At 45.7% G+C, this 109,938-nt stretch overlaps 4 protein-coding genes across 5 annotated transcripts in view; 2 read left to right on the forward strand and 2 right to left on the reverse strand.

Moving 5' to 3' along the window:
- Nucleotides 1-19,808: 19,808 nt before the first annotated feature.
- Nucleotides 19,809-27,522, forward strand: LOC120836592 (keratin-associated protein 10-7-like). The gene is made up of 3 exons (XM_040205571.3): nucleotides 19,809-19,877; nucleotides 21,655-21,919; nucleotides 27,250-27,522. Exons 1-3 carry the CDS (start codon nucleotides 19,833-19,835, stop codon nucleotides 27,396-27,398), a joined length of 459 nt encoding a protein of 152 aa, XP_040061505.2. The 5' UTR covers nucleotides 19,809-19,832; the 3' UTR covers nucleotides 27,399-27,522.
- A 10,320-nt stretch (nucleotides 27,523-37,842) lies between these two features.
- LOC8032748 (fidgetin-like protein 1) lies at nucleotides 37,843-59,075 on the forward strand. The gene is made up of 15 exons (XM_029991913.3): nucleotides 37,843-38,144; nucleotides 38,238-38,314; nucleotides 42,088-42,147; nucleotides 42,255-42,337; nucleotides 44,394-44,682; nucleotides 46,719-46,762; nucleotides 49,042-49,127; nucleotides 50,574-50,724; nucleotides 51,185-51,285; nucleotides 52,066-52,145; nucleotides 52,291-52,361; nucleotides 55,393-55,554; nucleotides 55,624-55,679; nucleotides 56,503-56,767; nucleotides 58,823-59,075. Exons 1-15 carry the CDS (start codon nucleotides 37,990-37,992, stop codon nucleotides 58,958-58,960), a joined length of 1,818 nt encoding a protein of 605 aa, XP_029847773.2. The 5' UTR covers nucleotides 37,843-37,989; the 3' UTR covers nucleotides 58,961-59,075.
- Nucleotides 59,076-65,193: 6,118 nt separating this feature from the next.
- Nucleotides 65,194-96,306, reverse strand: LOC8032746 (TRPL translocation defect protein 14). Its single transcript, XM_029991915.4, has 13 exons — nucleotides 96,212-96,306; nucleotides 86,927-86,994; nucleotides 85,794-85,831; nucleotides 82,805-82,842; nucleotides 82,513-82,641; nucleotides 82,313-82,407; nucleotides 82,035-82,139; nucleotides 78,294-78,371; nucleotides 77,398-77,493; nucleotides 76,635-76,731; nucleotides 73,678-73,769; nucleotides 68,374-68,489; nucleotides 65,194-67,830 (listed from the first exon to the last, which is right to left on the reverse strand). Exons 1-13 carry the CDS (start codon nucleotides 96,270-96,272, stop codon nucleotides 67,638-67,640), a joined length of 1,206 nt encoding a protein of 401 aa, XP_029847775.2. The 5' UTR covers nucleotides 96,273-96,306; the 3' UTR covers nucleotides 65,194-67,637.
- Nucleotides 96,307-101,296: 4,990 nt separating this feature from the next.
- LOC8032745 (ADP-ribosylation factor-like protein 6-interacting protein 1) overlaps nucleotides 101,297-109,938 on the reverse strand; it is a 20,947-nt gene continuing 12,305 nt past the window's right edge. For both annotated transcript variants that reach the window (XM_029991916.4, XM_040214283.2), the window contains 4 exons: nucleotides 107,803-107,920; nucleotides 106,523-106,607; nucleotides 105,130-105,339; nucleotides 101,297-102,549 (listed from right to left, as the gene is read on the reverse strand). In XM_029991916.4, coding sequence (XP_029847776.2) covers nucleotides 105,224-105,339; nucleotides 106,523-106,607; nucleotides 107,803-107,920 — 319 coding nt within the window. In that variant the 3' untranslated portion in view covers nucleotides 101,297-102,549; nucleotides 105,130-105,223. The remainder of the gene's footprint in view (nucleotides 102,550-105,129; nucleotides 105,340-106,522; nucleotides 106,608-107,802; nucleotides 107,921-109,938) is intronic.

Consider the following 109,938-nt stretch of genomic DNA (forward strand, 5'->3'; position numbering starts at 1 on the left):
GGGTTGTTTAAACATTTGTGAGGGACGGAAAAGCGTTTTCTGTGATTTTAGATAAAGCTTCATATAACTGGCAACCATGATTTTAGGCCACGATATGGCCAAGTGTCGTTACTCTTTAGCTAATTTACTGGCACAAGCTGGATCAATGAAGAAGAGGCAGGTGTCAAAAGGTAGTGGCTTGTGGAATCCACGGGGCTTACGTCATGGCCCCTCCAGGTATTACAAGCCTCTTGAACAAGAGCATGAATAGTGTCATTAAATAAGCTACGCTTCAGAGTAGCGACACTTGGCCTTATTGTGGCTTAAAATCATGGTTGCCAGTTATTTGAAGCTTTATCTGAAATCACAAAAAACGCTTTTCCGTCCTTCTCTTTAAACAGTTTGCGACAAAGCAAAGTAACATTACATGAGCTTCCTAACACCGAATCTAATGCTGAGGATGTCGCACTTTTCAATCATGACGATCGGCACTTGCGCCTGCCCTGCACAAGCACCAAAATGGCGGCGTTCACAACACTTTCGGGGAAGAGATTGCCGATACTCTAAGCGCAGCTCATTTATTGGCTCTAGTTCCCGCGAAACTCCTTTTTCCTGACTGAAACTGAAAGTAAATATAAATAATTAATACACCATTATTATAGCTTATTTAGTTATAACAAAATACACATAACGAGAGGAGGAAGCGGGCGGGTAGGAGAAACGCGGGTTTTATGTGCGACCGTTCTAACCGCCTCAAAAGAGAGAACGCACGAGCTTGCGCTGGTTTAAAAAAAAGCATCCAAAGAAAAGAGGCGGCACGCTGTGTTCTTTGTTATTATGCGCCTAATTGCAAATTGTTGTGTGTATGTTTATACAGCCGGAAGTTAGTCTGCCTTAGTGGGCGTCCGGTGTCTCAGCTGTAGATGAGCAATTTGGCCAGTGCGGTACAACCTGGGGTCTTTAACGTGCACCACGCAGTAGTGATACACGACCGCACGCCGGTACGATGCTCTTCCAGATCGAAACGGGCAGGGGCGGGGTGGGTTCTGCAGAGCGAGCTTTCGCTCCAAGTGCTCCGAGCTGGTGTGCGCTAGACCATGCACTCGGCCACCGACCCCCCCCCCCCCCCCCCCCCCCCCCCTTTGTGCCTCTAATTTATATACAGGTATAAGCATCTGAAGATCGACGATGGACGTCGATCGTCTCGAGGTAACGTAACGTAATGACATTATATAAATAATAAACTTGTTGAAGGACTGAACGATTAAATTTTTCAATTCTTGGATTGTAATACGGCGGTAGCCTATTGCACTTACTGTTGATGAAGAGTAATAGGGGGTTGACGAGGTAATGATTAAAGTATGAGGCTCTATAAGAACGACGACATTAGTGGGTGTCGAATCACAACGTACAGTGCCAGACTCGTTTCAAGTATCGTGTACCCAAAGACTTTCTTCACCCGCAACAGTATAGGGTAGAATCAATGAGGATGCTGCTTTACAACTGTACGTGGAACAGGAAAACTGCACTGTGCAGAAGTGCGGCTTATTCGTTAATATGAGGGACGGATTTCTAGCAGCATTCCCTGACTGACTACTTGGAACAAATGGCCTCGTTTTCGTAAAGTGTACCCGTTCCAAAAGATTATTGAAGCATACTTAAACCGCAAAGGAGTATGAGGCGAAAAAGAAGAAAAAGGAGCCTGGTGTGAAAGGTCCAAATCACCACCATAGCTTCTACTATCAAATACAAGGGCAGTTACACAATACACAAAGAGAGTTTTGTGATTTGGTTATATTTACACTTAAGGGCATTGATATCCAACGTATTCAGAGAGATAACACCTCCTGGTCAACCAACATAGAGCCTCTTCTACTCAAGTTTTACATGGAAGGCCTGACTTCCGCTGAAATTTCTCACGTAGGCGAGTTGTCCGACCGAATAAACTGCCATTGCTCCCGATCTGGGAATCTCTCGATCTTTGTTCGTAGGCCATAGTATCATGAGATCGAGGGGCGTGGCTCTTCGTCCGCCGAATATTGCTTCGGCGGGTTTTTTTTCCGTGTAAAGGGGTGTCCAAACAGGACACTACAAAACGCACGACTCCGACAAATCGTGAAAATTGAAGCGGGTGCGAAGCGGGCGCGAAGCGGGCGCGAAGCGGGCGCGTCCGCTTCCATTCTCACGATTTGTCGGAGTCGCGCCTTTTGTAGTGTCCTGTTTGGACACCCCTTAAGATGAAACCGTCGCGTGCTGCCGGAACAAGAACCTGGCGATTCTTCACTGAACTGCTTCTTCCGTAAGCTTCGAAAGTGCCTTTTTCCGTTTCGCACACCATCTGTTCTCCTTGCCCGTTAGTTGCAGGATGGTATGGTGTACTAATGTGAGGCCGGATGCCTGTTTTTTTCTTTGAAAACTTGTTTATTTTACTTGAAGCAAGATTCGGCGCGTTATCAGAGAAAAGTATTTTCGGTAAGGCAAGAGTAGGTAAAAGAGACCGTAGAACGTCAATGACGTGTTTGGACGTCGTGGCAGGCATCGTGTAAACTTCCAGCCACTTAGAGTGCGCATCGACCATGACTCCGCAGATGTGGATACGTTTCGCCACCCACCGACTGAATAGTGGATCGTTTTCAGTTACTGTTCATGATGGCGTTGAACTCAAGGAAGACTTCGAGTCTTTCCACAAAGTTAGCCCAGGTACCAGGACTTTTGTCGAAAGCGGTAAGTGTTCGAAACGTCGACAACGTCGGTAGCCACGAGTTGTGCTTGACACTGAACACTTACCATTCGCTGAGAAGAAACTTACTTGTTCTTCTTCCATGGGTAGTCCGATATCAGGTCATCACCGCAACACCATCTCGCGACAAAACTGGTCTTCATTGTCCGCATGTCCATAGTTAGCAATCACGTCAACTTATAAATTCCCGAACGTTCATAACTTGCCGTCGCTAAACGCCGTTCATTCATAGCGTCTTCATTGCAAATAAACGTCTTCCTATTTCTTCTGATGGTTTTCATCATATTCCTCCTAATCTGTACTTACAACATTATGTGTGTCTGTACTTCCGAAAATATTGCAACGGCGTTTGTTTTCTGGGAACTATAATGTAACAACCTTTACATCATCTACCGGAACCCGTGAAACATAATATATCGTGACCTTTTTTTAGTCGTCATTAAAATGGTGAGGTAAGTACCATAAATCGCGAAGCAGTTTACTTGACGTCCGCTTCCACTGGTGTCTTGGTCTACTGAGCGTGCATTTCTGCAGAGGAAATTTTCATTGATAGAATATTGATAATGATAATGATAATAATAATATTTATTTGCACTCAGAAAGAGATGCCGGTGAGAGCAGAAATACCGAGGGTCCATGCCAGACTGTGTCCATGCCAAACTGTGTCCATGCCAGACTGGGTCCATGCCAGACGACGTGTCCATGCTGATTGACACGTCGATCAGCATTTGGTTCCTTCTTGGTAAGATTTATTGCGAAAGCCCGTTACAACCGCCGAACCGCATGTCCCTATATCAGAGCCTGACATTCTCGCATACATGCGTTTGCTGGGCCACGCTACTTGAGCTAGCTGAGCACAGCTGGCAGCGGCGCGAGCAAGGCCACGAGGGGAACGTGAAGGTGCTCGAGCCATCCCACTGTGAACCAATGTTTCGGCCACCCCACGGATGCGTGTCGCCATCTATTGGTTGAACTAACGCCTTGTTCAAGATGGCTGCCGTGGGACCGCAGCCTTAAAGGGACACTGACAGGGTATTTATGCTCGCCGAGGTTTTTAGTTGTACGTGACATATGAGAGCTCAACTTCCCAGAACAGAATTTGTGGCTCGAAATTCGGTTTCTTTCCGCCCGAAAACCGCCGATCAAGAACTGGCCGGTTCGAGTCTCACTCACTCTCATTTCGCGGTCACGGGCCGTTTTCTAAGGTATCGATGCGACCACCAAATTTAATCAAAGTCGTGGGTCGCTGAAAGCACACACTCAATATTAAAAATAGAAAAAAATATGAAACCCATTTTTTATGGCTTCTAAAAAGCTGTAAATACGTTGATTGAAAAAAAAAAAAAAAAGTTCCACAGACAACCGGAAGCATTCTGTGTGTTCGTTGTTTCGCTTATCGTGGGACTCGCGGGGACGGCGATGGTAGCGGACGACGGGCGTGGGACCTCTATTTCAGAACTGTCGTTCGCGGTACCGGCGAATTCTGTCTACCGTTAAAAGAGAAATTTGGGACTGATCAAAAGAATTGGTATTCATCATTTACGACACGCCCGGCCACCAAGCCGATTTGCACGAAGACGTCGCCGAGCCGTCGTTCCCTTCTCGTGGCTGAAGACATCGCTCGCGCAAACGTTAAGCACGACGTGTCTACTTCGAGTTGAATATGCACGCGTACGATTTCTTTACTAGGTGCGAATGTCCCCAAAGCGTGGTGCTTCCCGACTTCGACCCGGGAGTGCTTTTGCTAGAGAAAAATCGACAGCAAACTTTCTTACTTAGTTTACCGGCTGAATTATTACTAAGGAAAGAGATCCACCACGAAAAGAGATGCCCCAGTAGCTCAGTGGGAAAGACGTCCGGTTCTAACGCGGTAGGACCGGGTTGATCCCCCGTGGAGCTTAATTTTTTTTTTTTTTTTTTTTCATACGTTTTTCGATGTTTACATATCTTTTTCTTCTTTTTACAATCATCACTGAAGAAACAAACAAAAAAATAACAAACAATGTTGTGGACGATACTTCGCTGAATTAAATGGTATGGGATTTCCGTTTTGACACCTGCGAACTCAATGTAATCACTTTCCACAAAATGCAAGGAGCATATAAATCAGGTAGCGTCCGCTTTCCGAGGTGCCCGTATATGTTCTACAGGAATTTCAGCCAGCCATTGGTTCCGATCCCGTTGATCTTTCGGAAACTCTGTCGCACATTGCCACTTTTTTTCGGATGCAGGACATGTGAGCCAGCTCTTCACGCAACATCTTGGGTGTATTCTTTTCGGAGCCGATCATGGAAATTCACCACGGGCACTCATTACTCATCTCCAACTCCTCAATGTATAAAACAACTCATCTTGGAGTACAGAACAACGAGCGGAACAAACATAACTGCAAAAGAATCACGGCGAGCAGTTCCCGCACGCCGCATCGCACGTCGCATGTCGTGTCGTCTGCTACTGGAAAGGAAAGAGAAGAAGAAAAAAAAAAAAAAACGCACGGTCGGGTGTAGCCACGTGACTTCCGCCACTCACTCTCTTCTCTCCACTTCCCCAACCTCCGTCGGGTTTCGGTTTCGAGCAGTTGCGTCTTTTGGCTTTATTAAAAAAATACGCTACTCTGTTGCAAAATATTAATTGGGTAGTCCTCCGACACCATAATGAAGCGCCTGGCAAAAAATTAAAAAAAAATTTTGGGGGGTGTCAGTGTCCCTTTAAGGAGGAATGGACTGAATTATTGCCGCCAGTGAATGGCACCTTCCGCAACACGACGCGCTTGAGCCGAACAGGGAATCAATAATCTTCGTGCGCGATCGCCCAAGACCACTTACAAGCTACAGTCGCTAAAGCCTAACATAACAAGCATAAACCTACCACTGGGACAGCTGAAAATGCAGCCAGAAAAATAATCATAGTAATGGCTGCAGAAACCACTATTGTTGGTTGTCTATGAATTGTGATTGCACTCGTCATGAGTCTCGCGACGCAGCTCACTGTGGACACGACGACGGAAATTTTGAGTAACTTCGAGCAAAATTTTGAATTTTGACCTGTGAAAAAGTAAGAAACGAATGTGGTGTGCCGCTGTGCAGCATATTCGATGTACGGGAATTGTTCAGGGTACAAAAGAAAAGGAACTGATAGGGTCATAAAGCATATTGCGAATAATGTTTCATACGCATGGGTTAGAACTGGAAGAAAAATGAAGGCGCTAAACATACTCTCATATCATCAATTTTATAAATATGTAGCAATAACGAGTAATTACTATAAAAATAATTTCAAATGCGAGGTTAAGAAAAGAAATCTAAGACATACAGTGATATTTATCTTACCAAAAGTTCTAACAACTTACGGTAAAAACAAAAAATGCATGAAAGAGGCAAAGTCAACAAGATGATCGGCCGTCTTTGCACCATAATAATTACTCGAAACAACACTGTGAGTTTCCCAGCATACACCTGGTACATTAAAATCGCCAATTACTAATAGTTTGCATTCACCCAGTTTGTCTGCTATATCCCCAATTCCAAGGAGGCAATCATTAAACTCCTCAGGTTCAATGTACGGAGGAGAATAAAAAAAAGTACCTATCAGAACGCGTTCTCTATTATCACTCTCCAGCTCTACCCACACAGATTCCGAATAAGTCTCAAGATCGGCGCTCAATCAGTACAAATAGCATTAGAAAAAAATTCACTGGCCTTAGATGAAGGCCGCGAACGTTCTGATAGTAAATGTGCGTGCTAGTCATTTGCGGGCAATACGGTTGGGGGATCACTCTATACGTTCATTCTCATCATGCACGCGGCTTTCCGTCTGCCGGCCCTGAAATTCCCCAATGAGGCAGCCCTCCAGCCAGATGTTCGGGTCGAACAATGCCTCAATGTCGTCGTCCACAGCAGCGACGTGGAATGAAGAGTACCCACCATAGCGTGTCTTCAGCTTTGTGCATCGAAACTCCCTTGGGCCAAAGAATTGTCCGAGATGTTCTCTGACGTCCGCCGAAGAACAGCTGGCGTCCAAACGTGTCACGAAGACCGCTTTGGAATGTCGCACAGACACCGATGCGGCGGTAATTCCTCCATTCTTAGAACACAGCACTACAGCTTGTAGACTTGTATAAACATCTGGGCGTCATACTAACCTCTGATGTCTCCTGGAACGAGCGTGTCACGTGATTAATAACGCCAATCGCATGCTTGGTTATCTCAAACGTAATCTCTTTTTAGACCCTTCAGCGTCAGTGTTTGGTTTATAAAACATTGGTGCGATCGAAGATTGAATATTCAGCCTCTATCTAGAATCCCGGTACTACTTACCATGGGCGTACCAACCCGGGGGGGGGGGGGGGGGGGGGGGGGGGGGGGGTTGGGGGGGTTGGGTCTGGTTTGGCCCCTTTCCACTCAAAAACAAGTTGGTACGCCACTGCTACTTACCTTATTGACTCGCTTGAATCCGTCCAGAAGAAATCCGTGCGTTTCATATTTGCTAACTATAATCGCACCGCTAGTACGGCATCAATGAAAGACAGCGTGCATCTTCCCAGCCTCGCACTTCGTCGCAGAATCTCAAGCCCCATTGTCTCTTTCACAAAACCTTCCACCATAACTCTGCGCTCAAAAAAGAAAGAAAAAGCTAATCAATCCTCCATTGTTTGTTTAAGCACGTATTGATTGTAACAAGTATTGTAACAAGATTGTAACATCCTCGTCGCCAGTGTCACGATCTTTCTCGAACGTGGACGAAGGAGCCGAAGCACCCGCCGAGGAGAGACGACACGCAGCCTGGTTGTGAGGGTGGACGATGTCTGACCGGAGCGGCGTACGCTCAACGGCGATTATTGGTGAGGTGACCAATGTTGCCCGCCGAGCCTGGCGGCCTCAGACGGGCGGACTGGAGGGGGTGCGCTACATACTTGTCACATTGATCATCATCATAATGTTGGCATCCCGTCGTTATAATACTTATAATACATTTTACGCATCATTCATTCCTAGAGCGCTTCAGAAATTTTTTTCTGCGCGCTGGCTGCGCTCCTCAGGCCGTGTCGTTCACCGGTAGAAACTGTTACTGTGGGGCACCTGGTGGCGCTCGCAACCAAACCAAACAATACAAAGAAATAGCCGCGAATTATCATGATCGCTATTATCGTTGGTCTACGGAACTTGGGAGCAGTGCAAAGTGTGCTCCCCGCCTCTCGCCGCAACACACAGACCTTTGGCAAGGAAGAAGTTGATCGAAATTCGAACGTTCATCTTTTCAAAGCGCGAAAGGCGTAGAAAAAATGTTCGTACACGTAAGCGAAGTTCAGAAAGCTGTTTTCACACGTGACGACAAAAAATATTCATCTGCCTGTCCCGCCGGCCTAGACAGTATCCGCAGAGGACAAATATAGATTCGCCCTAAATCTTGGATTCTAGGGTATCATCCAGAGAAACAGCGCAAAGACCGAAGCAACGAATAAAAATTACGAATCAAGAGAGATCGCCTTTCTTGTCTTCATTCAGATGAAGATAACAATGAAAAATTGAAAATGCAACCTTCATGCCGCGGGCTCACACTTGACAGCGTGCTTTGAGAAGGTCGTTTTCGTTTCTGGGTTGGTTCTAAGCGCCGGATGCGGAGATCTAGAGGACTGGCTCGGATCGCTTTTTCTGCTGGGCATCCGAGCGTTTGGACATGCCGGAGCAGAGCGCGCGAAAAATCTCGGAGGCAATGCCTAGAGTACAGTGTACTAGTGCCACTTCAGAGTAACGACGCTTCAGAGTAACGACACTTGGCCATATTGTGGCTTAAAATCATGGTTGCCAGTTATCTGAAGCTTTATCTGAAATCACAGGAAACGCATTTCCGCCCTCCACAAATGTTTAAACCGTTCGCGACAGAGCAAAGCAATATTACATTACCTTCCTAACACCGAATCTAATGCTGAGGAAGTCGCACTTTTGAATCATGACGATCGGCTGTTGCGTCTGTTCTGCATACGAGCCAAAATGGCGGCGCCCACAACAATGTCGGGGAACGGAGTGCCTAGTGCCACTAAATAAGCTACGCTTCAGAGTAACGACACTTGGCCATATTGTGGCTTAAAATCATGGTTGCCAGTTATCTGAAGCTTTATCTGAAATCACAGGAAACGCATTTCCGCCCTCCACAAATGTTTAAACCGTTCGCGACAGAGCAAAGCAATATTACATTACCTTCCTAACACCGAATCTAATGCTGAGGAAGTCGCACTTTTGAATCATGACGATCGGCTGTTGCGTCTGTTCTGCATACGAGCCAAAATGGCGGCGCCCACAACAATGTCGGGGAACGGAGTGCCTAGTGCCACTAAATAAGCTACGCTTCAGAGTAACGACACTTGGCCATATTGTGGCTTAAAATCATGGTTGCCAGTTATCTGAAGCTTTATCTGAAATCACAGGAAACGCATTTCCGCCCTCCACAAATGTTTAAACCGTTCGCGACAGAGCAAAGCAATATTACATTACCTTCCTAACACCGAATCTAATGCTGAGGAAGTCGCACTTTTGAATCATGACGATCGGCTGTTGCGTCTGTTCTGCATACGAGCCAAAATGGCGGCGCCCACAACAATGTCGGGGAACGGAGTGCCGATACTCTAAGCGCAGCTTATTTAGTGGCTCTAGGAGTGCCGATACTCTAAGCGCAGCTTATTTAGTGGCTCTACAGTGTACTATAGAAGGAACGAGTGGGACGAGCTACTGGCTCCGCTCATGCTCTCAGTTGCACCTCAAAATCTGGAAAGCGATCAGGTAGAACCTAGGGTGCCTCAATGTCCTTCTGTTTAGGGTGAAGCCACCCTTTGTAGTACTCAATGCCGACAGTACGCGCTCACGGGTAAAATACAAAGAAATCGACGAAAACAAAATGTCGCCATAGCACAATCAGCGCCACAAACGCGTACAGGGACACGCTCTTTCATGCGCTTCTGAACAAAAAATAAAAATAAAAGTGTGGGACAAAATGGCCAGATGTCGCCACCCTAGGGTGCCTCAATGTTCTTCTGTTTAGGGTGATGCCACCCTTTGTAGTACCAGATGCCGACAGCACGCGCTTACGGGCAAAATGCAAAGAAATCGACGAAAACGAAATGTCGCCATAGCACTGTCAGCGCCACAAGCGCGTGCAGGGACACGCTCTTTCACGCGCTTCTCAACAAAAAATAAACATAAACGTGTGTGACAAAATGGCGAGATGCCACCACCCTAAGCAAAGCGCACATGAAGGCACCCTAGTAGAACCAAGCCACTTCGGTCGCAGCGCCACCTTCGTAGAGTGTACTATAGAAAGGACTGAGTGAGACGACCGAAGCGTTTTTTTGGCGCCGTCGCTTGTGGAATGATCTTGGCGCTGGAAGGCAACGCGTTTTTTTATAAAAACCGGCTAATCCGAACCGCTTCGCTCGTAGTGCCCGAGAGGGCGCTACGAGCGAAGTGGCTTGGATTAGCCGGTTTTTTCCACATACGGAGGTACCTAAATAGCACTTCGGTCGCCCCACTCGGTCCTTCTAGTGCACTCTACCTAGAGTATCAAATGACTGGAATCACCTATATATACCTGGAATCACCTACCTGGAATCATCTGCCTGCATCCCTTGCATCAGTTGTCGATTCTGTTCTTTTTTCTACTACACTTAGTAATTATGTGCTTCCTTTTGCTTAACAATCGTTTATTTGCTTTCACTGTTTAACTAACGTATATTTTGTTCCTATTCTTGCAAACCTTTCTATGTTTACTATGTCAATATCTAAAAAAAAAAAAAAAAAAATTAATCTCTGTTCTGTAATGCTTTTGACCCTGAGGGTAGTTTTTCCTTGAGCGACTCGAAAATCTAAATGCAGCTTTACGGAAAACAAGTCTAACGTCATCTGGTGTAACGATGACAACACTATGAGCTGCAGCTTCCCACAAGCTGCCACAACCCTCGCCGACCACGTGGCCAACATGAAATCTTCCTCGAGAAGCGGCTCGTGCTTGTCCACGCCGCACAGCAAAAATATAAATTTTGCTCATTTGTACACATTATACTGGCACCCATTCCTGTGTCCCGGTTACTGTACAAACGTCTGTCACAAAAAAAAAAAAAAAACGCATGGTGGTACTTTTTATGCTTGTTGGTTCAGTTGAGGAACACCGAAAGAATAAGACACAGAGAATAAAGTTTATTCTATTCCATTATGTTGTGGGTACCAATATATTGGGTAAACGGGAAGGTGCGTCCACCACCGACTTCGGAAACATCATTTGCGATTTGCACGGGTCTCTCAACTGACTCGTATCACCCTCGTTCATTTCCGTTCGTGCAGTGGTTGCATTCCATGTTTTGAGCCAACCAGCATCGTAGGAGGGCAGCATAGCTAAAGCCCCTTGATAAAGGTGTTTTCACAAGTACTGCCAACCATTGTTGTGGAAATGCGCAAGACACGTGCCACGAGCGGGTGCTCCGCCGCCATTCGCTTCCAAGGGCCGCTCATTTCAGTGCTGCGCCGCCATTTGCTTCCAAGGGCCGCTCGAGACCTGGGCCACGTGCGCTCGCGCATTTGGCGCTACTTGCAAAGACAAACGAAAGCATATCGAGGGGCTTTAAGCATAGCAGATTCGGCAGAGAGATAATGGAATCATTCACCATGAACAAAGCCGACAACAATGTTTCTGCTCAGTCACTTGTTTTACCTCGAGATGGGGTTGCGTTCTTGTCTCCTGATCTGACATAGCCGTTTGATCATAATTTTAGTAAAGCAAATTGTTGTGTGTATGTTTATACAGCCGGAGGTTAGTCTGCCTCAGTGGGCGTCTGGTGTCTCAGCTGTAGATGAGCAATTTAGCCAGTGCGGTGCAACCGCTAGCCTGGGGTCTTTAACGTGCACCACGCAGTAGTGATACGCGACCGCACGCCGGTACGATGCTCATCCAGATCGAAACGGGCAGGGGTGGGGCTCGAGCCCATGACCCCTGGGCTCTGCAGCGCGAGCTTTCGCTCCACACGCGTCGAGCTGGGTGTGCGCTTTAGCCCACTCGGCCACCAATCCCCCCATAGTTTTAAGAAGAACGTAGTTTTTACCGTCAAGTCATCCTCTCTTTTAAAGGGGCGGTGCAACAATTTGCAGGCTTTGGCTAATTAATTACGGGAATTGATCCCGGCCACATATAAAACGAAGGGCCGAAAACTATTCTTTCCTGCTTGCCCTAGTTTTCATTAAAAAAAAATGAAAGAAATTGATATCTCTGGCACCTCTCAACTCAACATTGAAGCGGCACCAGCTTCGCCTGTGACGTCATTCGGAGTGGCGTTGGCTTCCGGTTGGGTGCTTCTGGCTTCCGTTTCCCCAGCGCTCGCCGGTTCGCCGGGCTCGCCGCTCTCCCGCAGAGTCGCGACCAACATGGCGGCATGGGCGGACGGCCTGAGCGACGTCGAGCGCAAGATGCTTGCGTATAGCAAGTCTTGGACTTGTGCGGCGGGCAGTCGACGCGGCGGGCAGTGGAAGTCGAAGTCGAGGTCGAGACACCACGATACTACGGACCACGACCACCGCACTCCGTCGAGCGAGGGAAAGACAAAACGTCCGGGTTGCTCGTGTAGCCGCCGTAGGCGCCTCGGGCGTCGACGGATGACGGCGACGGCAGGTTTTGTCGACTTGCGGTAGATGGCGCCACAAATGATTCATACCCTTTTAGCGGCAATATTAGGCTTCTGAAGCGTTTCTGGATGCCTAATCAACAAGATTTTTTTAAACTTAACCTTAAATCAAGCTTACAATTGCCTAACACTATCACTTACAAAAACCACTCCGAATGACGTCACACCACAGGTTCCATTTGCGGCCACCATGTGGCCACAGGTTGGGAAAAAAAGCGTTCTTTATTTTGCGATTACGCAGCGAAATAGAGGTATTTTGGGATATGGTGGCGCTTTTTCTCTTACTTATGCCGAAGTAAACAATATAAAAAATACAAGCTGCACATTCGTTTAGTGTTAAAATTAGGGTGCCTACATGTTCCCGCCGAAACATGTAGGCACCCTAGTTAAAATCATTGCACCGCCCCTTTAAACTTCCAACCTTTCAATTTGCAGGATACTCTATCATTTCTTTTCTTCCCTTGCCTCCTTTCCATGTCTTTCGTATTTTACTGTGGGGTGTGATTCCGAAAAAGATCGTTGTTGCTTGATTGTACTACAGTGTTCTAAAGGATGTAGTGGCAAGAGCAGCGCCCGCTTACAATGGGCCGCGTGAAGACGGTCAGCGTAGATGGCCGTCTTCGCCTCGCCCAACTTTCCATTCTAGTAAGTTCCGAGCCCTAGGAGAATTCGTGGCAGATGGCAGATGTGCCATGAGCGAAGACGAAGCTGAGGCGGTATAGACATTTTCCACAGGGGCGCCGCCATCTTGAATTGTCGTCACTTCTAGTATGGGCGACGACAAAATAGTAAAACGTTTCAACCTGTAACCAGTAAAAAAATAGAGGGGAGCCAAAACGAGAATGTGTGACGGTTAGGCTTATATCCTAAATGTCTTCTATTGGCGTGGATACGGCAAAGTAATGTTTTCGCCCATACTGGAAGTGACGACAATTCAAAATGGCGGCGCCCTTGTGGAAAAGGTCTATACGCTTCTCCCGAACGTAGCATCGTAGCACTTTTGTTTGTAGTGTAGTGGTGGGGTGTCTTCCCCGTTCCGTTGTCGTCTCGGTCATAAATGCAAGGAAAAAGAAAATGAAAGCCGCTTACAACTCCCTGTAACGCCGGATTAGAGCGCAGCTCTTGAGGAGGAGGAGGGAAGGGCACTAGGGGGGGGGGGGGTTAAACTAACCAGGGGGGGTCACGTGACCCCCAATGCCGATGATGTCATCACTGACGTCACTGGTGACGTCATCAGTGACGATGGCGATGCGGGTACCGATGACGTCATTAGTGACGTCACTGATGACTTCACCAGTGATGATGATGATGACGATGCGAATGTCGGTGACGTCATCAGTGACGTCGCTGATGACGTCATCAGTGATAATGACGATGCGGATGCCGGTGACGACATCAGTGACGTCACTGATGACGTCATCAGTGATGATGACGATGACAATGCGGATGTCGGTAACGTCATTAGTGATGATGACGATGACGATGCGGATGCCGGGGACGTCATCAGTGATGATGACGATGACGATGTGGATGCCGGTGACGTCATCAGTGATGATGACGATGACGATGTGGATGCCGGTGACGTCATCACTGATGATGACGATGACGATGTGGATGCCGGTGACGTCATCAGCGATGATGACGATGACGATGCGGATGCCGGTGACGTCATCAGTGATGATGACGATGACGATGTGGATGCCGGTGACGTCATCAGTGATGATGACGATGACGATGTGGATGCCGGTGACGTCATCAGTGATGATGACGATGCGGATGCCGGCGACGTCATCATTGATGATGACGATGACGATGTGGATGCCGGTGACGTCATCAGTGATGATGACGATGTGGATGCCGGTGCCGTCATCAGTGATGATGACGATGACGATGTGGATGCCGGTGACGTCATCAGTGACGATGACGTCATCGGGGGGTCACGCGACATCGGCGGGGGTCACGTGACCTCGAAGAGGGGGTCACGTGACCTTAGGGGAGTCACGTGACTTCGGGGGGTCACGTGACCTCGGGGGGTCACGTGACACCCCACGAGGTCACGTGACCCCGGTGGGGGGTTCGCGCGGTGCATTATGGGACATTTCCCATGATGCACCGCGCGGTTACGCCGACGGCGACGGCGACGGCGACGGCGACGCCGCTCAAGCCGGAAACGGGCCCCTAAGAGCTGCGCTCTAAAAGACGTACAGTCGGGAGCAAAAGTTTGCGGGGCACCGGAGCGCGTACCGAAATGCATCGCCGCGCCGTGCAGCGGCGCGCCGCCGCATTAAAAAGCCGCGCTTTGCGCATGCGCGCCCTTCGTGCTGGCAGTCATGTCTCTTTCGCTCGTTTCTGTCCGACTCACTCCTGACAACCGGAGTCGGCGCCAGGGGCGCAAGTTGCCGTTTCGCTGGCTGTCATGCCTGGCGTCCTCTTCAGCCGCCACAGCAGCCGCGCTGGGTGACGGAGCGCCTGGTTAACCCCTTCCCCCCTTCCCTACGCGAGCTCCGTGACAAAGCGCGGCGGCTGAAGCAGACGCGCAGCATGACAGCCAGCGAAGCACTAACTCGCGCCCCTGGCGCCGACTCCTGTTATCAGGAGTGCGTCGTAAAGAAACGAGCGAAAGAGACATGAATGCGAACACGAAAGGCGCGCATGCGCAAAGCTCGTCTCTTTAATGCGGCGGCGCGCCGTCGGACGGCGCGGCGATGCATTTCGGCACGCGCTCCCGTGCCCCGCAAACTTTTGCTCCCGACTGTACATACACACTGCTTCGCGCCGGGATGCAAGTGGGGCTACCTGGTCAACAAGGGCAGCCGCGGAGCACCAGCGATCGCAAGCCGTCGCCGTTTCGTGCGCCAAAGGAGGAGTCGCGCAGACTACAGTGGGAAAAAAAAATCTTAATCGAGAAGATAAACGCCTCGCCGAGACATCAGCGGTGTGCCAGAGACATTTTAAACCGCGCCTTATCCTTCGGGACTATGTGCACATCGTCAATGGCCAAGAGGTTAAGATTATATGCCGCAATATATTATGACTATTTTGTAGTCTTTTTGCGTAGTATAATTGCTGGATATCCGTCGTGTGCTTGCAGTGTATGTCAATGAAGCGTATTACCACTTTTGAGAGGTCGTAAAGCAGCGAGTTGAAATTTTTTTTTTTTTTTTCATAGTATTGGTTGTTGAAGTTTGTGTTCAAATAGTATTTTTAGTACTGAACTGAAATTTGGATTTCGCAAAGTAAGGCTGCAGAAGTGTTAAACCGGACGCTAAGAACTCCAAAACATCACTCGTACATCGATATCTCAAACGGATGGCCGTACTTAGTAAAAGAACGGCGCAATCAAGCGAGTTCTTTGACGTAACTGTCCTCCGGGAGAATTTGAGAATGAGGAGAAGCGACCTCGCTTCTCTCCTCCTCGCTTCGGTTCACCAGCTTGACGGGGCATAGCGAGGAGAAGGGAGAATTGAAATCGTGACGTGCCTTGTCTCGTCGGCCTCGTCGGCCGGGTTCAATGGCGCACTTCTTTTTCAAAAAATACGGCGATCCGTTAGATAAATCGCCGTATGAGTGATATTTTTTGGTTTTGTAGCTTCCCGCCTATCCGCCCGGCCTTGTTTAGTGAGCTCGAAATTTCGGTTCAGTACCCCTTTAATACTTTATGTACTCCCAGTAGAGGTTTTTTTTGTTTCTTTTTTTCTTTAGAGACTGCCTTCCAGAAAAGACAATTTGCTATATGTTCGCCAGTTGCAGTGGCACCTTGGCCGTTCCCAAACGCGCTCGGACTTGCACCTTACACAACGCTGGTCCCCGCATCGGCAACACGATAACAAAAACAATACACCAGTTTACTGTTCCTCTCACCATTAAAAAAGTGCCAGATTTATTGAGATTTTTATTAGTCTATTTTTGCTTGTTATATCAGTATCGCGTGGTTTCTTTTTCAGCTATTAAGTGTGCAGCCCAAGTGATAGCTTTGCTGAACCACCTGTCAGTACTGGGAAGGGGGGAGGGGGGGGAGTCGATATTAATCAAATGATCTCCATCAAAAACACGCGAATAATGAAAGTAGAAGGTAGCACACACTCTAGAGGCATTAGTCCAACGGAAAACCTACATCTTTTCACATTAGCAATTATTCTGCGTCGCGAAAAGCTCCAGTCGAACCACAGTAGTACACGCCGAGCAGCGCCGACGACGAGGCTGACGGGGGCACGTTCCTGGGGCTCAGAACAGCAGCGCTACGGTGTCGTCTACGCGCAAAATCTTCACGGGGCGGCCGCCGCGCTTTCCACTACAAACAAAAACTTTACGAGGGTTTTGCTACAAGTCTCTAGAACACTGTAATTGTACTCCGGGGAGACGAGGAGAGCTCGCGTACAGCTTTATTCAGCGCTCAAAATGGGAGAGGGAACGCGTGCCTGTACCTTTCTCTGCATTGCCAAGAAAAGTTGTTCGCTGTCCCTCGTCCCACCTAGATCCACTAAATGAGCTGTGACACTAAATAAGTGGAGCTTATTTAGTGGCGCTAGTCCCACCTGTGTCTTATTCTTTCGGTGTTCTTCAGCTAATACTTTTTTTAGCACTTGGAAGAGTGTTGTTTTACTCAAATTTTTAGGTTCGCGGCGCTTCGCCGCCATATTGGATCACGCCATTTTAATGCAATTCATTGCGGCGATCACGTGCTGTCGTCATCGGGCATTACAAAGGTTGTTATAAGAACTTTGAGACACACTTGTGATCACTACTGCGCCTGGTGATATACATTAAAGTCCCCAGGTTAACAATCGCACTACACTCAACAAAGTTTCGTGCCCGAAAGCCGTGACAAACCTATCGCATTGTCGAATGAAGTACTGAATGTCCTATTCAAATGAGATCCGACAAAAAAAAAGCTTGACTCCATGTCTCGAGTCAGCCCCATCACGTCCTAGGTGATGGGGGTGGCATACGCAAACCCCACTGCACACGAAACCACCTCCAACCATCCGCCTAAACGCACGCGACCTGGTTTCAGTGTCCCAGAACGGTCCTTAAACAAACGAACCGATATTTGGGCGAGCGTATACACTCCGAATTAGCGAAGCCGATGAACGAGGGGGCTTCTTCGACGGCCGTAATCGACGGCCTACGTGAGAATCGGGCGACTTCCTGCTGCCGGCTCCTCGGGCGACACCGCGGCGAGGCCAATCTCGTCGGCCGACCAGTTTGCCGAAGGGTCGCCCCTGCCTCCCCTGACCCGGCTGCGGGAGTCCCGTGACGCTCGGCGGCAGTGCCACGGGTGACACCATGCGGGCCTGCTGCTGCTGGTCGCTGGTCCTGCTCTGGCTGGGGGCGTCCCCGGTGACCGCTGCCCTCGCGGCCGCGGAGCTGCATGACGCACCGGTCCGCAACGGGACTGCACTCACGAACAACAAGGTGAGATGGCAGAGAAAGGAAGGCCCGCCTTTGGGGCCAAGATAACCCGTGGACTAGCTTGGCCCCGAAGGTAGTCTCATGGCGAAGCGTCTCCTGCCATACTCCGTTTCGCCAGAAGTCCGAGCGCAGCCGACGAGCTGATGGGGCCATTCAAGCATCGCCGAAAGCGCAACGTCATGGCGTTCGTTGTCTTTTTCTGCGTGTGCCATCAGATGGCCAGTGTATGCTCCGTGACTTCGCATTTTTAGTCTGCTTCTAGCCTCTCACTGAATGCTCATAGGCTACGTAGTGTTGCCATGTCGTTATTGAACGCAGGGGGTACAGGTGGGTGAGGAGGAGTAGCAAACGCCGACATCTGGGGTCCCGAGTGAAAGATCGCGAAAAAGCGGGATCTTTCACTCGGGACCCCAGGCGATCTTTCACTCGGGACCCCAGATGTCGGCTCTCGGCACGAGAGAAAGAAGTCAATGTGGCCAGCTGAAGGACAACAGTCGCAATGGTAATCGCGAAGACTGAAAACTCTCAGCAGGATAAAAAGTGATAATTTATTGTTGTAAACTAAGTTCTGAGCTATTCTAACGCTTATGAAAAGGAATATACTCATTACACTGCATCAACTTCCCTCCTATCAAAATCTCGGAAATCTGGCGGTTACGCGGTTTGGTATTGACCCCGTAAGTGAGGACGTCACAACATGGCATCTGGGTCCAAACAAACCGTTGCTAGGGACGTTGCTATGAACTAATGCATGGGGACTCCACACGAGGCCAGATTTTCGCTTACAAGTAAATATTTTTTTTGTAAGCAACCCAACTTCTTGATATCTAATTACGAAGATGTTCTTGTCATCTCAGCATCGTATTGCAACGATGAAAGCCATTTCTGAAGTGCTGGCCTCTGTTGCAGCGGGCATCTTCATTGAATTGCGTCGGTAAGCGAGCAACACAAGCAAGTGCATCGCCATGGCCGTAGAGGCCTCCGCAATAAGCGTCTTTTTCTGTGAAGAACCCAGCTTAGTTCAGAGGGGCGAAAATTCCGTAAAATCAAACCGCGTCATGCAGATCAGTTACGACGACGACCTGAAGTGCATTCCCGGCGTAGTGCAGGCCAGCATGAGAAACAAATAGTATGCTGTCGAGGTAAGTTGTTTGTTATTATCATTATTGAGGTTGTCAGGTGATTAAAAAATTGCATGTCTATCGCAATTTTGTTTTTTCGTATATACATTAAATTCAGTGGATGTGCTCTTTCGGTGAAGGTCTCCATCGAACCTGTGATGAGAGTACAATCTGTAATAAACTCACCTTATGTTTTTTTATCCACTTCTTTCGCGTTTTGCGGAAATTAAAGAAACTGCAAGAATCTTTCTCCACGCGATGGTTACAACCAGGTACAAACCACCCTCCCATAGCGCGAGTCCGCAAACAAAATTTGGGATCTCAACCGATCACCTGAAGTGCTTTTCTCACGGGTGCAATGCGATCTTTTAGCAGACGATCATCTCGATCGACGCCCGAACTTTCGATAAACCATATTTTGCATCGCACCCCAATATGAATTCTTATAAGCGTCTGAAACTCATTATATTTCAAACAAATGCAATATCAGAATATCGTCTTTATTCACCCGATTCAGACGCCGCCGCCGGCTTGCCCGGCGGGCGTGTGGCCGACGACATTTTTCTTGCATTCGTCGTCTGCTGCAGGCACCTTGAGGACCGGAAGTTGCAGCCGTAAATATTTCAGAAACAAGCGATTACCGGCACACTTCTGTCGAAACATATATGACATTCAAGCTTTCTATATCTCAGATTTTTAGAAGTTTAAATCCTACTCCCGATTTTTGAACGGTCGGGTTTTCGTAGCGAAACCTAGCCACACGTATTTGCCCATAACAACGACCCTAGCAACGGTTTGTTTGGACCCATGACGTCACATTTACGGAGTCAATTCCCGGGACGCGCCTATCAAAACTATAGCGCAAAGCCGCTTATCTGGTTTAGTTTTGCGTTGACGCGATGCCGTACACCTGCGCGCTATGCAAAAAGAAAGCTTCGAAAGGAACGCGAATATCTTTCCGCCGGTAAGTACGTGGATTGTTCATGAAACTGCTCTAACGATGTAATTACATTCGTGAAATCGAAGGCAGTTGGTAACCGTGTGTAGGACCCGAAAGGTATGCTTCCATGCTTCACCGCTTGAGGCAGCCAGAATGCATGAAAAAATGGTGGACCTTTTCCTCAGGAGTTTTTATATGTGCGCTCTATGATTGAACCAGCTCGCCTGCATACTTGGTTTAGTTACAAAGGTTCATCATTTCCGTCTGGCGACCAGGCAACACTGCTCAAGTTAGTCACACCATGGTATTTAGTTGAACGCTCCCTCATTCTTGGCTCCGTCATGCTCGCCCACGCTCGTCTCGCCACGGCACGATCGCACACTCCACGCTACTCGGCAACTCCAAAGCTAATCGCAACTTTCAGCGATGCTGGTACCGCGGTGCGAAAATTGTGCTCCCTAGCTCCTGGATGATTGACTTCACAATAAGGGTGCTTGCCCACACCCTTCCTGGTGTTAAAAATCAAAGTACGGCTCTAATACTGCTCGTATATAGCAAAACTAGAATTACTTACTCGTTGCAGACCCAGCCTCGTACCTCTGTTCTACGACGAACATCCAGATGACGGCCATTTTGATAGGCGCCAGTGCGAGGTCGTGGAAGTTGCGAATTCTCACTTTCGCCCATTTGTCCTTTGACCTTCCACCCTGCATGCACGTTCGAGATCGCCGCGAACAACGGCGAGTTCGTCCGTGACGATCTCGCCGTGTAGGGAGTTTTGTAGGGACTGAATGTTACTTATAATGAAGGCTTTCTCAGGATCCCATATGGCGGAAGCATATTCAATTTTGAGGCGGATTAGAGTGATATATGCAAGTTTTCGTAAATGAGCGGGTGCTTGCTTAAAACCGCGCTTTATGAATCCAAGAGGACGGTCAGCGGAAACAAGGGTGAGGTCAATGTGGTAGTTCCACGATAAATCAGCCTAAAAGTGGACACCCAGGTACTTTTATGTAGAAGTGAGGTTAGCACAGTATTGTTATTCAGAAGGTAAGAGACTGGAATCTGAAAGGAGCATTTGGCAAATGACATGTGTTTTGTCTTGGTATGGTAAATTACAAATGTTGTGTTTTGTTATCTTCTTTATTCGTGACAATTTCGAATACAGTTTTGTGAATAGCAAACCAAGGCACTCCTCTCCCCTTTGCAATTTCAGATTTTGCTTTATGCTGTCTAAAGTCTCCGCTCCAACTGTTTCTATATTTCTTTTTATCCAAATCTATTTATTTCAGATCTCGAGAGAACTGCATCGAAATGTATGTAACATATATTTCCCCTAAATAATATTTTGTCCCGACAGTGACATGGTATGACCGCGAGTAAGAAATGGCACGTGCGGAGCAGGCGAAAGGGAAACGGGTATTTTTAAAGGTATAGGGGAGAGTCACAGGAAGCTAGGCGCGTGCTGTTTCCAGAGGAAAATCCTTTCCCGCGTGTAATGCTCTTTTTTTTTCTTTTTTTTTTTTATTGAGGCGAGGGAAGCGTTGTGCCAAAGGGGGAAAGGGGGCGGGATTCCTATAGCCAATAGATTCAATATCAGTCAAGAGATCCAACTTGTCGAGAGATATGACTCGTTGGATCTCTTCACTCGACTTGACTCTCACGTGACCATTTGACCAGAAGCGGGGAAGGAGGGATGCCCACCTCGCCTGGCTGCGTATACGCTTCCTCTGTCCTTGTGAATGGTTCCCGCGATGCGTCGACGTCAGGGCTGGGAAGCATCCAGAATGGGTTCTCGCAGGTGGATGATGCCGTTGCTCAGGGCGGCGAGTCCCCACGACAGCTGGACCTGGGCTTCGGCATGTACGAGATGTGCCCGTTCCCGCTGAGCTTCATGCACGCCTGCGAGACGAGCGACCAGTGCAAGCAGACCGGCTGCTGCGCCCAGCACGCCTTCCCGGGCACCCGCCGCTGGCAGAGGCCTTGCTGCGTCGTCTCCAGGCTCGTCACCCTGGCCAGGCTCACCGGCTCGTGCATCAAGAGCAAGACACCCTCGCCGGAGTCCGGTACGCACGCCCGCCCAATCCGCCATTTTCCGAGTTCGCGGTTCGAGAGTTTGTCGGTATGAAATTGCGTGGGCGTGGTACGAGCGTGTGCAAACATTTTTTTCGGGCGCGTGCATGGACGCCGATTAAAGTATAAACCGCATGTAAGCGATTTGGCGAGCACACACCACCTGTCGTCAAAAGTGCCACAGAGCTTCTCTTTCGCCCCCAAGTTCAGACAAAGAAGTTTCTCCCCTTCCCTCCCTAATGACATGCAGCACCAGATCTTCCGAAAGTGGTGGATTCTAATAACGACGGTGATTCCTTCCTCGAGGAATCGCTGGGGCATCGCAGGTAGCCTCAAGAACTTCGAGTATAAAAAAAAAAATTACGAAGATTTGCCGACGAATTTTGTTCGGCAGAACTCTGAACGAATTGACATAGTTCCGTCCACCATTTGGTTCTTATATATGAGCTGTGCGACGCGAACAGGTATGTTATCATTCGCAGTATTCATTTGTTACCATCAAATACGTAGCGCACAGCTTATGAGATTGTGCTCGCATCTAGCAACAAAATGTAGCAATATACGCTGATGGCCCAGTCGGTTCAACATCACAAAAGTAGTCAGCGCGAAAGACAAAGGGCATGTAGGAAACTGGACAGGAGAAGCGCTGAAAACTGAAAACACCTAAGGAAACTGCTGACGTACTGGTCCAGAAACTGAGAGACGAGGACACGAGAGCGCGTGGAGGGCGTCAGAGTGCCGAGTAGGTAGTGGATAGGCGCAAATTTGACTGTGGTCTCCCACCTCTCTCCCTTTTCTCCTCTCCAGTGGGCGCTCTGCTAAAGTGGAGAGAGGTGGAGCTGGGGGCATCCCCTTTAATCTTAACCTGTCACCAACTATACCTGCATTTGTCAGCGAACAAATGCGTCGCCTACTCGCGCAGTGTCTCACGTTCCAATGCCAGGCTCCGCCCTTCGGTACCGAACACGTGTTCGAACGCGTTTGAACATTGTGTTGAGACAAAAGGCAGCGAGCCTTTGCGCCTACCCACTATCCTTCCAATCAGCTAGAGCAGGCAGCAGGAGTCCCCAACCCCCGGCCCTCGGATGGCCGCGGTGCCGCGGAATTTCCAGTGATGCCCGCGATCCGCACCCTGCTGATACCAACGGAAAAAAAATAAGCGCACATAAATACAAAGCAGAACAGAAGCACAGCGCCGCGACGTGCACTATAAAAGCGCCAACGAAGATATCAGAAGAAATGGGAGAAAACTGCACCAAAGCGCGGGTTCCTCGCCATATTGGTGCGTCATCACCAGCGTTACTCTTCGTAGTCCTGTGTTACATGTCTGTGTAGCTTTGTTAATTTGCGTTCTCGTGTATGTCGTGCCTAGAGCCCTGTGCCACCACTATCGCATATTGTCATCATCAGATTCATCATTCTCTTTAGTCTTCTAGCCTCCGGGAATGTGCCGAAGTTCCTATGCGCTTCGATTTATGCCTTGTGAGTTTTTTATAGCTCACAATTATTTGGTAGTCGTAACTAACAACGCCTCAAGTTTAAAAATAAAGAATATGTATCTATTCATTCTCCTTGTTTAAAGCAAAAAGTTTGCTCTGGTTTTACTTTTGTATTTAGGTGCTTGGCGCTTATTTGGATTTAATTATTTATTATTTCCTCATTTTTATTGGGTTATTTATCTTCCGGCCCTCGAGGCTGCGACATATACTTAATCGGGCCCCCTTGCGAACCCTGTTGGCACTTTGACGCCCCCGCGCACTATCACTTCCTCCTCTCTCAGTTTCTCACCACACTCCATCTTGCGTCTTTTTTCTTTTTTCCTTTTTTGCATCTGTGAGTTTGAGTTAGTTTATGTTATCCACTAAACCCTGCCTGCAGATAGTTCTGGGTCACGCTAAGAGACTACCGCGCGAAACGACTAGCTTTCCATTGCCGAAATCACACAAAAGGCTGAGGCTTTAGCCCAGCCTTTCGTATATCCGAGTTCAAAATGTAGCCATACGTATAAGAGGCCGGTTTTAGTTTATTATAGGTCATTTTCGTCTATGTGAGTGGAGCAGCGTTGTGGGACGTGAATGTGTAGAGAATTCACGATTTCTTTGCCTGAGTGCTCAGGAAAACAATGCGGAGGGCAAGTTCGTCTGCTCCTTGCGCAGGGGGTAGCGGTGACGTCAGAACGCCGAGCCCTGATTGGCTGATCGCGACCCCCTATCTGAGCGTCGTCTGCTTCTTTGCAACGTCGTCTGCTCGCAACGTCGTCTGCGTCTGTCTTACGTTTCCTGCGACTTTCGGAAGTGCAGAGGCCAGATTCACGAAACGATCTTACACCAAAAATGTGCGTAAGACAAAACTTAAGAACAAATTCGTATTCACGAAACCAAAGTTTCGTAAGTTTTGCGCAGGTTACGGCGAAATCCTACAACAGCTCCGAAGCTGCCTTACGCACTTCTTACGATCAACTCAGCATGGCCGACAGCGTCGCGGTCGCGACGACCCACGGACGTTTATTTTTCTACGTGAGCTTCTCATGCGTCCTGACTTTAAGCAGCAAGAAAAAAAGTAAAAATTACTTGAAACAGAGCACGACGAACAAGAACGCTGGATCCACAGACACCGGTGAAAAGCTCCAACGGCCACGATTTCACCGAACGCGACCAAACGAGCCGGGCAGTTGGGCCTAGCAGGCACTCCGCGACTCGGCGACCGTCTGCCCACGACCGGCTGACGTGCTGAATGGAATATGCCCGCGCGACCCTTGTGAACCCTTCCCGTGTTATACTTTGATCGCTGACCTCAATTTTAGATGAAGAGGTCAATTTCTTCCTCTTGTTATTTCCTTGCTTACCGAGGCAACGGTGACTCTCGCCGGTTAAAAAGCGGTGAATCCCCGACAGACGCAGGAAAGGTAAAGCAGCCATCGCTTTGACTAGCAGACGTAAAGCAGACGACCTTAACTGCGCCAAGCCGCCGGCGCCGTTAAAGAGTGAGGGGTCTCGCCGCACATGAATGGAGGGAAAAAGTGTTCGGGAGGGAACTTGCGGGCCCTAACACGCTCACTCTCGGTTCTAAGCAAACAAACATCGGCGCCCCGGGACACCTCGCCGTGAGTCCTTTGACTTCCCTCCTTGATGCGCGTCTGCTAGTTGTTAGACGAAAACAACGTACCGCTCGAGTTATTTCGTCTGCCCTCTCTTAAAGGCGAAGTCGAGTTCGCTCCGAAAGTCGCATGCATGGAAAGGTAAGACAGACGCAGACGATGTTGCGAGCAGACGACGTTGCAAAGGAGCAGACGACGCTCAATAGGGGGTCGCGATCAGCCAATCAGGACTCAGCGTTCTGACGTCACCACTACTTCCTTTCTCATGCGCAGAAGACGAAAATGAGCCCACTTGCGAGGCGTATTAATTTTGCACACTCAGAGGTACGCGTTCGCGCGCGAGCCTTACCGCTCATTCACACTGGAAGCGGATCCGCGTTCGCAAAGCGGTTGCGAACGCGGTTGTATAAAGATCCAGTACAATTGCACGCGCATTTGATGTCATCGAGCGCGCGTGCAAATGCACTGGATCTTTATACAACCGCGTTCGCAACCGCTTTGCGACCGCGGATCCGCTTCCAGTGTGAATGAGCGGTTAGTCCTGCAACATACCTTGTTTACACCCACGACTACTCACTCAAGCAAAGCGCCTTTTAAAATCCAGGCGTCCACTCTTGCCATCATGCTGGACAGGTTACCATAAAGCCGAACTGCCATGTTTAATCCTGGTATATCCAGGTTGGGCGAAAATAAAAATGTGTCTGTTCTCCGGCCTGTAGTCGCTAAAATGCAAAACGTTTCTCCGACTATTCTTTTTCTTTTTTTTTTCAGTGGCTTTAAGTACTTCGTCGTCCAAGCATAACCTGTATGATCATATAAGCATGGGGAGCCAGAGTATCAGGTGTTCCATACCCCCCCCCCCCCCTCCTCTTCAAAATTTTTACACATGTGGAATTCAAGGATGAATTCAAAACATCTTAAACCCCCCCCCCCCCCTTTTTTTTTTTTGTCTAAATTTTCTATTAAGCTTGCAAGATTTGTGTAAAGGTAGAATTACAGGCAATCGCGGGCACGGACGGCTTCCAAGGTACTTCGTGGATAAGGCCAAAAAGACGCGAAAACATTTTATAGCTGTTTCCAAATAACACTGCTGTTTTATTTCGTTTCCCTAAATCTTTTTTGAAACCGCAGTGGGGCTGTGGGGCCGGTCTTTCTAATTGTTTGGATAGCGATTTATTGCCTGCGGTACGTGACTTGACGTGCGAACACGTATTCACAATCAGGACAGTCTGCAATGCAATGCTCTCTCTTTCTTTCTCTCTCTTTCTCCAATGTTTGCCACCGTCGCAGCCGCGTAGTGTTGGGACAGTGAACTGTGGAGGGACCGCGTGCAGAGGAACACTGGACTGTAGTTTATGCCTCGCTCACGCATGCTGGTTTTGAGACCTGGTCTTCGCGGAACTTAAAACAACCTAAAGCTTTTTTTTTTTTTTTTTTTACAACACGCGCGAGATTGGTGTCTCGGGTTTCTCGGAACTTGAATTCAGAAAATAGTACATGGATCAAACTGCGTCTCGTGTGACGTCGATACCAGTGACGTCGATACTTGCTGCTTCCAGCTGCTTTGATTTTGTCTGAATCGATCAAGGTCGTGTTCGGCTACAGATGACGCGCAGAAGTTTCCTCTTCGAAAGGAGCCAGCTCTTACTATGCATCCTGGTACGTTACACGGGTGCCTCGCCTGTAAGGCCCGAGTGTAATTTTAACTTCCTCTCGGGGAGAAGTAGGAATTAGGATGAGGCATAAACGGCACGTGAACTGTTGAATGACCGCTACGAAACAGGCCACGACGATGGTGGCACGGGCATGCTATGAGGGAAAGTTCTGCTCAAGTCCCTTTCCGAGTAAGCTCAAAACGCTCGCTGAAAGCACTCGCGCAAACTGCAGTTTGAATTTGCGTTGGTCACGTGCACTTTAAAAGTTGTTTCCTTTTTTTTATGTTTCTATGTACGACATATATATATACTGTAATTTTGCAAAAAAAAAATTTGAAATTCGCGGAGCAAGGCTAATTTCGTGTGTACTATTATCAACCGTATATTACTGTAGAAAGCTTTCTTTTATTTTTTTTTATGGGTGGTATAAAGAATGGTTTTCCAAATGTGAATGCAAAGACGGTACAGATAGGATTCGTGTTTCGGAGCGGCGTTTAATTCCGACACTCCGTGTGCTCTGGTTTCGCTTCTAGTCGAAGATTGAAGTGCCGCTGTCTTGTTGTCCTGGCAGCGTGCCCGGCCAACTTAGTGGTAGACGAGTGCGGCGATCCTTGCGACGACAGCGGGGACTGCAAGGAGCCCGGACTTGCCTGTTGCCCCATGACCTGCGACGACGACAGGGGCTCCTACTGCCACCCCGTGCACGCCAACGCCGTCTGAAGCTCTCCCCTCGTGTGTCCTATTTATTGACTCCCGTCTTCCACTTTTCTCCCCTTCATTCGATCGTGCCAAATAAACTATGTGTGTTTGAGTGTATGGTGTCCGTTTAAGCTTATAAAACGTGATTGAAACCCAGAAGTCGCCGTCACACTGCCCATGCATCATACAAAGCACGTGTTCGAAGCACATACACAGGTGTTCTCCGAGCATGTCTACAGACCGTTTTTGTATGACTTTGACAAACGTCCCAGGAGCGTCGTGCAAGAAAGGAACACGCCTCAGGCAGCGTGTGCAGACTGTCTTTTGTACGATGTATTTATTGGCAGTGTGACTGCGACCTAAGCAATCTCAACTTCTGAAGTCCAGGACAGTTGAAGGAGTGTCTCATTGGTCTATCATGCGGCCGAGGATTGGGCCAGGTATGGGTATGTTCCCAATGCCTTTCTGTGGTGTCACGACCCTCCAGGGTTGATTAAATATATTATTATCACCAGCAGCAGCATCAGGTCTGCTCCCTCCTCCCCGGCCCGTCTTACCCTCTTTCTAACTCTTTGAGTTGCAACGGACTATATCATTATTATTATTATTATTATTATTATTATTATTATTATTATTATTATTATTATTGTCTGTTTTACCTCACGTTGGACCGCAGCGGACGTTACGAGCCATCGGAGCCAATTCAATGCCGCGTGAGTGTCGTGTGACCGCCGGGAGGGATACAACGACGCGCAGTCCTGGGAATAGAGAGTTTTCGTAGATGGTTTTCGCCGTCCCGCTACTCTCTCCGCAACCCGCTGCGATACCCGAAATTCTACAGTCAAGGCCATCGGCGCGCAGGCGCAGTAGCGGTTTCTTCGTTGCGGAGGGCTTAGCGGAGGGGAAAACGCGGGCTACGAAAACTAGTTTTAGTAGACCGTGTTTCCCGCTCCGCTAAGCCCCTCCGCTACCCGGAACTCTACAGCCAAGGCCATCGGCGCAGTGGTGGTTTCTTCGTAGCGGACGGCTAGCGGAGGAGGAAACACGGTCTACTAAAACTCGCTATTAGAGAGTTTTCGTAGACCGCGTTTCCCCCTTCGCTAAGCCCTCCACAATGAAGAAGCCGCTACTGCGCCTGCGCTACGGTCGATCGTATGGTGGACCGTAGCGGACGCTGCTGTCCAGCGCTCTCCAGCGTTCACTCGGCTAAACTGGAAACAGTAGAGACACGTTCAGACAGCCATCTTTTCCCCCGTGCCGACGAGAGTGCTGGGCGGCATTCCCGCCGGGGACGAGTGTGCTCGGACCAGTTTGGGACCCGATTCCCGCCGCCGGACCCGAGGCATCGGCACTCCGTTCTCCGATATTGTTGTGGGCGTCGAGATCTTGGTGCTTACGGTACAGGACAGACGCAACTGCCGAGCACCATGATTCATAAGTGCGACTTCCTCTGTTCCTCGGCATTACATTCGGTGTTAGGAAGTGCATGTAATATTGTTTTAGTCTGTCACGAACTGCTTAAACATTTGTGGAGGACGGAAAAGCGTTCTCTGTGATTTCAGGTTGGGTAACTGCCATAAAGCCCGATTGGAAAAAGTGGAGCGTTGCGGAGGCTGGCGGCAGCGTGCTCAAGACACGTTTTCTACTCGTCCGTCGTCATTCGCCGAACAACTTCTTTAAAACCCTGCGCAAGCCGTGAGATTTGCCGTTGAGAGCACCTGCAAATTTTTACGTGAGCGCAGTGCTGCAGGAAAAAGGCGCAACTCGTCGAAAACAAGTTTCGCTGGTCTTACGGCGTGATCAAAGCTTCCTTGGTACGCCGCAGAGCTTCTGGAAAAAATTTTATGTGTTCTCAACGGCAGGTATCACGGCTTACACACGGTTTTAAAGAACTTCAGCGAACGACACGAAAATGTGTCTTGAGCACGCTGCCGCCAGCCTCCGCAACGCTCCAGAAACGCTACTTTTCGGGATGCAAGATGGCCGTCCGGTGGCCGCACTCCAACTCGCAGAGCGGGGATCGCTCAAGGGCCGGTGGCGCCATCTCGCGGTGCCATTTCGCAATAGTCGCTGAGGGGTGGCGGGTGGCGCTGTTTGGTTATGGTGCCTAAAGCCCCATTGATAAAGGTGTTTTCACAAGTACCGCCAACCATTATTGCGGGAATGCGCAAGACACGTGCCACGAGCGGGTGCTGCGCCGCCATTCGCTTCCAAGGGCCGCTCATTTCAGTGCTTCGCCGCCATTTGCTTCCAAGGGCCGCTCGAGACCTGGTCCACGTGCGCTCGCGCATTTTGCGCTACTTGCAAAGACAAACGAAAACATATCGAGGGGCTTTAATGGTGCCCAGATGGTGATTAGGGAGCCTTCATATACTTTCGCCTCGTCTGTCTTAGGGTGGCGGCATCTGGCCATTTCTATGCCCAGAATGCACGCGCTTCGACCTCGTTCGGAGCGAGCGCTTAGCTCTGCCCGGTGCTTCGGCGCCATTTTAACGCCCATTCGACACGTGCAGGCAGTTTTCAATACAACAATGGGTGTCTTCACCCTATGACAGAGGCACATCGAGGCACCCTAATGGTGCCTGGAGCGCGTCTCCGACTGGTGTGTTTAGCGTCCTATTCCGCCCATACATCAAAAGTGGTCCCCAAGTGGCAGCAAATGATGTCACAGAAGCCGGAGTGCCATGCTGTTGCCTATCGCGATCCTGGCGGTTGGCCGTGGAAATTCTGGCGAAAAGCACGAGCGAACGCGAGTGTCGCTGTCGTCTCGGCGTTTCAGGCGTCCCAACTTCCGGCTGCACTAGCTTCCGTGGACTGTGACAGTAGCAGGGGCGGCTCTACAGGGGGGCAAGGGTGGGCAGCCGCCCCCCTTAAATTTCTTCCTGCCCCCCAAAAAAAGCTGTCGGAGGGGGGGGGGGGGGGGGGGGGGGGAGTTCAGTCCGCAAAGCAAAGGTCATGGTTTCCCAAAAGGAAAGTTAACCTCGCACATTACGGGCACTTTAGCTATAAACGCGGAGCATCCGTCCTTTTAAGCCAGGCGTCCGTCCTTGGAAGCCAAAGCAGGCAAATAAAATATAAGAATAGAGAAGCACGACACTATTTTTAGAAGAAACAGCTTTACAAGATACATACCACTCCCGTCTAGCGTACTTTTCTTACTTTTGATTGACTTCTTTCGGTGGAAGCGGGCCCTGCAGGACCCCTTCGTCCAGAATAAGCTTTCTGGATTTCGTGAAGAATTCCCGAAGTCCGGACGCGTCTCCCTCTTTTGGGTGCGTGCCATAGCCGCTTGACCTTCAGCAGCGGCACGGCGCTGATGTTGCTCGCGGATTACACCGTCCCGCGGCGGCACCATGTGCAGGCGAAAGCAAGGTGGAAAGAGGTGAGAGAGACCTCGCTTGGTAGACGATGCCGGTTCGGCTGGTCGTCTGGAAGGATTTTACTAATGCCTTGGCTTCCACACTCAATAGCGCGGCTGCGAGATCCAGGAGTTCAACCTTGTAGGTATCATCCCACCGTCCAGCGTAATTTCCTTCTTTCAATTGGATTGTCTTGGTGTAAGTGGGCCCTCGATTGTTCCGCTCACTTCCTGGGGAATGTAATCTGTTCTAGGAAACGTGAAGGTTCTTCCTCTTTTGGGTGTGTGCCATTGCCGCGCGACCTATCGGAGGCGACACGGCGGCCATAGTGCTCGCGGAACGCACCGCTTGCCCTGCGGTGGCATCGAGTGCACTGCTGCTCAAAACACGAAAGGCCAAAAGCAATGGGGAAAGAGGTGAGCAGGACTCTAAGCGAGGCCGTAGGAAACAACGCCGGTTTGTCTATCTGTCTGTTGGGATTCCCCAGTAGAATCTTTGAAAAGCATTCAGAAGGATACAAAGACAGTCCCAAGGGCGGGGCCATAAACTATCACCTGGACCAAACTGGTCTTGCCGGTCTCAACATAACAAGCCATTTTCAAGGGCCATTCTTGCTCTGCTACGTTTTGAGCCTCGGTGCCAAATTTTACCAGGATGACGGACACGAAAAAAGTGCCCCAACAATTACGCTGCTGAACCGAACATGCGCAGCTGAGCCAGATTTCAAGACTCCAAAGGAGACACAAAATCGCGAAGGGGATCAACCGCAATTTTTTTTTTTTTTTTTTCGTCTTCCAACAAGCGCGTCAAGAAGCAGGACGGCGACCCTTCCGAACCGCCCTCTTCAGGTTCAGAAAACCTGGAGATCGAGCAGCAGCGGAAGGATCATCCCCAGCCGTACAGTCTTCCCGATGGCCTGCTTAGCGCTTCTAGCGACGTCCATCATCCTTCGTCGGAACAAGGAACAGTGAAAGCCACGAGTTTTAACATTTTGGACAAAACCCCGAGACTGGGGGGAAAAAAGGACAACACAACACAGTCTCAAACACAGTTGAAGTTTATTGGACAGAAGATCGTGGTTTTATAGGGCATGTGCCCGGAACCGGTTTCCGGGCACCTGTGCCCTATAAAACCACAATCTTCTGTCCAATAAACTGCAGCTGTATTTGAGACTTTGTGTTGTGTTGTCCTTTTCCCCCCCAGTCTCGGGGTTTTGTCCAAAATGTTAAATCTACACCAGCTTGTTTGCGCCCTAACTTTTTGTTCAACGAGTTTTCTTCTTCGTGCGTGAGACGAGACGAACTTGTACCGCATTGGAGGGAAACGACGATCTTTCAGGTCAGTTGGACATTTCCAAGTATAAGACAGAGTCGCCGCGGCAGCCGATAGTGAACTCTTTCCCACTGAAAAAGTAAAGAAAAAAGACTGTAAACTTTCAGTCTGACTGGTATAGGTTATTTCCTTGGCTAGAATACAGCACCCAAGTTGATTCCGTTTTTTGATATCATTGTAGAATGTTCTCTACCAAAGCGAATGAGAAATCCACGTTTGGCAGCTGTGGCTGCAGTTACTGGAAAAAAGCTCTGGACAAAGAATCTGGCTTTAGAAAGCACGAAACCACAGTTACGCATAAGTCATGTCAAGATTCGTGGGTTTCCTACATAGAAATGAAGTCGAGAGTACCAGGCGAGTGAATCGAACAAGTTTGAGTTTTGAAAACGCAGTGCGATTCTCGTGGTTTTTCCGCTGACGAACTTGCGCACGTCCGAGATAACATTTTTCTTTTTTTTTTTTTTTTTTTTATGAAAGGACACATTCGTTTACTGTTTGCAATGTTTTTTTTTAAAAACAATCTGGATATTCACTGCGACAGACAAAACGCCATAAAAATAATGAGGTTCCTATTATACTCAATGGGATTAATTACAGGAGAAACAAAATAGGGGCATTTTAAGTACACAAGAGAGAGAATATGGATTAAATGATATCCAATGAAAACGTTCGATCTAAATTTTTATTGGATGATGCCTATATTCAGCGCTAAGCCCTCCACAATTGCGTAAGTATACTTTAGGTGAGATTTCTGCTCGTCAGCAGAAAGATTTATGAAGGTAAACATAAACAACGAAAACAAGACCCCCCCCCCCCCCCCCCCCCCCCCGATTTCAGTATATTCATGCAGCGCCCCCCCAGAAAAAAAATTCTGGCGCCGCCCCTGGACAGTAGAGAGCGACCTGCAGCAGAATAGGCGTCTGCCACGTACACCACAACTGTTGGGACGCCGCCAGGATCGCAACCGGCGACAGCATGACACTTTTATGACGTCATCAGGCGGAAATCGAGGGACTACTTTTTGGGCGTGGTAAACACACCAGTCGGAGACGCGTTCCAGGCACCATAGTTTGGTTACATTGGTCTCGATCGTTTCGATGGACCGAGCAAATTTCTGGTTGACTCTCGAGCATCTCTCGAGGGCGGGCGACTGCTTTTCAACGCAATGGACTACTTCCAAAACCGACGCGCCCCATCGCGGCGAAATACCACGCAGTGCACTCTGGGAACTAGTTGGCCACTCAGTTTCGGTTTCGACTGAGCAGCTTCATCTCATGCTATCATGCCGCGACCGAAGGCGCGGCTTGCGTTTTCGATTATCTGACTTTTCACGAACGTACAATACACTCATTCTCGATCGATACAAAACGAAGACCGGGACACTTTCCTTGGTTCCCGAAACACCGGATATTCTGCGTGCGTATGCGAACGTAGTAAGTCGTGGCTTACCGCCGAATTCAGAAACCTCACTCAAACTACACTCAAACTGAAGGGCCCCTCCACTTCCTCGAGGAAGGCGCGCGGGCCGGCGCTGGCCAATCGCGAGGACGGACCCGCCGTCGCGATTGGCCAGGGCCGGCCCTCACGCCTTCCTCGAGGAAGTGGAGGGGCCCTTCAGTTTGAGTGTAGTTTGAGTGAGGGTTCTGAATTCGGCGGTTAGTCACCTCACCCCACGAGTGCATCTCTGAGCTCAATGTCAGTAATCCCGTGTAGTACCAGTGAACTACAACTGAAATTTGTTCGTCTGGAGCCTTACACGCATTTTATTTGCCAAACGTCCGCTTCTTGTTACTTCATTGGGCGAAAAGCAAGCCGCATCCTCACAGGGTATCAAAGTTGAGGCCAGCGTTTACGCATGAACTTTTAAGGAAACGCAATAAATTCGACCTCACTACTGCACGGAAGTTACTATGATGTCTTCCTCGGGCCATCGTATATCTCCCACTCCAATTTTATGCTGATAGAAGATTAACTTTTCGCAAACGCTGAGATCGGCTAGCTACGACGGAGCCCCTAACAAGCGTCCCCTACTCCTCGCTAAGCATTTTTGGACCAGCCTACTGACGCCCGAGATCTGTGCCGGGAACGGGTTGTCTGAAATTATCTCGGCATACTCAGGCAGGAAGAAAGAAAACACATAACAAATATTATGGCCATTAGCAACCGTCAAATGCGCTTTGAATTCGTTCGAGCAGTTGTCTGAAGAATGTCGCACCGTGCGCCGGACGGGCATGAACCCCAATGCGGTGCGCATAGGGGTTCATGCCCGTCTGACGCACTTCCGGTGAACGGTGCGACATTCTTCACACAAGTGCTCGACTTTTGCATTCTTAAAACGGTCTGTAGGCGCGAATGTGCCTATATGATTGCAGGATAACTTTATGCGCATACGCGATGTTGAATATTAGTGAAATGCAAGCGGGTGGGGACTTCACTTCGTGCAGTGCTGCGGGTCAGTACAGATAAGAAATAAGAAGTGTGTTAAAATTGAGCTTTTCAATGGCACCTCCGAGTTTTACCTCGCATACTCAGGTACATTAAGAAAAACAGTAATTGCAAAAAGAAATATTTCGTCTATGGACGCACGAAGCAAACAAACTTCCTGATCAACAACACTAATGTAAAGGCGCGAGCTCGATGTATGCATACTTATTGTTTGCTACAGCTTTTTGATTCGTACACAAGCAAGATCCCCGAGCTTCGCAGCGTCGACACTCCCAGCACTGGCTCGTCCACATACCTCGATTGGAGCGCTAACAGGAAGGCTCAGGTACAAAAATACAACAAGCATGTGTTAAGAGAAGCTATACGTCTCGGGCTTGTGCTAAAGCTTCGAGATCTGGCCATTTAGGTTAGTTTAGAGACCACAAATGACGCTCTTGGGACAAGAAAACAATATCTTATCGACGTGTCGATCGAAACCGAAACCATGCCACACCCCTCCCTGGCCAACTAGTTCCCAGAGTGCAACGCGCGCCGTGTTGCATGCAGGGCTTTATGGAAGTAGTCTATTGTTTGTGCAAACTCTGCGCAAGTCAGGGGGGTAAAGGTGTGTGAGGAGGAGTGGCAAATCCCGTGCGCCGACACCCGGGGTCCCGAGTGAACGATCGCAAAAGAGAGCGACAGAACACGAGAGAAAGAAGGCAACGTTGCCATGGTAAACGCGAAGAGTGAAAACTCTCAGCAATATAAACAGTCATAATTTAACGTTGTAAACTAAATTCTGAGCCATTCCAACGCTTGTAAAAAGCAATAAAGTCATTACGCTGCATTAACTTCTTCCCTTCCACTGATCTCAATGACAATTGCTGGATCGCGCTTGCCGCTCCCGCAAGTGAAGCCACCGGACTTCACTCGCTTGGGATACGATTTGCCGTTTTTGCTAGCCTTTGCTGCGGTTTTCCAGCGTGCTGTGGACACGTTTTCTACTCGTTCGTCGTCATTCGCCGAAGAAGTTTTTTGAAGACTCTGTGTATTGTTGAGACTTGCCGTCGTGAACACGTGGAAAATTTTACGAAAGTGCAGTGTCGCAGGAAAAAGGCACAACGCGTCGAAAGGAAGGGCTGGCGGCGTGTTCAAAGCTTCCTTGGCACGCCGAAGTGCCGTGTCTCTGTGCCTTCGCACGCTTGGATACCGACCAAGAACCGACGCCGTGTGGATGTGTTTTGCGAGTGCAATGTGCGTGAAGCCGTATCAAAAGGTACAACTCGTCGAAAACAAGTGTCGCCGGTGTCGCGGCGTGATCAAAGCTCCCTTGGCACGCCGAGTGATGCATCGCACGCTTGGATACCAGTCAAGAATTGACGCCACGCCAAAGTTCTGAACGTGTGTCGCGCGTAGAAGCCTTTAGATCATTTATATATATCGGCCACGGAGTTCTGGATCGTCCAGCTGTTCCGGTGAGTTGCTATCAATAAAAGGGAGAGATCTGTACGTGTTCTTATGTACTATATTAACCATGGCTATGTCCCAAATCTACTCTAATAGATTCCGTGGGAGCACGAATAGGGCAACGTTGTGGAGCCAGGGGGGTTTTCGAAAGCAAAAGTACAAGACGGCGAGAATGAAAATCTTTGAAGCGCGGCCGATATGGTCGTGTGCAACCTGCTGACCAATTACGATTAGGCGAGCCGCGCTCAAACGTCAAGTGCAATTAAGTAGGTTGATAATAAGCCAGCACTGATCAGTGATGAGGAGCTGTTGTGCACGGTATTGTGTAAACCGTCTAAGGACGAAAAAAAGACGTACCTTCCCCCCATCTTCCGTCGCTAGTGGATTAAGCTCGTTCCTAAACCGCGAGGGGAAAAGACGCTGATCCAGAGGCACGAACAGCTTCACGCACATTGCACTCACTAGACACATACACACGGCGTCGGTTCTTGGTCGGTATCCAAGCGTGCGAAGGCACAGAGACACGGCACTTCGGCGTGCCAAGGAAGCTTGGAACACGCCGCCAACCTTCCTTTCGACGCGTTGTGCCTTTTTCCTGCGACACTGCACTTTCGTAAAAATTTCCACGTGTTCACGACGGCAAGTCTCAACAATACACAGAGTCTTCAAAAAACTTCTTCGGCGGATGACGACGAACGAGTAGAAAACGTGTCCACAGCACGCTGGAAAACCGCAGCAAAGGCTAGCAAAAACGGCAAATCGTATCCCAAGCGAGTGAAGTCCGGTGGCTTCACTTGCGCTGCAGCGAACAAGCGGGGAAGCGCGATCCAGCAGTTGTCATAGAGATCAGCATGGAGAATAGAAGGGTAGGAGAGGGCATGACGTCAGCCGCGTAACCTCCATAAGCCATGCTCCGTTGACGCCTCGCCTCTTTCTCATTTTTTTCCTCACTTACCATGCCAACGTGACCACATCACGTGACCATAGCTAGCCTTCGTCTTGCTATGGGGTACTAGAATACACCACAGTCTAGCCTTCGATGTGATAAAACCTACCGGACGGAGCGCGCGCAAGCCTGCAAAGAGTCCTTCTACAAGCAACCATCCATCTCACACGTGACATGTCACGCGCACCAATCGCCAGACAGATCTGCGGTCACGCTGGGCACAAAATCGTTTAAACTTTTTATGACTAGGCTTCACCAATATTGCAGCGTGCCCTCTCCTAGTACTTCTAACCTCCTTGGAGATCAGTGTTCCCTTCTGTCGAAATCTCGAAAATCTGGTGGTTGCGCAGTTTCGTATTCCTCAACCGCGCTTACCCGCGCCGCACTGGCAAAGCCGGGTATGTGGTTTAGTTTAGCGTTAACGCGAGGCCGTACATCTGCGCGTTATGCAAAAAGAAAGCTTCGAAAGGAACGCGAATATCTTTCCACCGGTAAGTTCTTGGATTGTTGAAGTTCACGAAACTGCTCTGATGATGTAACCGTGTTTGGGACCCCGAGGGTCTGCCTGCATGATCCGCCGCTTGCGGCAGCCAGAATGTATGGGAAAATGGCGGACCTTTTCCTCTAGAGTTAGTAAAAAGTATGTATGGTCTCTATGGCGCAAGTAAGCTCCGCAAAGTATCGCCGGTATCGCCTTTTCGCAACTGAAGGTACCGGACACGAACGCCAAACGTGTGAACCAGCCAAACCTCACAAACGCGTGATGTAACAACATTTCGAATATAAGCCGCAATGCTTCGAATTGCAAATGTTTTATTATTTTGTAAAGTCATAAAATAAATTATAAATAAACTTATATTTATTTTAATTTGTAATTACTATTTTTGACATCTAAACATAATCGGCGGAGTCAGTTAAGTTTTCAGAGTTAAAACTTGTTCGATGTTGGAAACCAAGGTATGATGATGGCGCGCAACTGAAACAGCAGACGGCGAGCACACAAACGTGATGTTACCAGTCTCTGCTGATATTCTCCCAGCTTTTCATAATTATCTTGCTTCGATCATTATCTTAACGAAAGAAGATGTTTCCAAGTGGTTCCAACAAAGACGACGGCTTTACCGCGTCAGCTTTCAAGCGCGTTTTGATGAGTGTGGGTGACTTCGGGAACGACGACTTCTCCATCGATGCGGTTCGGCGACTACACAACCACGTAGAATTCGTTCGCAAGTCCGGGACGTAAGTTGAAAAATTCGAACCGAAGAAAGGGTTTGTTTAAATTCGTGTTATTTGACTTTGAATTTGACTTGCTCGGCGGTTTGGTTCTTACAGGATATCTGGTCCTTGCGCGAAGTTGTTATCGGACTACTTCACCGAGAAGGCGAACCAATTCGTCGACAGCGCTGGAGGTAAGTGTAGTCCGCTATCTTGGACGGGTTCGAAGGCAGTGACAATAAAAAGGTTTGGTGATTATTCCGTCACTAACGTGATGAAAACGACAGAAAGAAGTTAAGTTGCCTCCCCCCCCCCCCCCCCCCCTCCCCCTCAAAGCGCGCGCTTCCTGCCTTCGTCAACGCTCCGAAGTCTCGTGAGCCTCGAACGTGCACTTTCAGCCAAAGCACGGTAGAAGCTAACGAGCGCATGCCGGAAGCCGGGCGTCCGAAGGAGACGCCCTGCCATTCTCATCTTGACAGGGATCCAACCAGCGTCTCCGGAGGCGCTGACCCAGCAATCACATTCGTAATCAAACAATGAGTGTATACTCCTTCATGAGTAAAGCTATATGCACTCCGGAGTGCACTTCGGACGGAAATGGCTATACGCACTGCGCTAAACTCGTATAAAACAAATGGTCACAATGAGTTTTTTGAGCAATGTGGCGCGAATGAGACGTTTCCACGTGTGTTTGTGGAGTGCTCCAACGCCTATCTCTTCTGGGACGAGATGAGGAAGGATCTCGGCGTCGACTTTCCAATAGACTGGCACGTCTTTAGATACCTGGACGTCGAGGGGACAGATACGGCTTCGTCCATGGCGCTTCCGTCCATGGTGCTCCTGGGGCTCCACGACATCTGGCTAGCCCGCTCGGCCATGGTAGAATGCCACACCAATGCCAGGCCGACGTGGGACTATTTTACCTCCCACTTCAGATGGCTTCTATCCATCGCGGCCGAAGGCATGATCCAGGTATGCCAGGAGTGGAGAGCAATTGAGGAAAGGCTGGAGGCTCGGCGACTCCGACATGAACGCATTCGACTCGTCTAGGGCCGGAGCCGCGCCCACCGCTGCTAGCGACCGTCACACCATCTAGGGGATGACGCGCCGGCGGCCACTTCCAAGACCGTCACCCCTTTCAGGCACACATTGCAACCAGCACCCCCTCCCCTTCTCCCCTTTCCGTTCCAACCGCTAACCGATTTAAAATGGCATAGCATAGGGGTTAAGGTCACTTGCTTTATACGCAAGTGGACGCAGGTTCGATCCGCGGTGGGCCTACTTTTTTTTTCTTTTTTTCTCGAACATTTTGTTCTGTCGAGGCATTTGGCAATATTTACGACATTTCTTTTTTGCGACAAACACTAAAGAAAATGAATATTGTCGACGAAACTTCGCAGAACTAAATGGTATGGGACTCCCTTTCCGGAGGTGCGATCGGGGACAGCGGGGCTTGGGTTGCCGGCTGGGTGCCGCAATGCGGCGTGTACGGGTTAAGTTTTGTAATTAGCAGCCGCACACTGTCGCCGCAAAGCGGCGTGAACACAGGCGGGGGCTGTGTTAACGAGCTCCCCGGTGATACACGCGCCGTTCGAAAAAAGTGACCCAAATGGCATGAGCTCTCCGCAGAGTGCGTATAGCCATTTCCGTCCGAAGTGCACTCCGGAGTGCGTATAGCTTTACTCATTACTTATAGCTCCCCGGAAGTTACGGCGTTCGTTTGCTGGTGGCAAGGCATGCGAGCTGCCCTTTTTCCCTTCCGACTTCTAATGTGCACGCAACAACTTCATTTTTTTTTTTTTTTTTTTTTTGCAATTTGATTTTGGTTTTGGCATGACACTGGTAGTTATTTAATTGACACGGAGTGTTCATTTATTGTGAGAGAGGTATTTAAGGGAAAGGGAAAAAGTGGTTACATGCTGAAGGTGGAACCGTAAAAAAAAAAACTGAGTGTTTATGCATTTACAGAACACAGTTTCTAAAGTGCCGTCCGACGGCGCTTTACTCTCACATTCGAGTGCCAGACACAAAGAGTGAGAACGAAATCTGAAAGTTGGAAAGGGCGGGATTTCTCAATGTTTACGTGTGTTACCGTATGCAGTTTGTTTTCAACAGCGAACATGTGGCATGTTTTGCAAGTTCTGGCTATGTCTCGTGTCAGCGTGCAGAAACTGCACAGAGTGTTTGCTGTATTTATATGGAGTTCAACCTGGGAGCGCTCATCACGCACAAATTTGTTTCGCTCAGTTCAAAGTGGTGGGCTGGGTTTGTTCCACTTGTTTATTCGTTAAATTGTGTCGTGATTAATGTTTCTTCGTGATCAAAAAGGTTTGTTTTTGTGTACTCTAATTCGGGTCAGACTGCGAAATGTGTTGCCCGAGTTTGTAGTCTCGTCAAGTGACAGTATTTGTACGAGTATTCGAGGTTACTTGCGTGAAGTGGTGCTTTTTTTTAGAATGTTGAAAGTGTGTTTTTCCCTAGAGTTCCTTAGCTTTTGTGACCTAGAAGAGATTTAGTGGAGGTGTTACTGCTAGTCCCTTTGTATAGATCACTGTGCTCTAATGAGCCTGGCCAGGATGTGCTCAAAAGGGTTAAAATAGTGATGGTAAAACCAAGTGTTAAGTATTTTTTCTTTAAACTACATTGCAGTGTCCTGCCTGTTAAGTCATGAATGGAAGAGAAAGGGTTCCATGTCCCATGATCAACTGTATTCTCTGTAAAAGACCAGAGACTGTGGAGCATGTATTCATAGAATGTTGGGGTGCGGTGTTCCACTGGGTCATCCTCCAGTGCACACTTAAGAAAGAGTGCCCCTTGACCATGCATGGCATTCGTTTTTTGTCAGTTGAGGACAACGCTCAAGTCCCCTACGACATGTTCACAATACTTAGTGTACACAGCATTTGGAAGACTAGGATGGTTGTGCGTCATGCGGACGTGAACGTCCGCGAAGTCAGAGTCAACTTCGTTGAAAGTGTCGCGTATATTCATAACTTATACCAAGCACAACCTGAACCCCCCGATTGAATGCCGGTTTTGAATTAATTAGTGCAGCAGAAGAAATTTGAATGTATTCGCGTCTGCCAAAATGAAGCCGACATGTTTCAGCCTTGTTTTTGGTGTGAGTGTTATGTGAGGTTTGTTCATGTCAATGCAGGTAATCAAGAAAAAAAAAATGTTTTAATGGCGTAAAGGGTTAGATGCCTGGCTAGTACTTTATGGTCTCACAAATATTTAAGTTCAATATCATCCTTAAAAAAAAAATGCTTTTTTTTTTTTAGAAGATGTTGTTCAGAAGATTGTAAAATTTAAACTAATTTTTTTTTTTTTTTTTTTAAATCACAATTGCAACACTTGAGAGAGTGGAACTTCGGCAAATTTGAGAAGATTGTGCACCTGCATTGCACAGGCATAAACATACATAAGAAAGCATGCTGCTCACTCTTGTACCGTTTGTCTCCCTCGCATTTTATGTTAATACAAATTGTCGGCGAGCAGCTGATGGAACACATGTCAGAATAAGCATGACTTGTGCTCAGCACTTTTGGACGGCACTTGAATGCATGAGTGGAGTGCCGTCGGGTGGCTTCAAGACACAGCGTTTACATAATTTCCGAATTATATAGTCAAAATTTAAAAAAAATATAGGAAAAGGTAATTACTGATAGGATCGTAATTCTAAGGCTATGCACGTGCAGTCGGGAAGCGAAAGCGTTGTTCAAAACAGCATGCCTGCAGGCTTGTAGCAATGGCTTCGCTCGCATTTATGGTGAAGCAAAGTAAGGTAGTGCTTTATTCTAAAAATAAAATGACCGGACAAAGATTAAAACTTCTTGGAATTGTTTTCAAGAGATGTTAGCACTCACCTAACATGATATAATCCAAATTATTTAAGCATGTTTTGCGGTGTCTATCTCATAAAATAAATAGTAGCATTAAAAGTTTTTATTTTATTTTTACCTTTTAGGATTAAATAACTTTTCCAGTGGGGCCATCCATTCGTCAAGTTCAACAGGCCGACAGAACTGCAAGTAGTAATATTACACATATTTTTATTTGAGCATGCTCCAGCCTCTTGCAAGGCGAGAGTGTGTGGCAGTCTGCCTTCACATTTCCACTAGTTCTGATCAACAGATTCGGACCAATGGTGCTCCCGGCTGTCCACACTGACGGACGAGGAGCTTGCACAGTTTTTGCCAGCAAAAAATGGGCCACCGGTAGGTCGTATTCAATCAAAATTATGACGCTCGGATTTCTTCAACATCAATATCTGTGCAGTCTTGAACCGAAATTCGGAGCTCATAAAACATGGCGGAAGTGATTGGCGGGACGCTGCAAAACCCCAAAACATCACTCGTACAGCAATATCTCTAACGGAGGGCCACATTTTCTGGAAAAAGAGTGCACGATTCACATGGCCGACGAGACTTGTAATGTTGCGATTCTCAATCTCTCTCCTCTTGGCTTCGTACCCTCGAGCTGGTGAACCGAAGCGAGGAGGAGAGTAGCGAGGCCGCCGCTTCTCATTCTCAATTGTTCCGGGAGGATCATGGCATTGTAGTCCTTGCTTGATCGCACCCTTCTTTTGCAAAAAATACGGCCATCCGTTTGAGAATTCGATGTACGAGTGATGTTTTGGAGTTTGTAGCATCCTGTTCAACATTTCTGTGGCCTTATTTTGTGAACTCCAAGTTTCGATTCAGCATCCCTAGGGGTAATGTAACAAATTAATGTGCTTTCAGTACATACCGCTTATAATTATTCCATGAGATTCATAACCCATAAAACGTGCAATAAGTTTTTTTTCTTCTTTTGTCCATGCAATGGCAGTTGGAAAAAAAAAGATTTGAGAAAAACGAGCCGCATTCACCCATTTAAAGACCCTTTCTGAAATTGTGAAATCACTCATAAATTATGCGCAGCCACCATTAGTTGGTCTCATCGCTTCTGGCATGAAGCTCGTGATCGGTTCAGAGGTGACGAAGCGCTCGTGTCCCGTGCGTGTTCACAGTGCATGACCAACGAATGGCGGCCATACATAATTTGCATCATTTCGAAAATGGTCTATTCGCAGTCAGAACAAGCGGCCACATGATCTGGAGCCGATTATATGCTGCCAATGTTAATCATATAACCACGCACTGGGCAAAGCACAGGGCACACACGCTGAGTTCCTCACACTTAAAAAATTGGGCTATTTCAGTCATAGCAGCGATTGGGAGCGAGCCACTACCCAAATGCATGTTGAGGTATTGTTTGTCAGAAACCCAAATCGAATACTCGCTCAGTGCTTGTGTCGCCTGTATGAGGCGCATTTAACTGCGGAAATTGCAAAGCTCAGTGTCGAAATCCTGGGGATTGCATTGTTGACAATGTCAACAGTGCGATCCCCGCAATTTCGTCATCAAGACTGACAAAGTATAGACTGAAAGAAGTCATCCACTTATATTCTTATAGTTATGTGGCAACAAAGAAGCTTTTTGGTCAGTATCGTTGCATGCGGGCGTACTTGGGTTCCACCAGAGCCAGTGCGCTTGTGTAAATTGAGAAACATTTCTACCCAATATCGTTGCACGGCCCCTCTAACTGTTCAGAATGTAAACCTCTAACGCTCTTGATTTCGATACTTCACCGGCTGTATCAGCTTTTGTCTAGCCATTGAAAACATCTGCCGTTTATTTCTTGTTGCGACACAGAGCAAGTCAATGATTGATTTTCTAGTATCACAGCTGGGCCAGTGATCTCACCCTGCTACATCTGGCCACCGATTTATTTGAGTTTTTATTCGGACATACCGCTGGTTTTTTGTTGAGAGCTGAGGCAGGTGTGGGTTTACCACAAGTCATTGGTGAGGCAATAAAAACACCTTTGGATATAAAATGTACAGGGATATGGTACAATGATAATGCACATACCAGAATAGCATAAAATTATAGCCCATCACAGTGAAGCACATACTGACGTTCATTGCAGGAAGGTAGTACAAAATGACAGCATTGACGAGATACAAAATATAGAATGTTGATATTAAACAGTCTAAGAATTATTTTTAAACTCTCGGGAAATTCTACAGCGCTCTTACAACTTGCGACCTCTTGTGGAAGCCGGTGCCATCCTTCAATACTGAAAACTTTCTTTTTGAGCATGAGTGCACCTGCGTATGTTGCAGTAGTAGCGAGGTCAGCTTAGATACATGGCCACTCTATCGATTGCTCACTGAGACCTTGAAATTAATTTTTCTAACAACGACAAATTTTGCCTTTTAACTTCCAGGACCAGCAGCCATCAATCGACCGGGACTGCGAGTCCTTTATTGAACGAATGAAACGCAAGGCACCTGCCTCGAAGAAGGTTATTCTTCATCGTGGGGTCAGTTCTGCTTCAGACAAGACCTTGGTTAGCACAGTGCACGCAGCTGCTCCACTGAGACAGCAGCCCAGGCCAGCCACAGCGAGAACCATGGAGGTGCAGCCCAAGTTCCAATCTAGAAATGGCAAGAGTGGCGGCCGTAGTGGCTGGGACGGAGATGGGCCGAAGCAACAACCATCCGAATCCGCCCCAGGTAACTCTATATGGAGACAGTGCTTGGCGTGCGTGGGTATGTGCCTCATCTGTCTGGGCTACTGATGGGGGGTGGTTTGTCTCAAACGATAAACTGTAGCTGAAGGTCGGCTAAGCAGCTGTTAGTAGAAAAGGCCTGATATCGAGAGGTTACAAATTTGGAGAAGAGGCAGAAGAGCTTTTATTCCTTCCCCATTTTTTTTTTCACCTTTTCTTTTTGTTTTTATTATGCTGGAGTGGAACGTGGGAAAAAAGCAGACCCTTGTTGTCCTTTTCCTGCACTTTAGGCAACCTTTTTGGAAAGGGTCAGTGAGAAGTGTATGAGGAAAAAATGAAAGCCGTTTACAATTCCCTGTAACGCCGGTTAGAGCGCAGCTTTTGAGGAGGAAGATGGAAGCGTACTGAGGGATAGGTGACTCCTTGAGGTCACGTGACCTCAAGGGGGTCACGTGACTTCAGGGGGGGTCACGTGACCTCATGGGGTCACGTGACCTCAGGGCGTCACGTGACCTCAAAGAATCACGTGACTTCAAGGGGTCACGTGACCTCAGGGGGTCACGTGACCTCAGGGGGTCACGTGACCTCAAGGGGGTCACGTGACTTCTGCGGTCATGTAACTTCTGGGGGTCACGTGACTTCAGGGGGTCACGTGACCTAAGGGGGTCACGTGGCCTTGGGGGGTCACGTGACCTGGGTGGGTCACGTGACCTCGCGGTTACGCCGACGCCGACGCCGCTCAAGCCGGAAACGGGCCCCTAAGAGCTGCGCTCTAAAAACTATTTGTATACCGTAATATCCCGAGAAAAGTCCCATCCTCAAAAGATAGCCCACCCTGATTTTCGGCACGATTTTCTATTCTAATGGCTTCAATGGAACTCTATTTTGCACATCGAAAGTTAAGCCACCTTGTATTTTTGCCTAATATGCTCTCGGTTTTAGGTGGACTATCTCGGAATATTACGGCAGTTACCCGTATAAATGTGTATCAGCTAAGCATGCTTTACGGCGAAGCTGTTATACACTAGGGCCTGGGAAAAAATGTGTCCTCGCATGTCGACAGAAAACTCCCCATTAATCGTGGCAAGTAGGAATAAATAAAAACAAAAAGAGGGGTCAAGTAGGAATAAATAAAAACAAAAATAGGGGGCAACCAGCATGAGTCAGCCTTCCTTGGCATTATTAGATAGTGAGGTCCTGATCCCTTCTTATCATCGCCAGGCATCATCCTCGAGGTCTTTCTAGAAGTCGTCTTTGAGGTTGTCTGGGAGGTCGTCCTATGCGTCGTCCTCTAGACATCGTCCTTGAGGTCGTCCTAGACATTCTTCTCGAGGTTGTCCTAGAAGTCGTCCTTGAAGTCGTCCTAGAAGTCCTCCTTGAGGTCGTCCTAGACGTCGTCCTCTAGGCATCGTCCTAGACGTCGTAAAGATAACAGCTTCACTGGTCCTCCATCTTCACGGGAAGTGGAAGGGCTGTACAATTTCTTTTCTTCAAACTTTTTAATTGGACAGCCATAAAGGAGTCACTCGATACTCTTTCATTTTGCTTTGTCTAAAAAAAAAAGTGGGACATTTCTTTTTTTAAAGCTTGTATAGAGCTTGTTTTACTTTTCATTAAATATTAAATTTTTCACTAAATATTTCATGTCTGATTTAAAAAAAAAAGCTTTAGGAATTTAACAACTTTAAAAAATCTTAATTATAATCTTTTTTTTTAATATAGTTAAAAGACATTGAGTTGTGCACTTTGGATTTAGACCATTTTGAAGTTTTTGTAGAGAATTCATGCATTGTCAGCATTCGTGTCTTGTAGAAACTTTAATAGCAGCAAAACACAATTTTTCTACAATATTTCTTTGGCTACCTGTAGGTGCTCTGTTGCAGCTCACAGATAATGTTTCAAAACAGGTAAATGAACCGAAAGGCTGGTATTGCACGACGTTTTCAGCATGTTTCTGGTGTACTTACGAGATGTAAATAATAGTTTCTTTTCTTATTTTACAAGATGCGAAAATTGCTACAATTTTTTTGTGTACTACAGGACAGACTGCTGCCCCAGCTTTCATGACAGCCAGGGAACAACTGGCAAGTACACTGTCTATGCTGCATACTTTAACTATAACAATAGTCAATGATACCCCTTGCCATCGACCTGCAATGGAGACCCATGTCCAGTGGCGTAGCTGGGCCATCTGGCACCCGGGGCCCTTATGTCTTTCGTAGACCCCCGATTCCCCCATTCACTCCCCGAGATCGCAACCAACCAATAAAGCGGGGGGGGGGGGGGGGGGGGGGTGCCATGTGTTACCAGGGGTGGCACCCCCTTGTGGCTGGAACGCCTGGTACCTGGTACCCAGGACCCCCCGCCCCTCCCCCGATTGCTACGCCACTGCCCATGTCACCTTATTGGCTCTCGGGCATATGTGACAGCCTACAGGTGCCTAGTCGGGTTCCAATGATTTTGGTTGCATACTAAAGATTCACAGGGGGTCTTAATGAATGCTGACTCTTTTATGAGGTCATGTCAATGTCTTTTATTCATTTAAAATGTAAAGCCTAAAAATTTTGTTTAATTTGCACAATAGGGAAGTAATTTAGTAGTTGTGAAGTATTCAGCATGTACACTAATGCTTTGAACCTATTGTAGATGGTTAGCAAAAATCGGTTTCGCCACATATCGCGCTGCAATTTACTACGGAGGTGCGGTTAGGTGGTGGAAGCTTAGAGTGAAAATATGAACAGACAAACTTTTCTCTTACGAAAATTAAAAAAATAAAAATTTGTTTGGGGATTTTTGCTGCGGCATTCTCTGAGGACGTCATGACCGAGATTGTCTAATAGTTGTATCTGCCGGTGACAGATATCGGAAGTGTCGAGCGTGCCGGTGCTGAGCTTAGCAGACAATCTCCAGAAACTTTTCGCTATGTCGGTGCGCGTCTCTCTCATTTAAATTCTGCGATAATTTATTCATTAAAAAAATGAGCTTAATAAGAAAATAGGAATTTAAATCCGTCATGGCTCCCCATTTCTGGTGTGGAGATGGTCAGAGATGATCCCACGAAAGTAGTGCTCTCGTGTCTCGCAATGCACCATCTTTCGGGGGCACATAAAACTAGGCAAGCACAGTCGTGACGTCGTCTGCAAATGCCGTGGCAAGTAACCTAAAACAGTTTTTTTTAACAAAGTAAGTTTTTTGTTTATATTTTCAATCAATGATCCCATCACCTAGTCACACCTCTGTAGTAAATCCCAGCGCGATACGTTGAGAAATTGTTTTTTTGCGGATCTTTTAAAATTGGTTAGAAGCGTTAGTGTTCATGCTGTAGTACCTGTTTCTAATATCAAGCTATCATAATGTGCAGTCATGAGTGCTGTAGAGGTAAGGACAAGACTTGCTTTAGTGTTGCCTCAGTACTCACCCAGGTACAATGGTGGTGCTGAGTTGCCACCTTATAACAATAAAGCTAGTACTTACCAAAGTCCAGTCATAGTACAGTGTACAGTCATGTCTCATTAATATTGACACCTTCGTTCCCTCCAGAAAAAGTTGCCCATAATGTGAGTTCTCCCTACCCAGTTCCTCCTCGAAATTTTTGTCTATAGGGGTTTTCATAATAAAGGGATAAGCCAACAATTTTTTCATGGTTGCTGATGTGCCTGAGTATTGGCTCAACACGCCGATAGACACAGCTGTACCAGTTCCCCAAGTATTGTGTGGAAAGAAAAACATTTCCCAAAGTTATTGAATTTTCAAATTTCGTCTTCATGTTTCTCAAATTGGGAGCCCTTGCTGGCAACATTAAAGTGTGACGACAGAAATGGTACAAAGTGGGCAGTAAGCCATGTTCCCTACTGAATACAAGACGTTTGATGGTGGGAAAAGAATGCTTGGTAGCTGATTCACTGAGAAGCACGCAAAAAACACTCGACATACTCTGTTTAAAGACTACCTGCACGACCTGAAAGTCTATACCATTTGTGACGTTGCACCACTGGAGAGTGCGCGCATCTTCATTTATGGTTTTCTCAATTGCTGTTTTGAATTTGGAGAAAATAAAAAGCATAACGTGAAGACTAAAGGCTCTGTAGTCAGAAGATGCAATTTGTTTGGGTAGCTCAAGAAACGGCCGGAGTACCCTTTTAACAGGCTCCACATTGGTGAGACAGCTGTGCTAGGCTAGACTGGCGCTATTCTAGTACACTGTAGTCATTACTCTACACCATGATGGACATTCTCAGGAGTTTGTAAAAAGGCGTGTCCCAATCACGTGGGGCAGCTGGTGCCACAGTTGTTGATGAATTTTCATATATGTAGATTGTACTGTTATATATGGTGAACTTGTTACTTGCTTTTCTTGCCACAGATTAAAGAGCAGCAAAAATCGCACTCTGGAAGAGATGGTCTCCCTGCTCGCAGCATTGGTTCCTCTTCCAAAACGCTGGGTGGAAAGCAAGTTTTTTTGTTTTGTTTTTACCTCGCAGCGTGTTATGAACTTAAAGACAAGTGAATAGTACCTAAATTTGTGGGTGTTGAGCAACTGTCAGATTTAAAGCACGGCAGAACGTTTCCATGGGGAGCGTTTGTCTGCTATTGTTGCTGACAGTTTTAAAAGTGCAGAGTGTACAGAACAGCTGTCTTGCCTCCAGCACATTTGTTATTTCATTTATGTTCTGGCATTGTATGAGCTCCGAGTGTGTATGTGCAGCCAAGACACTGAGGGATAAAGACGTCGGTGCCTGTGAAAAGCATGAAGATATCAGAAGCTGGTAGGAACTAGGAAACAAACCTTGGATCACTCAGAGACAAGTAAATGTCTCTTCGAACTTCAGAAACAGGAATCTGCTGAATGACTGCCTTGATTTGTTTGTTCATTGCAAGACCTAGAAACAATATCAAGGCCTAGCACTAAAATACTTTTCAAAGAAAAATTTTAACTCGCTTGAGCGGCTATCGATTCTCTAGATCAGTGGTTCTCAAATGGGAATCCATGGACCCTTTGGCGTCTCTGAAGGCCTTCTTGGGGTTCCCGAAGCCCTCGACCATCAATCGAGCCAAGCAATAAACCTTTTTTTTTTTTTAATTATTAGTGCTGGCTGTCCCACAAAGGTAAATAGACCAAACCATATGCACTGAGTGAATAGGGTTGATTATTCTCTGTTTGAAAGCTACAGAGTTGGTTTTCACGTATTTAGTTTTCTTCGCTTTTCCTTTTGTCATTGTAACCACTCAATACTGCCCCCTCCCCTCGGTGGAAGGGGTCCCCGATCACTCCCGCCAATCCAGAAAGGGTCCATAAAACATCAGTGGCTGAGGACCACTCTTCTAGGTTGATGTTACAGTGTATAGAATTTCTGGAATTCAGCATACATAGTGCACCTTTATTCCTCCTGCACAATGTAAACGATGTGTACCAAAAATATTAATTAAAGAGATGGCCCATACACTATCAAACCAGAGCATATTATTGTATGCATATTTTTACAGCTGCCACTGCCAAATGTCTTTCTTTTTTCTATTTTTTAAATTTCACAGATGGCAAAATGTTTTAGTGCACTCACAAAGGCATTTTCTGCAGACTCATTTGCAGTGAGTCTAAAGTTTTTAAAAAGGTGGACGTGATTGCATGTTATTCTACACACCGTATATTGTTCCGAGTCCTGTATTTCTACTGTACTAGCAGATTATGCACAAGACTGACTATGGTATACTGCCTTGACTTTGAATGAATACGACACGGTTTATTGAATTTAACAAAACCGACTTTGTACAACGGCCATTTTTAATTATTGTTCCTGTGCAGAGTGCACATTTTAGTTTTTGCATGCTGTCAAAAGAGTGCCAGTTTTCCGTGAGTGTTTGTTGTGACTGTGAGTGTTTTCTGTGATCGCCGTACAGAAGAACGCTCTCGAGCCGATTTGTCCTGCCCCTGGCCCGTGCCGACACCGACACGGGAAGCTCATCCGGCGGCCTTTCTGGGTGCAGTTCCGATCTGCCGGATGAACTCAAGAATGTGGACCCTAAGATGGTCGAACTCATCCGGAATGAGGCGAGAACATATGCTTATGGAACTCTGTATACTTCAGGCTAATACTACACAGCAAAAGCTCCCATTGTTTCCTAAGACCTGTCCACACATTTACCGCAGTGATGACTGCGACCTGTATCGGTGCTCCTACGCATATGACCCTGCCTTTTCTTGCATACACAAACAACTCTGCGCTGAGTCAGCATTGACAGTAGCACTGGTGCGGGGCTGACTTTGCATTATCTCAGCACTGAGATGCATGCGTGAACTTGCCCTTAAAAGAAGAAAGGCAGCTTAGGATTTGGTTCGGGTCAGATCTGGCACTTCCAGTTTTCTGTATTTATATTTACGCTCGTAGTCGCCAGTGAAAGTGATGATTTTTCTTTCATACGAGTTTAAGTGGCATTTGCTGTCTCGGAAATGGCATTTATGTGTGGCCACGAAGGTTAATATACAGTTCTTTTTTTTTTTTTTGGCACAGATAATGGATCAAGGCCCAAGCGTGCACTGGGACGACATAGCCGGCCTGGAGTTTGCCAAGCAGAGTGTCAAGGAGATGGTGGTCTGGCCCATGCTTCGGCCGTAAGCACCTCTTGACTAGGCGAGGGCACACCTTGGCTTCCAGCATCGTTTGTAGCCAGTGCACGATATGTAGAAAAAATACATGGCTGCAAACTAAGGAGCTTTAGGCTCTACTGCACATAAGAACCTGTTGTACAGTGCAGTCCACTTATAACGATAATGAGAAAACCCAAAAATTCAATCGATTATCGTTGTATCTGGACTAGAAGCGGGGCGTTTCTAGTCTTGAAACTCTAGAAACTGATCGTTATAAGCAGTACATCGTTATATCTGGTATCGTTGTAAGTGGATCGCACTGTAGGAGTTATGTATTGACACTGAAGTTTCGTATATGATAGCATGATACTGACGGCTACATGTGAGTGCTGATGGGCCGAAAGAGATGATACACAGGAACAGAAGGAACAACTGACCGTTGTCTTGAAGCATAGAAGTATATGTCACTCCCTATATTTCACTTTTCCTTCTTTCCTTTCAATTTTTCTAGCTCAAAATTGAGTTACGTTGATAACACTCATTTTACTGTATTGAGGTTGGAACAAGCCAGAGTCCTTCAGGAGGTATCGCAAAGAAGTTCTTGAAACATGTAGTATAATGGTAGTGCCACGTTCTAGCAATATTTCGCAGCAGCATCTCTGGAGAAGTTTATTAATACTACAAAATTCGATCTGGCACTCCAGTGGTTGGAGTAGTCTTTTTTGAACAGCTGTATTGGGTACCAAGTACTAGTAGCCAAAGCAATTTTATCTTTACTTTTTGTTTATTTTCGTTTATTTTCAGAGACATTTTTACAGGTCTGAGACAGCCTCCCAAAGGACTACTCCTGTTTGGACCACCAGGCACAGGCAAGACATTGATTGGTGAGCTCTCCTGTACCATTGTACAGCAAATTTGGTGTCAGGGACTGTTTCTAACATGTCTGTAGGTCCCTTGACTTACAAGGCAGCATTACACTCTATAATTCTTATCAGTGGTGCTATCTTCTGTTCTTAATTACCTTAACAGGAAAATGTATTGCATCTCAAGCTGGAGCCACATTCTTCTGCATCAGTGCCTCATCTCTGACCTCCAAGTGGGTGAGTCTACCTTTGGCAGAGTCCTGCATAGCGGCTCTAAGGCCCGTCACTTTGGTCCTTGTTTGTTTTGGTGCTGTTTTAGTTATTATCTGAAGTCATCAACCAACTTGTCCCAATTTATAGTTCAGTTCCTGTCAAGACGTGCTATTAGGAACTATACCTAATGAAATGAGTACAGTTCTGGAAATTTAACCAATCAATTTTAAAACAATGTAAATTGTTTTTACTTACATTAAATAAGAATCACAGCAAGCGTGACTTCAAGCCGTTGATGGGGAAATCCAATTGCTGCATGAGCATGTGGCATGTGTAGGAAGTGAAACAGCACTCATTGATTGCTTTTTTGTGCGTGGGGAACAAAGTGTCGCAGTGCCGGCAACTGGTGTTGTAAGAAAGCGTACTTTAAGCGATGGATCTCGTATATCTCTCAAAAACGTACTATATCTCTCTGGCAGCCCTGTGTGAGACAATGTAGTGCTTCTCATTAAATTACATTCATACATGGGTTTGGTGTGTACTAGCTCTAACTGATCAACTCTAGCCAGGACTAGAGTAGACTGAAATTCATCATTTCAACTTGACTGGCAGTTCATTGGTTACCTTCTTGAGGTGTATGCTATCCTGCATATGTATTATGTAGCACGGGATTTCATTAGTCACTATTTCATTCTTTCGTTGTGTCAGCTGCTTCTCCTAACCCAAGCTTTCCTCCATCTTTGTATGATGCTCTTGTTGCACCCCCCCCCCCCCTAACCCAACCAACAATAAGGTCTGTGACACTCTATCCGTTTTCTGGCTATGCCTGCACTCCCTGCAAGCTCCATTAGTATTATTCTTTTCTTTTTTGATGTAGATTATGTTTTTTGTTTGCTTGAAAGGGGGTGCAAAGTTGCGAGTCGATATCACAAAAGCTTGGTCACGAAAGTGACATCACCGAAGTGACGTAAGTCAATGTCCGGCCACGTGACGTCACTTCTTCCACTAAATTTAGCAGGGAAACCAAATTTGTCCATAGTTCACGTGACGTCAGGTCATGTAACATCGATTGTTTCGCCAAATTTAGCGGGGAAACGGAATTGGTATATAGGTCACGTGACGTCAGGCCACGTGGCAATAATGTTCCAGCCAAATTTAGCGGAGAAACATAACTGGTATCTAGGTCACGTGATGTTAATTTTCCTGCCAACTTTAGCTGAGAAACTGAATTAGTCTGTAGGTCCCGTGACGTCAGGTCACGTGACTTCACTTCTACCCGAGCCACGGGCATTGACTTCTTGCACACCCACCGTCGTCGTGTGGCACAAGCCTGTGGACGTATCTCCAGTTGCCTCAAACAATATGTCTGGGACGAGTGGGCAACGCACGGCCTCTCATGTGCCGCCCCCCTCTCATTTCTTGTGCCGTCCACATATAGTTCTACGGAAATTTATGCAGCATAGTACACCTAAGCACTAGTGATGGGCCAAACTTTTGCCGAATCTAAAATTTGGTGCCGAATCTTGGGATTCGGCAAAGCCGAAGTTTTGCCTAAGTTTTCTAAAGATTCGGCAAACCTCGACATAAATTTATTGCTGCCAGGCTTAAAAGTTGATACCATTTCGTTTTTTCAAACAAAAAATGTCTTTTTTTTTTTTTTTTTAATGCATATTGACACAGTTGTTACTAAATCAGGTGATATTCTACAAGATAATTGTATCGCCGTCCTTTTTGTGTGTTTACTGGCAATTTTACAATGACTTTTTGCAGAAGTGATGTGACAACGAGGTAGGGTAGCAGTAGCGGGCACTGTCTTGATATGCGGGTTTCAGTTTTGAGGCACCATCAGCGCAAGTCTGCAAGTGCGTACGTTGTTAATTGAAATAAAGGCGGTAACGCTGTGTTCTTACTTTCTCTGGAAGTCACCATTTCGTGCATGTAAATAAACGCAACTGCTACTGAGCCTTTACCTGAAGAGGTAACAATATTATTGTAAAGATGCATGTTTTTTAATTTGAGTCACTTTACACCAGCTTTGCATGAAAGCGTACATCCCATATTCGCAACGTCTCATTTTTAACTTTTAAAATGCCGGTTTCTGATGTTAGGACACGCGCGGACATTTGGAAAGATGGGGAAAGTTAGGAATGTCGGATGTGCAAAGTTGAGGCATTATAGTTTTGTGTTTAGTTTTAAGCGGATAAATGAAAACCGCGAAATAACGCTAATTAAAAAGTAATATTGTTTTGTTTTGGCACAAACTATACTTTTGAGCCGGAAATAGAATTTCTAGCATTGCAAGGAGTGCTTTAAAGTACTTAAGTCAATGTTACAACTACAGTACCTCGTTCCATCACTGGAAAGATCAAATGAAAATCACATTATCCAGAATGCACCACCTCATTTGTCACTTGCGCAGTGGACTGCATCAATTCCTGGTCGATCATCTGCTCTTGGGCAGAAAATATTGAACCACACTCACAAAGGCTGACAAACACACAGTTACCATGTCGCCTACTCCGCACCTCGCCGTAACCGCTGGTAGTACTATGGTACTTACTACGCTGTATGGTGGTTTCCACACGACCGCACGGCATCCATTTGCAATTCATTGCCCCGTTGCGTTCTCGCAAGTCGCACGTGCGCAGACATTTGCTGAATTTTTGTTGAATCTTTGCCAAACTTTCCTTTAAAAGTTCCGCATGTGCCGAACTTTTCTGAATCTGAAGTTCGGCAGATTCAGTCCATCACTACTATGCACCAACCAATTTTTTTTATTTTGCCAAAGAAGTGTGGCAGCTTGTTCAAACTCGTATTGTTCATGATAGTGCTTTGACGAAACTGTTGTGTGGATGAACGATATTGGGAGGTTTCTTTATACTGTGCACGTTTTAGAGTATTCTTCTAATTCTTCTTTCTTGCCTTTAAGACAATCTTCTGTAATAGTATGGTAACCTAGTGCTTTCGAGCCTGGATGTTAATATGATGAAATTAAGCTTGCATTTATGTTGTTCCGAGTCAAAGTGCCAGCCCACAAAGGCGGTTTCTCCTGCAGGTCGGCGAAGGTGAAAAGATGGTGCGAGCACTCTTTGCCGTGGCGAGGGCCTGCCAGCCATCGGTTGTGTTCATCGACGAGATCGACTCGCTCCTTTCCCAGCGGAGCGAATCGGAGCACGAGTCTTCACGCCGGATCAAGACAGAGTTTCTCGTCCAGCTGGTAAGCTGACGCATTGGAAGTGTCTCCAAGAATGGTACCATTCACGGACTTGTCTCGCTTGGCCTCCAGGACGGAGCGAGCACCAAGGCGGACGACAGGCTGCTGATTGTGGGAGCTACAAACAGGCAAGGGACACATAGATTCGAACTAGAAAAACAGTGTGGCTATTTAGAAAATATGAGAAGTTTTGTGTTTGTGTCGCCGCTCAAATGACGTACCAAAGCCAAGGTAGGGGTTCACGAAGAGACTCAAGAAATTACCTTAATGATGCACTCTCAAAACGTCTCTGAGTACACTTTCCTGCAAGACACGGAGACAGCCAGTCGTGGTGATTAATAATCAGCAATTGAGGACGCTTGGAATATGATTTGATCTGAAAAATGCGATGTGCACAGGGACAAGGAAAATGACATTTTCCTTGCCCCTGTGCACATCTGCTCGTATTCCTAGCTTCCTCATTGGCTGAGATCCTTCTATCATTTGTCGTCATTGGTTCTCTCCTTGTTCTGCGGGAAAGTGAACTCGAACCTTTTCTAGAGCATAGTTTCTTTATGGCCAGATGCCTTGAGCTTGGTTCGTAGATTGTGTTTGACTTAAGATGCACTCCATGCTCCCGGCAACCAATATATTTTTCCTAGAGTGTTTGACTGTAGTTGTTATTATTTATTTGGCCATGGTGGGACTTACTTCCCAGGAAGCCAGCACTTCCTATTGTCAACTCGAACCATTGTAGGAAAAAAAAGAGAAACGTTTTGCCTGTGAAGATGTTTTAAAAAAAAATCTAAAAGCAGGATTTGTACCTTGTATATAGTACTCGTGAAATGTGCAGACTCGCAAACTTGTTGTGGTTTTAGAAGCAGTAAGCCAAGCTGGTGTAGAAATTTTTTTCTCATTCACGTAATGCTCTGCCAGTGAGTTAACGAAGGCCACTGGTGCATGTTCCTGCAGGCCGCAAGAGCTGGACGAAGCGGCACGCAGGCGTCTGGCCAAGCGCCTGTACATCCCGCTGCCTGGCGCCCCGGCCCGGCGCCAGATGGTCTCCCGGCTGCTGTGCGGGGTGCGGCACCGGCTGGACCCCTCAGAGGTGGAGGGCGTTGCAGAACGCACCCGGGGGTACTCCGGGGCGGACATGGCCCAGCTGTGCAAGGAGGCCGCCCTGGGACCCATCCGCAGCCTCAGCTTTGACCTGCTCCAGCAGATCACGCCTGACCAGGTGACCGGAGGGCATCATTCTACAGGGTGATTCAGGAGAGGCCAGGCTCTTTAAATCGACCGCAAAATTTTCTTAACCTATCGCACTACGACTTCGTGCAGCGTTGCCCACAGATGGTGCATTTTTTTTTTTGTAAAATTTGCAAAGAGCGAACTTACCTGAGGAAAAAGTAAAGAAAGAAAAAGGCTTAGCTCCTATGGAAACGCAGCGACGCCACCGGTCTTCAAACAACACGGCACCGTTTCGCACAGGAGACAAGAGATGGCGCAAGCGGTTGCGACGCCAACTGCCGCCAACAAACGAACATACGACGCCGAGAGCCGGCGTCTTTAGCAGACGAAGAACTGCAGTTCCTTGTTGTTACCGCGCCTGTTTTTGTTTCTGCGACTGTCGCCGCCTGCGGAACGTGCGCGACTTTTCAGTCGAAAAGATTGTCTGCTAAAGACGCCGGCTCTCAACGCCGTATGCTCGTTTGTTGGCGGCGTTCGTTGCGCCATCTCTTGTCTCCTGTGCGAAACGGCGCCGTGTTGTTTCAAGACTGGTGGCGTCGCTGCATTTCCATAGGAGCTAAGCCTTTTTCTTTCTTTACTTTTTCCTCAGGTAAGTTCGCTCTTTGCAAATTTTACAAAACAAATGCACCATCTGTGGGCAACGCCGCACAAAGTCGTAGCACGATAGGTTAAGAAACCGAATTTTGCGGTCGATTTAAAGAGCCAGGCCTCTCCTTGAATCACCCTGTAGGTAGTGTGCAGCTGGTTAGGTCTCCTGACTAACCGGGGGATTTGTTCATTTTAACCATTGTTATTGGTTATATGAGTGAACGACGACTTTGGGCTACTTTAGTATTTGCCACCCATATGGAAATCAGCAGTGCAGCACGATGCAAAATCCGGTCTCTGCGGGATGTGACGCACATTCTGCAATCCCCATGATGGTGGCTTCATGAATAGACCACACAATGTTTAGTGTTTCTACTTTTGCGTTTATGCAATTTCGGAAAAAAAGGAGTCAGTACTTCGACAAATTTCTTAACATTAGACCACTAGTATATCCTGTGAGAATTTGTGGGAAAATGCTTGCGGAATGACGTGCCATCTGTTCGTTTCCATGCTTTTGTTGACTCTCATTAATTCAAACTCCAGGAAGCCACAAATTTTGTAAAAAAAATTAATCTAAATATGATGCAAGATAAAATTATGATTTGCCATATGAATGGCAACACATACAAAGCAGATATTTGATTTTCTATACATGAGCCTACTGATCATAAACAGGTATGCCACACAAGAAACATTTGTGAAATCTGTGACATTAGTTTATTTATCCCTCAAAAACGTTTATCGTGGACTGTTTAGTGGCACGACAACTCAAAACAAAATTAAGTTTGTTCATCAGGCCAAGAAGTTGTCTAATGTGAACTCTTAAGCAGTTAGGGGACACATGAGTGATGAAAACGGGCACCGTGCGTCAGTCTTCATAGCAACTTGCGCGGATGCTGTGACGTGGACCTATGCCATGCCGCCACGTCAACGCGTCCGCGCAAGTTTATATGGACCTGTTTTCGTAGCTCATGGGCTCATGGTGCCCTGCTCGAGCCCCGTTGAGTACGCTTCTCACCGAATACCGGTACACTGCGGAGAAGCAACACCCGCGGAAGCAAGCTCTGCAGGTGTTTCCTCTCTGCAGTGCACCGGTGTTCGGAAAGAAGCACACTCAACGGGGCCGCAAGAACGTAAGACCATGAATTACACGAAAGCACCGTTCGAATTTAAGCGGCTTATGAATACATTAAAAGATAGAAGGGCAACCAATTTTTTTTTTATTTGTTTGTATTAATTAGAAGTACGAAATATCCGAGTTTGAATTGTTGCGAGCATGCTGTACCTTGGCAAGTGTGCCACATTGGGTTATGAACACATACTTTCAGACTTTGCTGTGGCCCAAGGTAAAACGAGGCATAAGAACTCCGACCGACTTTTTCTTCCCATTGTTGCGCTCTATTTTTCCATACCATTGAGTACTGGCAAACAATGTTGAACTCGGGATTGCTTCAAGGTTCGGCCAGTGGCCTTCGAGGACTTTGAAAAGGCCCTGTGTCAGGTTCGAGCCAGCGTGTCATCCACGGATCTGCATGCCTACGTCGAGTGGAACTCCTTGTACGGCAGCACCGCCGCCCCGGCCGTCTTCGACTAGCAGCGGAACGGAGGCCTATGACACCGGTTCCAGCGTTCCTACGAGAGCCTTCTTAAAGCAACACAATTTTTTTGGTCAGTTTGTACCAATAAAAGCTCTTCCACTCGTACCAGGACACCGCTGAATCTTTGTCCACTCCGACAGTTCGCCCTGCTCCGTTTCACTGCAAAAATTTTCTTCTGGCGGGGCTCAAGCAGTGTGTTTCTGTAGTCACCTACGAGTTAAAAGGGGGGGGGGGGGGGTGCAAAGATTTTCGGACTTCGGTCAAAAATTTGTGGAAGTGGCCCTCTGACACTTCTGCAGTAAAGAACAGAAAACCGATTTCGCCTGCATGTTCTTGTTGTTGTGTAAAAAAAAATAGATAAATATTGGCATCTTCGGCACCCTTCAACTCACTCTCAGTCTTCAGGGTTATACCTGGTCGCACTCCTAGTGACGTAATTCGGGGTGCCGTGTAGGTTCCCGTGCGCTCTCTCGGAGGACTTCCTCTCCCTCTCTCTGCTGACATTAGCGGGCGTTATGCTGCAGCTTAGAGCCGAGCGAGGTCACATAAGCTTTTCGCCGTAGTTCCTTCGACTGCCACTCGCGGCTGCAGGTGGGGGAAAAAACTCGACTTTGGCTTTGCGATTATGCAGCGGAATCGCGACATTTTTTAATGAAGATGTTTTCTCTATCCTCCGGGACATGATAAACAACGTAAAAATGACAAGATGCAAATTCTTTTCATCTTAAAATCGTTACACTCCCCCCCTTTTAAGGATGCGTCAGTAGCTCCGTCTTCTGCATGCATTTTGTTGCATATTGTCACGCTTTGGCTTGGCTTCCTCACATGACCCCTAAGTGTTGCCGAAAGTGGAAATCTTAACTTGTATCTGACCACAGGATGTTTCTTCTGAAACTCGCCAGTTGCGATAACAGTCCTTGTAGGCGCCGGCGGAATGAGAAAGCCGGGGCGCGCCTTTCGGATACCCGGCCCCTGGCAGAAACTCCACGCCTTCCACCGTGCTTTGGCTTCGCGTGCACACTCGAGGGGCACAGGACGCTGAAGCGTTGTCAAGGGCAGGAAGCTCGTACTGGAGGCGGGACAGCCGAAGCTCTTCCTTGCTGTCCTTACCTTGTTAGCAACTCTATAGACCAGCGTCTGCTCTGTTCCATGGTTGCCGCCATGTTTATTTGTGCTGATGCCACGACACAGTAGAGGGGGCTGGGCTTTTTGCAAGACTGTTTTTCTAAGAAAACTTCACACATGCGCTATACTTCGTTTTAGCTTAGGTCTAGATGCTGCAGATGCAACGAGGTAATGGAACTAACCAAGGAGCGTCAAAAGCGCAAGTCACTCTGCCTTTTCTGTTTATGACTGGTTCAGCAATGGTAAAACACGTACAGAAACATGACGAACAGCACGATGGTGTGCTCTTGATGCTTTTCAATTAATCCCGTCAGCTCGTAGCGTCAGCTGCATCTGGACTTTAGGTGGAGCAATGTATAGTGCAAGAATGTAATAAATGCATAGTGCCATAAAAAGCAAAAATCTCGTTTTATGCACAGCCACTCTCTTCACAAGAGCCTGGGCTAAGATTTCGGACACTGGTCTATACGTGGTTCGGTCGATTATGGTCAAAGAGCCAATCAGCGTGCACCTTGCAGCATGTGACCGGCGAGAAAGCCTCGATTTCAGTATTTGGTTGCTTGCTTTTTGCTTTCACTCTGTTTTAATCGACATCTGGGTTGAACTGCTAAGAACAATGTTGTTGAATTATAGACTAGAGGCTCGTCGACGCACTCGCGACTCCTTGCAACTGTGTGACTCAAGACCTCTTGTAATCTCTTGCGATGAGAGAACGCACTGGCACGCTGGCGCCAGCTATGCAATGTCCCTAGAACTGGATTTCACTAGAGCGAAGGTTCTGCGGTATTTGCAAGATCAAACGTATTTACCACCTACATAGTTTTCGAAGCCAAAAACCCAAGAGTGACATGCGAAAAAAATGGGGAATACTCTGCAGAACTGCCAAGCATTCCACGATTGCCCGATAGGTGGCGCCAGTCTTAAGAGCGTTTTAAGGCACACGGTCCTAAGTGGTCGCAAGTATGTGAACAGGCCTTTGTAGTGTAGCTAAAGCTTGACAACAGATGAAAAAAAAATATATATATATATATAAAAAATGGAAGGAAAAAAATGAAATGGAAGAAACGGGACCAATTAGAAAAATCATTTGCAGTATTTTTTTTAATTTAAGTTGTCCTGTATTCATACCCACAAATCTTGGCAGTGTAGTTTTCCTCGCATTCCTTTATGCATTTTTTACACGGACGACCAATGCACATTTTGTCCAGATACAAATGCTTTAGGGAACGAGATAAATTGAACCTATGGCGGTGACTAACAATGCGCCAATATTTTTCTGCGAGATGCATAGTTTTCGCAGTAGTAGAAAAGTATGGAACTGACCTTCCCTTTCCTTGCTGCATATAGTCTACAGAATATTTCCAGACAAAAAGTGGGCCGCGACCAGGCTTGTACTGTATTCATTATATTAATCAAATGACTTGTAATCGGGAATCACTCAATTACTTTTGGTAATCTGATGACGTTTTGAAGTGACTAAATTACTCGTAACCATTACTATTTTTTCTTACTCCCTCATCTTCGGTTTACAGGTTTACAAATCCTTAGTCACATTTCGGGCAAAAAATGCTGCGATAAGTTTGCCTTATCGGCTTCTAAGTCTCGCGAACAAAGGATAGAACAGTTGCTCTCAAGCTGTACAAAAGGAGGCCAGACTCTTTGTCTGGACAGTGTAGTACACCGAGGGTTTCAAACACATGACTCACTGGGACGTGGCTTGTGGGCAACCTGCTGCAAGCCCCCGTTTCCATGTCTCGAGCACCGCAACGATCTCGTGCTGCCGATTCATTTCCGCTCAAAACGTAACTCTGCTCTTATGACATATGATATTCACATAATACTGTTCTTTTTACATTTGCCTTGCATTTAATCTTAATTTCGGCTTCCCAGCTTTTTGTTGTGTTAATCACCTGTTTGACAATTTTGCTACTAGGCTGCAAGCGCGAGCTTGTCGCTCAGACGCACGTCGGCTGCACAAACTCTCGCACCACAAAAGCAACTGCCAAAGATAAAGCTACGAGCTTGGGATTCTCGCCTCGGAAAATATCACCATTCAAATACAAGGTGGTCTCTCGCACTGCTGCTATAAAGATCGCCGGGAAAACAAAAACTGTCACATGAAGAGATCTTTTTTTTTTCTTTTTGCTCGAGTAATATTTAAGAAAATGACAACACATTGGCAGGTGGTGCCATTTTAATTCTTGTTACTGCATCAAGTAAGGACGTAAAGAAGTCCTATAAACAAATCAAAGCTAATGATGCTACTGGCAAAACTGGGAGTTTAAAAAAATTCGGCAGAGACACTTAATATTGCTTACATGTAGGAATGTGAAAGCATTCCTACAAGCAGTGCACCATGTCTTCCTACACGCCGCTCTGGTGGCGACATCACGCTGCCCCACTGTGCAGGTGCGGCAAACCCTGCCGGCTTCACGACGACTTCTGTGACGAAGCATTGCGTTGCTGTGCTTTGGGTTTTATTTCTGAAACTCGCTGGCTTCCATGACGAAGCATCTACGTTGCTGTGCTTTTTTTTGTGTGTGTTGGGAATGGGCCATGGGAACATAGGTGCCGCTTTGCTCAGCCAATGGGAATTTAGGTGCCGCTTCGCTCAGCCAAGGAGAATTTAGGTGCCATTTTTAGCCGGCTTCGCTCAATGAGACCCCATTTAATGCTTTCGCATTAAAAAGCAGAAAGCACGAGGCTTCTTTATGGAATCTCTTGACCCCCGCTCCCTTTTATGTTGGCCCTGGACCTTTTGGAGGTGGGCTCTCTGGGCCCCACATTCAAATCGGCTAGTACAGTGGTTTGTTGGGTTTCAAGTTGGGACTGTAGTCCGAGTTACCTACAAAAGCCTTTTGTGGAAAGTTTGATGCTTAATGTAGTATGTGCCACCAGGGCCGTACCCAGAAAAAAATTTCGGGGGGGGGGTTTTTGGGGACAACGGCGGCCATTTTGAAAGTGTTTATTGTCTTATTTTCGCCTATGAATCATGTGCATCGGTGGCATATAATGGAGAGTTACAGCAAACCGGAGAACCGGTCCCGGTTTGGTACCCGGTAGCCGACCGGCGCCACTGCGCGTGCGCAGAGGTGGAGATTAAAATCGGCTGGCTGCCAGTGCACCGACCAGGGCCGTACCCAGAAAAAAATTTCGGGGGGGGGTCAAAACCCCCTATCCCCCCCCCCTGGTTACGGCCCTGTGTGCCACTTTAAAAACTGTTCAAACAATCCACCCATTCCCTTTAGAAAAAAAAAAAAATTTAAGTTCGGCTCAAACTTTTTAAAGCACCTCTACACTCTGACGCCCACAATATAAATAAAAAAAACAGGATGTCAAAACTTGGGTGTGACCGAAAAATATGAGCTCTGCAACTTGCAAAATAAGCGGTTTACATTCCATAAGAATTGGAAAGATTAGTTTGTAATTTGTTGATTCTAAATAAACTGAATGTTCTCTATGCTTTCAGCTAAAGCAGTGTCCCTAAATCATTTTTTTTTCTTCTCAATATTATGTCACGAGTACCGTAGCCACATTAATTGCGGCTCAAAGTTTGGTTTCGGGCATCTATGGCAAAACAAATTATCTCCTGGAGGGATGGCAACATCAGCTGTAAGGCCCCGACGTGACGTCACCGTGGTGCTGCAGCATGCAGTACAACTAAGGGGGATCGGTGGCCGAGTGGGCTAGCGCACACCAGCTCTGAGCACGTGGAGCAAAAGCTTGTCCTGCAGAACCCAGGGATCCTGGGCTCAATCCCCACCTGTTTGTTTCGATCTGGATGAGTATCGTACCGGCGTGCGGTCGTGCATCACTACTGCGTGGTGCACGTTAAAGACCCCAGGCTAGCGGTTGTACTGCACTGGCTAAATTTCTCATCTACAGCTGGGAGACTCGTCGCTCGTTGAGGCAGACCAAGTTCTAGGCTGCATAAGCATACACACAGTCCAATTATTATTATTGCAGTAAGACTAACATTGGGTACAACCAATCTCCACCGCAATGCGACGTAAGAGCTAGCTAACCCGCTCACCGCCTGCTAAAGAGCAGCTGATCGCATCCCTAAATTTTTTAATTTTTTTTAATGGGGATTAGTGGTTGAGTGAGCTAGTGCACACCAGCTCGGAGCACGTGGAACGAAAGCTTGCGCTGCAGAACCCAGGGATACTGGATTCAATTCCCACCCTGCCCCGTTTCGATCTGGATGAGCATCGTACCAGCGTGCGAACGCGTATCACTACTGCGGGGTGCACGTTAAAGACTACAGGTTAGTGGTTTGTACCGCACTAGCTAAATTTCTCATCTACAGCTGGGAGACAAGTCGCCCGTAGAGACAAAGTTCTAGGCAGTATAAACATACACAACACCTTTTATTTTTTAATTGGTTTTATAATATTTATAAAACTGATTTTTGGCTGTGATCATATTCCGTGCCACTAAAGCAATACCAGTCATTTATTCTGGTTTCGTTTCCAACCAGAGTTGCCCTTTAAAAAAAAAAAAAAAGAATTATTTAAAAAAAAATGAAAGAAAAAAAAAAAAGAGTTGGAAGTGAATTTTAGCGTATTTTTGTTCTGTGAACTTGCACATTGCAAGCCTTTGACCCGAATGTACCAAAGGACGTAAATAAAGCTGAAAAACCAACCGCTGAGTGCAACGTCATACCCAGAGGCTTCAGCTGCCTTGCATGTGCGGCTTGTGAGGGAATGTGTGCAGGGCTTTTGACTGCTCAGGTAAGGCTAGCGCAAGACAGGAATGTTGAGATCTTTGTGTAACATGTCACGATTCCCTCCTCACACCAAACGCGATGTAAAGGAGGGGCTTCAGAGCTACTTTGAAAGCGCTGTTGTGGCTACCTGGCACATCAATCTGAAATATAATTTTGATATTCGTAATCCTGGAGGCCAAATAGAGACAATTTAAGTACTTTTTCCTCATATACAGAACCACGTCAGTTTCCCTTCAAATAATCGAGCAATCTATTTGAATACTTTCTAACCAGGAGTAATTATAATCGATAAAATTTTTTTTTTTTGGTAATGACCGGCGTCGGCCAAGAATAAACGAGTGGACATGCACTCTACTTCGAAATGACAGACAAATGTGCCTTGGTGCAGATTCTTTTATGTATTCCACATATGGGAACTCGGAACAAAAGTACTGGGGTTGCCAAGTACTCGTGGCAAAAAAGAAATGAAAAATGGATTACCACAAATTATTCCAATAGAAGGGAGAATTGCAACACTGTTGAGAATCACCAACAAGCTCCAAGTTAACACTGTACACACATGACATTGAAGCAAGGTGACAAATGCTTGAGACACTGAGAGCCCGTCGTCCATAAATGAGACTTCTTCGCACAGCCGTCAATGAAGTGTGCTCAGAGTCGTATTTGAACAAAATTATGGCATAATAGAAGACCCTAACACAACACTATTCATACACTTTCCGAACAAAGCAAGCCGTGGAAACGCCAAAGCTCGTACATAAACAACATCCGACACAATGACCGCAGACATAACCTTGTTACAAGGCAACTACCATCGGGAAACCAAGCATTCACAAACCTTTTAGAGGCCAGACATAACAAGCAACTATGTGGAAATTATTGACAAAAATTCTAAACCCCACTTCTAGAAATGTGGAACATTTAACCCTGGTGCTATTCAAGAAAATTAACGACCAGAATGTATCACCCTTGCTCGCTGTGAAATAAATCACCTACATTTCATCACGCATCACGACTGTTGCACACCCAATGCAAGACTAGACGTTTCTTAAAAGGAACATTGAAAAATAAACTGGAAGCATTAATGAGAAACGAAGGTGCGGGTTGCTATAAATGCTAGAGGCAACCAAATTAAGTACTCATTTCCCGGCAAGACGAACTAGATCCAACTCTTTCAAACACCGTCACAAATCAAGACTCGCACGGTTACCTTTCCCTGCACAGTAGAAACCCTCGACCCGGGAATAAGAATATAGTATACCGGTTATACAATAAGGCACAGAAACCGTCACACATTTCTGTGGCTCGGTGGATCTACAGGAACTGGTGGTACACTCGACACGGCCGACTATACACATGGTGCACCCAAACAGCTCAAAGCGACACGAAAATCAAGTCGAAATTCCAACGCACAAATTTGCATTTGAAAACACTTTCAATCGGAAGAAAGACTTTATGCAGTGGTGCTCTTCAAAAGCTGCACCAGGACTTGTAAAAATACTTCTTTATGCAGCCACCAGTTTTTAAACCACAACAATTAACAAGTTTCATAGCTTAATAGCGCACAAAATGAACAATTAGGATGGTATAAATAGCAAATTTCATTAGAGTAGCAGGAAATCCTCGTAAGTAGCCGTTAAATTGATATAAATTTGCGCTGTTTCCATTAACAATCCTAATAAATATTACGAGTGAATTATCACACATTTCGTAGAAAAATTTAAATGTTACCAAATGCGCATCCACTATCGACGTCATCTCTTGGTATAACAAGCACGCCAATAAGCTACAACGCTTGTATGGGGGAGAGTTTGTAGCTGTCGCACAAACAGTGTAGAGTACTTGCGAGGCAACAATACAGGAAAAAAATGCCAAGACCCGTCGGTCCGACACCTCCGTATGGCAGAAACGGCTCCATCTCATCACAGCTTTCGATCGCGACACCTCCAAACCTCGTAAAATAGATCCTTCGGGCGCTTGTTGAGAATAAAAGATTTCAGTGCTTAGTTAAAAAACTTGTGTGCACGAAAAATGAAAAGTAATAATAAAGGCTACAGGATGTATATGCAGATCTACAGGGCAGGCTATGCCAGGCAGCCCTCTAATAACGTCCTCAAGGTCTCGTAACGAAGGTTACAGATCTGCGAAAAGAGCCGCGGATCCTGCAAACAGCCACGCGTGAACATAGAGGAGCGAAGGCTATCTTAGAGGGGACTACATTGATGCACACTGACATCTAAACACGACGGAGCACAGGTAGACTCTTTCACTGCAACTACTACATCCAAGGTGTGCCACGTCGGCTTGAGATTAGAAATCCGGCAAAAAGAAAAGTACCAATTCCTCCCGGATCACAGGACCTCTGCAAGTAAATCTTGACTACACAAGTCCCGAGAGCAGTAGGGCCTCCAAGTACTCTCGGCCAACTTTAAGCACAAAAAAAAAAGGGTGAACCCCCGTGTCGCCGACAAACAGAAAAACATTCCAGTCTAATTGCGTGGATCTAGCCAACTATACATTCTCTACATCTTCACATACCGAAAGAAAATCTCTTTGCTAGCTCCACTAGCCCCATGCCGGGAGGAGGTCACAATTCTAATTTCTGGGCAAACTGTAGTTGGCGACGTCTGCTTCGTACGCGGCTAGGACCGCCAATTGACACCTACTCCGCAGAGCGAGAGACGCCGCAGACACCAGTTTGCGACCCTCGTCCGCCGAGAGAGAAAACAAAAAAACCTTTGGGTTGTCGACTGGATCAAACTAAACTTTGGACAAGCAATCGATGAAGCTCCACTCCCTCCCCGGAAAAAGGCAACCCCCTAGGCGTGCCCGTTGGGTGTGAAGTTGACGAAAGGCAAGGGCGGCTTTTCCCCTTTGAAGGACAAGCAGTACATGGAGTAGTTGGGGTCGCTCGTCACGTCCTTGCTGATGTCCAGGAACGAGGGCAGCTGGCCCTTTAGCTCGGCAGAGCCGTGAGCCGTGTACGTCTCCAGCAGGATCAGGCCTTCGCACCTGTTGCGCGGGTGGGGAAAACGGGTGTCCCGTGAACTTCCCGTCCTCTGGGCTGAAGCAAAGCCTCCAAGCCGGTCCACACATTTGCATGTGACCGAGCGTGCAGAGCTCGCTTGTGACCACCTACGACGGGAGAACATGCTGGCAGAGTGGCGCCACCTATCGAGTACCCCTGAAACACCTGCAACCTGCGTAAACTAGGGAAGTTTTTGCAGTAGGTATTTGAGCTAAAATTAACGTACCACATACGAACAAAGGTATCTTTTAACGACGACAAAATTATTTATGCACGAGATGTATGAAGATAGGAAGTGTCCCGGGCGGGCTTCTCGATAGACGGCAAGGTTGGTGGGGCTACCTCCTCGTAAACTGCATCTCAAGACATAAAAATAGCGCTAATTTGTTTTATTTCCTTTTTTTGTGTGTGTAAAATAAATGTATTATCTAAATACTTAAAAAAAAAAAAGTTTAGTTTTTTCATTGAAGTGTTTCTTTTCAGTCGGACAGATCGCAGCACTAAGCAGTGCATCGTGAGTGGCTGACCTGGAGTGGCAGGGCTTCTTATAGATGTCCATCTGGAAGTACATGTTGCCCCAGAGGAAGCAGCGACGGAGCTTGTACACCGTGTAGTGGGAATCGTCACGCTGCGCCAGCATGTTCTGCAACCAATGGCGCGCACAATCAGATCAACTGCGGAGGAGGAACAATTGGATTTCTTTCTGCCTACACAAAGCTCTGCAGGCCAACCCATTCCAAACCAATTGCATCTCATACTTAATCCTTCATCCTTTGTAAAAACAGCAAATGACCCAAACAGTCTACTGTCCAACAACTGTAAACGACTTTACTTTTATGGATTTGATATTCTGCAAAGTGCGGGTTTTGAGAATACAATTAGTGGGCACAAAATTTTGCGATTGGGAGTGGTACATGCCGCATACTCGTTAACGAGGGCGATGTATTCGAGTAATAAATTTTTGGCGATGTTCAAATTGCCTAATCTAAGTCCTCCCAAAAGCTAAGTTGTTTACAGTATGCCCATGTGGAAAACAGACGTCTCTCTGCGCAAAACTTGCGCACAACATGCCTCCCAACAATTCCCGAGCAAGCAACCACTCAAAATTTTGACATAATCGTGTAAAACTGGGAGAAATAGGCACTCCTTAGGTCAACAATAAGTGAACACATGTCCTTCGTGTATTTTTCAAATGTTACAAAAAACTGAGGGGTGGGCGCTTGTTGTGGAATAGCTGGATGGATGCTCGGTTCTTTAGGTTATGTGCAAAACAACTCAAAATACAAAGTGTTTTTTTTTTTTAAGGTTTCACAGATTTGTTATAAGAAAGCCGTAAAAGCTACACTAATGTAGTCTGCGCAGGCTAGTTCCGGGGGGCATAATATAGGGGGCTAATCGTCACAATAAGTCAGATAACTAAAATTTGTCAATTAACTTTTTAATTAGTAAAATGTTTCGATTGTAAACATGCTGAACGTCGTCGAAAACCACTAAATAAATCAATTGTAGAAAAATTTGGGGTGCGTGGGAAGGGCAGTGGTATGCTAAAGTTGCTATGCGTGTGGGAGGCACGATGCTGGCGATGCGAAAACATGGATAAAGAGCAGAAAAACTGAACGAGCGCCTTTCCGCACTAGCCGTGTGCCTATTGCAAGAGTGGAAACTAGCGAACCACTGTATTTGCCACGCACCACGAATCTTTTTTTAAATTATTTAGTCCTTTTCGATGATGCCCATCAAGTTTCTGATGGGATCCATATCTACATCTACAATTGTAGTTCAAAAGTTATTGTGAAGATGAACACCCCCTATATTATGTCCCCTTGGCTGTATAACTCACCTTCATAGTCTTTTAAGAGCAAATCTGTAAACCCTTAAAAGAAAAAAAAAAAATATCATGGAAGCGTTCGACGTCCGGGGGTGGTGTGTATAAGGCGTAAAGGCAATAAAGTTTTTAGCTGAGTTTGAGACGTTGTCTGTCCCTTTTTCTTCCTACCTCACGAGTTTCCATTTTTCAAACCCCAGTCTCAGGTTGCACTTTAACCGTTTTTTCATTGATCATACCCGAAGCAGGACTAGTTAGTACCTTTCTCTCATATATACTCTCTCCCGTCGTCATCATCATCGCTGCTTGTTTGTCAAGCGTATGTGGCGCTGGAAAGGTTGGGACTGCGACTGGCAGAGCTGGAAGCAGATATAGCCTGTTTCGGGCTTTCTCTTCGCAAGAACTTCATTAATCCGCTGCTTTTCAAGCATCCAGGCAACCTCCCATGGAGAACGAAAAAAAGAATCCTCAGGACATACAGAGAGGGAGCGACCAAGAGAATCCACAAACTCCGGAGTGCGTGCGGTAGACTGTGGGACATCCTCCTGGGCAAGGAATTCAGGACAAGCAAGGAATATCGACACTGGGACAATGTCAAGAAGGTGCAGTACAACCAGATTTGGTATGTGAAAAGATTGCATGTTTTGAGCTCGATCAAGATGATGAAACTACGGAATGTGACTGTGCCCGACGTTTGGATGTGTGGCCAGGTTGAGTCAGAGTATCAACCAAGTGCAGTGAACCCTTGTAAAGAACCGATTTCGGAAAGAACAGAAGCAATCCTGGAAAAAGGTCCCAAGTTTTGTATGAATGTAAAGCCTTCAAGACTGGATCTGTTTCCCGTGGTTCAGACAGTTGCACGGTATGTGATTCACGATGAGTGAGTTTCATTTGTCGATCAAACTGTAGGGAGATTAGGAAAGGTTATGGGGGACGCATACCTGTCGGAGAGGAGGAATTTCAAAGATGTAAACATGGTGAAGAAGGAGCTGAAATCAAAGTCTTTGAAACTCCTTCAAACGGATAAGTCCGGACGGTTAGCTGTGATCCCGGAGCAGGTATTCCAGAGAAAGACAGACACTGCTTTGGGGTCGTCGTTCAGGGAATGGAAAGGAAACTTAGCAAAGTTAAGGAGAGACATTTGTAACGAACTGAAAGATGAGGAAAAGGAAAGTGTATTGAAGAGCATCATGGCCCAATCCAAGACCATGTTTGAAATTCTTTTTAAAAGACCACAAGGTTGACATGCCTCTCCGAGTTGTTATAAATGAAATTGGCACTTGGCAGAAGTTCGCCTCTTCTTTTCTCCAACGTGGGTTAGGGCTAATCTCCTTGGATCATTCTCTATCCTTAAAGGGGCCCTGCAATCATATTTAAGCGTTTTATCTCAACACCCTAGACAGAGTTGTGGTTGAGAAGATGAGAGAGTTGCCCCCAGATGTAGGTTTTGTCCGAAGATATGTAGACAATATAATTGTGTGCACTTTTCAAGATAACCTTTCAGATACTCTACAAAATGTAACAAGTTCAGCAGCCCCAGAGCTGCGTTTCACTGTGGAAAAGCCAGAGGACAATGTCATTCAATTTCTGGATTTACGCATTCATGTGGGCAGTGAGCTGTGCTGGGAATATGGGAAGCAGGTGCCAAAACCCGTCCTATCGAAGCAGAGTTGTCATTCTAAAATTGTAAAGGCAGGGGTAGTGAAGTCTCTGACCCAGAACACTCTACAAAGGTCATGCATTCATTATATGGAGCAGTCTTTAAAAAGACAATGGGGAAGACTGGAGAGGGCCGGCTATCAAGAGTCCTTCATGAAACGGCAGCTTGCTCTACAGATCAAAGATAAGCAAGATAAGCGGAGTGTCAAGAACCAACGGGCTGCCCTGCCCCTGCCCCCCCCCCCCCATTCCATATTTTCACGCCACTTCACATAACTTGAAGTCATGTGCAGAGAGATTTGGGGTTAACACTGTTTTGACGTGATTTCAAATTAGCTAAACTGACTTCTTTTGAGGCAGGACAAAGAGAATGTAAAAAAATGCATTGCGACAGATCTGTTCCATGTGCCAGTGGAGTAGTGTATAAAATTCCTTTGGAATGCAGCTTTAAATATGTTGGTCAGGCTGCAAGGTGCATTAACGATAGAAACGAAATGTGCGGATTAACGCTTCAAACTTTGAACTCTGAGCATCTCCAGGAGTGTAATGCATGCACAGCGAACTGGTCAGAGACAGAAATCGTACACAAAGAGCGTGAGGAGATAAGACGTGTTGTGCGAGAAACTGTTCGCATAAAAACATAGGGAAATTGCATTAGCCAAGCGTTGCTGCAAATTGGAAGTGTGTCAAAAAAGTTTCTTCGACTGTAAAGACCTAGTGTGGGGTGAACGTAAAAGGGGAGGAGGCTGCTTCGCAGTTGTTTGCATTGTTGGGTTCGGGATCGTAATGGGGGGCATTGTTGGTGACTGTCTGTGATTCATTGTTCAGTTCAAGGGGAAAGGGGGTAATTTAGAGACAATCTTTTTGTGTTTCCAGGTGCTGGTGTTACATCGTCCGTGTTGAAGTCCTTTCGGGTGCGGTGGTGATGACCTTGTGTTTCTGTTTGTATAACGCCTTGTTTTTTTTATGTATTGGTTGCGGTTTGGTGTTTTGTCATTCTGGTGTATTGTTTGTAGTTCAGTGATCAACTGTTGTGGTGGTGGCGACGTTCGACGTCCAGGGGAGGTGTATATAAGGCGTAGAGGCAATAAAGTTTTTAGCCGAATTTGAGACGTTGTCTGTCCCTTTTTCTTCCTACTTCGCGAGTTTCCGTTTTTGAAACCACAGTCTCAGGTTTTCAATCATTATGTATGCATGGAAGCAACTTTTTTTGTGTGGGCTGTGTGAAATTCATCCGCGGTATTTAACACACACAATGTAAAAAGGCAAGTGCTGACAGGTCTGCAATAGACGTTTTTGAAACAAGAAATCTTGGGTCGTGTTTCCTTTTTTTTTTTTTCATTTTACATAGGATGTTTTGCATGAAGTTTTACAGTAAAATCTTGTTCTAAAGGGAAGTCTAACAAACAAAACCTTCACTATACCGATACCTCACACACGACCCGGTACATCATCACAACATGATAAAGATCAACGCAATACTGTGGGATGGCAAGTGTATTTGGGTTCTTCCAGATATGCCAATTAAATCCGTGGTTCATGCCACCTTGAGAATTCTTAGTAGTGTTTGTCTACATCTACTTCCACTTGTCTCTAAGCGCAACAGTGTATCTACCGTACTTATGACTCGGAATTGTCAAACTTTCTCAGTTATTCACTGAATTATTGAGAGTTTGGAAAAGAAAGAATATAGTACTATCTAGAACCCTAAATAATGATGACAATGTTGCGAGATTGTGATCTCCTGTGAGAACAAGGCTTATGCTAAAGCTTTCACTGGCACTTATATGACTTACTATGAAACCAAACCTGCAGTTGAGTTAACCATACTGTTACTGGTCAGATGTGTTAACCACTATACAACCCCACCTTGCTTTTTGGCATTTTCTATTTAGCTTACGAATGCACCCAAACCAAAGGTATCCCAAAAGAGGTTATCTGGAGGCACATGACGCCGCGCGTAATGCAGTACAACATTTCTGGCAGATGGTACATGCTTTGTGCACTCCAGAGACCCTCCCACTGATGATGATGATATTTAAATATTTATTGGCACAAATGCACCCATTTGTTTTGCTATGTATACAGGCATGCCTTCTTATAGAACTATGAATACACAAAAAAATGTGCACTCACATCTTCAGAAAAATGTGAGTCAACAAAAGCATTTCCTCAACATTTCTAAGGGTTTTGTTGAAATTTCGTTACACTTTTCGTTTTTCCAGGTTGGTTAATATCACTAAAACTCCCCAGGTGTTCTTTGTTGGAAGGAAGCCCACTGCATTGCCAAAGCGGGTGTGCATCTTCGAAGGGCCGAAACCGAACCCGGAAGGAAGAACCCACTCACAATGTAGTCCCTGTGGGTGATCTGGCGCCTCAGCTCGATCACCTGGCTGTTGACGTCGCATTTCCGTTGGGTGTGCATGTAGCTCCAGTAGTCTGGACAGAAGGGTACACAATGCACTTTCGAGCGAATTCCTCTGTGCTAACTAAAGCCAATTAAATAAAAAAACAAAAGCTTTCGCTAGTTATTAGTAGGGTTTCGTGTTTTCAGCAAATACCGATAAACCCCGAAAATTAACTCCCAAACCAATTTGATAAAATCGGAGAAAAACTAACAACAGAATTCAAGCTGTTCTTAAATAAGATAAACACAAGCTTCACGGGAAGAAGATCTTCATTCACAGCTTTATTTCGTTTTGACCTGGGGCACGCACGCCCCCCCCCCCCCCCCCCCCCCTTAATAAACTGTCCACGAGGCTCCTTTCTTCGCAATCACGCGTCTCATCTCGTTTCTTTCTCTTGTCGGTATGAGGACGCTTTCCTAGCATATTCAAATCGCAGTTCTTTTCGTGGGGGTTGGGGAATCCCAAGCCCTATTTTACTCGACACGAGCTCTGATAGACCCCCGATTTGCTGTCCGATGGAAAAAAAAAATACGATACTGAAAAGCTACGAATCTGTGGAAAAAAATAAACCCCGGAGAAAAAAAACAACGAAGAAAACCCCCGACTTTGAGAAAAAAATAAACCCAGAAAACGTAGAACCCTAGTTATTGGCATTTAGAATATACTTGTTTCAATTTTGGTGTTGCAGCACCATCAGCACATCTGAAGGAGCTATTTTCTTTTTAGAGAGAGCAGCGAGAGACAAGTTAAGGACAACAAATAATTTGTTCTAACTTGTAAAGTGTCCTGTGAAGCACTGTGAAAGGCATGGGCATAATAAGTACTACTTTGACTCTGAAAGTGTTTATGTAATGCAAGTTCTTCTGCAAGCAGAACTTTCTGCAAAGCTATGCTCTCGCACCCATGCACTTGATAGCACTGCACACAATTTGTGAATTAGAATATAACTTAGTTTCTGACAAAATCGACTCAGACAGCGTCATCAAACTATGTTTCTACGATGATATTAAATTTGCCACTCTCTATCCCACTGCGCCATCACAGGCAACCTATTTAAATGTTTAAGGGGACACACCCCTAGGATGGTTAACTTTTGAATCCTTGTCTTAAAATTAATGAAATTTACAGGGTAGGCTGGTGGTCATGCTAGACGGTGTATAACAAAACTTCAGAACTGTCGGTTATATGAGAAGGAAATTAGAGTAGCTTCTATGAGCAACACGCCTGCATCGGTTAGGTTATCTATCGTCAAAAAACTATCATAATAATAAAGATTTTTATTTGCTAGATATGTATCAGAATGCCTAGAGGGTGCGGCTATGGAACGTTTTTTCTAACAAGTCATTTATTTCTATAACTCTTCTCTTCTGCGAAATTGGTCAACATTTTGGTCTTCTGTGTCTTCAACAAGATGTTCACATTTTTTATAAAAGAAATCTGTAAAGTGACAAAAAAGTTCCATAGCCGTATTCCTTATTAAATTTCAATCAGGAAAAGTGAAGAACGAGCCTTCCCTGCATTGCCACTATCAAACGATAGATTGACTAAAATGGAATTTATACCAAAAAATGGAACAGAAAAAAAATGTGTTCAAAGTACTCCAAACCCTACCTTTTCTTTAGCTTTGGTGGACAGAAAAAAATTTATAAAAAATTAACTATGCAGTGTAAATTAATTAAACCTTTTGGGGATACTCTCTAGATGTTGGTGGATGTAAATATGTCATTTTTCAAAATCAACTCTTTTTTTGCAGAAATTATTTTTTTCTGGGCAGTGTCTCCCCTTAAGATTTATGTTTATCAATTAGCATAAACTTTCCCATCTTCTCTCTAGCTTGTTAATCGCTTTAGTGCAGTAATGTACCTAGTGCTTGACCAGATAGTACAGAGGTATATTGCAAAAACTATAAAATTATTCATCCAGACTTCATTTTTCCATCTGCTTCAAGCATCTAGTTAGCTCATTTTAATGTTAAAGGGGGGGTGCAACGATTTTAAGATTAAAAGAATTTGCATCTTGTCATTTTTACGTTGTTTATCATGTCCCGGAGGATAGAGAAAACATCTTCATTAAAAAATGTTGCGATTCCGCTGCATAGTCGCAAAGAAAAGTAGTGTTTTTTCCCCCACCTGCAGCCGCGAGTGGCAGCCGAAAGAACTACGTCGGAAAGATTACGTGACCTCGGTCTGCTCTAAGCTGCAGCATAACGCCCACTAATGTCAGCAGAGAGAGGCAGAGGAAGCGTCCTCCGAGAGAGCACGCGGGAAGCTACACGGCACCCCGAATGACATCACCAGGAGGGGGACCAGGTGTGACCCTGAAGACTGGGAGTGAGTTGAGGGGTGCCAGAAATGCCAATATTTATCTTTTTTTTTTTTTTACACAACAACTAGGACATGCAGGCGAAATCTGTTTTCTGTACTTTATAAGTGTCAGAGGGCAACTTCCACAAATGTTTGACTGAAGTCCAGAAATCGTTGCACCCCCCTTTAATAAACCCTGTTTGAACCTCTGCTTATGAAACACTGACGACCAAAGTGGTGGGCACAACCATCCAAACGACTACTTTTTTACTTTTTGCAATGAAGTACCATAATGCCTCAATAGTACATAAATAAGAACAGTTCCAATCAATCAGTAGCACATAGAAAAGCCAGTCTTGCTTTAAAGCAACATTGAAAAGGAATTCAAGAATTAGGCCATGCAAGTTTTATGAAAAGTACCATGCGAGTACCATGCCAGTTTTATGAAAAGAATTGTGCTCGGGCATGAAGAAGTGGCATCAAAGATATTTTCGGGGGCAATCCATTTTTGGGACATGCATAGCTGGAACGGCGTACACAACACGGCAGTCGACACAACACAAACCGAGAAGAGGCAAAGCTCGAGCACTCACTGTTCTGGCCCCGCTTGCGAAGACGAGACTGAGCCTTGGGATTTGGAGTGATCAGGTAATCATGCACCACCTCGAAGTCTTGGTAGGGAGGAAATGCCTGGATGGGCACAAGAAAAGCAATCGCATACTTTGTCAGCTACTCTAATGCTGGTAGGCCAGAAACGAAATGAAGTTTTGGAGGGCCCCAGCAAGTGACTGTAAAGTTCATTACTTTTTCACCAAGTCTATTCACTGTGACGAAATATAAACCTGTCGTGACGCACTACTGAGAGCGCACTACATTACCTCCATTTCATGCCATGTACACCCTGCAAAAGCTCTCCTATAATCTGCCTTCACACCATACAAGATTCATTGAAGACCGCAGTAATATTCAGCGCTTAGTGAAGATACAAGTGCTTACTTTGTTTAGGTTAATTATATTTGTTTTCTTAACCATGCAATGCAAGAGCACCAGCGTTATTGCTAAGCTCCTTCTCGCTAGCGTTTTGTCTCTTCTCCTCGGCACAACAGTTTCTAAAATAAGAGAGCTCGAGTTCAAGAAACTTGGATAACCTGGGGATCCTTAACGCGCAACCAAAAAACGAGTCACGCAGCCCTTCGTCATAATAAGCCTCCGTCCAACTGTGGGTGCCTCGACCAAGATTAGAAACCACAACCTTGGTAACCGTAGGGCCAATGCTTTGACCTTGAGAACCCAGGTCGCCCAGTACGAACAGAAAGCGAGCCGAATATTTCGAGTCTTGAAATGCGCAGTACTCACGCTGTCCGGGGGTAACGAGCTGACGAGGAACTTGACCTTGCGACTGTTGAGTGCCAACCGGTCTCCGGTGTCGACACCAATTCGGCGGCAGACGCTCTACAGCATAGAAATGGGAATGTACTCGTTGAAAAGGCTCGGAACTTTCAAAAAGGCATTACAAGAGAAATCGCCAGCGACCTTCGTCTCAAGAGTCCTATAATGTCTGAAATGCCGTATTTAGAAAGAGATAGTTCAAACTTGCTTAGAAGGCATGAAACGGTCGTTTCGGAAAATGAAGAAAAACCTATATTTTTATCAATTTCCCCGCTAAGTTTATCAGGGAAACTAAATTGGGGGGTGGATCACGTGACGTCAATTTTCCTGCTAAATTTAACGGAGAAAGAGAATCGGTGTATAGATCAAGTGACGTCAGGTCATGCGACATCAATTTTCCCCCTATATTTAGCGGGGAAATTGAATTGGTGCATAAATCTGGCAATGTCGGGTCACGTGGCAACAATGCTCCTTTTTAAATTTAGCGGAGAAAGTGATTTGGTTATACATTAAACCACTTTCCCCGCTAAATTTAGCACAAAAATTGACACGTGACCCGACATCACCATATTTATGCACCAATTCAGTTTCCCCACTAAAATTAGCAGGCAAAGTGTGACGTTACCTTCCTTTGACATCAATATTTCTGCTAAATTTAGCGGGGAAACTGAATTGGTGCCTAAATCTCGTGATTTCAGGTCACATGACATCAATTTTCCCGCTAAACTTAGCGGGAAACAGATGGGCACACAGACGGACAAAATTTTGCAATTCGGGGTTCCATTAAAAAGCATCTCGTGCTTTAAAAAAATTATGGCAGAGGAAAAAGTATGATTTCGTAAGAGCAAAACGACGCATCTCACCTCTATCATCCTTCTCACTTTGGTGTCAAAATCGGTGGAATTGTCGATTACATCCATGTAAGGGTGGCCTATCCAAGCCTGCAAGAAACATCCACATTGACATTTCTAAAACTGAAGAAAGCAAACAAGAAAAGGCGGTATCAATACGGGGATACCAAAGTGCAGAGCACTACTGACAGTACAGCCTGAATGCATTTACTGTTCTAACCAGATCTGGCCACTTTAGACGAGTGATTAACAGACGTTTGCCAAGACAGCACAAAATCATGAGACTACTACAATTCAATATAAGATCTTCCTTTGGGCATGTAGTAATACACAAAATTTTTAAAACAAATGGATCAATTGTTAGGCGGACGCCAACAAAGATGTACATGATGATTGAAAACCTGAGACTGTGGTTTGAAAAACGGAAAATCATGAAGTAGAAAGAAAAAGGGACAGACAACGTCTCAAACTCGGCTAAACACCTCATTGCACCTACGCCTTATATACAACTCCCCCGGACGTCGAACGTCGCCACCACCACAACGGTTGATCACTGAACTACAAACAATACACCAGAATGACAATACATCAAACCGCAACCAATACATAAAAAAAAAAAGGCGTTATACAAACAGAAACACAAGGTCGTCACCACCGCGCCCGGAAGGACTTCGACGCGGACAATGTAACACCAGCACTTGGAAACACAAAAAGACTGTCTCTAAATTAACCCCCTTCCCCTTGAACTGAACCATGAATCACAGACAGTCGCCAACAATGCCCCCCATTACGATCCCAAACCCAACAATGCAAACAACTGCGAAGCAGCCTCCTCCCCTTTTACAATCACCCCACACTAGGTCTTTACAGTCGAAGAAACTTTTTTGACTCGCTTCCAATTTGCAGTGACGCTTGGCTAATGCAATTTCCCTATGTTTTTATGTGAGCAGTTTCTCGCACAACACCGTCTCATCTCCTCACACTCTTTGTGTACGATTTCTGTCTCTGACTAGTTCGCTGTACATGCATTACACTCCTGGAGATGCCTCGCTAGTTCAGAGTTTGAAGCGTTAATCCGCACATTCTGTTTATGTTCTGTCAACCTATCATTAATGCATCTTGCAGTCTGACCAACATATTTAAAGCCGCATTCCAAAGGAATGTCATACACTACTCCACTGACACATGGAACAGACCTGTCGCGATGCATTTTTTTACATTCTTTTTGTCCTGCCTCAAAAGGAGTCAGTTTAGCTAATTTGAAATCACATGTGAAAACGGTGTTAACCCCAAATCTCTCTGCACATGCCTTCAAGTTATGAGAAATGGCGTGAAAATATGGAATGGAAGCCCGTCGGTTCTCGACACTTCGCTTATCTTGCTTATCTTCGATCTGTAAAGAGTAGGATCGTCGGTCGCGCCGCTTTTGGCTGAGTTTTATCTCAACACCCTAGACAGAGTTGTGGTTGAGAAGATGAGAGAGTTGCCCCCAGATGTAGGTTTTGTTCGAAGATATGTAGGCAATATAATTGTGTGCACTTTTCAAGATAACCTTTCAGATACCCTACAAAATATAATAAGTTCAGTGGCCCCAGAGCTGCGTTTCACTGTGGAAAAGCCGGAGGAGAATGTCGATCATTCAATTTTTGGATTTACACATTCATGTGGGCAGTGGGCTGTGTTGGGAATATGGGAAGCAGGCACCAAAACCCGTCCTATCGAAGCAGAGTTGTAATTCTAAAATTGTAAAGGCAGGGGTACTGAAGTCTCTGACCCAGAACACTCTATAAAGGTCATGCATTCATTACATGGAGCAGTCTTTAAAAAGACAATGGGGAAGACTGGAGAGGTGGAGAGGGCCGGCTATCAAGAATCCTTCATTAAACGGCAGCTTGCTCTACAGATCGAAGATAAGCAAGATAATCGAAGTGTCAAGAACTGACGGCCTCCATTCCATATTTTCACGCCATTTCGCATAACTTGAAGGCATGTGCAGAGAGATTTGGGGTTAACACCGTTTTCACATGTGATTTCAAATTAGCTAAACTGACTCCTTTTGAAACAGGACAAAAAGAATGTAAAAAAATGCATTGCGACAGATCTGTTCCATGTGTCAGTGCAGTAGTGTATGAAATGCCTTTGGAATACAGTTCTAAATATGTTGGTCAGACCGCAAGATGCATTAACGATAGGTTGACAGAACATAAACAGAATGTGCGGATTAATGCTTCAAACTCTGAACTAGCGAGGCATCTCCAGGAGTGTAATGCATGTACAGCAAACTGGTCAGAGACAGAAATCATACAAAAAGAGCGTGAGGAGATGAGACGTGTTGTGTGCGAAACTGTTCGCATAAAAACATAGGGAAATTGCATTAGCCAAGCGTCACTGCAAATTGGAAGTGAGTCAAAAAAGTTTCTTCGACTGTAAAAACCTAGTCTGGGGTGAACGTAAAAGGGGAGGGGGCTGCTTTGCAGTTGTTTGCATTGTTGGGTTCGGGATCGTAATGGAGGGCGTTGTTGGTGCCTGTGTGATTCATGGTTCAGTTCAAGGGAAAGGGGGTTAATTTAGAGACGGTCTTTTTGTGTTTCCAAGTGCTGGTGTTACATTGTCCGCGTCGAAGTCCTTCCGGGTGCGGTGGTGACGACTTTGCGTTTCTGTTTGTATAAAGCCCCCTTTTTTTTTTTTTATTGGTTGCGGTTTGGTGTATTGTCATTCCGGTGTATTGTTTGTAGTTCAGTGATCAACCGTTGTGGTGGTGGCGACGTTCGACGTCCGGGGGAGGTGTATATAAAGGGGTATTCACACGAGGGAGAAATCCCGGGGGCACGCGCATTCCACGACGAAAACGTCAGGCTTCGCGATGTGCAAAAGCCTCGCGTTTTCATCTCGTGATGCGCGCGTGCCGGGGAGAAATCCCCGGGATTTCTCCCTCGTGTGAATACCCCTGAAGACGTAGAGGCAATAAAGTTTTTAGCCGAGTTTGAGACGTTGTCTGTCCCTTTTTCTTTCTACTTCACGATTTTCCCTTTTTCAAACCACAGTCTCAGGTTTTCAATGATTATGTATAACTTACACCAGCTCGCCTGCAATTTAATTGTTTTTTCATTGAACAAAGATGGTGTTTGTTACCAGCCCAAAAAATCATTCAAATCATGCTAGTCAAGCTAATACCAAATTAAATCAAGAACTTCGTAGCGTAACTTATTATCTACTTATTTAGGCTCCGCCTAAGACAAAAAAGTAAGAAGGTAGATACCAATGGCATTAAATAAATGATTGAGAACATTGAAATCATGCCATTCAAGCTAATTTCATATCAATTCAAGAACTTCACCAGTGTAACTTTTTATCTATTTATTTATAGGCTATGCCTGAGATACAAAGTAGGTACCTAGTTCCAATGGCAAAAAAAACAAAAGGATAAACATTTGACAGCTCTTTTACTGGTAAGGGAAAAACATGATGCAATGATTAGAACTCAAACCAGATCTTTACTAGAAAATATCTATGTAAAATATCGGTCAGCGTTTTACATTTGTTAGATCAATACCCAGCTGACTTAGGAACCCTGCAACCACGCATACAAAATCATACCCCACCGAGATCTTCGTTGAGTATTGTTGCAGTCTGACAATAAAGGCAAGCAACAACAAAACCCCTGCACTTGGCAAGGATCCAGTTCATTAGGCAGCCATCAGTACTGACATATTACCGCTTCCGAGAGTGCAGTGAAGCGAGGGATGAACTCACGTGAGCTGCCAGCTTGTCTCGCTCCCGTGCCAACTCAATGCCCTCCGTGCGACAGCTGTTGTCTTCCGTGTTATAGAAGGCCTCAGCACCGTTGGCAGCAGACACCTGCAAGCAGGCACGGCCATCAGCACATTCCCAACAAGGCTCCCGCCCAAACACGGCCCGAAAACAAAACCGCACCGCTGCCAAAACACGGCCACCATGGAGTCGGAATGGCCAGGTGCTGTACCAGCTCCGTTCTAAGCCACGTTCCCAGGTGCCGTCAGTTGGACACTCACCAGATGAATGATCTGGTTGTATCTGTTGTCCCTCAGGTCGACCGTGTTCCAGCCATGAGCCTTGATTATCCTATCCCAGATTTCTTTGCTCACGACTAGAGAAGAAACAAGCAAGAAAATCCGGCACTGTAAAACCTTTGCACAGTCAGATGTGAAGGTTAGAAAGCCTGAGCCTCGAGGTGCGTGAAAACCATACTGACATGCAGATGCATCCATTGTGCCACGATCACAGATGATGAGGCAGTTCTTTTTGCTGGTGGTGGCGAGATCAAAGTAGGCCTGTTCCATCGACATCATGGTCTTTAGGAGGTTCTCTTGGAACTTTTCCACTGCAGAATAATTTCAGGAAGAAAAACAAAGCAAAAAAGTCTATCAGCGTTGATGAAAGTATCAGACGATTCGTTGAATTGCAAATGTACATGTCAGACTTCAATGGATCATGGAATTGTTAAAACAACAAACTATCTTCTAACAAAATTTAATGATGCATACCTTCTGCAGGTGTTAGGTCAGGAAATCTGACACCTCCACTGTAAATAGAAATGACCAAGCAAATGTTAGCCCTAGAGTGCTCCAAAAGCACACACTCCTCCCTCAATAGATTTCAAAAATCTATATATTTTGACTGAGGAAGAAGTAATGGCACGAAATAAACTTCTGTTACGATGTGCCAAGCAAACTAAAAAAATCATCTAAAAAAAGAAATTAAATAGATCAGATTTGATTTAAATCAGATTATTTTTATTTAAATCATCGTAGCTAGAAAATAGTGACTCTTTATCACTGCACATAGTTTCCAACACGGCAGATTGATTGATCAATCTGCCTGATCCCGGATAACAATATGGAACAAAGAATTACTCTAAATTTAAGAGTCTAATTAACAACTTTTGATCGATGTAAACCGGCATACAAACTACGATACAAGACAAAACAGCTTGATTTTTCAGTTAATTAAAAAAAACTTTATTTGCTTATTCACATTCTGATTTGTTTGCAATACGACATTACTTTTCAAGTTTTCGTTTCTTTTGCGTTTTGATCTGCTTGCAAAAGGGCATTCCATAACTGAAGAATAAAATGAAAGGTAGAAAGAGAGCTCAATGCTCCGATTTGCTCAGAAGAGCACTGCTTTTTGCTCCTGTTCAGCCTGATATACATTTTTCTCGCTTCATAACTGATTTCAGTGAAAAACTAATTCACACATAAAAAGCATAAATTGATAGAAAAATGACAAATAAAAACTATTTTCAAGATTATTTTTGCAGGAAAGGTTCGATTTAAATCATCGTAGTAAAGGGGGTCTGATGTAAATCCCGCTTAAATCATTTTGATTTGTTTTCTCCACCCCAGTGCCAGGTGCTTAACACTAGTGCAAGGAGAGGGTTATGAAGAAAGAGCTTCAGTAGCAGATGGTGTGCTAAAATTATGAATGTAAATTGGAGTCCATAAAGTATGGGCATGAATGCAAAGCGTATAAAAAGAGTGAAGTAATTCAATGAGCTGCAATTGATGTAGGTGCACAATGGCTTCGAGAAATTAAAAAAAACTGGGGTGTGTTCCTAGTACAACCATGACAGGCGTTTATGTTGCAGGATGTTCAATCAATACATTTAAGACGCTTAAAATGCTATTGGAACATTGGCAGTCAGGCACATCTTGCCCATGCAAGAAATGCCCATCCATAAGACGTCCATGACCAATTCTCAGTCGGTACAGTACCACTTTACAGATATTCTCAGAATGACATGCACTCTCCCATTCCCTTAGTAATGGTTTCACCGCACGCACGACAGCAAATTCGACGTGAGCATTTAGACTGCATGAGGTCAGCCTGCCGTAGTTTGGCAACACTGGTTCATGCATGCGCTTCAGTTGTGGAACTCCCGCGGAAGGGGACACTTTTCTCACTCACTTCAGTCCGCCTCCCGTCATTCGAAGCGCCATCTAGGTTTTCGTTTCACAACTGTGTTCTCCACAGAGTACAGTAAACGTCATCTAGACACTGCACTTCGAAACGTATGTATTCCATAGAATACACTGCAGTTACCAAGGCAGCCGTCCGGCGCGTCGAACGACGGGAGGCGAGTCGTGGTGAGTAAGGGGGGTTCTGCTCGTGCATGCAGCGTCTATGAGCAGTTCCGTAACTGAGGTAATCTAATAATGTTATGCGCTCAGGCGACGCCGATGACCTATGTACAGTCTCCAACAATATGAAAGACCCACTTAACGAGGTCGTTTGGACAAGCCCTCGTTGCTTGGGAAATAAATGAAGCTGTGTTCTGTTCTTTCTCTTAAACTAAAGTGCTTCTGGCCAAAGCGCGTCTATAGCATTGTTGCATAAACTGCCTCAACGAAGGTTTCTAACACTGGTAAAGACTATGTACAGTCGGCCACAAAAGTTTACGGACCACGCGAGCCATGGCCGAGCTGCATTAGTGCGCCACCTTACGGCGCGGCGCCTCTGGTCGAGACCCAGAGTGCGCGCATGCGCGTCCTTTGGTACTCACAGGCATGTCAACTCTCCCGCTTCCAGCTGACACCTTCTTATTCTCACGAATATGACACCAGGTGCTGCTTCGATAGCCACCGTTGGCAGCCGTGCCACAGCTGTATCTCAGTGGCGCAATGAGTGGCACAAGCTGAAATATCACCTCTACTTCCCGCCATGATATTGTTTCTCCCAGCACAGCGGCCTGGAAAACAGCCATCCTGCCTTCTCTTTTTTTTTTTTTTTTTTTTTCAGAAGCTTCTTAATCTTTTCTGCACTTGCTGTTCTGTCAACCAGTCAGTGACAACAATTAATGCAGAAAGCGTAATTTATTATATATTGCACACATTATTAAATAGAATTTTAAAAGAACTTAAAAGACTTTTGAAACAAAAACAAAAAAAGGAGGAAAAAAAAGAAGAGAATGGCCGTCTTCCTGGCTGCTGAGCCGGGAAAAACAATTCCATGCTGGACGATGCAAGATAGAATTGATATCGTAGCTTCTGCCAGTCATCGCGCCACCAAGATACAGCTGCCGCATGGCGACCAACAGGGGCTATCGAAGCATCGCCCGGCACCGTATTCGTGAAGGCGTCGGCTGGAAGCTGGAGAGTTGACATGCCTGCGAGTACCAAAGGACGTGCATGCGCATATTACGGGTCTCGACAACAGGCACTGCGCCGCAGGGTGGTGCAGTGGTGTAACTCGCTCGGCCACGGCTCGCATGGTCTGTAACCTTTTGCGGCCGACTGTACATCCAAACGGCATATGTGAAACCACAGGACATCCATAGCACCGTGTGTGCTACTGCAGCAGCTTATTGTTAACGTCCCAATTCCACCCATTCTGCCACTTTCGTCTTATACAGTATTTCACGCACCCTTATAACCCTTGTAAGAAATTTTAGAGATGAATAGTTATCAATTCCTAGCAGAATCTTGCAAACAGTAACAAAAATTAGCAAAAGGGCAGTAAGACATGGAAACATGCCTGAGCAAGACTGTTGCCGCCTCGGGCACACGGAACACCTGCAAGAAATACAAAGTTTTTGCAATAGGCCCTACATCAGCAAAAACGAGACTGTATTCGTTCTTCGTAATGAAATCAGTTTAATTAAAAGGCGTGTCAAAACTAGGGAGAGTGTTCTCTGGTACACCACAGAACTGTGCTCGTAATACTTTGTTTCAACTAGCGCCACTCAATTCTTCTAGGGTTTTTAAATTCTCCATGCTTCGTAAATACAATGGCCATCTAGAAAGCAAGACAAACAGCAAGCTAGTTTGTAAATAAACTTTCAAATAAATAAAGTGTGCCTTATTATTCCTAGCCTTTATGGCAGAAAGATACAAAGAGAACCTTGTCCACCAGGTCTTGCTCCTTTCAGTTTTCAGTAATGAATATTATGAATGGCACATCACTACCTCTATATAGTGCAAAAACCCAACCACAAGGAGCATTTTCTCAATGTCTGCGACAGTCAGCTGGTGCCCGCTCATCCAGCCAAGACACTGGGCAGGCATTAATGTCCGCAGTGAGTAAATGTGTCATCCCTCTCGGAGCCTGCACCAGACCTAGGTTTCCTGATGGTTGAGGTTTACTTTGTAATTGCAAAGACAGTGGATCAACAAGTCTGAAGACAGCAGAGACGGGCCATGTGCATACTTTCATGTGGTTTCCACTATTTCTTCAGCACTCGCCGATGGAGAGGAAGAGTCAAATTTTGAATGTGCAAAACAGTCAAGTTACACTTGTCAGTCTGACGACATAGATAACACTTTAGTTATAGAGCAGACTGTATGACCACAGGGCTGAAGGTGACCAATCGAGGAGCGACACTCAGTCATCGTCCCTAGCTAGACATAGCTACCCATTTTAAGAACCTTCGGTCACTTTACTTGCCCCAAAATGTAGAAAAGGATACAAGGCCAGGACGAAGATATACAAACATGAAAATATGAATGGTGCTGGAAAGTGACACAACCCCTACACTTTGGGTAATTGTGTGCATCCCATAATTTGACTTCCTCGTTTAAACATATTTTGTAAGACCTCTCACCCCCCCCCCCCCCCCCCCAAAAAAAAAAAAAAATCTTTTCTAGAATTATGGCTATACATTTTCTCACCTTCCAGCCATAGTTTTCAAGGAAGGTTGACAGTCTTGCTTGCCCAGTTGTTTTACCACTGCAAGGACCTTTGGAAAAAAAGGCAAGGAATTGACTGTTGATCAGCTGCTTCAGAAAAACAAAACATGGCTAGTTGGTTCATGGTACTGAGTAAACTTGTATGCAGCAGCACAGAGGACAAACATGAAGGAGTATTTGTCCTTTATGTTTGTGCACCGTGACATCCTCTATGTTTGTGCGCCGTGACTTGACAAGATCAGGATCCTGGGCAGGAGTAAAGATAGTACACCAAGAGAGCTGGTGGAAGCGTTTTTTATAAAGTGAAATGCCTGTGTTAGCAACAATTTGGTTTCTTTAACAGCGAATTTCAATTCGTATATGGGTCGATACAGTGATGTTGGCACGGCAGCAATTTTTCTTGTTTTGTATGTTTTTTTTTTTTATCTTTTTCCTACCTTTGCAGCATTGTGTGCATGCTGCTTCTGAACCTCTTGCAGTCACTTGGCCACAAATTAAATTAGTAGATAATTGTGCTTGTTCTTTCCACTCCATCGTGTTTGTCCTCTGTGTTTGCACATACAAGTTTACTCAGTTCAGAAAAGCACTTGTTATCTGCATCATGATTTTGGACAAACTGATGGGCACCGTCAGTTCAGTTAGATCTCTCATTTTTATAATTTGAGAATGGACACCGGCATATGGCTTTCTTGTCTTTATACTGAAATGCACGCATCAGTGTTTCTAGCCTACATCTTTTTATTCCAAGTTTAGTACAGCCTAAATACAGCATAGACACATGACAGTTGAAGGAAAAAACAAGGTAAAAAGCAGGCTGTCTTTTCAACTGCTTCCTCATCCTCAAAAAAAAAAAAAATTACTTGCTTATATGTTGGCTGCCAGACGTAATTTTGTGGATTGAATAATTACTGCATTACAAAACAGAAAAGCCTTAAAGGAGGACCAGCAGAAATATTCTTCCGCCTGGCGGAAAGTCCTCCTCGCCCTCTTTCTTCTTGTATTGTAGCACGGCGAGGCTAAGGGAAAAATCCTTTTTTTGCGCCGGCTTCTTCTGAGAGGATAAGCCGAGGAAATCCCCTTTCTGAGCGACGGACGATGGGTGCGGCAGCAGCGACCTCGTGACTTACGGGTATCTTCAGTTCCTATCATGTAATCTGCTTTATTTTTTGGCTCTCGCCAAGCCTAGCACCTCGGGTGTAGGTTTCACGGAGCTGCAAGGCTGCGCCCTCGCAGTCACCGAATTTGAGCTGTCGAAGGTCTTTAGTTTAGCCCGTGGCAAAATAAACGCATATTTGGGAGCTGCGATGCATCCCCGCACCCATTGAAGGAACGTTTCATAGATATTTTCGGTTGATCAAGGAGCTCAAAACACATGCGCGAGGTGTGGTGACTTGAATGTGTAAGGATGACTTACATCTTCACAACACATTCCACCTTCAAAAAAAACGGCTTATCACGCTCAAACCTGCCTCAGATTGGGATCGAAGGAAAAGAAAACGATGTATTAGGCGCGGGCATCTTGTAGAAGGTCTCTGTTTTCTAGCAGCGAGCACAAATTATTGTGTGCGTATCTCACACTACATGATGGCCAACGAATGTAGATGACATTTATTACGCATCCCAACAACCACATGAGGTGAGAAGGCAGCAATGGTGTGTGTCGATACTAAGAAGTTTTAGTGGATCGTCTTTAGCTCTTGGATAACCGTACCCTACAACAATATATAAGCTATAACCTTTCTGAGAGCATTCTTTATTGAGTGCGGCTATCGAAGCGTGTCGTGTTATAATTCAACGTTGCTCAAATCGGTGCTATAGCACATGCTGCCCCTTTAAAGTAGTTTTGAAGCATTCAAAAAAAAAAAAAAAATGTAGCCAATCTTTTTTTGACATGAAACGCGTTTGTAATTTGTCATTGCAAAGACATTAGGTATACTGCCACACAGTTAGCACGGACAAACTATCGCCGGTCTTTCTAATTTTGTTTTCTTAAAAGTGAATGATGTTTAGAAAACTGATATGGAACTATCCAGCCTAAGTGGCAGAGCTCAGTGCTAGAAAATACCTGTTGCTGGCAGAAATAGTAAAAAACGCCGATGTCGCGTTCGGGCTAACAGTGCCACGTAATGCACGCATACCGCTACAAGATCAGCGCAAGCATAATATGGCAATGGATTTATTGCACAATTTGTTTTAATAGATGAAAGGTTTCAAGGAATCGTCGCAGCGCCTTGATTATCACAGCTGACAACGAGTCACACTTATTAACGGCTTTGGCTTGCTTTATCAAGTCGTCGAAAGCAGTCAGCTCCGCGGTTTCAGAAAAAGTGTGGTTCAGGCTTGGTCGGATATTGCTACGGTTACACTCGTATGCTTTTTCAGTCCCCCCCCCCCCCCCCCCCCCCCCCCCCCCCCCCCCCCCTTCTCGCATACGCGTCTTGCTCAAGTAAACAGGGGAATCTGACTTGTCGCTCATCTTGGCCTTTAGCGGGGCTGTTAACAAATTCTGAAACAGACAAAGCAAACGTGATGTAATTAACTCAGAATTATAGGGTGTGCGCAATATTTACAGAGTTCGAGGTTCCCTAGAGTCATCTTTTGTATTCAAGTCCGCCTCCCTTAACCACTGCTTCCTTTCCCCCAAATAAACAACGTAGATTATTTTATGAACCACCCATAATAGAGTGTACTCGCAAAATGTCTATTTGGCGTAAGAAAGGCCTAGTTTAAATGTTTGAGCAATGAACTGGTCTTCTTACTGTGCGTGAAACAGCTAGCACGAACGCAGTATTGACATTTTTACGCAAGGCCCATGCAGAATTTAGTGTATAAGAACAAATTGATGCCTCGTAAGTTGGTGCCCAATGGAAGCACTCTTTACCGAATTGCTTGTATAAAAATAACAACCTTTCAACCATAAAAACAAAACAATATAACACCACTTTTTTGGGGGGCCACCAAATTTACTGATTCACTCCGTTAGCGTTGATTGTGCAGCGGTATGCGTACATTACGCGACACTGTTAGCGCAAACACGACATCGGCGCTTTTTGCTATTTTCCCCAGCAATGTATTGACTCGCACTAAAATCTACCGCTTAGGTTGGATACTCGCATTAACAGTTTCCTAAACATCATTCACTTCTAAGAAGAAAAAAAAGTGGGAAACACCGGCGATAGTTTGTTTGCGCTAACTGCGTGGCGTAGGGTACCTAAAAGTTTTTTACAATGTTAAATACAATTCTGTGTCACGTTAAAAAAAATTGTCTGCTTTTGCTTTAGTTTCTTTGAGACACCACAAATACTTCGAAGTGGCGGCCCGTGCTATGGTACCAATACAAGCAACGTTGAACCATAACACGACACGCTAGACTCGCCAAAAAGGGTTTTAATATTGTCTTTTCCGCTCCATAGCCGCACTCGAAGAATGTAAACAGCGAGTCTAGCTTACATTTCGTTGTGGGGTACGGACCGTACGGTTATCCAAGTGGCTAAAAGCGACCCACTAAAACTTTCTAAAATTGACATCCACCCTTGATGCCCTCTCACGTCACGTGGTTGTTGGGAATGTGTAAATATGAATTTCATACAATTTTGCTGGCCATCATGTTCTGCGAGTTAGGCACACAACAGGGCATTTTAGTAAATCGTTTTCAAAGGCCCGCTGCCACTTCAGGCGCGCGCTTCAGAGAATGCATCGAAGTGGCAGCGCGAGCTCCCGCTAAATATAGCGTGGCCTGAAAACATAGTCTGCTAAAGTTCTCCAATAATTTGTGCTCGCTGCTAGAAAACAGAGACCTTCTATACTTCGTTTCAGCTTCGGTCCGAGCGCGGCCGATGTTATGATTCAAAGGGCCAATCAAACAGCAAAAGAGGCACAACGTCATGGCGTGCTCTTTGCAGTTGATAGGACCAGCCGGTATTCGCCGTCTCTCTGTGCGTGCTCCTCCGCCGGCTAGTCCTATCAAGCGCAGAGAGCACGCCATGACGTTGCGCTCTTCACGCTGTTTGATTGGCCCTTTTGCTCGTAACATCGGCCGCGCTCGGACCGAAGCTGAAACGAAGTATAAAAGGTGCCCGCGCCTGGTACATCGTTTTCTTTTCCATCGATCCAAGTTTGAGGCAGGTTTGAGCGTGATAAGCCGTTTTTTTGAAGGTGGAATGTGTTGTGAAGATGTAAGTCATCCTTACATATTCAAGTCACCACATCTCGCGCATGTGTTTTGAGCTCCTTGATCAACCGAAAATATCTATGAAACGTTCCTTCAATGGGTGCGGTTATGAATCGCAGCTCTCAAGTATGCGTTTACTTTGCCACGGGCTAAACCAAAGACCTTCGACAGCTGAAATTCGGTGATAGCGCGAGCGCAGCCTTGCAGCCCCGTAAAACCTACACCCGAGGGGCTAGGCTTGGTGAGCGCCAAAAAATGGGGCAGATTACGCGATAGGAGCTGAAGCTACCTGTAAGTCACGAGGTCGCTGCTGCCGCACCCATCGCCCGTCGCTCAGAATGGGGATTTTCTCGGCTTATCCTCTCAGAAGAAGCCGGCGCAAAAAAGGATTTTTCCCTTCGCCTCGTCGTGCTACAATAAAAGGAAGAAAGAGGGCGAGGAGGACTTTCCGCCAGGCGGAAGAATATTTCTGCTGGTCCTCCTTTAAGAATGAGATGGCCTTTATATCTTACCTTGTCAATTATAGCTCTAATTTTAGTGCCATTCTGGCAGAATGCCAAGCCTTTCTTCTGCAGTATGGCGACACAAATTTATTAATTCCAATTTCTCTGTTTGGGCCCGCCTCTATCCAACCAAAAGTTTTGGATCAAAGATAAAGCCTCAATTTTGAACAGTACTTTTGACTGGAGTTGTGTGGATATGAAAATTTTCTAATATGCATTTGTTTTGAGCTGTGTGCTGTTCGGTGCTTCCTTCAAAAGGTTACTAAACATTTACAAATATTAAAAACATGATCAAGTCAAAGTTTGGCATGATTTAAAAGTTGGAAAGGGGCTATGGCAATATAGCCAACATATATTAAAGGAAACATTACTGCTTTAGTAGATGTGGTGAGTGCCATGCCCAAGTTCATTAAAACAAGCAGCAGAGTTGTCTAGAAATATTCTGCACAAAGAAAGGGATGCATGAATCATCAAGAACACCCAGAGTATTGGAAAACATTATTCAACCTCCCAGGCTATTTGTTAATTGATTTTTTAAAATTCCAAATAACGCCAATTCACTTTAAATCTCAAAGTATTCTGAGAACTTAACATAAATTTTAAGCACTTAACTATTTGATGTTGATTTAAATCCATAACTATTCTAAAGAACAAATAATATATATGCTTCAACCATTTAATCCAATACCTGCACAACCCCATTTCTGCCTCTTCAATCCAATTTTGCCAAGAAAATCTGTCGAAAACTGGCCTCTTCAGCACTGCCCCTCCATACATATGAGTATCAAATATTAAACCTCAAAATCTGGAGGTCAAGCACATGTCAAGCATAGTTCACAGTTCAGAACCAAAATAGCAGTGCTTGTGCAATACATGTCTGCACACCTCGTGATCAACCTCATGGCATTTTTCTGCGACACAAAAATAAGCTTGAGTCTTTTTTAGTTCTTGTGACTCATGAGATGTATTTTAGATGTAGAAATAGAACACAATGGTAGCCTGGAAGTACCCACAACATTTTTCGGTTTCTCAGCTTCTTTCTAGACACCAATAGAGGAAGCGGGCAAGCAGATAGCAATTATCAGACACATAAGCCTGCAGATTAACATATATCATATCATGCTGCTGGTGTCCACCATGCAAATGCTGTTGATGTAGCTTGCTTGCAGAATCTTTGAACAGTCTTAAAGATGTTATCAAAAAACACAAATATGCATGCCAAAGATATATCAGCTCCACTTTGTTTTAGCTCATACCACGATGGGATAATATGACCGTGGGAATGTTTATTCTGACAAAGTTAAGATATTGGAACTACCGTAAAATATTGCGCATCCGCCCATTCCACATTAAGCGCCCATATCCAAATTTCAAAAATCTGAGAAAATATGCACAGTACATTTATATGTAAAATTGATGACCGGACAAGCGCCCATCCCCTATTTCTTCGCGATTATCTCTAAATTTTGAGTGGGCGCTTTCCCGGTATTTTACGGTATGAAATGTTTTACAAAAAAAAAGAAGTGTTACTGGAAGTTGTAGCAAGAGTAAAATTACACTGTAGTGGTAAAATTATATGCACAGGTATGCACCCAAAAGACTGTCGTTTAAAAACCTTCTTGAAAGGAAGCCAAAATAGCAATTGCAGAATTTTCACAATTCTTTGATTCTAACTCGTTTATATCTTTCTATCATCTCTCAGGTACCTTTGTCTTCATGAAAACTCGCATATCTATCATGAAAAGATCCCATCCAGTAACTGCAGTCATCCTGCAGCTGGTTTTTGGGCTACCAAAACTACCTTATATGCCAAAACATCTTTGCTCCTCTTCACCAAACTTTTAAAATAATTCCCATCTTGCATTAGTTTGGCCTGAGTATGAAAAATATCTGGGATCCTCATCAGTCACCATATCAACCAAATAAAAGCTTAATTCAAAAGTTGCATGTTTTATTATTTTTGGTCATTGTTGTCACTTCAGTGATTCCCATTTCGAAACACGATCTTGCCAAATTGAGCTTAAGACAGGAGCTTGTGTGTTCATGCCCTCTTCAATGCTTTCCTTCTTTGTCAAGGCTAATCAACTCAAGCACCACTGTGGCACATCTAAATTTCTTGTGCAAGAAAGACCATTTCATCTGGGCCCTTCCTTATTTCTATACTGTCTTTTTGCAAAAAAACCATAGTCCCGTGGAATTACCTCTGAGACTAATGCCAAACTTTCTCGCAAGCTATTTGGGCAATACATGGTTTGTCACTGTCTGCTCCTTGCTGATGAGTTTTCTCTACTATTGTTGTGGCTTGTCTCCTTTTTATGTAACGCCCCTCCAAATAGGGTTCTTACAAAGATAACAATTCAATGACCCATGCCGTTCTGTTTCTTATTTCAAAATCAGTGCCTGCCACTTCCCATCCCCCGTCCCTCTGTTCTTTCCTGACATCCCAAATTCCTTCGGTACCCTGAGTCCCCTGTAGAGCCCTGAAGTCTCCCGACCAGGCCATCCTTTCCACTCTCCTCCAGCACTTCTTTTGGCTCATGTGAGCAGCCAGATGACACGAGATCACCTACTACACCCTTTTGCAGGTTGACCCCTTAACCGTTTTGGACGAGCCTAGCTTGTCCACCTAGAACCGTCCCTAAACCGTTCAGGACAAGTGTAGCTTGTCCGCGCACCCTACCTTGACCCTTGACTGTTTTGGACGACCCAGGCTCATTCAAAGCTTATTAGTTTACGGCGCTGCTCAGACATGGCAGCACATGTTTTTTATTGCACACGTTTTTAAGGATGGTGACCAATTGTGGAGGCATGTGCAACCCGGGCCACACATGCAATAAAACAATGGTTAAGGAGTTAAGAAAAGCAGGACAGGCTCATCCCCACAAATCCCTCTATTCTTTCCCCTTCAGCAGAGCGAACGCTGGAGAAATGAGAAAGGAGGTGGGTCCACCTGCCTCCTTTCCAGCATTCACTCTGCTAAAATGGATAAAAAGGCCTTTCTGGGAGGAGCTTATCCCGCTTTTCTTAACCTGCAACAGGGTATAGACTGGTATGCTGTTTACAAACCAGCCCGCGTTTGCCCACACCAGGTGTGGGCACTGCGCGTGCACAGAAACCGAATTCGCGTGAAGTGAAACGTCTGCACATGCGCTGTGCCGTCGACAGCGCTACCGCAGCTGCCCGACGTCAGTGACGCGTGTTGGTCTATAGCTGAAGTTCTCGAGCAACCCCAGCTCTCTGGTTACTCCCTTGCCCGCCTCAAGATCTTAAAGTTCCACCTTCTAAAACTCAATAGGTTTTCTTCCTCCGGCCTTCCACCGTGCCCTCACAGAAGCTCGAGGGAATTTAGACAGACAGATAACTTTTGCGTTCATTATATGGTCTTAACTCGAGTTGTGTTGACGTTGCTGCTGCAGCTTTCCGGACACACCTAATTACGTCGTCATAAAACCTTTCATTGCCCTCTCTGAAAGATATGAGAAAGACAAGACGTGGGAGCTGTACTACAGCTGTAGAGATAGGATGTCACTTGCAGATAATGCAATGGTTTCCTCATGTATCTACACTGAGTCTAAGGTGTTTTAACAGCATTGTCGCCTGCAGCTCTCTTTTCCCGATAACAACTCACGGCCGCCAAGAATGATGGTGCAAAATAAGTTACAAGAGATCCTCTCCTCCCTCCCTCCCCCTATCTGCCATATTTTAATCCAGCAACAGAGGCTAACAGAGGCTAACAGAGGGGAGGGGGATAAACGGCTTGAGTTTTAATAAACCCCACTATCGGACACAGCGACAGGTCAATTCGGCCAAAATGCGGAAGTTCGGAATAGCGTTTGTTTACGCGACCTAGTCCTTGAAATTTGAGGGCTTGAAGTCAGTAAGAAGAGCTGTTCGTGCGCTCTTTCTCAGAGGAGAAACATACAATTCCAGCAATGCCAACGCGTGCAAATAAAAAGGAAAAAAAAAAAAAAAATACCGGCCAGCTATTGTTGAACTTGCAGGTGCAGCTAGTCAACCAGCAACGCAGTATTACGCAGTATACCCCTTTAATTCGGTTGATTTTTCCATCGTAGTGACAGTGCCACAATCAGCAACTCGATATGCTGGCATGCGCCCAAACAAACGCGCCCACGTTCACGTTCACGTGTCTCATGCACTCCGACGAGCGGCTCTCTCCAACGCCGAGTGAACATGCACAGCACGCTTTAGGTCAAGGGCACGAACAATGAGCCCGGAGGTTTCGGGCTACAGCGGAGAAACCTTGAACTGCCACAAAACAAACGCGCCAATCCGGCAGCGTCAGATATCGCCCATTGTATTGGGTATTTCGCAATCAACAGGCTTGATGGGTCGCGAGCGCGCACCGCGCGCATGAAACCGAGGGGCGATAGGTCTTTTGAGTTGGCTGGCATTTTAAAGGAGACGCGCCGTTCAGCTCGTCGCTGAGCACGTGTTTCGAACGGCTAATCAAATCGGAGAGATAAGTTGAGGCGCGATAAGGCCGAAGCGGTTTTTCCGAATGACCCATCCGCACGCCACATGTGATCACCCGTGTCCCCCATTCCAAAGAGAATGTCGATCAATAATACTTACCGCCAGTCAAGACAACCTTGTAGATGACCCGCTCGCGCTTTTCCGTCTCGTTGTGAGCCATGTCGGCCACTTTAGAAGCTTCCCAGAGCCGAGAGAGAACTTAAAGGACTAACGTGGTTACGGCATCGACTGGCCGGCGGGCCGCTGCGGCGACGACGAGCAAGCGAGCGGGAAGAACGGAAGTGAACGGAAGCAACTGGCCAAAAAAGTAAAGAAAATGCTGCCCGGAAATTGCGATTTGCTGGGTGACATCACGTCCGCTAAGACGACGTTGGTTCTGGTTTCGATTTCCAAGCTTGGACGCATTGAGATACGGCATCAACTAGCATCAACTTGCGAGTCGTAACGGTAACGTGGGGTACCCTTAAACCAGCGTAGCAACATATTTCCAATTTGAATATCCAGAAATAGGTCAAGCTGGAAACTAAGAATATTTATTTGACTGTTCGATCTGTGCCGAGGGTTTCCGAAACCCATTGCCGTCGTGGCGCTGTACGTTTTGCAACAGGTCTTTTACCCATCTACAACTGAAAAATGCCTTATGCCTTAACAGATTGCAGACTAACCACAAATAGGCAATAAAAACTCCATGTCACATTTGATTTTCAGTGAACAAAACTTAGCAGCTGTTCCATATGCAGTGTCATCAACAAGAAATTTGCGAAATTTGTGAACAGTTTAATACTTCTTTTTTTTTTTTTTTATCTAAAGGGCAACTCCGGTCAATTCTGAAATTTCTGAGATTACGGGTGATTATCATATAAAAAATATTAATAAACGGTTCAATGCCATTTGTTTTTTTGAAAAGGTTTTCTTGCAAACCTCGTTTAAAGGGATATACTTCAACGAAATTTGAAATTGTCTCGTCGTGTTCAAAAATAGGTTGAATATGATCCACAATATCCGTAAATGACAATCGCATGTTCGTATTTTGAGCCTGGTGGCTGTATTTTTCGTTATAACGGCCCACCCTGGCAAGCGCTGGGAGAAGGCCGGCCCAGCGGAGACCACGTGACATCCAACGCAATCGTGACGTAGGTCGTCTCGGGACGAGCAAAGCTACGGCAAGGCTGACGTCGAGAGAACGGCCTAGTCGTTCCAGCCACTGAAGCGGCGGCTTTTGTACGACTTTTGAGTGACGGGTTAATCTTCTATAATCTTGTAGGGGGACAATTAATAGCGACTTCTGCGACACACAAAAGGCATTCTCGGGAAGAGAGGAGTTCCTCCTTTCCCTCTTCTCTCGTCCTGGGCGGAGGCGAGACACTCACCGTCACTGGCTGTCAAGGTTCCTAAACGGGCATTACAAGCGAGTCGTTAGCGACATCCACCAGGTGCTCTTTGCTAATTGTTTAATTAGTTTTAAAATTCCTTTGCGAGACTTTTTAGAGCGCAGCTCTTAGGGGCCCGTTTCCGGCTTGAGCGGCGTCGGCGTCGCCGTCGGCGTAACCGCGCGGTGCATCATGGGAAATGTCCCATAATGCACCGCGCGAGCCCCCACCGAGGTCACGTGACTCCCCTGAGGTCACGTGACCCCCTCCTCGAGGCACGTGACCCCCGCCAATGTCGCGTGATCCGCCGATGACGTCATCGACACTGATGACGTCACCGGCATCCACATCGTCATCGTCATCATCAGTGATGATGACGATGACGATGCGGATGCCGGTAACGTCATCAGTGATGATGACGATGACGATGTGGATGCCGGTGACGTCATCAGTGATGATGACGATGACGATGTGGATGCCGGTGACGTCATCAGTGACGATGACGATGTGGATGCCGGTGACGTCATCAGTGATGATGACGATGACGATGCGGATGCCGGAGACATCATCAGTGATGATGACGATGACGATGTGGATGCCGGTGACGTCATCAGTGATGATGACGATGACGATGTGGATGCCGGTGACATCATCAGGGATTATGACGATGACGATGCGGATGCCGGTGACGACATCAGTGACGTCACTGATGTCGTCACCGGCATCCGTATCGTCATCATCACTGATGACGTCACCGGCATCCACATCGTCATCCTCACTGATGACGTCACCGGCATCCACATCGTCATCATCACTGATGACGTCACCGGCGTTGGGGGTCACGTGACCCCCAAGGTCACGTGACCCCCCAAGGAGGAGGGAAGGGCGGTGGGGGGGGGGGTTAGACACCAGGGGGGTCACGTGACCTTGGGGGGTCACGTGACCCCCAAGGTCACGTGACCCCCCCCTGGTGTCTAACCCCCCCCCACCGCCCTTCCCTCCTCCTCCTCAAGAGCTGCGCTCTAATTCGGCGTTACAGGGAGTTGTAAGCGGCTTTCACTTTTTTAACAAGATATTGGTATGTTCGATGTGATGTGTTTAAAGGGATACTACAACGAAATTTCGACGCTCATTTTTTGGTCTATATGTTCAAAAGAGCAGCATACCGCTGGAAGAAACAATTTTTCAACTTTTGCTAAATACTACTCAGAATCACTCGCTTACGGTAATAACTGAAGAAAATTGCCTTAGTTTTTCTTTTCAAGCAATGGCAGTCGGCAAATAAATTCGAGAAGTATGAACTTTGTTCATCCCCCAACTCTTAGCCAGATCAAGCGGCCACGTGGTCTGGCGACTATCCTATGCCGCCAAAGAACAATGGAAGAAACACATTTAGGCGACGACTCTCTCTCCGACGCGGTGACCACATTATGTTCGGTGCACCGAGCGCTTCACTCGCAGCGGGATAGATGACGCCCAAGTATGGGATCCCTCCCAAACCAACCGCTCCGGTTGTTTCTCCCCAGCGGTGGTCCCGCATTCCCTCGCTTTGGGAATTTTTGGGGATGTACGGAACGGTAATAGTTTTTGACATGATAAAGGAACATTTTACAATAATTTGCCCCAAGTTGTGTGGCACATAGGAACGTAATTTCTCTTAAAAAAACTGCCTGAGCAGCATTATGCAGCAGACAATGCGGCGACGTCACAACGTTCACATGGCCCGCTTTGGCCAACCCAAAAAGTCTATCTCCACTGCGCAGAAAAATCGTCTGCTTCAAACGCCATTGCCTTGGAAAGTGCCTTCTCAAAATGTTTACTCGCATCCAATATTATAAAAACTGATAAAGTGTTTAGTACTTTACCAACTTCACGACAGACTAGTTTTGAAAAGTGCGAACTCCGTGTTTATTTTTTAATCAGCCGTATTGAGTCGATCTCTATGAGGTCTCCCATAAGACGGGCCGCCTCCTGGAACCCCGAGTACCATGCGACTCATGTCGAGCTGCTCTGTCAATCATGTTGTCGGCAAAACACTCGGATCAAAGGACTGCGTTACTCTGCTCCATAGAAGCAATACAACGCTCTAACCACCACACCGCGAAAAAGGTGAGCTCGCTACGCCGTTCACACTGCGGCCGCCGAGGAGGGATTTCATACCGCAGCGCCCTCCGCGGCGTCGTGGAACTAACTACTAATTGTTCCAGGCTAGCTCCGAACACGATCTGGTCGCTCGCTCCCCACGAGAAGAGCGGCCAGAGTCGTCCCCTAAATGTGTTTCTTCCACCATGCGCCAAAGTTAAATCATAGCCACGCACTGGGGTCAGCAAAGCAGAAAATGAGTGCTGAGCTACAGGCATTGTTAGAGCTCTGCTATTCTTGTCACCGCAGTGGTTGGACACGAGCTACTACCCGAGTGCCCGCCGAAGCATCGATTGTTACGAGCCGAAGTAGAGTGCTCATACAATTCTCGTGTCCAATCCATGAGCCGCGCTTGACTGTCGTCAGAAGGATGGTTTCAATACCACAATATACCATTTGCTATATTACCCAGTCATTAAGGAGAATGCAGGGATTGGTGTTCCACGCGCCACACGCGCACACCTTCCCCGTACAAAATATTCGAAGTAAATAACCAAAATAATGCGTTGACGAACGCGCATGCAAGATGCCATTTGTTTTAGGCTTTTGCTCTAGAAAAGTTGCTACTGCTGAGGCCAGCACGTGCGGCGCGTGGAACACCAATCCCTGCATTCTCCTTGATGCTCGAGTTGTATAGCAATAGGTCTATTACGTCACCCAGCTTTGCAAAAGGCAAGACTAAAAGAAAGAGTTCTTTTATCCTGGCAGTTTCACAGCGACCAAGCTTCTGAATCAGTGGCAGTCAGTGCAAGTATACTTGTGCCAGACTAGGACCGGTACGCCTCTTTGAAGTCATGAACATTACAACCCCCGATATCGTCTTACATCTATATTAATAAAAAAAATTTAAAAAAAGGAACTTCAGCAGCAAAAAAAACAAAGACAAAATATATGTTTTTTTTTTTTTTTTTGGCAGGCGTGCTTACACCTTTTGTTCAATCACAAAATCGAATCTCCCAAATCGAATCTCCCGACAATGCATTAAATTTTGCAACATGATAGTAAACCTAGGACTGAGGCAGGAAAACGTAAAATGTGAAGGAAGACAAAAAAGAACAGGCACCGGCACCTCCAGCATTCAGAGCTTTTTTTTTTTGTCGCCAAAATTGGATTTATTTTACGCACATCACTCAAGACCACAGTCCGTGCATGCATGTGTGTAGGAGTGTGTATATATGTGTGTGTGTGCGCACACACGCATCACATTCCTATTTATCTCCAATTGGCATCGACATTAGTAGGAAAGTTAATCTATTGGCATCGACATTAGTAGGAAAGTTAATCTATTTGGATATAACATTTTAGAGGAGCGTGTGGACAACAGACCCGATGCCTTAGCTACAGATCATCAAATTACTTAATTGCATGAGAAAATTCAATTTAAAGTTTAATTATCAAACTAAAACAAAAAGTAATTTTTGTGTGTGAACAAGACATTTTACATTCAGTATCTACTAACACATTTAATAACAAGACACTTGCCTGAAGTAGCCACATCTAGATATACAACCGGAGCACAGGAGCCAGCATATATGCCAATGAAACTGATTAACCATGCAGAGAAGTGTCATCACAATCATGCCTTAAGGAAAAGAAAACTAACCATTTCTGGCTGCCTAAGAACAAGTCTGATTACAACCTTATGAAGCAAATTAAACACTGGGAAGTCTGAGAACTGAGAATGAGAACATTTATTTGAAATCACAGGGAAGTGGCAGGATAAATATACTCTTGTGACCATAATTGCACTCTGAACCACTACAAGCGTGCTAGCAAAACATCTCGCACGGGGAAGCTTCCTACAACATAATTATACTATTGTCTAGGTGACTATGGTCTATACTGTACATGCTTATCATATCTTTGGCGTGACACATGGGTGCTAACTCTTTTCTCCCGCCATTTCCATTATCATGCCACACAACACGCTTTAAAAAGCAATATAAAAAATTTCCTACAGAAATAAAGAATCGGACACAGTAATGTCAAACTGTTATGATCACCTTAATGTCACACTCCTATGACACAACCGGTAGTGTTATGCATGTAAGCCAAGCGGCCGTATCACTTAATCACAGGGGACACGGTCATACAAAAGGTACAATAGGCATGTGCTATGAACAGGTTACAAACTTGGACGTGGCAGCTCCACACTCGTCGCAATGTTGACTAAAGCTGCATCTCGGTGCCGTTTTACAGAGAAACCTGGTAACCAAGCTGTAAAGGATACACTACTGCTTCTGCCAAATGGATGGCAACACATACCAATGTCCAATTAGCACAATTGGCTACAACGCAATTTGATAGGTGAAAAAAGGCTCAGTTCCCAATGTATGCGTGCATCACAGTGCACATTCAGGTATTCATGTTTGTGATTGCCTTGGCCTTTGCACAACTTTGAAGTAGAACCTTCTCAGGCTGCTCACACAGAATTGAAAGCAAAATGACAAAATTTGCACTTGAAATTGCCTTGACACTTGCACCACTCTGAAGCTTAACCTGTTAATGGCAATTTATACAAATTTATAACAAACTCCTGTTATAAGAAAGTATTAATACCATACGTCGGTACACCTAGTATTGGCCAGTGCTCCCAATTTCTCAACATATGTTACTGGACAAGAAAAATTGCAAACTGTCACAAATCACACCAATACTCTTCTGCAGTACCATCACAAATTCCAGTTCAGAACAAAACAAACACCACTGCTTTACCTGAGGAAAATGCTAGCAATAAGCCAATGAACAGCAAGTGCGAGAGCAAGCACAAATCTCGAGCAAATCTACTTGGCCAAAACTGCTCGCACGAGCACACATCAAAGCTTCATACAGTGGTGGCAAGTGCCTCCTGTTGGACTGAGATCTCTTCAACATAACCGAGATGCCATTCCCTGCTCGTCTGGCAGGAAACAGACTGATGCGTTCCTGCAACGAGAATACCAAGCCACATTTGGTTCCAGAATTCCACCCGAGCTTATTTTCAAGAAGTGTGATAGGGCCTTTCTGAGTCTGCCTTTGTTGGCAGCTACCACACACAGAATGTGGGAATCAAATCAACCTCACATCTGCCCACGTTTCATTGTCCAAAACATTACTACAGCAACATGCACTGAACAGATACGTCCTTACACTTCGACACTGAACATTCGAGGAAGCAGGTAGACTGAAATCTGTCTCTAGGTGAGACTCAAAAAAAAAAAAAAAATCGGGGACTGAAAAGAAAGTCAGATTTTAATATAATTGACAGGGTCAGACATTATGTAATCAAACATAATATAAATTGGCATGCCAAGAAATTTCATGTTGCTTTTTGAAACATGTAGAAAGTGGCAAGAACCAAGCAGTAATAGTACATCCTTCAAAGTGCAAAATGTACATACAAAGCAGCGTTGACATTGGTCACACTGTGGATGTCACGAATGACAACACTTATTCGAGCTGCCATTTTCACGACTGCTATTACATCGATAATAAAATAGATTAGGTATTAGTCCTGGCCTACCCGTCTATTGCCCCACTTTTGCTGCTGACGAGTGTTGGGTCAGGTTTTGAGTTTTTGGTCCCCATTTCTCTCGGTCCACATGAGGAGCTCATATGTGGACTTACCATATGTGGCGCTCATGCTCTGCACACAAGACAATTGACTTGCAATGCCTAATCCTCAACCAATGCGAGAGAAAACATAATGAAGAAAATATTGCAGCTCCCCAACCCTATGCAATTCCTATGCCCACCTTTTTGGTTCTTTGTCTCAGCTACAACTAACAATTTTATTTGGAAATAGTTTTATTAGAAAGCTAATAAAAATATTTAATAGCTTCCAGAGATTGCTTGTTTTAATTTCACAGTAAAATGTTTTCTATAAGAACCTGAATTACTTCAAAATACCCCTTTGTTAACGCCTCATTTAAGAGCTTTTCTGGAACCAATCGAGCCACAGATACAACTTCCGATATCTAAAAGCTGTAGATATTTGCTTTTCCTAAAACCATATCTTATAAAGGTTTACTTCCATGTGTTTTCATTGCAAAATAAATGATAAAGTTTTCACTCTCGCGAAAGCTGGAAAACTCGCCTCAGTGATATTTTCTCTTACCTAGCGGCGCCATCTGCGAGCATATTTATAGTTTTACACAAAAAAGCTCGACATGTGTTACTGCGCCCCGACGGACTCCTCGCATAACACAGTTCTCTTAATTTTTTTATCCCAAATTATGTAACGCAAACATAGCTTTTTTTTTTATATATATACATTGGGGACGTGCTGAGTTTGTCACTTTCACAAGCATGGTGATAGGGGACAATATTCTCTAGTGTGAGCATTTTGTTATTTTTGTTGCGTTTTTTTTAAGCAGGGGAGGGAGCGTCAGAGATATTATTGTTCTCGACTTTCCTTTTTTATGAGGAAGATATCTTGTTTTCTTGTGAAGCGTTGGCGTTTTGAAGCCACAAAAACGGCCCAAGGATCACGAGGACCACAGAAACTACTAAACCCCAAAGGCTTGAAATGTTTCACCATTCCATTCTTTCCGAAGAACAAGAAGTAATTTGAACATGATATTCATAATATTCAACTGAAAGCATAGTTACAAATTTTAAACATGGATCAGCCGATTATGGTACGTTGATTTTGCTATTTAAATTTCGAGATTCAGCTTGTGTATTAATTTGTGCAGACTGTTTTGCAGTGTTATAACAAAGAATTGAGCAAATATATTAAATATATTGAGCTGTCCCTAGAGAGATTCTATTTTGCAATTAATGTTTATTATACATGTCCATTAGAAGCAATCAATGACAGGATTTGTAAATTCAGGAAGTATTACGGTACTTATACCGCAAAACATCGCTTCTCGTTTCTCAAGCCAAGAAAGGATAATGTGCGAGAGAAATAGAAAATATGTGGGACCGCCAAGTTTACACCGCTACCCAATAGATGGCGCCAGTGCGCCCTCTCACAAGAGGTTGTGAACGGGCCTTTAAGCGTCTTCAGCGTGTTTTGCTTTATTAGTGACTCATTTAAAATAAGAACTGCCCGTTTCGAGTCCAATAATCTTATAATCTACGCTTTTCTTTAGCTAAAGCAACCGCACAGCAAAGCTTCCTCGTTCAAACCCAAGAAATACACTATTGATGCGGCACTTCATGAAATAAATCGAATGTTGACAAACAAGAACCCAAACGTTCTTGATTATATTGTATTTGTCGCTTGCACCGTCGTGGCTGCGACAAATTTACGCGGCTGCTACTTTGGCATTGACTTATTTATTCTTTTACACTGGTGTGAAAATGTATTGCATACGGCTATATGGTGATGAATCCAAGTCACAACATTCCTTTGCTGATCGTGTCCATGTGCTTTGTTTACTAGGATTCATTTGTCCGTGCCAACTTTTCTAGCAGGCACGGCTCACCATTTGAGCATTTGTCATGGCGTGACAAAACGTTTCTAGGCCAAAGGCATCTAAGGACCGCAGTCACGTGACTACAGACAGACAATCCCACCTGGGATCCGTCGCAGGTTTGGCAGTCTCGCTGTGCAGCTGGCCCGCCAGCCCTGCCTCCAAGACAGGATGCTTGCGCACAGCCGCCCAGCAATTCAGTTCTTCTTCATCTTGGAGGAGATGAGATTCCGGATCGAGAGGACCACAACCGAGAAGTACTTCTTGAAGATCCCGTGGCGCTTCATGCCGGGCACCATGGCCACAAAGAGAACTGCAACCACCGGACCGGAGGCACCATCAGTGGGAGGCAGAAAGCCACGGCAAGAAGCCTAGCCATTCAAGGACATTGCCACATATCGTGGCTCATCAAACTGGGTTCCCTAGAGTGCCCTCATAGAGGTTTTCAAAGCTTCCAAATTTCCTCGACGCTCCTGCCCCCTATTCAGTTTTAAATATGGAACGTGTTTTATGGGTAGTTTTCTACGAGAATGACCAGCATAAACGAGCGACATGCTGGGAGCGTCACGCAATCCCATTTTTCTGCCAAATATAGCGGAGAAAATCGACGTAGCGTGACCATAAAATAATCCCGTTTCCACGCTAAATATAGCGGAGAAATAGGCGTCACGTGACCTAAACACCGATCCAGTTTCTCCACTTAATCTAGTGGGCGAAATTGACGTCATGCGACATGGTTTCTGCACCCTTGAATGGCAGCTGGGGAAACCCTGCCAGTCTAAGCAATGACCCATTAAAGCAACGCAAGAGCTTGCAGGCCTTGTAAACGGTAATGCACACAGTAAGCAGTGTTAGGCATCAATAGACGGCTCAGACCCACTAAAACACTGTACAAACGCTTTGCTTAGGGGAGAGCTTGGGGAACCCGTGAAGGTACACTGGGGAACCTAGTCTGAGAACCATGTTGTAAACTGTGTCAGGTTGCAGAACCTCGAAGAAAGTAGGTGCAGCAAAGAGGGATGAAGTTGATGGCAGAATGCCTCCTCCACCCCATTGGGTAGTTAAACCGAGCCTCACATACTGAACATATTTGTGAGCTCAACTCTGACATGCACCAACTGCGGACGAGGCTCATGTGTCCGCTTGATATTATTGGAGCACCAACAATTTCACTATATGAACGGGGCACATTGAATGATGAAGCAGTCGTAGCGTATATAAGCATACACGCTATTTATGCCGCATTACTCACCATAACAAATAAAAATTTTGAGACTGAGCAATGTTGGGTAATGTTGGTAATACACTAGTATGTTCCTTCTGTATGCAAATACAGTAATCTCGGCAGAACTGGCACCTAACTGATGCTTTGAATCTATGAATGAAGTTTCAAAGCAGTCTTTTTTTCTAAACTTGGCATCATTCCACTGCTTGCATTGGTAGCATTACAGTTCTCATGGTTTCTGCACCCTTTCTGGAGTGATGTGTGGGCTCACCGATGAGGTATGTGAGGAACAGGTTGTCAAAGATATTCCCAATCCAGGCCACGAGCAGAAGGGACACCAGCACCACAATGATGTACTGAAGAGCGGAGAGAGAAAGAGGCCCATATACATCAGAAACCTTAAAGTAGACATGCAATCTAGTACCTCACTGCAACCAAGATCATGCATCAACCACACTGCGACTACTCCAGACAATAAAACAAAACAAACTTTCTGTATTCCTTTTTAAGCTTGACAAAAAACAGAATCGTGCCACTGGATTTGTTCCAAGAAATTACCTTTTCAGAACCAGTATAACTGATAACTGAAATTAAATCATCACTACACTGGAAATCCTCGAGTCCGAGACGCAAGTGCACCCATCTCATACTTTTGCATATTTTTCATAACAATAGTAGTAATTGTAAACGAAAATATATTTTCTAGCCTACTTATATATCACAGAGGAGGTATAATTAAAAAAAATTCTTTCTGATATCAGCTTAGGTATTATCACAGAGAAGAGATCATTCAAAGGAAATTTGTCCGCTGAAATAAAAAACTGACGGTAAAGTGTTCCTTTTTTTCTGTGGTCTATTGAAGGCTGGAATAGGTTACTCAATGACGGCTTTTTTTCTTCCATCGGCCGCCCGGAAGAAAAAAAAAAATCTCTTTTGCGGCGGGAGCAGGGAGAGGGTGAGCCGGTGAGACTTTGAAAAACGAGGAAGCAGCCACTGAATAGCCGCGTCACGCGTCCCCCATGACGTACAGATGTTCCTTCGAGAGTAAACAACTTTTCTAAATGTAGCGTGCTTGTTTGTTGTCAAATAAATCTTTTATATTGAATTACCCGCTATATGGAACAGGTAGGCATTTTTTTGTGAATTCAATATAAATGGGTTTGACTGTATATGTACAAAGTTCATGCTGATTAAAACTGGCTCATGGCCTTTTTTTAGTCAAGCGGTCCCTGTTGCAACTGGGATCCGTTCAGCTGGTTTATTGTCCACATTCCTGGTTAAACTGGTTGCAGCTGCAACTGGGACTGATTGAATACCAGATTCAATATTTTCTACCTTGGGTATTGTATCGTTAAAAGAAAAACAGTAGACAAGAGATTGTGGGACACAAGGTGCGGTGCACATAATCATTAATGCCCAAGGCCCTGCAGGAAGACGTAATAAATAATCTATGCGCACCCGATACCAGCAAACCCTCTGGCTCCCGCCGAGAGAAACGTGTCGGGCAGCTCGAACAGACGGCTAGAGGGATGTGGAGGAGAAAGGCCTCACCATCTTGGGCTTCTCCTGCTTCATTGTTTTGATGGCAGTGCAGAAGCCCATGAGAGAGTGCTTTGCGTGTACCACCTCGAGGCAGATGTCCTGAAGCTGACGCTCGTGCTGGCTCGTCCTAAACAAAGCATGCAGGTTTTGAAAAAAAAAGAAAAAAAAATCAACATGGGTAATCTTATGGGTCTGTGTGTGTGCATGGGCATTAGGAACTGAGAACCAAAGTGGTTCTTAGTTCCTAATGTCAAAATTGTTTGTAAAATAGTCTGAAATATTAGCTCATGTGGACAGCTCAATGCTCCAGTTTAAAATTGACCCACTGCTGTGAACACTACTTAAATTCAACAAAATCGCACAACCTAATGGCCTTACTTAAAAAATCTTTCAGCAAGGTTCGTAACAAAAAAGGAAACCTTTTCAACAATGTGATTGGTACAATAAGACATTTAACTGTTCCTTAGGTGGAATCTTGCACAACTCTGTGTCTTCGCTCCGCATGAAATGCAGAGCGAACATTCTCCGAATTTCATGAAGCCTGGTAAAAGAAGCCTGATAAGTGTGGCCACAAAGCTCGATGCTGATTGGTTAATGGGGAGGGTCATGTGACCGGACGGGTAGGCAAGGAGCAACTCGACCACCTGTGCGTACTGAGGAAGAGGAGCTCGAGAGTATGGAAGGCTCCGGAAGATCGCCAGGTTTATCGGCCCGATTAGCGATAGTATCGCTTCATTTAGCAAAATTGCATATGTGAAACTGGAAGTATCACTAAATGTTTGCGATGCTTGAACTTTTTATGCATGCAACACAATTTCCTAGCAATTTGCCATACATTTCATTTAACAATTTTGCCAGCCACCTGATTGGCGGCCAAGGCAAGGGTGAACATTGATTTGCAGACTATACAAGTAAACAAGACAAAAATAATTCAATCGCATGTACCAACAACAATAATGCACAATGTAAATGACCTTCATTTCAGCACATCCACCAATATAAATGGCAAGATGTAAAGAAAATACCACAAGAAATATGGAATATTATAATTGAAACCTATATTATATTAATTTTATCGGCGGGTGTCCAGAGTTTTGCAGGTAAATCCAAAAACTCTGAATACCCGCCGGTAAAATTTTTGTCAATTTGGATTTATCCGATAAATTCCAAATTTCAATGTTCCAGTGAAAAAAAAAGTATATAACGTATTTTCCAGACTATAGTCCGCACCCAATGTATAGTCCGCAGGGGGAAATTTGGGGTCAAAAATAAAAGATTTTGCTTAGATAGCCCGCACCCGGTGCATAGTCGACATGAAAATCTTCTCATAGACGGCACACGTTTACACGTTTACAAATGTCTGCTTTTTAGATCACAATAAAGCCTATAATGTGCATAAATCATCATTAATATACACTTTCGTGCACAAAATTCGTCACGTCTCGTCATAATAAACGATCTTGAAAAACATAATTCCTGTATAGTCCGCACGCGTAGATAGTCCACACAGCCAGAAATTTCAACTTTTAAACATGTATAGTCCGCGAACTATAGCCCGGAAAATATGGTATATATACAGTCATGTCTCGTTAATATGGACCCCGTTAATCGGGACACCCCGCAATATGGACGAAATTTTCGGCGACCGGTCTCCCGCCATGCAATTCTGTCCCGTTAATACAGAAACCCGCAGTCCGGACTATGGACGGCTATTTTGGGGACGAAACGGGAAAATACAGGCATGTTTGTCTCGTTAATATGGACACGTGTCCACGAAAAAAAAATATTAGTGACCCCAGTGTGTACTACTCGGAATTCCCAATTGCCTTTTTGTTCCCCGTCTGGTTACTTTGAAGGCGAGTCCACACACCCGACAGAAGAAAAGGTTAGTGAATCGTAGAGGTCAGTTTGTACCCGGAATTCACTATTGTCCTCCGCCCTTGAGATAAGACCTGTGCGCCTAAAGGTGGTCGTTTTTTTTTTTTTTTTTGTTTTTTTTTCTTGTCTTTCAAGCTTAAACGTATGCCATCTCCTTCCGGGTTGGCATACGTGATGAATCACATTCGTTGTGCATAAGAGGCAAGAGGCAAGGCTGGACGCTTCTCCGGTCATTTCGGAGGTGGAGACAATGACAGATGTTAAGCG

This window comes from Ixodes scapularis, unplaced genomic scaffold (assembly GCF_016920785.2).
Source record: "Ixodes scapularis isolate PalLabHiFi unplaced genomic scaffold, ASM1692078v2 PGA_scaffold1__304_contigs__length_218370807, whole genome shotgun sequence".
Lineage (NCBI taxonomy): Eukaryota > Metazoa > Arthropoda > Arachnida > Ixodida > Ixodidae > Ixodes > Ixodes scapularis.

Excerpts from the sequence above, each read along its gene's own strand:
- LOC120836592 (XM_040205571.3), top strand. The coding sequence starts at position 19,833 with ATGCAAAAAGAAAGCTTCGAAAGGAACGCGAATATCTTTCCGCCG. Across the intron at positions 19,878-21,654 it reads ACGCGAATATCTTTCCGCCG|GTGGATGATGCCGTTGCTCA; the intron begins GTAAGTACGTGG and ends GGGTTCTCGCAG. Across the intron at positions 21,920-27,249 it reads GACACCCTCGCCGGAGTCCG|CGTGCCCGGCCAACTTAGTG; the intron begins GTACGCACGCCC and ends TTGTCCTGGCAG.
- LOC8032748 (XM_029991913.3), top strand. The coding sequence starts at position 37,990 with ATGTTTCCAAGTGGTTCCAACAAAGACGACGGCTTTACCGCGTCAGCT. Across the intron at positions 49,128-50,573 it reads TCCAAAACGCTGGGTGGAAA|AAGAACGCTCTCGAGCCGAT; the intron begins GCAAGTTTTTTT and ends ATCGCCGTACAG. Across the intron at positions 55,555-55,623 it reads CAGAGTTTCTCGTCCAGCTG|GACGGAGCGAGCACCAAGGC; the intron begins GTAAGCTGACGC and ends CTTGGCCTCCAG.
- LOC8032746 (XM_029991915.4), bottom strand. The coding sequence starts at position 96,272 with ATGGCTCACAACGAGACGGAAAAGCGCGAGCGGGTCATCTACAAGGTT. Across the intron at positions 86,995-96,211 it reads CAAGGTTGTCTTGACTGGCG|GTCCTTGCAGTGGTAAAACA; the intron begins GTAAGTATTATT and ends TTTTTTCCAAAG. Across the intron at positions 76,732-77,397 it reads GCTCGTTACCCCCGGACAGC|GCATTTCCTCCCTACCAAGA; the intron begins GTGAGTACTGCG and ends GTGCCCATCCAG.